We start from the raw sequence: 121,597 nt of genomic DNA, 5'->3' as shown, positions 1-121,597 counted from the left end.
GGACCCTGGACATGCATGAGGACTCCCTTCTTCCTATTCAAACCTTAATGATAATGTAGCTATAGAGTCCACTTGTGAATATGAAGGAATGAAACTTACTGTAAGGGTAATTCAAGTTTATATGATTTTTACATTTGCAATGGCTTTTTAAATTCTGTGTACTCAGAAGTATTAAAAAGAAGTTTTGTTTCCCAGTTTTACAACTTCTAATAATACTCTCTAACTGTAGCTTTATGTACGAAGACGTGTGCTGATTAACATATTCCAATGTGAAACGCTCCCTAGGTCTTCAGTTATTACAAAGTCTTATCTACAGCCGGGTTATCAAGAAATGTCAACGATTTGAGGCATTCAGCCAGGCACAGGAGGACATGACCAGTATAGTGCCACTCCAGGCTGCGACTGTCCTCACACATCCATTCTTGTTGGCATCAGTGGAGTGAACAGAATACTGCTGGTTTCCTTTTTGTAGCTAAGGTGACACAGTGCTTAGCAGGCAAACAGTCCTTTGTTAAGCTGTAGATGTTCAGCTCCTCCTCCCTCGTAGCACACGCTCACGTTACACCCCATGCCAGAGTTTGCTGACAGTATTAGCACTCAGATCTGGTGTGACACGTGTCCGGCCAAACCAAAGTTCACCAGAAACTGCCCGACGCCAAGTGGTGCAGAGATGCCCACTCTGCAAACTTCAGTTACAAAGTCAAAGGCTCACTTCCTCATCTTGGGGTTTTTGTACTGGTGCAGTCCAGGGGAGTCTGCAGTGGGAGACTCCGGCGGGCCCAGGATGGCCTCCTTATCCACGTGGGTAACAGCCTGCTTGACTTATTACTAAATCACTACAGTGCTGGCACAGTGCCACTTTCTCAAGCTCTTTGAAAGGCCCAAGAAGGGGCCAGACAAAATAATCATGATTTGTAAAATGGCTACTGTACATAATTACAGATTGCAATAAAAGCTTAGATTGCATTCAATAGGTTGCTGTGTGCCCAGTGACTTCTTGGTTTGGTCCCACAGAGACAGGTGCTTACAAAAGGAATGGTGAAGGGGGACGTTCTGTGACCATGACCGAAAACATTTTAGAAACCACACGTGCACACACACACACACACCCTGCCCTCAGAAGGTGCAGACCTTTTTGTCAGAACAAGGCCACGCTGTCCCATCGCTGCTGTCCTTGTTAGGCTATGTGTCTCTGTTTTTAGTGCCATGCACCCGTACCAGTAAGTCTAGTCCCATATTATACAACAGATTTCCTGCTGCTGAAAACTGCCTTTTTATGCAGAAACTAAGTATTTATAAAGTGCAATGAACTTGACTAAGGAGGGAAGGCAGGCTGGGCGTGGCAGCCCAGTGCCCCTGACGGTCAACGGCTGTCTTCTGATGGCTGACAGTGGGTTTGTATCTGCTTAGGGCCGGCTCGCCTTGTGGGAACAGCTCCATTCTGATGCTACTTTCCTGTGAATGTTAATAAATTTTTACTATTCCTTACCTGTGTCTGATCTGCTCACTTTCTGGATCAGTCTAGCGTCTGTGATGTGGGTGCTTAGATCGTGATAGGTTCAGGCAGACAGACCAGCGTGGTGGCTCAGTGGCTAAATCCTCCCCCGCAAGTGCCGGGACCCGGGCACCAGTTCGTGTCCCGGCTGCTCCACTTCCCATCCAGCTCCTTGCTTACGGTCCAGGAAAGCAGTAGAGGACGGTCCAAAGCCTTGGGACCCTGTACCCATGTCAGAGATTCAGAAGAAGCTCTTGGCTCCTGGTTTCAGATCAGCTCAGCTCTGGCCTTTCTAGCCACCTGGGCAGTGAACAAGTGGAGAGAGCTTTTCCTTTCTCTCCTCTCCATAAATCTGATCTGCCTTTCCAATAAAAATAAGTCTTTAAAGAAGGGGAAAAAAAAATACAAGCAGCAGAACTTGGTTCTTTCAGCAAGCAGACGCCGATGTCCTCGCTGCCCTGCCTGAGCCGGCCTTCAGAAGGCAAGGAGGAAGATGGCGCCTTCAGTCTCATGACCCCACTTACAGACATTTGACCAGATAACCTCCAACAGTTTGTGGTTCTCAGGAACTGCCCAGCTGGTGTGGGTATGTAATGACCAACCATGGAAGCCACCACACACGAGAGTGATGATGGCAAAGCCTTGGGCCACCTGGCTGCCAGCTCCAGCCCTGGTCTCTGGCCCAGGAGAGTGGGCATCATGAGCCAACAGATAGATCACTGTGTGCCAGAGAGGCCCAGGGCCGCCCTGTGCTCTGCAGCTCAGCAACAGGGACTGCCCCCTGGGGAGGTCGGAGGGCCCCAAAGAACACCCCAGACTTTACACTGGAATAATTTATTCTAACAAAAGTAAAAAGTATGGAGAACTGGTGTACTTGAATCATCCCAGAGGAAAGAGGAAGCTCCCTGCTGGCAAACTTCAGCTTTAGCACCTTGGAAAGAAAGGCTCCAAGCAGGGACAAGGGCGACGCAGGCTTGTGCCCGGCCACTGCTGGTGACATCCGTGTGACCGCGGTGCAGCGCTCACATAACAGTGCGGCCATTTGGTTCCTCTACATTCTGAGTGCCACAAAACAAACACTTCAAGATACTGAGCATGGTGTCTGCGGAGTGCGCGGCTAGTGAGGGCAGAACAGAAACGCCGAGAGAACAGCCGCCCCCGCAGGCGCTCATATGGACAGGCCGAACGCACTGACAATGCAGTACATGGTCTTGTTCTCCCATCGCACGGTGCAGCTCCCTGGGGGGAGGCAGAGCAGCATTGGTGACCAGGATGGTGGCTGGGATGTGCCCACTTTTTGCCCCAGAGCCAGCCCCCAGTCACCCCCCCTTTCCTGCACCCAGAGAAGGCTGACAAGTCTGTCACAGCTGTTTTAAAGGTGACAGATAAACGTGCTGAGCCCAGGGCGGCTGTTGAGATTTAAACCTTGTGACTCAACAGCATGTTCACAGGCACCACATGCGACCTTAGCAATGGGACCCAAGTCTAAACACAGTTTCATCCACACCTCATACAGCCTCAAGGCACCTTAGGGTGCTTCCATCGTGTGAGGTAAGGAGTGGAATGTTCCACCCGTGGCATCGTGGTGGTGGCATTTCCAATCTGTCAAACTTTGGAGCCTTCAGACTCTCGGATCAAGGGTGCTCAGCCCGTGCTGTTCCCTCGGCCTGGTCGCGGTGCGGGCAGGCTCCTGGGAGCCGGGCGGGACCCCTACCGTCAGTGGAGCTGTCCCAGAAGCAGGAGCTGGCCGTGTGGAGCCCCGCGCCGTTCTTCTGCATGATGACACAGGTAACTGCAGGTGCAACACACTTCGTCAGGGAACTCGGCTCAGCAGCGGGAACTCCGTTCTGCCCACCCTCAGCCTTCTGTCCAGGTAACATGCTGACGTTTGTGACCAAAGTTACAGGCATAAACTACAAGTCCCCAGCCCACCCACAGCACGTCACCACTCCCCTCCCTCGGCCACATGCTTGCCCCGCAGCTGATGGGCAGCCCTGTGAAGTTCTGGGATCATGCCAGCACCTAAGCAGTGGATGGCGCCGTGGGCAGCACAGTGAGCTAACCCCCATGGAATGACCATGCCAGCTCCCTCCTGACACTGGACACTGCCCGAGAGCCACGAGCAGCACTGCTTACCAATGTACTTGAAGGGTTTCCCCAGCTTGGTGAGCTGGCTCAGCGTCTGCTCCACGACGTTGGTGGTCCACTGGTTCACCTTGCTGTGCTGGTAGGCGTTGCCCCCGATGGCGCTCTCGATGGCCTGGGGGACACAGGTGGCCCGTCAGCGCCCGCACCCCCTCACAAGTATAGTTTTCATCACGAGAACTCCTCACAGATGTGCCGTTATGTGCTACATTTCATCTGAATGAATTTTATACTTGCTTAAAAAATAGTTATGGTAGGGCTCGGCAGCGTGGCCTGGTGGCTAAGGTCCTCGCCTTGATCCCATATGGCCGCTGGTTCTGATCCCGGCGGCTCCACTTCCTCTCTGTCTCTTCTCCTCCCAGTATATCTGACTTTGTAATAAAAATAAAATAAATCTTAAAAAAAAAAATAGTTATGTAGACTGTCACAATTTTAAGACAAAACTCACTGCTGCTATTAACATCTGCAGTCAAGCAAGTTTTCTTCCTGCTGAGGCTGGAAAATGTCTGCCTATTCCTTTCGTTAAGGTAAATTGAATACTTTCATCTAACACTATCTAATGTGTCTTAGGCAAATTTTTATTAGTCATTTATATAACTGACTGCGGGCAAACTGGCCAGATGAGTACACAGCTGACGTCCTTGTGACGCAGCGTTTGCTGGGATGGTAACTACAGACAGCCTGTGCCCCGTTCCAGAAGCGGCCTGAGCTGGCTGACCAGGACCTGGCTTCACACGTCCCCCTCTGCCTTCGTGGCCTCCCTGGCTCCAGGAGGCTGCGCCCGGGGTGCTGTCTGCTCTCAGTGGGCACAGCGCCATTCCCATAGTGGCTTCCCGGACCTTCCCTGCTGATGCCAGGCTGCCGGGTGGGAGCAGTTCCGTTCTCTGCTCCTTCCTAACTTGCTATGCTGGAAACTGAACCTGCTCTGACCCCAAATTAAAACCCACTCGCTGAGGCCACGCTGTGCCCTGAGCCACAGAGAAGGGCGAGTTAGGTGTGAGTCACGCAGAGTGGGCGTGGAGCTGAGGGCCCTGCCCACACCTGGCCTCTGCCCACAGTCCTTCCTCTCTCTCTCCGGGCCTCCCCAGAAGGGACAGCTGCCAGGGCACCGGGTACTGCCAAACAAGGTGGGGCTTCCTTCAGGCCCAACATCTAGCCACTCTCCGCAGGGGGGAACCCTCCTGCAGTTGAGGCTCTGCTGGGTTCCTGGGCCCAGGAGCAGCCCGCTGCTGTCCAGCCCTTCTCTGCAGGTTAGGAAGGCCCTTCCAGCTGGACTGGCCGCCTGACAACCTAGCCAGCGTCCGTGCAGGAACCAAGGAGGCGATGGCAGGCGCCCCAACAAGCCAGCTGCACGCGCACAGCACTACTCGATCCTCCAGCCATCCTGCCCTCCCTGCACCCTGGCTCCACACAGAACTGTTAGAAATAAGTAAGGCATGGGCCCGGCGGCGTGGCCTAGCGGCTAAAGTCCTCGCCTTGAAAGCCCCGGGATCCCATGTGGGCACCAGTTCTAATCCCGGCAGCTCCACTTCCCATCCAGCTCCTTGCTTGTGGCCTGGGAAAGCAGTTGAGAATGGTCCAGTGCCTTGGGACACTGCACCCGCGTGGGAGACCTGGAAGAGGTTCCAGGTTGCCGGCTTCAGATTGGCGCGCATCGGCCGTTGCGGCTCACTTGGGGAGTGAATCATCGGATGGAAGATCTTCCTCTCTGTCTCTCCTCCTCTGTGTATATCTGGCTGTAATAAAATTAATAAAATCTTAAAAAAAAAAAAGAAAAGAAAAGAAATAAGTAAGGCAGACCGCATAGCCCCTGCAAGGCACCGTGAGCTCACATTCAAGGCCGAGTCATGCGTGCAGGAAGCTAGGCGGGAAGCGGACCAGGAACGCTGTCCCGGAGTCCCTCCTGCCCCCTTGCCTCCCACGCACCTCTGCGTGCTCAGAAGGTGCAGCCCTCTTAATTAACCCTCTTCCTCCTCCTCCAAACTTCCACTCACCGGGTCACTGGATCAAATCCCCCTTCTGTGCCTCCCAGCACTTAGATCTGGCAGGGGGAACCTCTGCCCTCCACTCTGATGAGATGATGTGTGGGGGGTCCTCCCAGCCCAGTGTCTGAGCCCCAGCAGCGTGGCTCAGCTCTGTACCCTCGCTGGGTATGCCTGTCCTGAGTGGTGTCCCACTACCCCCACCAGCCACGGGAGGAAGCGACTGAGCAAGCCCCAAACTCAGGCTCCAGGTCCAGACACCCGCAAGCTGACAGTCTGTGGCCCCTTCCCCACCAAGAGGCTGCAGTCAGGCTGGGGAGCCCCAAGACAGCGCGGCACTCTGCTGCTCCCCCAGGCCCAGCACAGCGAGGCAGAGCGAGCAGCCGGCAGCATCCACTTACCTCCTTGACAATGTTGCTCACCTCGTCCACCACGAAGGCCGTCTGCGGAGAAGACAGTGCAGTTAACGCACACGTGCTGAGGAGCCCGCCCGGGCCTGGAGAGCCAGCGGGCCCACAGAGGCCGCTCTCCCTGGGAGGGGGCAGTGTCTGCGACTCTGTGGATTTAATCTTGCTCCCCAAGACCTGACTTGAAACTACACTTGAGCGCCTCCTTCCGCTTCAGCCTGCGGTCAGGCTCAGGGCCGGTACTGGACGGAAGTGAATTGAATCTGCTCCAGCAATAGTTTCAAGATGTAGTCCCATCATCTCACTGGGAAGCAGACTGGGAGGCCTGCGACTTAGCAACTTGTTCCTAAGACACAGTTAGGAAACTGTGCGCCAGCACCTTGGACCAGCACCGGCTCAGGCCTGGCTGCTCCACAGATGGGCCTGGAACAGCACTGGAGGGTGGCCCAGGTGCCTGGGAGGCCAGCGCGGCGCTCCTGGCGCGTGGCTTCAGCCACGGGGGTCACTGGGGGGCGAACCAGCAGATGAAAGAGCTCTTTGTCTCTGTCCCTAATTCTGCCTTTCAAATAAATACAACTTCTTCAAAAATAGAATCTTTTAAAATATCTTTTTAAATGCTAGTTCCTGGTAATTCTTTCCTCAACACTGTCCCACTTCAGGACTCAGCCACGGTTGGCCGGGAGATGGGCTGCCTTTCTCCTGGCAGGAGACAGGTCCAGCCCCCTGCCAGTGGACCTCTCCCCTCCAGCAGGGGAGTTTGTGCTGTGTGGAGGGGCATGGGGGTGGGCAGAGCCCTGCTCGTGCAGCCAGCCCCCAAGACTTCGTCCTCGGGGAGGGTGGCCACACCCACAGGGCTGGACAGGTACACAAGGCCTACTGAGGGAAAGCCGCAGTGTCTTGGGGGTTACACCTGCCACGTGATGACGGCAACCTCGAAGCAGAGTCCCCTGGGGGAAGGGGCTCTCCCGCCGGTTCCAAGCACCAAAAGAGGCTAAGGGACACTTCCAGGGACGTCCAGGGGAAAGTACAGCATCGTGGCACGTGCAGGAGACAAAGGACAGAGCTGGGTGGAGGCCGGAAACGCCCCAAGGGACAGCGCATCACACGGTCTTGAAGGGGCGTCAAGTCCGGCACCGGCCGGGTCTCCACCCCGCAGGCCTCGACCTGCGCAACACACTGGTACAGCAGTCGGCAGGTGCGGGAGCTGCCCTCAGCAGCCTCTCTCGCTGCTCCCCGCAGTGCAAGCCTGTGAGCCGCTCCGCTGCTCACTCCCTTTACTACCGAGCTCCAACACTGCTTCCAACACCCCCAAAGCAAGCCTGGGCAGCCCTCCCGCGTCCACACCGTCTTCCACTGCCCTGGGCCTTCGGGCAGCTGGGGGCTGCGCCCCCGGAAGCGCCAGGGGCTCGCTCTCGGCGGGTCCCCCCCAAACCCACCCGGGGCCTGCGAGCTCGGCAGACAAAGAGCAGACGGCCTCCCAGCCGGGGCCCGCGCGCTCGCTCGGGGCGAGGTGATGCCACCCCGTCCGGGCCATGGCGGGCCGCGATGCCAGGACCGTCGGGACCCCGCCTGCCTCACCAGGACCCGGCGCCGGCCCCTTAGCCTGCGGCCCAGTCAGCCGCGGGGCAGCGAGGCAGGCAACCGGGCCCCACCCGCGCCCACGGCGCTCGGCCCGTCGCCGGCCCCGCGGCTACCTCCTCAGCAGCCTGGTAGTCTTCCATCTTCCCTCCGGCGCGTCCCCTCCACCGCCCGGAGTCCAGCCGGCCGCGCAGGCGCGCGCAGGCCCCGCCTACCACGGCACCCGCACGTCCCGTCACGCGGCTCGCCAGCCGGATCAGGCCGCGCCCACCGGCCGCAGGCCCCGCCCCGCCCGCAGGCCCCGCCCACCACCGCTGCTCGCTCACCCAAGCTGGCTCCGAGCTGAGCCGCACCAGGCACCTGCAGGGCCCGGCTGTGCCCGCGGAACCCACGGCTCCTCCCACCCTCGGGGAGGTGGTAAGTTTCCTAGGCGAGCTGTGAGGGTGGTCGAGCAGCTCGTGGAACCGCAAACAGGTGCACCCAGAGCAGTCTGGGGGTGAGAGACACCTGTCCAGGGGTTGTGCTCCGGGAGGGTCTGATGCCAGCATCATTTTACACATGAGTCAGCAAACCAAAGTTTCCATATGCAATAGAAATCTTCCATGAAGCACCGTTGAAAATTAAAACAGAAAAAAAAAAAAAAGAGAAACATTTTGTGCTGGGAAGTAGACCACGCACGCACTTCTGGGCCCCCAGGGCCCTGGCCTGTGCCCCCGTCTGCAGGTGTACCGAACCCTGACTCCAACTCTCCCAAGCACTGGATGTCTAGCTGTTATGTCTCCAGGGCCGGCTGCTAGGGCCCTCACCGGCCTCGGCATGGAGTGTGCTTACCTCTCCCCTGCTGGTGCCCGACTTCTCGACTTCTCGATGCTCCCCCGGCCCCTCCCCTGATGCCTGGAGAGGGGGCAGCGGGTCACCCTGCCGCCTGGGATGCTATTGTCACATGTCAGTGTTTGTTCTAGCCCTGACTGTGCCACTGCCAGTCCAGCTGCCGATGTGTCTGGGGAGGGGGTGGTCCTTGGCCTCTTCCACCCACCTGGGAGAGCTGGGTGGAGTTCCCGCCTACCAGAGGATGGAAGATCTTTCCCTCTCTCTCTCCTTCCCCTGCCCCTCTTCAGCACCTGACCTTAACTTGCTTCCCAAGTTCTAATTCTCTGGCTTCAACCCACCTGTGCATCATTGTACCCCCGTAGTGCACGTGTGATTCTGACATGGCTGTGTGATCCTCTCCCTTGCCGGCTTAACCCAAGATCCCTCGAGCTCTGCTTTGCCCAGTCAACCTCCACCCTCCACTATCCACGACTCAAAGTCAGACAGGTTTTTTTCTCCCCCCCTAAAACTTTATTTTTATTAGAAAGGCAGATTTACAGAGAAAAGGAGAGATAGAAAAAAGATATTTCATCTGCCAGTTTATTCTCCAAATGGGTGCAACAGCGGGGGCTGGCCTAAAGCCAGGAGCTTCTTCCGGGTCTCCCACATGGGGTGTAGGATCCCCAATGCTACAGACCAGCCTCTGCTGCTTTCCCAGCCCACAAGCGGAGGATGGTGGGAAGTGGGACATGAACTGGCGGCCGTATGGTATGCTGACGCTTAGAGATGGAGGATTAGCTGATGGAGCCATCACACTGCCCATCCCCCCAAAAGCAGTCTTTTTATCTCTCTTTTTTTTTTTTTTTTGGCTTCTTTGGGGCAGCTAGCTAGAAGCAGGAATATGGGGTCGGGGGAGGATCTTTGACTGAAGGGGAGGAACCTAGACCACCTTTCCTGTTGGTTTGTCAGTCCCGTGAACCTTCAGCATGGCCACCACGATAGTGCCATCTCAGACCTAAAGAACATCTCTCACGAACATTCAGATCAACCAAAAACTTGCTAATGTGCACGTGAAAGTATTGAGCGTGGCTTCAGCCTCCCTGCGTTGGGTACCGCTTCTGCTTTCAGCTGCCCAGGAAATAGGTGATCCCACCGACTGGGGCGTGTCGAGCGTGCCGATGAATGAACGAGTGATCAGGCTGACTTCAAGAATGCCTCCTCACTTGTTCCATGAGCTCCTATGGCTACAAAGTTATTTTTTAGAAAAAATATTTATTGGGCCCAGCGGCGTGGCCTAGTGGCTGGAGTCCTCGCCTTGAAAGCCCCGGAATCCCATGTGGGCGCCAGTTCTAATCCCGGCAGCTCCACTTCCCATCCAGCTCCCTGCTTGTGGCCTGGCAAAGCAGTTGAAGACAGCCCAAAGCTTTGGGACACTGCACCCGCGTGAGAGACCTGAAAGAGGTTCCTGCTTCCTAGCTTCGGATCGGCGCGCACCGGCCCATTGCGGCTCACTTGGGGAGTGAATCAACGAACAGAAGATCTTCCTCTCTGTGTATCTGACTTTGCAATGAAAATAAATAAATATATATATATTTTTAAAGATTTATTCAGTTTATTACAAAGTCAGATATACAGAGAGGAGAAGAGACAGAGAGGAAGATCTTCCGTCCGATGATTCACTCTCCAAGTGACTGCAATGGCTGGAGCTGATCCTTTCCAAACCCAGGAGCCAGAAACTTCCTCCAGGTCTCCCACACAGGTGCAGGAGTCCAAGGCTTTGGACCATCCTCGAATGCATTCCCAGGCTACGACCAGGAAGCTGGATGGAAAAGTGGGGCTGCCAGGACTTGAACCAGTGCCCATACGGGATCCTGGAGTGTTCAAGGCGAGGACTTCATTTATTTTTATGTTTTTAAAGATTTTTTTATTATGTTTTTGACAATCTTTACATAGTTAATTAGGGAAACAAAGGTTCAAGGGCTATAGGGAAGGGGTAAGACTATTATTTCCATATTGTTTCCTTCGTGTATCTGAGGTAAAGGGGGATATTGAGGGAGAAGCCCCACCCGGTTTCCCACCCACCCCAGGTCCCGGATGTGGGGCATGCTCTGAGATTCTTGCTCAAGTGGTTTTGATAGTTCACCAGTTGTGAATCGCTGCCAATCTCGCCACTCCAAGCACGATGAGGTCATTGAAGAATCCACTGATTGACATAGTCCATCATAGAGTCTCCGTTTGCCCAGTTTTTCACTGCCAACATATGGCTGAGGTGGTTGATTGACTTGTTCTGTCTTCTGTCTTTTCATGGTTAGGGTTCTGAGTCTGGCATTTTGATTGGGGGGATCCCCAGAGAAACTTTGTCTGAGGTGTTCCCAGACCAGATTCTTGTATGTACTAGCAAGCACAGGGTCCGGCACAGTCCATCGCCCCAATCAGCTGGTGGTTGCAATTGCTGGGTTGGTTCTGTTTTCCGCCCCGACTTCCACTGGAACCAATGGGTGTTGCAGTCCAGCCTGGTTCTGCCCAGCACATACTCGGCCCTCGCATAAACCAGTGGGAGCTGCAGCCTAGTCAGAGCGACCCACAATAACACCCACTAGGCCCACCCCCTACCCTGGTTTGCCAGTATGTGTAGCAGACTAGTCCAGTCTGTCCCACACCCCATTCAGCTCTCACACATGTCAGTGGGTATTAAAGCTTAGTTCCATCTAACCAGTTCAACTATCTCGTCCTCATGGATATTGTTGGGTGCCTCTCTGTCTAACCACCCCTGCCCCTGCCCTGGTTTTCATGCCCTCCCATGGGGGGTGGTAACCCAAGAGGGAGGAGCCCACTATTTCTTACCCAGGCCTCTCCCATTCCCGGATTATGCACTCTCCAGGTGGTTCTGTGGTTTGAATTGATAGAATTAGCCCAGAGTGTCACCTTCTGCCAGCTGATGCTGCAGCTAAGTCCAAACAACCCTCACCCACTCTAATTTTGTTTGCATCAGTAGGAATAATCAGCCCAGCCTGGCTTTTCCCTGATCTAGGCCACATGAAGCACACAGGTGTTGTAGCCCTGCTTAGTCTGGTCTGCCCCCATCCCAGCTCACGCTCTCCAGTGGGAGTAGCTGTCCAGCAAGGGAACCCCTCTATGTCCCCCCTGCCGCCTCTGCCCCCTCCTTTCCCTCCCTGGTTCTCACGTGTGCTGGTTGGGCACTGTGGTCACAGCTGGTACAGGCAACCTCACCTTGACATTCCGTAATGTGCACTGGTTTTTGTCGTGACCAAATCTGGCTCGACCCACATCGTTCTGGTGCTCGGATTTGCCAGTGGATGACGTGAACTGATTCAGCCTGGTCTGCCCCCGACCCATGCCAAATGTATGCCAGTGGGTAACTTTCCATGGCCTGTTCTGGGCTGTTTCCTATCATTCTTCTTGCACTTACCTGCAGGGTCTGTGTCCTGCCGGAGAAGTTGCCCAGGCTCCTCCATCAGAACCTCTCCCAGTGCCAATGTCAAGGTGAAGACTTTAGCTGCTAGACCACCACCACCGTGCTGGACCCGGCTACAAAGTTATTAAGACATGGTCTTTTTTTTTCTCTCTCTTAAAGATTTATTTGTTTATTTATTTATTTTTGAGAGTGAGAAAGAGATAGAGCATGCACACTTGTGAGCTCTTCCACCCACTGATTCATTCCCCAAGATGCCTGCAAAAGCCAGGGTTGGTCCAGGCGGAAGCCAGGAGCCAGGAACTCCACCTGCAGTCCCCTACATGGGTGGCAGTGGCTGTGTACTTAGACCATCTTCTGTGGCTTTCTGGAGCATCTGGGCGGGGAGCTGGGCTAGAAGCAGAGCCGTGAGCCTCTAAGCTGCACTCCATGAAGCAGCATAGACCCGTGAACCACAACGCTGGCCTCCAGACATGGTCCCTGGGACAGTCGTTCCCAAAGCTGGTTTTTGTCATTCTCAGGGTTTGAATGTCTAGGCTCAGGGGGTGCATGGCAGCTACGAGAAAGCAAAGCTGTGCTGTTGCGTAACGCCAAGTTGGCATTCCATCCAAGGGTGACAGAAATTTGAAGCCAGCATTGCGATGGGCAGGCATCTGCTGCCCTTTGCAGCGCCTCCCTCCTGCCGAAAATGAAGAGCTCTCTGTGGCTGTGGCCGACTTATAACTGCTTTGGGGTCTCTGTATTTAAAAATAATGCTAGTGTTCTTGCAGAAACTTGGTGGCGGGAAGCTGGGGTTTGTCTTTCAATTTGGGGTTGGCCGTAGATTAGCAGGTGCAGCCTGCAAGTGCACGCCTCCTCTTCAGTGCACACTCTGGAAGCAGAGTGGGGTGGCTGAGGCCTTGTTTACCGAGCCTGGGCTGCGTAATCCTAGCCATCATGCACGCCACGCAATCGTACTTGCAGCATTGCCCTACAGTGTACACAGTTCTCCACTGGCCAAATCCAAGCCCACGGATATCTGAACTTGCCTTTCCTTCCTGTGCCTGGGAGTGTGTTCCTGAGGTTGGGCATGGGGTCAAGCTAAGTCAGCCAGAATAATGCCAGGAGTCCTACCAGAAGAAGGTGACAGTGACAGCAACTGCAATGTGGCAATGTCAAAACACCCAAGCCCAACGGGTCTGATGGAAAAGAAAAGAAGCTTCAGGCTGATCTAAATCGAAAGTGAGATTCCTGGGCTGAGAAATCGGATGCTGAAGAGAGTAGCAATGCTGTGCCTATTTTTAGGTCTTGCAGTCCCCTGGGCAGCCTGGGCACTGTTGTGATGCAATATCTCCATGCCAACTGGAAACAGCTGTTGCTGCAGCTCCTGGCCCCTGCCCCAGGACACTGTTCACAAGCCCAGTTGCTGATGTGCGACTCTCAGCGCAGCATGGGGCCCCAGCTGGCATGATTCTGTTCTGCTTGGTACTGTGTTGTATTGCTTGTCCTTTAGCTGTCAATTATGCATCTATGGAAAAAATGCAAACCATAGCAATCAGGACAGGCGAGGCTGTCATGCCAGCATCACAAAGAGTGCTGGTTCGAGTCCCGACTCCTCTGCTTGTGATCCAGCTCACTGCTAATGCTCCCAGGAAAGCAGTGAAGGATGGCTCAAGTCCTTGAGCACCTGCACCCACCTGGGAGACACAGATCCTGGCTTCCACCTGCTTTAGCCCTGGCTTTTGCAGCCACAATGGCAGCCCCAATGACCCATGTCTTGCATATTCTGGAACTAGGATAATTGGGGCAGGTGCCTCTGGAGTCACTGAGGCACAGGGTGGCCCTAGGGTTTGTCTGAGCAGTGGCATGCATTGCCCCAGCACTTGTTTCTTCCAGGGCAAGGAAACTCAAGGGAGGAGTCATTTCCACCCCAAACACACACAGAACTCTGGAGGTCACTCCTGGCAGCTTCACTCCCAAATTCCAGTGTCTCTCGCCGGCTCTGCCAGCCCTACTCTCCCGCTGCTGGTGTGGCCTCAGCCCTGGTCAGCCTGTGTCACCTCACTGTGCTGTCCAGCCAGGTCTAAGCAGTCCCTGCTCACTTTCAGCACCCTGTCACACTCCTTCTCTGCTGACTAAAGGGATCAGGGTCCCTTTTGCCCGAGGCCACTGACCTCCAAACTTCTCCCTGTATCCTCCAGTAGGAACAATTACCCTTTGGCCAAACCCTGTGGAAATTCTAGCCCCACTAGTTAGCTCAAGAGTTGGAGCGGTGATGGACTTAAATAGGTGTGACCAAGGAGCCTGCCATCAATCACAGGTAAAGGAACTGATAACAGTCTGGACTGGTCAAGGCAACAGCACCCAAATGTACATCCTGAATAGCGTGTGGGGTGGGCCGGGCTGCAATGTTCACCAGCTCATATAAGGCCAAATGGAAGGCCCAGACTGTGCCGGGCACTGGCCTAAAATTCACTGACATGTATGAGAACTGGGTCTAGGAGTGGGTCAAGTGGAGGAACTTGGCGAGTCATAGCTCCCGCTGGTGAACATGTGGTCCAGACCTGGGGGTTGGACAAGCTGGGCAGAGTAGCTCCAACAGCTGGTTAATGTGTGAATTGGTAATGGAACAGGGTAGATGGAACAGGACTGAGCAAACCTTAGCCCACAAGTGAAACTAGAGACCAGGATGGAGCACAGGTGATGCCGAGTTAGGCTCTTGCACCTACTGGTCTGCATGAGCCAGGGACGCTAAGCCACAATGTCTAAGGCAGAGGCCAAGACAGGTGAGGGGCTGAGCCAAACTAAGTCAGAGCAACCACTGGCATGCGCATAATCTATGGCTGGGAACAGGCCTGGTTGGGGAGCTAAGGGGACAACCCTAGCTGGGTTAAGGTTCTCACCAAGGGGCGCATGTGCTGGAATTGGGGCTGTGTTCTGATCAGCAAATGGTTATAGTCTGTGTTGGCACAAGTGTGGACTGGGACTGGACACACCAAGCCGGGTCAGACTCCAACACCATCTGGTGCTCTGGAGGACCAGGGTAGGTGTGGGACGGACTAAGCAGGGTCTCAACCCCTATTGAGCCATGTGTGAGCTGTATGTGGGTATGGATGAGACATGGCTGGGCTGAAACATCCAACAGTAAGAACCAGTTTGGGTTGAAGGCCAGCCAAGAAAAGCCACTGTTCCTGCTAGGACAGGAGGTGAACTGAGTAGGGCTGGCTCATGGACCCCCTGATATGCACAAAATCTGCATTGGGAGAGGTTCTGATGGAGGAGCCTGGGCAACTCCTCTGGCAGGACACAGTCCCTGCAGGTAAGTGCAAGAAGAATGATAGGAAACAGCCCAGAAGAGGTCATGGAAAGTTACCCACTGGCATACATTTGGCATGGGTCGGGGGCAGACCAGGTTGAATCAGTTCACGTCATCCACTGGCAAATCCGAGCACCAGAACGATGTGGGTACATACAAGAATCTGGTCTGGGAACACCTCAGACAAAGTTTCTCTGGGGATCCCCCCAATCAAAATGCCAGACTCAGAACCCTAACCATGAAAAGACAGAAGACAGAACAAGTCAATCAACCACCTCAGCCATATGTTGGCAGTGAAAAACTGGGCAAACGGAGACTCTATGATGGACTATGTCAATCAGTGGATTCTTCAATGACCTCATCGTGCTTGGAGTGGCGAGATTGGCAGCGATTCACAACTGGTGAACTATCAAAACCACTTGAGCAAGAATCTCAGAGCATGCCCCACATCCGGGACCTGGGGTGGGTGGGAAACCGGGTGGGGCTTCTCCCTCAATATCCCCCTTTACCTCAGATACATGAAGGAAACAATATGGAAATAATAGTCTTACCCACTTTCCTGTAGCCCTTGAACCTTTGTTTCCCTAATTAACTATGTAAAGATTGTCAAAAACATAATAAAAAATAAAAAAATATGATGGACTGTGAATTTATTCAAAAGTTTTAGCTTTTTAATTATTTTTGTTTTTAGTAGTGAGACTGATAGAGAAAAAAAGAGAAAGAGAGAAAGTGCCTCTTCACCAGTTTGTCTCCCAAATAGCTCACTGGTCAGGCCTGGAGTGGAGCCAGGAGCCTTGAACACAATGTTGGCATCCCAGTGGGTGCCAAGTACCCATTCACTTGGGCATCCCACTGCCTCCCCGGGTCTGCAGGAACAGGAAGAGATTCAGGAGCTTCAAGCTTCTCAGTCATGCAAAGCATCTGATCAAAGCCGTGCTGTGACACCACAGGAGCTCCTCTGAACAGGTAAGAGCAGAAGGGCCAGACGGCGTGGGGGTGAGGGAGGCCAGGACCTAGTTAGAACTGCTGGGGGAACCAGCACAACCACACTGCAGCTTCTGCTAGAGCTGACCACGGTCCTAACTGAAGACCTGGTTGCACCTCTCCTGGCCAGGCACTCGTTCAACAGAATCCTTGGAAAATGTTTACCAGAGAGACAATTCCAAGATGTTTATAGCAACACTGTGGCGGAAGAAATGATGATACAAGGGCCCGTGCAGTGACTCAGTTGGCTAATCCTCCCCCTGCAAACACCGGGATCCCATATGTTCACTGGTTCATATCTTGGCTGCCCTGCTTCCCATCCAGCTCCCTGCTTGTGGCCTGGAAAAGCAGCAGAGGACAGGCCAATGCCTTGGGACCCTGCACCTGCGTGGGAGACCGAGAAGAGGCTCCTGGCTTCAGATCTGCTCAGCTTCGACATTTGAGGCTACTTGGGGAGTTAACCAGCAGATGGAAGATCTTCCTCTCTGTGTCTCCTTCTTTCTACAAATCTGCCTTTCCAATAAAAATAAATACAATTTTTTAAAAATTAAAAAGACATGAAGAACACAAATACTACCAGTGCAATAACTTGGTGCTTTTCCTACCCGTGTGAACCTCGTGCCAAGGGACAGAATGACTCTTTGGGCTCAATGCTGAGCAAGACGCTCCTGCTGTGGGTGAGAGTTAATATGGAGGGTTTCCACTGACACAGAGCGAGAGCGAGTGAGACCAAGGGGCGTTGTTCAAGGTCATGGTAACTCTTGTCCAGGGAAGGCGCTGGTAACCAGAAGAAAGTGCTGCTGCGCCTCTTCCTGGGGCGTGCTTGTTCTGGGGACACTTGTCAGGCTTGAGGGTCTGTCCGAGACACAGCTGTTGCATGCTCATCCGAGGCAACCAGGCCTGTCTGTCACTGACGTCCTGGCCTCGGTGTGGTCTTGGCTGAAAGCAGCTTGGGGCGGAGCCTGGTGGTTCCCCTGCTGGGTCCCTCGCGACCCACCAGCAGCCAAAGCCCTGGGGCTGGCCACACAGGGCGCTGCTGCAGCGGGGCTGGCAGGAAGGAAGGGGAGACTCGTCTGTTCTTTCTCTAAGAAGAAGTGGGACTTCCTCGTCTCTGGAGAGCTTCTCTGCTTCCAAAGCTGGTGCAAAGGTAGGCAGCGCAGCGGCTGCAGCCAGCCACAGCAGCAGGTGGCTCTGGGGATGGAGCAGGTAGACGGGTGGTTACTGTGACCTGGGCTGAGCAGGTAAGTCGATAGAACAAGCGAAAGCAGCTGGTAAGTGGGATGATGAATTCCTTGAGTAGCATGCTTTAAAAATGGTAGATGGTGTCGATGAAGTGACTTCAGTTAGTTAAAAATGCTGTTTAAAAGCTTAAGCTGTAAATGTTTTTTAACATGTTTTAAAATATGTTTGAGAGGGCCAGGTGCAATAGCCTAGTGATTAAATCCTTACCTTGTATGTGGCAGGATCCCATATGGGTTCATGGCCCGGCTGGCTGCACTTCCCATCCAGCTCCCTGCTTACAGCCTGGGAAGGCAACAGAGAATGACCAAACACCAAACCTACCTGGGAAACCCCGAAGGAGCTCCTGGCTGCAGCTCAGCTCTGCTCCAGCTGTTGTGGCCACTTGGGGCGTGAACCAGCAGACGCAAGATTTTCCTGTCTCTCCTTCTCTCTGTAAATCTGCCTTCCCAATAAAAATAAATAAATCATTTTTTTAAAAAAATGTGTTTGAAAGGCAGAGGGAGAAAGAGAGATAGATAAACAAAAATAAAACAAGCAAGCCCATTCCGCAAATGCCAGCACTGTGGCCGGGCTGTGTCCAGTCTGGGTCTCCGTCACCACGCCTGCTGGGGGCTGCATGGGGGCCGGGGCAGAGGCTCAGCTCCTGCCGCATCTCAACTCCTTGGTGTAAATTTTTTTAAAAGGTGTAACCTGACTCCTGTTTTGATTCGGAAATTCTTACACCTACAGTTTCTTGCTGTTTTGCTCTAAAACAACTCCCTTGAGTTAGACTGCCTTGATTAACCACTGTCTCTACTTTGGAAGGGGAACATAATTTTAGAATTAAAAAATTAAATTTGCTACAGCCTTTTAATTTCTTTAAGTGTCCTTGATACTTGCCCTCCCCAAAAAAAGCCCCACAAATTTCTTAGAGAGAGACTGTGAGGGGAAAATGAACATTATAGAGGCTAGGGTGGATTCAGATGTTAGAACTGGCAAAAGACAATTCAGCTAGGATAGTAAGAGAGCAGGAGATTCCAGTTTGTTCTCTGCCTCAGTGAAGCTTAAGGCCCAGGTCAGAGCGACTTGGATGATGCCATGATTCCGGTGCCTTGTCTGCAGAACTGGGGGCATCAACTTCACAATGCTGTCCTGGGTTCCCTGGGATCATGTGTGTGAAACACTTGTCGGCCCGGAGTGTTGGCCCAGCAGACTCTGCAATGGTGATTCCCGGTAGGACTTCTAACAATATCACACTTGGTCTTTGACCTACAAGTTTAGGCCCTAAGCACAAGTTTAGAGGAATTTGTAGCGCATACTAAATGCCAAAAGCAGACACTGGTTTGAGATGCGGCTGGTCTGGAAAGATCCTGAAGCCTGGGCAGCTTCATCTTCCTGGAAAACAGAATCTCTGAATAAGTCACAAGAGAGACAAGGGGCTGATAAAGTTACGGAGTCACTGCTGCTGTCGGCTTCCGCGTGGGCACGCAAGCATGTCACCTCAGCTTTGCAAAAATGCCCTTGAAGCTTGCGATGAGGTGGACTGGAGGCAGAGAGCTGGTCTCCACTGGCCACCTTCTTAGCCGGGCAAAAAAGTAACGAAATCTTCAGGCCATTTTTTTTCTTTCTTCCCCTCTTCCTCTCTTTCTTTCTCTTTCGTCTTTTTTCTTTTTCTTTTTTTTTTTTAGAGACAGAAATGCTGCTGCCATCTGTTTGTTCACTCCCCAGTGGCCTGTGCTGGCTGACGCCAGGAGCCACAGGGCCTCCCCACCTGATGGTGGGAACGGAAGCCATCACAGCTACCTGCCAGGGTCTGATAGGCAGGGCGCTGGAGCCAGGTCTGGAAGTGTCTACCCCAGCTCCGTGGAATCCCGCGGGTGTTGTTTCCCTGCTGTGGAGGGGGAGAGAGCCCAGTGCTGCAGGCTGGAGCTGAGCCTGTTGGGGGAAACAGCTGTGGTGAGACAGCGCAGGCATGGCGCAGAAACTCCCCCCCTCGCCAGCTGTGTGGGTAGCCCCGGTGAGACCGCGGGCTGGCCGGCCACAGCCGTTTCCCTGAAGGCCCTGGGTGAGGAGGTGACGGCAATCGCTGTTCACGCCGCTGCCATCTGTGGCTTTCCCACTCGGGCGTCATTGCCCAGTGAGGTGGTGGAAACGTATTTCCTCTAAGATGGGCCGCTCGGAGGTGACTCAGTGGTGCATTGCCTGCCGATGGGTCAGCTTCCGAGAAACGTGTCACCCTCTGGTTAGTTATCACGTTGACATCTCCGAGTGTACTCACGGCAACCTAGGACACGCCTTCAGGATGCTGTGGGTGCCGTGGGATCAGTGGACATGGGACGTGGAAGCCACAGCTGGCCAGGTGTGGCCAGCTGTTTTATCACACAATTTTTATAAGCAGGAGCACCTTCTGCAGAGATGAGCAAAGCTTAGCACGTAGATGCAGCAGCCACTCACTGTCGTTGCTGGGTGTTCTGTGTTCTGTGCTCCTGCACCAGCTACCTGGCGTATGCCTGGCAGAGGCGCGAGTGGCTTACACCAGCACCAACACAAACATGGGCAGTCCTGCTCTGTACTTTCTCCTAACACAGCTTTTCACGACCTTCTCCAACACCCCATTGTATGCATGCATTTCAAAGGTTTGTGCGCACCCACACACACAAATATTAACAAAGTAATTCATCAATGATTGAAGGGAAGAAGTAGGGCCAATGGCTAACAAGTAAGAACCTGTTGGGGACACTGCACGAGTGCCCTGCCCTAAGATGGCGCCTGGCTCAAAGCAATTCATGCCCTCCTGTACCCTACACCTGCCACATCAGCAAGTCCAAGTCAGGCTTTGTTCTTGGGCCCAGGATGGCCAGCAAAGCATTGCTTCTGGCTTTTGGCACATGAAGGAAGGCTCCCATCCCCTGGCAAAGCTATGTGTCTCCCACAGGAAGCCTTCCCTGGTCCCAGTGGCCTCACACTGGTCCTCCCTGGTCCTCCTGGGCCTCTTTGGGCCTCCTGGGCTTCCTGGGCCTCCCTGAGTCTCCCTGGTCCTCCTGGTCCTCCCTGGTCCTCCTGCTCCTCCCTGGTCCCTTACTGTCCTCTCCAGGTGGGGCATACCATGACTTGCCTTGTGCACCCTGCTTCTCCATAGACCCTTGAATCCACATTGTGCTTTGACTGTTGCCTGGCTCGAGTGTGCCCTTCTTGAATGTGGCATCTTGCTAGTTTCATTCTCCTCGGAGCCAGGTGTGTGTTTGCTTCATGTCCTGAAGATGTGTGAAGTTGTTGTGGGGCAGATGCAGGAAGCACCACAGTTCCCTTTGCGTGTCTGGGTGCCCTCCGTTCTCCTGGGACACAGCCTGACCAAATAGGGACCAAGCAGTCCTCACTCCCTGACCCTTTCGCTTCCTGCCATTTCAATGACCAGCTGTCCACTGTGGGCTGGAAATAGGAAACTGGAAATTCCAAAAGTAAGTCATTCCTCCCGAGTTTTCCAGAACGTTTGTCATGGCGTGTTGTCAGGATGATCGGACCTCTTTTACAGCATTAATATGTACATTGTACTTGATCACAGGTGTATGGACAGTATTTAAAATGTGGTATTGGGCAGGAGTCAGGCATCTCCCGCAGTGGCTTAGGACCTACCCCACGGGTGAGGGAGGGCCCTCGCCTTGGTCGCAGCACTTCCCACTGCTGCCTGTCTCTCCTCCGGGCACAGGCCAAGCTCAGTGTTCCTGTTGCTGGGCGTGTGTGCAGCTCACGCCGGGGACAGAGGGAGAATCGCCAGTGGGCTCACTCTGCCCCTGCTCTGGGGCTGAGTCCCATGATCCACTCGGTTCCCCTAACAAGCTGCTAACACGGGAGAGCTCTTCTCCACTGGGTGCAGGAGCAGCTGAAGTCTCCCAGAGGTGAAGCAAGCAGCCCTAGTTCTGGCAAGGCAGCCACTGCCGCAGCCACGCAACACACCGAGGAAAGGATGCCAGGCCTGGGCTCTGCAGGAGGAGCAAAGCCTGCAGACAGCCTGGCTCGGCGCAGAAATCAGGCAGAGTTTAAGAATGTGCTGGGCTGTGGGGGCACTGGACTAAGTAGCAGAGCCTGGATTGGGAGGCTTCAAGCTGGGAGACGGTGAATGCCGCACAGGACCATTCTAAGGGAGTATTGTCGTGTACTCTTTTCGCGTTGTCTTACTTAAAATAAAAAAGACTTATTTATTTTTATTGGAAAGGCAGATTTACAGAGAGAAGGAGAGATAGAAAGATCTTCCATCTGCTGGTTCACTCCCCAGGTGGCAGCAACGGGTGGAGCTGAGCTGATCCGAGGCAGGATCAGCTGATCTGATGCCAGGGGCTTCAGCCAGGTCTCCCATGCGGGTGCAGGCTCTCAAGGCTTTGGGCCATCCTCGACTCCTTTCCCAGGGCACAGGCAGGGAGCTGGATGGAAAGTGGAGCAGCCAGGATTAAAACCAGCACCCATACGGGATTCTGGGTGTGCAAGGTGAGGACTTGCCTACTAGGCTACTGCACCAGACCCACTTAGCAAAAGCTGATGACACGTGATTTTTTAGGCTTCCGGCTTTACTTGAGTTCATGCTTCCCACATTAGATGGATACACCTACGTCATGATATTCATCTAATTGCTCTTCAAGCCGAACCTTCAATGTTGTCTTTTTTTGTTTCAAGATTTATTTATTTTTATTGGAAAGGCGGAGTTACACAGAGAGAATTTTCTTCCACTGGTTTATTCCTCAAACGACCACAATGGCTGGAGCTGAGCAGGGAGCCAGGAGCTTCTTCCTGGTCTCTCATTGAGTCCAGGGACCCAAGGACTTAGGCACAATAGCAGGGGGCTGGATGGGATGTGAACTCGAACCGGCACCTACACAGGATGTGGGCATCCTAAGCAGACGAATCCATGAAATCCGTGTCATCCCCGGAAGGCAGACCTTCCCCTCAGCTCCGACATGGGACAGTGAATCAGGGTCCCTTGGGGGATTAAGCAGAGCGAGGGGAGCATGGCGGAAGCTGCCACGAGTGAGCTCACGTCTGACCCTTCCCGACTGCGGGCAGTGACCGCTCTGGACGAGCCCTCCGGCATCCACTGTTGTCTACACACTGCGCACCGAGTCCTTTGGGGCACCCCTGCTTTCCGTCACCCCAGCAGCTCCATGGAGCAGGTGTGGGCTGTGCTCCCTTCCCGCCCCCAAGTCCCAAAGGGTTCAGGTAACTTGCCCGACACCCTATCAGTGACAGCACAGCCACCTGCCAGACAGCCAGACGGCCAGACCCCAAGCACTGCTAGCCTGACCATGCCCTCCGTTGCTCAGTGTGGATGGAACTGGCTGCGCCCAGAGAAGAGGAGCATGATGTGTGTGCTGGGGTGAGGGGTGTCTCAGGTGAGCTCTGTAGGGGGAACTAAGGAGGGAGAGGCAGGGGGGAGGGTCAGATTGGGGAGGCCGAGAGGACAGCTTGGTGATTTAGCGTCCCTGTGCGGGATGTGCTGCTTCCCTGGGCAGTGGCAGTAGCCAGGAGGACTTCCTGCCCCTCCTCCAGGCCGTTCACCACCTGCATGTGGCTCACAAACGCCTGGGCCCTGCCAGGCTTCTATGCTACCCGTGTGTGGCTGTGAAACGCACCATCCTCACAGCTGGTTCTGTCACCCTGAGGGGTGTGGTGCACCAGCCTGCTGCTGTGAGTGAGACAGAATCGTGCAAGAAACACGCAAGTGAATTCACACAGAAGTATCTGACCCACTGTGTTAGCCTCTGTAATGTCACCAAAATCAAAAGCGTCCAAGACAGGCGGCAGTGTGTTAAGTGTGTATTGGAGAATGTGTGAAGTTGCCGGGCGGGGTGAGGCGGGGCAGCTTTGTGTCGATGGCACTGGGTTGTCAGCGGTCGCGGCACACCCCCCTGCGCCCATTCGGCTTACTGATGAACTCTGCTACCCTACACGCCGGCATTAGCTAGGGAAAATTTGCTCAAATCAAAACCATCAAACCATTTAAAAACAAGCAACTTCTCACCTGGGGGCATCTTGTCTTGGGTAAACAGACTCTGAGCAGAGAATGGCTTTGACAATTTTGAGCAATTTGCAAAACGAAACAGTGAGGAGAATCTCCTAGCTGGCAGGTGCCACAAAACTTGCAGGAGACCAAGGAGCAGCCTCAGAGAGCCCCCCCAGTTCTCATTCAGGAGGATTGAAAACTGCAGCTAAAATGATGTGGGCCATTCATATCCCACTGTAGGTGATAACTGGAACTCAACCTGGGGGTCAGCATCATCTGAGCAACCCACACCAACACGGCTGAGAACTACCACCCTCCATTTCCCCTGCCCTGTTCTTCTGCCAACCCTATCATAAATCCGCGAGGAAACCACACAATGCAATTGCCCTTAGAGATGATGGAATTCTGGGATGCGGTGGTTCTTACACTCATGAGACCCTAGCACTCACTGTTGGCAAGAATGATTTGTAATTTACTTTTTACTATCCTGAAATAAAATTCCTATCTAATTAAACCGACTTACACATATAATAATTATAATAATCGTACCATGTCATTTTTGTGATAAAGGAGTAAGGGAAGAATAATGATCATAACACAGTGGGAACTTGTAGAGTGAAACTAGAGCGGGAGAGGGACAAGTGGTCAGTGGCTTGCCGGGTAGAATCCAGCTGCATCTGACATCAGACAGGATCCAAATACCACGAGCAGCGGTCCCCTCTGTGGCATCCTTCTGAACGCAAAACAAATTCGTTTTCTAAAAAGCAGTTTGATTTGATTTACTTGAAATGCAGACAGGGGAGAGAGAGAGGGAGGGAGAGAGAATCTTTTATCTGCCTTTTCTCAGATGCCTACAACAGCCAAGGCGGGGCCAGGCCAAAACCAGGAGTCTGGGTGCTCCAGCTGGGTGTCCCAGTAGGTAGCAGGGATGCAGCTGCGTGAGCCATCCCGGTGGGAAGCCAGAATCAAGAGCGGTACCCTGACCACTGAGCCCCACAGCTGCCCTGCTGCGGTCAGTTCCTGCTGCATGCCTCCAGGGTACAGAGCAGGGACCCTCTGCGCCCTGCTGCCCAGACAGCCCACCACATGAGTCCTCTGTGATCTACCTCACAAGGGAACCTTCTGGAAATTCCTGGACAATGTGCATTACCTTAAAGCAATGTGTGGTTTTCAAAATGTTTCTCCACCGCAATGAACTTGTGATTGATTGCATTCTTCCACAAGCTTTTTGAACGAGCCTCGAGTTTCTGTTCCGTGCGGGTTTTGCCTTGTGTCACGTCTCCGGAAGGGCGCTTGGCACTTGCAAGGTGCAGTGGATGTTTACTGAGTGGATGGCTGGGTCTGGAACAGGCAGAGTTTCATGTGAATGCTTCCCACAGGGGCAGAGCACAGATGTGTGGATTTCTGTAAGGGTAGTCAGATCTTAAATTTCTTCAGTAAGAGCCGTCCCCTGCCCATCCCCTCACCTCCCCCACCCCGGCATGAGTGTGCCTTTAAGGAACCCAGAACTCCCGGGTGTTCCTGTCTGGGGTATTTACCAGCCCAGCACGCACGGATCACATACTTGGGCAGTGGGGTGGAAACGGCCACGTAGCCTTCTGGGCAGGTGTATTGAGCCAAAAGCAAATCCTTTGTTTGAAACACCTGAGAACCAGATCGACCAGATACTGGATTGACCCAGTGGGAGTGGAAACCAGGCAGCAGCAGGAGGCAGCTTTCGGGAACTGGAGACCAAGAGACGGTGGGACAGACACTGGGCCCCTTGGCACCCAGCCATGGCGCTCCATCAGGCACCGGCTTGTTTAAGATGTATTAATTTATTTGAAAGTCAGAGTTAAAAGGAAAAAACAAAGAGAAAGATTTTTCATCCACTGTTCACTCACCAGATGGCCATGACAGCCAGCATTGGCCCAAGAGGAAGCCAAGAACCAGGAGCTTCTTCTGAGTCTCCCACGTGGGTGCAGGGGCCCAGGTAGTCGGGCCGTTCTCTGCTGCTGTCCTGGGCCACGAGCAGGGAGCTGGACAGGAGCTGGATTGGAAGTGGAGCAGCCAGGATTGGAACCTGCATCCTCGTGGGATGCCGGCATCGCAGGTGGTGGCTTTATTTGCTGTGTCACACCACAGCACCCTCTGTCCTTCCACACCTGTCACTTGTCTTCTCTGGCTTTCTTCTCTTTTCCAGAAACCTGGGGCCTCAGGGAGCTGAGATCTGCTAGTTCTGCCTGCTGCTCTGGAAACGGAAGATGAAGGAGGCACGCATGACCCAGTGGCTGGCAGAGTGACAGCCCCGCGTCTTTGTCGCCTGCCTTTTCCCGCTGCATGCCTTGGAGAGAGCAGGTGCTTGGCATTCCTTAGAGCCTGGAGACCACATGCATTGTTCGCTTGGGCTCTGGCTCCCCTGTGCCTGGGCACCTCTGCTCCTGGGGTAAGTGACACTGAGCCAGCAGCCCTTAGCCTGCCATCCCATGAACCTGAATGGGGGAAAATGACAGACTTGTGTTCATTTTCCTTAAACTAAAACTTAGTATTTCCTTAAATCATGACTATGAGGGTCATAAAAGTGTGTGAACAAGTGGAATTAAAAGCTAAGCTTAGGGGCCAGTGCTGTGATTCAACAGACTAGTCTACCTGCAGGAGCCGGCATCCCAAATGGGCACTGGTTCAAGTCCCAGGTTTCTGCCTGAGGCCTAGGAAAGCATCACAGGATAGCCCAGACCCCTGGGCCCCTGGACCCCACCAGGAGAGCTCGATGAAGATCCTGGCTCCTGGCTTTGGATCAACTTGGCTCCCTCTGGCTGTGGCAGTCATTTGGGGGCATGAACCAGCAGATGGAAGATCTCTCTCTTTCTCTCATCTTCATAAATCTGTCTTTCAAATAAAAAGAAATTTTTCTTTTTTAAAGAAAGCTAAACTTAGTGCAGGCTAAAATGGGAGCCCTTGAGGAACATCTGTGGCAAATCCAACTTCCATGAAGTTTTAAAGACTGCTTGAAGAGGCAGAGAGCCACGGTAGAGTCGTCAGGGCCCATGGCCTTGTCTCCAGCTGAGCCCACAGATGTCCCCATAACTACACTGCATCTTGTAGATATATCCAAGCACTCAGACTCATTACAGCTTCGGAATTACGATGTTGATGAGATCACTGCTAGATATTTATTCTTTTTCAAAAAGATTTATTTATTTTGTTGGAAAGGTAGATATACAAAGAGGAGGAGAGACAGAGAGGAAGATCTTCCGTCCAATGATTCACTCCCCAAGTGACCACAACGGCTGGTGCTGTGCCGATCCTAAGCCGGGAACCAGGAACTTCTTTCCGGGTCTCCCACACGGGTGCAGGGTCCCAAGGCTTTGGGCCGTCCTCAACTGCTTTCCCAGGCTACAAGCAGGGAGCTGGATGGGAAGTGGAGCTGCCAGGATTAGAACTGTCGTCCATACGGGATCCTGGTGCTTTCAAGGTGAGGACCTTAACCATTATGCTATTGTGCTGGGTCTGATATTTTTTTTCTTAATGAAATTATATATTACTATATTGTAAATGTAAACAATTTGAGAGGCAGTGATGAGAGATATCTTTCAGCTGCTGGTTCACTCCCCAAATGACCACAGTAGCTGGTGCTGGGCCAGGCTGAAGCCCGGAGCCCAGAACTCCATCTCTGGACTCCCATGCAGGCAACGGGGCCCACGTGCTTGGACCATTTTGTTGTTGTCTCAGGTGCTGTAACAGGGAGCTGGGCTGGGAGTGAAGCAGCCAGCACTGAAGTTGACATTCTGATGTGGGATGCTGTGTCTCAAGCAAGGGCTTAACCCATTATGCAATGGTGTTGACCTCATAATTTTAAAAATGTCTTAGTGTAGGGGCAGGTGCTGCGATGCAATGGGTTAAGCTACTGTGTTGAACGGCTGCACCCCCTGAGGGAGTACCTGGTTCAAGTCCCGCCTCTGCTTCCCGCTAATGGACACCCTGGCAGGCAGCAGTTGATGGGTCAAGGCCTTGGGTCCCTGCCACCCACACAGCAGACCTGGAAGGAGTTCTTGGCTCCTAGCTTCAGCCTGGTACACTTGGCATTGCAGGCATGGGGCAGGGAGGGGGTGGAGGGAGTCAGCCTCTCTCTCTCTCTCTCTCTCTCTCTCTCTCTCTCCCATTTTTGCTCTCTCTCACTATTGTTCTGATCTCCAGTAAAGAGACTTCAGAAATATTTCCACGTTACCAATTTCCTTTACTACCCAATGTATTTTATTTTATGCGGCAAATACGTAACATACGCAGAAGGGTTAAAAACCCCGGTGCAGAGTTCAGCCTGCGAGCCCCATCAGGCTCTCGTTTACGAATGTTCGCTGGGTGAGTTCCTACAGCACGCTTTCTGTGAAGCCCGGCCAGTGGAGGTTAGTTTCTGCTGGAAGGATGTCGAGGGGAACAAGACAGCATTGTGTTTTCTGGGTAAGAGGATGTGGGCAGAACCTTCCAGCTAGTATGGCACAGATACCAGGCTGGTGCAGCTGGTCGTGGTGAGAACCACTAAAAGCCCATAAACAATTGATTGAAGAAGTTGTCGTGAAGCTACTTCACACTTCCCTAATTGATTATAATTGTTGGAGTATTTTTTTTCAAGGATTTATTTATTCATGTTGAAAGTCCAACTTACGGAGAGAGAGGGAGAAGCAGGGAGGTTTTAAATGTGAATTTTGAAGTCACTCATAAAAACAGTAGCTAGCTGTGGGAAGCACTTCTCCTTGGCGTACTCTCAATGAGGCTGAGATGTGACAGCGTCGGAGGGCAGAGGCTTGTTCTGTGAAATGTCACGATCTGAGTTTCGCACAACAGAAAACACTGCACTGAACATCGGCAGGGAACACTCTGTCTTCTCTGATTCTTTCTGCTGTTGTTCTTTCTCCAGGAGCTGAGGAGCCGGGCAAGGGTGGCTTTCCCTCCTCGCCGCCTGTCTGCTTGCCCTCACCAAGTTTCCTCTGCGTGGACATCACTTCTGCTATTGCAGAAATTCGCTGCTTGGGACCGTGCATAATTTAACACTATCTCTGGTCAAAAAAAAAAAAAAAAGAAAAAGAAAAGACAAACCTCAGGGCAGAGATAGGGCGCTGTCTCGGGCGGATGTCAGAGGCGGCAGTGCAGGTGGCACGGGGCCTGAGGAGTACGACACAGTCAAACAGTGGGAGACACGCACAGGCTCGGCGCACCTGAGACACCTGAGAGCTTGCCGCCAATGGCGTGAACTTGGTCACTGCTGCCGCTGCCGCTGTGGTCCCATGAACAAAGCAGAGGGAATGGCCCAGGAAGTGGATCTGAGCTCCCTGCAGGACCTGGAACAGAATGTTGTCCTGCAGGTGCTGTACCGAGACCAGGCCGTTCGGCAGATTGAGGAGGAAAGGATCCGGTACGCTGGGTGCCCTGGCCGGGGACCTCTTTCTGTCTTGGGCATTTCCTATCAGGAGCTGCTGGCATGTGCTCACTGCTGGTTGCGTTCTTGCAACTTCTCACTGCCCTGGGGCCTCCGCTCTGAGAAGGGCAGAAGGCATGGCCGGGCATGAAGCCTGACCTGGTGTCGATCTGAACTTGAAAGCTTAGCCAGGACACTGGGAGGCTGTTCTGGGTGCCATTTAGACTTCTGCTTTTTGCCCTAAAGTTGGCTGCTCATCTGTCTGCCTTCTGGGTGGGATTAACTCCAGGGCATCCCGCAGGATTCCGGGCCAACCCTCGAGGGAAGAGCTTCCCCTCCTTTATTTCTACATGAAGGTGCAAGCAAGGCAGCCTGGGCAGTGCCCGAGTATCAGCAGGGTGCTCGGTGTTGCTCTTGGCTGCACCTGCGGCTGCTGGGGGCAGTGTCAGCACCATGGCCATGCCTAGGGCCAGCTTGGAATGCCTTGGTGCCTGTTTATCAAGGCCATGGAGGGTGTGAGATTCAGAAAGTTCACAAACAGAGTAGGTTTGTTTCTGTATCTAATGGCAGAGTTCTTTCAGAGTCTCCCAAGAAAACATAGCCATAAAATAAAACTTGATCTAATCAAAAGCTTGCAGAACAGGGGAAACCTTCAGGCTGAACAGAAGACTCGGTGCTCCTGCCCAGCCCCTCTCATCATTCCATAACTTTTCTCTGTCATTTAAAAATATGTATTTATTTGAAAGGCGGAGTTATAATGAGAAGGAGAGACAGAGAGATCTTCCACCAGCATCATTGGTTCACTCCCCAAATGCCTGCAACAGTCAGACCAGAGCTGGGCTGATCCACAGCCAGGAGCCAGAAACTTCTGGGTCTCCCCATGGGTATTGGGACCCAGGCACTTGAGCCCTCCTCGGATGCCTTCCCAGGTGCATCAGCAGGGAGCTGGATGGAAACAGGAGCAGCCAGGGCTTGAGCCAGCACCCATATTGCATGCTGGCACCACAGGTAGAGTCTTAACTTACTATGCCACAGCACTGGCTCTTGTGTCAAGGTATTCTAGACCTCCCTGTAAACGGGTCTCCATCAGACACTGTAAAATGCTGGGGAAAATGTGGTTTTCTTTAAGGAGTCAAGATCCCTCAGTGACTTAAAGACATCATTCTTCTGATCAGGGCAAACCCTGAGTGACAGAGAGGGAGAGAGAGAGAGAGAGCACTTCCATCCACTGGTTCACTCCCCAAGTGACCACAACGGCTGGGGCTCAGCTGGGCTGAAGCCAAAAGCCAGGAACTCCATCTGGGTCCCTCCCGCGGGTGGCAGGGGCCCAAGCCCTTGGGCCGTCCTTGGCTGCTTTCTCAGAGCATTAGCAGGGAGCTGGCTCCGAGGTAGAGTGGCTAGCATAGGAATCAGAACTCAGTATAGCTGTTGGAGATGTGGCAATGGCTAGATGCTGCTGAGCTGCAATCCCGCCCCCAGCATCCATTAACCATACTGCGTTTCACCAAGAGCAGGGATGGAGGCAGCATGTTTAAGCTTATGTGCCCACTGTACTAGAATGGCCGCCCCCTCTGTCCCTTTCTCTCTCAATCTCTCTCTGCTTGCTATGCTGATGGTGGGCTGGGAGGGAGGGTGTTTTCATGGTTGATAAGACCCGGGGACAGCCCTGACGGTGGGCTGAGTACCCGGCTCACCCACTGCTATGCTGTGGGGTGCCAGCCTCTGTCCCTCCCCACCCAATCCTCTCTCTTTTACTGCCATGGGCCACAGGAAGCTGCGAGCGCACCTGCAGCAGCTCCGATGGAGAGGAGCCAAGAGCCCGAGCCGGACATACACAGAGAAGTCCTGTGCACGCTGTCAGCGGCCACTGGGGCTCCTGCTGAGCCGGGGGGCTGTGTGCCAGGGTTGCAGCCACCGCGTGTGCGCCGCGTGCCGCGTGTTCCTGCGGAGGACTCCCGTCTGGAGGTGCACCGTGTGCTTCGAGGACAGGTGAGCCCGGCCAGGACGTCAGTCCCTCCTGCTGACCCCGGCTCTGCCGTCACTGCCCTCTGCAAGTGCGCCTGGAAGGGAACAACTTTTCCCGACCTTGGGGTTATTCTAACTTCAAGATAGACTGTATTATACAGACAGGCTATTGTTTTTTTAATAATGTGCACAAGCTTGCAGCAGCTGAGGATGGGTTAACTTGGGGTGAGGGTTCCTCTGCAGCTCTAGTGCGGTGCCCCAGTTCTGTCAGCGCGTTAGCCTGGGGAGCGGCCCTGTGCGACTGTGAACAAGGCCTCTGCAGCAGGTGCTGCTCTGCCCTCCGCTGGATGCTCAGCCGAAGCATGGGCGTGGTCCCTGAACACTGAGCTACACTGCTTTGCACACACTAACCTGGGACTGACATCAGGGTGGGACGCAGCGTCAGGCCCTCAGCCTCTGCTCAGAGCAAGAATGGGCTGGCCAGGGATTTCCTGGGAACGCGGAGGGGGTGGGGGCAGGCCCCAGGATGCCACAGAACCTTCTAGGCTCATCAGGCTCATTGGGCTCAGGTGAGCCCGAGAGAGAGAGAGAGAGAGAGAGAGAGAGAGAGAGACTATGAGACTTGAAAACAGCCTCTGGACATTGTTGCACAGGTGGACGTGGCCAAGGTCAGGGTTATGAGAGGCCCTAGCCACGCTGTGTGGGCTGGCGGGTCCCGCTCAGTCAGGGACATCTGTCCAGACACCTGGGCTTACTCTGCTTTAACACCTTGACATTTTGCAAGGCTTTGGGGATGTCAGTCATTTGGCCACACACAGAAGGAGTTCGCCCTGATCTGCTGGCCGTGGCCTCATAGCTCCCCATTGCCATCAACTATGTGCCAAGCCCCATGGACCAACCTGAGGAAGCGCTCCTGCACTTCCCAAGTTAGGACCTGCTGGCCTCGCCGAACTTGCCAGGCTGGAGCTGCCCTGGCTGCCCACAGGTGGGCAGGTCTGGACCCCAGGGCTGGGACATCTCTGGCACAGCCCCAAGGTTTTTGTTCGGTCCACTATATGTATATGAGCAGACTTCAAACAATTATTGGGAAATGTAATTAAAAGATATATGTATTTTGGTGCAAAACTTTTTGAAATCCCTGTATATGTGGGGGATCTTCAAAAGTTTGTGGAAAACGCTGACAGGAAAAAAGCAATTTGTGGATTTCAAGATGCTTGCACCAAAATACTTACTTTTTCATTGCTTTTTTCATGAGCTTTTTCTTTTAAAAAAGATTTATTTATTTTTATTGCAAAGTCAGATATACAGAGAGCAGGAGAGACAGAGAGAAAGATCTCCCGTCCAATGATTCACCCCCCCAAGTGGCCACAACCACCGGTGCGGTGCATTCAAGGCGAGGATCCTAGCCGCCAGGCCACCGCGCTGGGCCCTTTCATGAGCTTTTAAAAGTCCTCTGGCATCTGAAGTTCTGTGAGAATCGTGGCCTGGGAAGGTTTTCTCCTTCAACTGATAGTTAACTGTAAATTAATCAAATCAAAAGCAAGAGCTGAGCTGAGGCAATGTGCTGGTAAACCTTGTCCCCACCCCTCCTCCCTGCCGTGTAACTTGACCACTCAGTGTGGCTGCTGAAACCGCAGTTTCCTTATTTTGAAATACGGAGGTTCTTTCTCTCTCTCTCTCTCTCTCCTTTCTTTTTACTTATTTGAAAAGCAGAGTTACAGAGAAAGAGAGAGCGCGCTCTTTCAGCTGCTGGCTCACTCCACAAACAGCAACGAGAGCAGGGGCTGGGAAATGCCGAGCCACGACCCAGGAGCTTCTCCCAGGTCTCCTGTGAAGAAGGCAGGGCGCAGGATGGGCTGTCTTCTGCTGGTCTCCCGGGGCAGTGGGAAGTGGAGCGTGCAGGGCTGGGACCGGCACCTGCTAGGGGCTGCTGGCTTGTGGGTGGTCACTTCAGCTGCTGCACCACAGCGCCATCCCTCAGAATCTTTACAGAGAGCACAGACGAGAAGAACCAGGGTCCCAGTGAGGTCTGACAACAGAAGGAGGGGGGAGCATTGAAGTGGTTCCGGGCTGTGTGAGTTGGGGGACAGTGGTCATCTGTGGAGAAAACATGCAAGGAGACAGAGAAGGAGGTCCGCAAGCAGGAATTGGCTGTGGAAATTCCCGAGACAGGTGGGTGGGGCGCCCAACAGCAGGTGGCCATCTCACCTTTATTCTCAGAGCCTCCTGCACCTGCAACTCAGGTGGTCCCTTAGCTCCCTGGGGAGGCAAGGGTGTGTGCAGCACCCAGTCTGCTGTGAGGGCCTTCATCTCACTCTCAGACCCACAGTCTGTTGACCAGCAGCCAGCTCTTGCTTCTGGGTTTGGTATTTCATTGCCTTAAGTACTCCTCCCCGACAGTAGCCCACGGTCACCTGTGCTACATTTCAGCGTGTACCAGCAGCGGGTCCTGCCTCTTTGGGATCCTGTCCAGGAGTCTCAGGGTGTCCCTGCTGGGGGAGGGGCAACATATATGGACTCCCAGCCTCCCTTGAGGCCCAGGGAGACTTTTGCAAGAAGTGTCAGTAGCCACTTGATAAAATCTTGATCTGTCTTCCTCTGGTGTCCCTGCCTCCTCTTCTGGTTACCTAGGATTTAATCAGAACCATCGCTCCTGTTGCCTGTAAGAACACCGCAATCAGATCAGCCAAGCTCTTGGGAAAAAACCCCTATTCTTTTGTAACTGCAAGCCATCTCAGAAGCAACACTATTTAAAGTGACAATGTTTTCCACTGTAGGCAGGCCCTAGTGATTTCAGCTGGGAATGCCCAAGCAGCTGGACTAGCTCTTGTTGATTGCCTTTCTGCACCGCCCAACTGCCTCATTGGCAGTTTGCTGCTGGTGGGCCTGATGAGCCGCCCGGCCCTCTTAGAGGCCCTCTGGATTCTTCCTTGTGGTCAGGGCTGGGTGGAGAGCAGAAGGACTTTGCTAGGCCTTGGCGGGACCCCAATTCGGCAGACTGATTCCCTGCCTGTGTCAGCAGAGGGGTGAATACACCCGGGACATCTCTGACTTGGTCCGGTGCAAGGATTAACCACCTGCGTGTCCAGGTACTTGCATTCTAACATGGCTGTTGGGGTCACTGAAGGGGGAGAGGAACAGGGCCAAGCTGTTCACAGGGGCTCAGGTCCTCTGTGAACTTGTCACTGGACATTTGTGCACTGGAATGTTCAAGATGATTTCCAGTGGTTCCTTCTTCTTGGCTAAGGGGATGACAGCAGTTGTGGGGTGTAGGGCTGTGGAAATGGAGGTTGAAACCCTCACAAGGATATTAGGAGCCAATTGGGCACCAGGTGCTTGGTGTTACAACTCCGGGGACTTTCATGCCAGGGCCTGCCTGGGGCAGGTGTGTGGGTCAGGCCTCCTAACTCTGCACCTGCTCTGTCCATCTCTACGTTTTGGCCTTTCAAGAAGTATTTATGGACTGGATTGAAGAATGAGGTCAGAAAAACAACTGCTTGTTGCTGGGGTAACCCAACGGCCCAAGCACCCCTCAGAACCCAGCTGTAATGGACTCCTGTGGAGAGAGGTGCCAAGTGGCTACGTTGGTTAGCGTGACTTACACCATGCTGTGTCGGCCCCCTGGACCTGCTCACCTGCCGTCACGGGCGGGCAGGGCAGGAGTGTCCACCTGTTTGGCAGAGACGCCTCCTGAAATGTATTAGAGAGTAGAGCAGGCCATGCTGGTCCCGCAGGGGAACTGGCACGCAGGGGGACTGTCACACAGGGAGACTGGCACACCGGGGGCAGCTTAGGCCTGGCGTTCCCAGCTGCAGAAACGGCTGCTTGTTCCGTAGCATAGGATGCTGGTGTTTTTATTCTTTTTTTGTTTGATCACATAGGAGCTCCAGAGTCCTATGGGCTTGTGTTAACTCCGACTTAAACGTCACAGGCGAGCACCCAGGTCAGATGAGATGCGAGGTGCCTGGCACTAGGTGATAGTTTGTGAGATCTGAGACTATGGCTGCAAGCTTGCTTCTTCCTCCTTCCCTCCTTCCCTCCCTCCCTCCTCCCTTCCTCCATTACTCCCTCCCTCCCTCCGATTCACTTCCCAAATGGCTGTAATAGCTTGATCTAGGCCAGGCTGAAGCCAGAAAAGCCTGGAGCTGCATCTTGGTCTCCTACATGGGTGGCAGGGGCCCAGGTCCTTGGACCAGCATCCACTGCCTTCCCAGGTGTGTGAGCACAGAGCTGGACCCAAAGTGGAGCAGCCGGAACATGAACAAGTTGCTCATATGGGATGCTGGAACTTCAGGCAGCAGCTTAATCCCATAAGTTGCAATGCTGGTGTGGAGTTTCCTCTCAGTGGCAGGTGTCTGCACCTTCCTCTGTTTCTTCCCCATGACTGGCTGTCATTGGCTACGATCTTGTGTCTCTGGGCACGTTTCCTTATCCAGGTCCATCTGTGTCCCAGCCCTGTTGACTACATACAGGAGGGTCTCTGTGCAGCACACTTCTGGCCTGCTAGGGTGGGGGTCTCCAGATTGAGAGAGAAGACCTGACCTGCAGGAACGAGAAACCTGGGAGCGGGAGGTTTCTGTCGGCTGGGCCCTCGGTGGCGTTTGCTGCTCGGCTCACATTGGGCCTTCCCTGTCCCCCAGTGCATCCTCCCTGCCCTGCGTACACACGTGGATGAGATCCCAGACCCCGGGAGCTGGCACATGCTGGACTCCCACCAGGCTGGGTTTAGTGCCTCCCTCACCTCCCAGTTAGTCGCCTCTGGCTTTTGACCCTCCACTTGCCGTCCAGCACCAGTGGGGATTCCTTCTGAGCCGGTGTGACGGTGGCTGGCAGGGGTTTGGTTTCCAAGTTACTGGCCTTACGAGGCACACTTTTTGCCTTTGTCTAAATCCTGGATCTCTTCTGTGTTTTTTTTTTTTTTTCTTTTTTTTGGCTCCAAAGGAAAAGTTACCGATGATCAAAATTCAGTTAGGAAACTCTAATGCTGTGTGTCTGTTTTCCTATTCTAGCCACTGGTGTGCTCAGCAGAGAATTACAGCTTCTAACTAGAAGGGACAACAGTTTCTGACAACTACCAGCACACTGAAGAGAAAGACTTTTTTTTTTTTTTTTTGTGGACTTGAATGTATTTGGGGTTGCTTACATTAATAGCGTTTGTGGCATTAAGAGATGTCCCGCGGAGTTTATGTGTGGCTTCAATGTAAGGAGATTATTCCAGCAGATAGCTGCTCCGAGTTCCTCTGTCGTGAGACCAAGTGTTTGTCACTTCCCGGACTGATGAGCGGGCAGTGTCGGCGCTCTGAGCATGTCTACCTTTTGCATGCCTCAAAGGAAGGGCAGCTCCTCTTAGGTGGAGTGTGATTTCTGAGTTGGGACCTCTCCAGGGTAAAATCCACTCTAGGACTTTGCTTTCACATGGTCGGCACGGGGTCGGCTGGTACAGTGTTTCCTGTGCTGACCATTCAGGAGTGTGGTCCTGCCCGCTGGAACCACTGGCAGAGAAGTGATTGTTTCTGCTGTTTCTCCAGGGCTCCCCGAACCTCCACCAAAGCACACCAAGCCCCCCTCCCCAACTTCAGGTCCTTTCCGGAAACTTCTTGGCTCTGGGTCAATGTGGTGGACACATGCCAACCTTTGCCCAAGGGTGAACTCTCCTAAGTCAAAGGCACGGTTAGCTTTTATCACCACAAACCCAAACACGCCAGATGCAGTAAGTCACACAGGTGGTCTTTATTTCAGCAGTGGAAGTGGCCGTGGAGAGAAAGGGACTGGGGGATGTGTGAAGACTTTGAGAGGCAGAGTTAGAAGGAGAGAAAGATCGCCCCTCTGCTGGTCTGCTCCCTAAGTGGATGCCATGGCCAGGACTGGGCCAAATTGAAGCCAGAAGCCTGGAACCCCATCTGGCTCTCCCATGTGACTATAAGGCCCCGAGGACTTGGGCCACCTTCGTTACTTTCCCAGGCACATTATCAGGGAGCTGGATTGGAAGTGAAGCAACCAGGACTTGAACTGGTGCCCCTGTGGGATGTTGATGTTATAGGCAGTAGTTTAACCCACAGTACCATGATGCCAGCCTCAAGATGAATCTTGCCTGCCCAGCTCTTTGGAGCCAAACATAAGAGGGAATGTGAGGGGCTCAGCAAGTTCATGAAAAATGTGTTTTATTATTATTATTACCATTGGTCTTGAAAAATCTTTTTTTTTTAATTTTAAATTTTATGGTGCATTTCCATAAGGTCTGGGGTTTCCCTCTCCCCTCTCCAAGCTCCCTCCCCCTGACTGGTTTCCCCCTTGGTATTACAAGAGTAAAGTCCTTCATAAGCAGTCATAAGTCCATCAGTCTGTTATTTAAGTGTGTCCTGACTTTGCTGACAATGCCAGACATTCCAGCATCCTATTATCAAGATATATTCACTGGTTTCATCGGGAGTCCATCTTTGATTTATTTTTAATTCAACTTGTTAGGAACTCTTTGCAATGGCCTTGAGGTACTACCTGTCTGCCCAGACTGAAGCCCACTTTCCGCTTGCTTTTCCAGAAATGTGAAAATAAAAACCGGAGAGTGGTTCTTTGAGGAGCGAGCCAAGAAATTTCCAACTGAAGGTAGGTGGTGAGGCCAACGATGGTTTCCTTTGCTTAGCAAACACTGGGTGTTAGGACTTGGTAAGAGCAGGGCTGTGATGGCCTTCATGTGGTCATGAGTCAACATGATGACACGTTACAGGTCATGTGGGCTTTTAGACTTCCTGGCCCAGTGGCTTCCAGTCTACACGCGGAACCAGCACCTGCAGGTCCACGAACAATGAAAGAAAGCTGATTGGTTAGCTTCCAGTTACCTAGGTTACTGGCTGATTAATGCCAGGTCCTTTTCCTTTTCTGTTTACTAAACCTAAAGCAGAGGACAACTCTGAGTTCCCTAATGGAGACAGACAGGCCTCCTGTTTTGGGGGGCAGCTGCTCTGTTTCCAAGCCTGTCTGTGCTGCTCGAGGTGTGGGTACTTTGCTGTATGTATAGCATGCAGCACGCATTGCTTGTTTTGGTCTGGTCTGGTCTGGTCTGGTCTGGTTCGGTCTGGTCCCATCTGGTCTGGTGGCACCTAGCACAGGTGTCCCGCCCAAACAATGGCCTCCTCTCCTGTGTATCCAGCAGTCTCTCAGGGCTGTGTCTGCCCCTCTTGTTTCTGCTTGGAGCGTCATTGCGGTTCTGGTCCACCTCCGTGTCCTCCTGCTGAGGCTGACGTGCGCTCCGTGCCTGGCCTTCTGTCCCCAGGAGCACTCCCCTTTTAAGGACCTGCAGGTTTTGCTTCGTACGTATTTCCCGTAATTTTTGTGTAGTACCTTGCATTACAAACTGACTTATGCATTTCTGTTTCCCCCAACACACGAGTGGAAATTCTCCTTCATTATAATTTGAGAACGAGCCATTCCCACCCGCTGGTTCACTCCCCGAATGCCTGCAGTGCTCAGAGCTGAGCAGGCAGGGGCTGGAGCAGGAGCTAAGGAACTGATCAGGGAGCCCAGTAACTTGAGCTGCCACCAAGACCCCCCCAGCGTCTGCACTGGCAGACAGCTGGGACCAGGAACCAAGGCCAGGTATGCTGAGCTGGGTAAGGGTGTGCCAGCCTATGATTTTGTCATTTAAACAATTTTAATTTATTTGAAAGGCTGAGGCAAAGAGAGAGTGAGAGATTATCTATTGTGTTCACCAGAACTGGGGCTGGGTCAAGATGAAACCAGGAGCCCAGAACTTGGTCGAGGTCTCCCACATGGGTGGCCAGGACTCAGGCTGGTACCTGTGTGGGATGCCTGTGTTGCAGGAGACGGCTCAGCCCACTGTGCCACCATGCCGGCCCCAGTTTTGTTTGGCCGACATCCTTTTGGCAGGTGGCAGATCCCTCCAGCTCATCGTACTCAAATCCCTAGTTTAGAAATACAAACACTGAAAAATGAGATTTCAATGCTTTCTCTATACCAACTCACTGAAGAAGTCCCCTTCGCCGAAATATTGCACTCATTGCTGGATTCCAGTTAGGGAAATGAGTTTTCAAGCCAGAATATGTATGTGCACACACGCACCTATATGTGTGAGGATGTGTGAGTGTGTGAACGTATACCATGTGAAGGAATATGGTACTGTATATGGGTGTGAGTGTGTGCATGGATGGATGTGAGCATGTACAAGTGTCAGGGGTGTGAGTGTATATATATATGTGTGCAGGGATGTGGTTACATGTGTGTGTGAGAGCGTGTGCGCGAGTGCCAAGGGTGTGTCCCTGGCTTCACTTCCTCACCGTCTCTGTAGCACCTTGTCCTGTGCGTGAGCAGAGGTAGGTCACCATGGCGCTTCGCTCGCGCTAGGAGCGGGAGTAGGAGAGAGAACCGGCATGCGCGGGTTCTGTATAGGTAAGGTAAGTCTACAAGAAGAAAGACATCAGTAAGAAGACGGGAGGGCAGCCGGCCTGAGCTGAAGCATCGGGTGTCCCTCAAGATGTAAAACGCGTACACGAAAGACCCGAACTGTGTCCTTGTTCACAGTAACCCCTCCGATGCCGAGGGACCCCCTTTTCTCACTGTCCTGGTTCAGCAGAGTTGGGCTGGAGGGACCTGGAGAGAGGCCGGGATGTGCCAGTTTGGAGGACAGAGCTGGCCCTGGTTGTCAGGACAGAAGCAGGGTCAGATGGTGATGGTTTCAGGAGATCATCTGGAAAGGCCCTGAGAGAGGCAGCGTTTCCATCTGTGGTGGCTGCGGTGGCTGGGGCTGGGCCGGTTAAAGCCAGGAACATTGCTCCAGGCTTCCCGCCATATACTGGTGACTCCATGAAATACATGCAGCACTTGATGGCACTTTCCCTGTTGGCGGTCAGGAGCCTGTGGAGCCAGCATTCCATATGGACACCACTCTGTGGCTTGGCTGCTCCAGTCTGATCTAGTCCTGCTAATGGCCTGGGAAGAGCAATGAAAAACAGCCACGTCTTGGGTCCCTGCTACCTACATGGGGACCTGGAAGAAGCTGCTGGCTCCTGGCTTCAGCCTAGCCCAGCCCCTGTTATCCACATGGGGACCTGGAAGAAGCTGCTGGCTCCTGGCTTCAGCCTAGCCTAGCCCCTGTTATCCACATGGGGATCTGGAAGAAGCTGCTGGCTCCTGGCTTCAGCCTAGCCCAGTTCCTGTTATCCACATGGGGATCTGGAAGAAGTACGAGGAGTTCCCGGATGTTCCAAGAAGTTCCAGGATGCACTTCAGGTCTGAGAGTCTGTGGCAAAATAGCAAGTTAGTAAATCATTGTAGCGGAAATTTCTAGATTATTAATAACTATAATGGTAGAACTGAAACTCTTTTTGGACATTTGCTAAACCTGTAAGAATGACTCCCTCTTCTGGCTACTCTCTGTAATTGCATGTGTTTTCCTTTTAAAATTACTATGACATTTAAAAATTGTATTTATTTTTAAAAAGACTTATTGTTTTTAATTGGAAAGTCAGATATACAGAGAGAGAGAGAGATGGGAGAAATCTTCCATTCGCTGATTTACTCCCCAAGTAGCCACAACGGCTGGAGCTGTGCCGATCCGAAGCCAGGAGCCAGGAGCCTCTACCTGGTCTCCCACGTAGGTGCAAGGTCCCAAGGCTTTGGGCCATCCTTGACTGCTTTCCCAGGGCACAATCAGGGAGCTGGATGGGAAGCGGGACCACCGGGACACAAACCAGCATCCACACGGGATCCGGGCGCGTTCAAGGCAAGGACTTTAGCTGCTAGGCTGCTGTGCTGGGCCCTAAAAGTTCTATTTCTTCATTTGAAAAGAGATAGCATTTGAGGGGAGAGAGACCAAGAACAAGCTCTCCCCTCACTGGTGCACTCCCCAAGCACCTGCCGTTTCCAGGGCTGCTGTCAACAGGAAGCCAAGCTTAATTAAAAGCAGAAAGCTGACAATGTAGACCGATTCTTTTCTAAAGTAAAATGTCTAAATTGAATATACACGCGATCTATTCAGGCTTTGTTTTAAAATAACTTCCGGCATTTTGTAGACTTATGTGGAAGACAGAGTGACAAGGAGAGAGATCTTCCAGGCGCTACCCACTCCCAGGGGGTGGCAGTGACCCTGCCGGGGCCACATCCAGGAGCCAGAAACTCCAGGGGTGTCCCCGGTGGGTGCAGGGAGCCCGGTACTTGGCCCGTCTTCTGCTGCCTTCCCAGGCACGTTAGCAGCCAAGACTCAAACTGCTGCTCCTGTGGGTTGCAAACGGCGGCTTAACTTGCTGTGCCACAAAGCCAGGTCCACTATGGTGTTAATTTTGGGGAGGGATGAGATGATTTAGGAAGACAAGACCTCTGGTAATTCTGTCAGTGATTTGTCACGTAACAGACTGGGCTGGTTATCCTAATAAACTATGATGGAAAACAACTTCCAGCTCTCGCTACATCTCCTTCCCCCCAGCAGGAAGTGTGCTGTATCCTGTGGGTAGCTGCTCGGGGTCCACGGGCACGGCTGGGCCACAGTGGGACCGATCACAGATCGCCTGTCCCCACGGGAGCCGGAGACACTGGGTGGGACAGAGGTCATCAGGGCAGAGGTCGTAGTTCACCAACTGGAGTCAGACCTGACCTTCTGACCTGTGGCTTCCAACCAGGGTTCCCCAGTCAGCTTTCCGAGGCAGGTCGTTGGGTTTGTTCATTTTGTTGTCGTTGGATTTATGGCTAGGTAGCTAGGCAGAGCTGTGGTTACATATGAATGTGTATGCGACCACACCCGTGCAGCCTGAAGCTGCCTGGCAACCTTAGAAAGAGAGAGGATAAGGACTGAAGACGCATTCAAGAGGACAGAATTCCATGCACAACGTTAAAACAGTCATTGTGAAGAGGAGAGAAGAGGGTGGAAATGGCTACTTGAATTGAAAAATTGGCAAGCGAACGGTGCACTGCCTTTGTGCGGCCCCTTCCGTGCTGTGGCCAACGGTCAAGGCGAAACGCAAATGGCAGCGGGCTTGGCGTGGGCAGCCGCTGGGGCGTCGCTGCGCTGCTGAAGGAATGATGCAGCCACGTGCAAGTGGTTCTTCAAAAAACAGCAACAAGGGGGCTGTTGGATGCTGTGGCTGTGACTGCTGGGATGCCTGCCTCCCTCTCTGCCTGCCCAGGTTCAAGTCCCGGCTCTACTCCCAATGCCCGCTTCCTCATGTGCACCGGGGAGCTAGGAGCTGATGGCTCAGGCTGTGACTGTCACCCGCAAGGAGGGTTAGGCTGAGTTTTGGCCCCCTGGCTTTCGTTCGATTCCACCTTCAGGAGGATGAATCCGCAGAGAAATCTCTTTTTCTCTCTCTGCCTTGTGAATACAGTGAAAGTAAATACTCGGGCAGCATCTAAGAGGCCCTACAACTCTGATCGCCCAGCCCTGCCAGAGCCCTGCTTGTGCTCTTTTGCCTGGCACAGGCAGAATAATTGGACCCCTAGAATGGGGACCACCCCTCAGAGCTGTCATGTGCAGGTGCTCAGAGGAAACCCGTGCCAAGTGGGCCACACCCAAAGGGGTGTTTCCTTGAGAACTCTGTGTGTGTGTGTGTGTGTGTGTGTGCCGTGATGGCTTCCCTGCCCTCCCCCTTGCACAGCCTCCCTGGGCTGATCGTGGCCCATGTTGCGAAGCACTTGGCCCTAACACGTGCATTTCGTCAGCCCCGCGGCATGCCCTCCCGAGGCTGGCGGGCTGTGTGTGTCTAGTGTTGGGTCTAGTGTTGTTTAGCTCTGGTAAGTCTTGGTTGGTTGGTTTTATCTGGTCTGGATGATCTATGATTTATGAAAGTGATGAGTTGAAATCCACCACTGTTACTCTGTCAGAGCCTGTTTGTCCCGTTAGGGCTAATCATATTGGTTTGAGACTGTTGGAAGTCACCCTGCTTTTGCTTCTGGCCAGGCCGCCCTGGAGGCGATGAACACCCCATCTCTCGGCTGTGGCATTGCTTGCGGTCTTTTTCTTTCAGAACTTGTGCGCCCTCTGCCTCACGTGTCTGCTAAGAACACTATCTTCCTAGAGAGCCCTCTGTGGTCTGACTTGGCATATTTTTTAAGTAGTTTCTATAATTCTCTTTATCTTATATATGTTTTAAAAAAGATTTATTCATCTCTATTGCAAAGTCAGATATACATAGAGAGGAGGAGAGACAGAGAGGAAGATCTTCCATCCATCCACTGATTTACTCCCCATGTGGTCGCAACAGCTAGAACTGATTTATTCCGAAGCCAGGAGCCAAGAGCCAGGAGCCTCCTCCAGGTCTCCCACATAGGTGCAAGGTCCGAAGACTTTGGGCCATCCTCGACTGCTTTCCCAGGCCACAAGCAGGGAGCTGGACGGGAAGCAGGGTCTCCAGGATTAGAACCGGCACCCATATGGGATCCCTGTGTGTTCAAGAAGAGGACTACAGCCACTAGGCTACCATGCAGGGCCTAGCTTATATCTTTGATGGTTTGACTGATATGCGAGTAGTTTGAAGCATTTGTGGAAATGTGCCTTAGCTTTTAGTCCCATTTTCCTGAGAACTGTGTGAAGCCCCCTCCCATGCTGTGCTGGGCGTCTTCACTGGGCCATGTCCACTCGGCGTCCTGCAGGCCTCCGGTACCTGGAAGTGCGTATCTCTCCCAAGACTGGGCATGCTTCAATGACTCCTCTCTCATTTCCCCTCCTTTTCCCTTCACTTCCTGAGAGCCATGACTGCATATTGGTTCAGTTCGTGGCATCCGAGGGTTCAAGGGCTGCCTTCACCGTTCTGTTTTCTCTGACTGGAGTGTCTGGAGAGTTCTGATCTCTCTTCCTGCTCGTCTGGTCCACCTTTGAAGCTTGCGACTACATTTTCTTTCTTTTTTTTTTTTTTAAAGATTTATTCATTTTATTACAGCCAGATATACACAGAGGAGGAGAGACAGAGAGGAAGATCTTCCGTCCGATGATTCACTCCCCAAGTGAGCCGCAACGGGCCGATGCGCGCCGATCCGATGCCGGGAACCTGGAACCTCTTCCGGGTCTCCCACGCGGGTGCAGGGTCCCAAAGCATTGGGCCGTCCTCAACTGCTTTCCCAGGCCACAAGCAGGGAGCTGGATGGGAAGTGGAGCCGCCGGGATTAGAACCGGCGCCCATATGGGATCCCGGGGCTTTCAAGGCGAGGACTTTAGCCGCTAGACCACGCCTCCGGGCCCTTGCGACTACATTTTCAACTCTGGTTTATTGGAAAGATGTTCTTGACTTATTGAAGACCTCATTTCTAAGACTTTGGTTGTTTTTCAGAACTGCTTGTTCCTGGTTTCTTGTTCATGTGTTGTGCTAACTTTAATGAACTATATGAATTCTCTGGATTCTCATTGGGCTTTTTTAGAATCATTCTTTTAAATTCATATAAATGCATATCAGGCATTTCGTCAAGACCCTTCCCTCCTCAGGAGGGACTGTGGTTCTTGGGCTCTGTCCTGCTGTCTTCTATCTCTGTGCTCTGCTGTCCTCTGCCTCTTTGAAGAGGTGCCTTTGCGGGGGCAAGGCTCTCTGCTGGTGCAGAGCCTGTGACCTCAAGGCCTCTGCAGTTCAGGGCGGTGCAGAGGCTGCCATCTACCGTGCCAGCATTCCATGTGGGCACTCACTTGAGTGCAGGCCACTCCGCTTGCAAGCTAAGTCCCTGCTCGTGCACCTGGAAGGCCATGGAAGCCACTCCAAGTCCTTGGGCCCCTGTAGGGCACGTAGGAGACCTGGGTGCAGTTTCTGGCCGCTGGGTTCAGCCTGGACCAGCTGTGGTTATTGTGGCCTGTGGGGGAGTGAACAGAATCAGGAGCTCTCACTGTGTCTACTGCTGCCTTGTGTTTCCCTGCCTTAAACAAAAAATCTAGGAAAAGAATTCACTGTCCAGCTGAGGAGATAGCCATGGAGAAGACTTAAAAACAACTTGGCAGAAATGGAATTGAACAATGACTGTGGGAGTGATGTCTGGTCCAGCATGGAAGATGCCCCCCTCTCACAGTGCAGTGCCTTGGCTCCAGGCTTCCCTGGCCGGTGCCCGTGGCCGCCAGGACCGGCAGGGGGCGGCCAAGAGCCGTCCTGGGCCGGGCTGTGGGGAAGCCCAGTGGTCGGCGACGGAGTTGCCGGGTGGTCGGAGGAGCTGGGGTCGCAGGAGAGGCCGGGGCGGGCGCAGGAACCTCTCCCAGGTCGGGATCCTTGACCCCGGGTCCGAGCCTGACCTAGGCGCTCACCCCCGCGGCTGCCGGCCTCTCCGAGGACCTCCCGCTCCGTGTCCCTCATTTTTCTCATTACCCCCCGTCAGTGTGTCCCCCGAAATACCTGTGAACATTTACCTGTTAAGGTAAATCTGTCTTAGGGAGTGGGTTGAAAGGGCATTTTAGTATCGCAGAAGAGGGAATAAAAGATGAGCTTAATTTTAGTGCAAAAATATTCGAAATCTGTGCAGAGGTGGGAGTTCTTAAAAAGTTCATGAAAATGCCTGTTCTTATAAAGCTAAGTGTGGACTTGACTTGTTTTTCTTCCTTTCTCTAAAATGAGCTTCAGGTTTTCATTTCATTTTCCCCATAAACTTTTGGATATGCCCTTGCGCCTGGTAGGAACAAGGTGGCAGAGCTGGGCGGGCTCCTGGCGGGCACAGCTCTGGCTGCAGCCCCGGTCTGTCCCTTGCTGGACCGGTGGCCACAGGTGCCCGGCTACGCGGCTGGAGTCTCAGCACATGGCGAAGCCTCTTTTCCCGACCCAGAACGGGTACAGGTGCAGGCCCGTCTGGGCAATGATTAGCTGCTGGAGGAGCACTAAGCAGATTACATTTTTATAAGATTAATTTAATCCTCATCACGAGGAGTGTTTATGGGAACACTGCATTCGATTATGAATTGATTCCAAATGGGAGCTGGGCACGTTTGAACCATTTTTCAAATTACCCAGATTTAGAAAAAGTCTAATCTGTTAGCCACGTTTAATAAGCGCACTCATTTCCAACAGTTAGGATCTGTCTGTCTCTCTGTGAGAAGGTAACTTTGGGGCAATGTGGTTCTTGCAGCACTCAATTGTAGTGAGTTTTAATCAATTGGCAGAACAGTGTAAGCAGCTCCAACAATGTTTCTATCAGTCCCAAAGCCTCGCTCTTCTAATCGTGACAGTGATGGTGGTGGGGGGGAAGTCCTTTATGACTTCCTGTGTCGAGTTGTGCTAATGAATGACCTTTATTGGTATCTCCTGCAGGCAAACACGAGACAGTTGGGGCCAGGCTCCTGCAGGCTTATCAGAAGCCGAGGTGAGTGTGGGTGCTGGGAAGGACACTGCGTCCTGGGCCCCTGGGTGGGGGCCGGGCACCTGCGGGAGGGCGCCCCGGAGGGCTCAGCGTTCAGATGTCACTGCTTAGGAATGCAGCTTTTTTTTTTCTTTTTTATGGTGAAGTGCCTGGAAGACTTCCAACAGAGATTTCTTATAAAAAGGCTTCTAGGTAGCCTAGCATTTTCTTCCAAAACCTTCTTTACAAAAAGAAAAGAGACGTATATTAAAGTCATTTATTATTTTATGATACAGTTCTATAGGCTCTGAAAGGTAGACTTGATGGAGAGAGGAGGAGGGATAGAAGCTCTTGTATCTACTGGTTCACTCTCCCAGTGACCTCAATGGCTAGAAATAAGCTTATCTGAAGCTGGGAGCCAGGAGCTTCTTCCAAGTCCCCAAGTGGGTGCAGAATCAGAACACTTGACCCATCCTCAACTGCCATCCCAGCCACAGCAGAGAGTGGACAGAAGGTGCTAGCAGGTGGAAGATGAGCAAATTGAGCCATCACGTTGGCCTCCTTAAACTTGCTGTTTTGTCTCTTCAACTCCCTCCTGCTTGGTTCTGTAAGGACAGGATCTTTGCATGATCCATGGAATTTGAAACCAGATACTTGGTTTGTGTCCTACTTCATGTCGCCAACACCATGTCCCGGGCCCAGCAGCTCCTGAGAGGCGTTTACGGACTAACCCTCAGTGGGACTGAATGACGCACCTGAGACAGAGGCACTTACTTGCTGCCGGCCTCGTTCACACTCCTGCTCCTGCTGAAGGCACACACCGGTGCATCTGCAGGCTCCCCACTGGCCATGTGATTTTTGGCCCCGATGAGATTTTTCCGACATAGAACTTCTTTCCTGTTTCCACTTCTCTTAGCCCAAGCTTGCACTTCTGGCTCTTTCTGTCACTGTGCTCTGATGTCAGACAACACAGGGAGCCACATGAGACCCCCTGGAGTGGGGGGTCTTGGGTTCTGGAGCAGCATGGTGGGGGAGCCATGCCACACGATGGCCTGGGCAGCAGGCGTGTTCAGCTGCCAAGAACAGTGCCCCTTGGGGTGGGGAGCAGAGCCAGGAAGGATGTCTAAGAAGTACGACATCAAGCCTGCTTTACAGAACAGTGACACGCAGTGTGATCTGTGGCACTAGTCACCCAACTAGGTTGTAATGTTTGCCTTTCTCTGTTTCCTCTTGTTAGCAAGATCTCCGTGGTTCCTCCTACTCCACCTCCTCTCAGTGAAAACCAGTGTGGCTGCAGCCCTGGTGGGGTAATGTATCTGCCTGTTCGAGCCCTGTCCCCCTCGGGGGATGTAAGGCCAAGGAAGCTGGGGCTGGAGGAGGGGAGAGGTCCTGGGAGGCAGGGGTCAGACGCCCCCAGTGAGGCAGGAGACCCAGGCCCCAGGCAAGCTTGGAAGTGAGGTCAGCCTTGGTGGCCACAGGCCATTTGCATGGTTACTTGGCCGTCTCTTCCTGCTTGCACCCCTGCACTCTTCCTTCTTTATTCCCGGTGAGTCGCCTGCTTCCTGTCCCCAGTGGAGAGCCTCTGAGGTTGCGGGAGACATACAGGTGTGTACGAGTGTACGCTATACAAGGAGAGCAGACTGTCCTCGTGCCTGCAGGCCCTGCTGCAAGGTGGGCCAGTGCTGACCGGGCTAGCAGATGCACGTTTGATGTGATGCCCTTGGGAGAGTTGCCCAGGTTTCCGACCTGAGAGGGGCAAATAATTACATGTGTCTGACTGCCTCCTACGACTGTTGCAAGAAGTCCTCAGTAATGATGTCTGTGCTTGCGCTCAGCAAGCGCCAAGTGCCAAAAACATGGCCTGATTCTCACCATCATTCTGGGAATTAAAGGGAGCGGTTTTATCTGTAGAGAGTGGGCGTGTCTGCTGATGAAAGAGAAAGCTTATTCACTCCAGGGTCACATATAAAATCCTGCCTAACTTTCAACTAGATATTTTAAATTCTCCATAGTTATTCTAATGCTTAGGTGCTCAACGTGTGTCTATCAGATGGTTAGGTAGGTGGAGGAATGGATGACTGGCTGAATAGACCAATAAGCAGGTGAATGGATAGATAAGTAGGTGACTGGATGGATGGGTGGATGGATGGGTAGGTGATGGATAGATGGGTAGATGGATGGATGGGTGGATGGATGGATGGATGGATGGATGGGTGGATGGATGGATGGATGTAAGGGTGGGTGACTGGATGGATGGATGGATGGGTGGATGGATGGATGGATGTAAGGGTGGGTGACTGGATGGATGGGTGGATGGATGGATGGGTGGATGGATGGATAGATGAGTGGATGGATGGATGGATGGGTGGGTAGGTGATGGATAGATGGGTAGATGGATAGATGGGTGGATGGATGGATGGATGGGTGGGTAGATGGATGGATGGAGGGATGGATGGGTGGATGGATGGATGGATGGATGGATGGATGGGTGGATGGATGGATGGATGGGTGGATGGATGGATGGATGTAAGGGTGGGTGACTGGATGGATGGGTGGATGGATGGGTATGTGACTGGATGGGTGGATGGATGGATAGATGAGTGGATGGATGGATGGATGGGTGGGTAGGTGATGGATAGATGGGTAGATGGATAGATGGGTGGATGGATGGATGGGTGGGTAGATGGATGGATGGATGGATGGGTGGATGGATGGATGGATGGGTGGATGGATGGATGGATGTAAGGGTGGGTGACTGGATGGATGGGTGGATGGATGGGTATGTGACTGGATGGATGGATGGATGTAAGGGTGGGTGACTGGATGGATGGGTGGATGGATGGATGGATGGATGGGTGGATGGATGGGTGGATGGATGGGTATGTGACTGGATGGATGGGTGGATGGATGGATGGATGGATGGGTGGATGGATGGATGAATGGATGGGTATGTGACTGGATGGATGGATGGGAGGGTGGGTGACTAGATGGATGGATGGATGGGTATGTGACTGGATGGGTAGATGGATGGATGGATGAGTGTACCTTGGAGGGGAAGTGATCTCTCTGTTGTTTCTTCTTTCCTTTTTTCCTCTTCTGCATTGGGAAGCACAACTCCTTGGCCCAGGCTGGTTGCCTTGTGCTGTGCAGTGCTCTCAGCCCCTATGTCACGTGCGGGTGGGGCCCGAAGAGAAAGGTTAAACAAGCAGTAATCTACTTGTGGACAGTCATCAAGCCATTGAGCTGTCAGCTCGCGCCTGTAAGAGGCAGCTGTTATCTTGTCTCCTTTTAATGAGGATGTCAGAGGAGAAACGCTGAGTAAAGATGATACCCAGCTCTGGGGGACTCTGCCCTCTTCACCTCCAGACACGTGTGTCCACGCCCATGCCCACCCCCACCTGGCAGTGTTGTGGGACTGGCAGCCTGGAAGCTGCAGGGCAGATAGAACTCAGTCAACCAGGACCCTCACGCTCTCCTGTCTCTGTTTTACATACAGGACCTGGGCCAATTTAAAGGATTTAATAAATCGTTGGAAAATTTGTTTCTGTCTGTTACTACCCACATGAAAAGTAAGTGGATGCTTCACAAGAAGTTTTCCCTTTAACCCTGACATCCTTGGCTGGGCCTGTCCCCAGCTCTCTGCGTCTCCCCTTCCGCACCTCCAGCAGCCTCTGGTCCTTTCGCCTGTGGGAAGAGGGTATGCTATTTGAACCCTGCCCAGCACCCAGGCCAATCTGGCTTGGTGCTGTAGGCAAAGGGAATGAGCCTGCAGTATCGACCCCCTGGAGTTGCTCTTCTGTGCAACTCGTGTTTTCCAGAAGCTGCAGGGGAGGCCTGCGCCTGACAGGCGAGGTTGGACGGGCTGGCCCTGCGTGGCCACTCCCAGCTGCTGGCGCTGCCCAGGGAGGTCGGGCCAGCAGGAGAGACAGGTCCTTCCAGTCCTTTTAATGATCGGTAATTTCTAGATGCTGGCGTGCTGGGCACCCTTAGACAGGAAAGAGAAAATGAGGACTCTGGGTGTCATGCAGGAGTCACCCAAATTCCTTCCTGTTCCATTCCCTTCCCCCGAAGAGTACAGACAGGAGAGGTCTCCGCAAGCTGTCCATGCAGTCCATAGTGTGAAAGAACAGCGCATGAATTTCAACCAGTTTTGCACCAAACTGCGTAACTCTAAGTCCCAGGAACTTCCTGAAGTCCCCTCGCCTAAGCCTGCCCTTTAGCAGTCAAATCTCTCAGGCAGGTTCTCCCTGTCCCTATATCATGAACTTCCCAAGTGGATCCAGTTAGATGCAGGCTTTGGGAAGCTCCTGACACAGCTTGGGGGGGAGGCATCCCCTGGGGGCTGGGTGAACCCAGACAGCCTCAGCGTCTCACACCCCATGGGCTGGCATTTGCCTAGGCCAGGAGATCTTTGAGGACCAAGTATGCTGGTCTCTCCAGATGCCAACCACAAACAGATGCCTGTGCTTCTGGGTGTAGACTTTAGAGCGTGGGTGGTGTCGCTGGCAGAGGGCAGAACCTCAGAGGCATCCCAGGGGAGAGGCAGGTGCCAGCAGCTGGGAGGACTACCAGGGGGTCTCCCTTAGCAGAAAAACCAGATGTCCTGGGACAGAGCTCTGGGTGGTGCAGACAGGAGCTTGGGGGTTCCCATAAGTGGATCACACCAGAGGCCTGTGTGGCCCCTGCAGGTGGCCGCTGGCCACGTGCAACTAACCCCTACTGCAAGGCTGCAGAGGAATCCCCAGCTCTCGTAGATGATAGATGTAGCTTCATGAATCATTTTATTAGAATCTATGTTTCAACAGTTACTTTGGACATAGTTTGCTAAATACAGAGTTAAATTTAATCATACCTGTTCTTTTTACTTAGAAAAAAAGAGTCATTTCCTTGAAAGGCAAATTTAGGAAAGAGGAAGAGAGATCTTCTGTCCAGTGGTTCACTTCCCAAGCTGCTACAATGGCCAGTTCCAGGCCAGACTGAAGCCAGGAGCCTGGAACTCCAACTGAGTCTCCCCCTGGCATGGTGGGGCCCTGGGTGCCTCCTCTGCTTTCCCACATGTGTTAGCAGGAGGCCGGATCAGAAGTGGAGCAGCCAGGACTTGACTCAGTGCTCAAGTGGGATGCTCACGCTGCTTAACCCACTGCACAATGCCATCCCCCTGAATCCTATTTCCACCTCACTTCAAAAAGCTCAGAGAAATAGAATTATTTTGTAAAGTGTGTGGCAGGAATCCCTCAACAGTGGGCTTGTCCTGTAACTGCTGCCTTGCAATTGGCTGGCATGTGTGGGGCAGCCCATGGTATAGAAGAAGGTGGGGGTGGGGCCTTTCCTTTCGTCTCCTACCTAGATGTTAACTCTGCTGTGGTGGTGTGAGTCCCGTGTGGCCCCAGCCCTCCTCCCGCATCCAGCATGAGGGTCTGGCATCCAGGAAGGCGTCTCAGTCCTGGTCAGTGGTCATGGTGCCATTGATCCTCCTGGGACCCTGGACCTGTGGGCTGCAGAGCTCCACCTGCCATCCCTTCTGTCTTCCAGAACTCTCCAAGTCCCAGAATGACGTGACTTCTGAGAAGCACCTGCTGGCCACTGACCCCCGGCAGTGTAGGGGCCGCTCCGAGAGACGCAGCCAGTCTGATACGGCCGTCAACGTCGCCAACAGGGTACCACAGACCTGCCGGCCTCCGAGCCCGTCGCCTTCACGCTGTCTTTACAAAGCTTTCCCTGTTTGTCCTGTAGATTGGCTTTTCATTTGATAGCAGACGTTGGGCAGTTGCAGAAGTGTAATCAGGAGCAGGTCTATCTGGGCAGGGCTGGGCAGACTTCAAGGTCATCTGGAAGCTGTTCAGAACAGAGCAGGCTGGGACCTGCGATGGGGACGCCGGGGTGTCCCGGAAGCTCCATGGCCAGACCGAAGGCTGGGGGCTTCCCTGCAGGGCCGACACTTGCTCTTCTTTCAGTGGAGGTCCTGGATTAGGTCTCCTCTCCATTCAGAGCCAACAAGCTGTGGTGAAAACCTGGCCCGAGGGGGCTTTGGGACTGTTAGTGCCACATAATCCCGCACAAGCAGGTGGTGGCTGTCTCTCAGGGCATCTACTCCATGAGAGAACAGTCCCCTAAGGAAGGCTGGGAGGGTAATAACTATTTAGCTCTGCAAGGGATTAGCCAGTCCTGAAGCAGGTGCACAGGATCGGAAGATCAGGGCCAACGTGGCCAAGGTGACCTGGCTGTCCAGGCACCCACACCTGCTGTTTGCAGGCCAGGCAGGACTGCTGTACTCAGCTGGATTTGACAGGACAACACAGTGTCCTCTCAGCAGCTGTGGGCTCCCCTTAGGGCGTCTCCAAGCAGACTGTCCCTGCTGTGAATTGGCCCCGCTGTGCTGCTGCCATTCCCACATCCCCTCCCGCCTCCTGCTGCCTCCCTCCCCACGCGCGAGCATCCTCCTGCTGCACAATGGACACCCGATCACTAATCCCTGCTCTGCCCCCAGCTCAGGGCTCTTGTAAGCAAGTGTAGGAGAATGGGTCACCCAAATGTGCCCTTTCTAGGCTGCCTACCAACAGGCCATAGCTGGCTTGTCTCACTGTATCCTCATAACTGTCCCTGGCCGGGAAGTATTGCTCCATTTTACATTCCAGGAAACAGAGGCCTGGAGTGATGAAGTCACACACCCAGAGTTCTAAGGTCAGAACATGTGGGGCTGGGGTCCCATCCCTGGGCTGGGCTCCAGACAGAGTCACAGATGCATTCCCAGCCACCCCCCAAACCTCCTGGCCCAGTCAGGAGTCAGGTGATGGACATGTTGCCAGTTCCTAGGCCACAACTTAGTGCCAGGTGTCTCATGGGTTTGAAACATGTGTGCTTGGTGAGAGTTTGAAGTCCTGCAGTGCAGGCAAGGTGAGGTCATGTCGGCATCCCGTCTGCTCTGCTGGAATCGGCTCCCTCACTTCAAGTGAAGCAGATGGAGGAGAGGCTAGCACCTGCCACGTCACCTGCTTTCCAGGACTCTCATGGAGTATGACAAGCTGGGCAATCTTAGAATGACAAGAGGTTTATTCTGGCTCAGGGCTCTGATCTAGAGCTGAGGGCTCACCTACACCAACAGAGTCCAGAGGTGCTGTGGGGCACCACAGGCCGAGGCTGGGAGTGTGTACCCCCACCTGCATGGGTGCTTTGGGGCGCCAGAGGCCGAGGCTGGGAGTGTGCGCACCCCCACCTGCAGGGATGCTGTGGGGCACCAGAGCCGAGGCTGGGAGTGTGTGCACCCCACCTGCAGGGATGCTGTGGGGTGCCACAGGCCGAGGCTGGGAGTGTGTACCCCCACCTGCATGGGTGCTTTGGGGCGCCAGAGGCCGAGGCTGGGAGTGTGCGCACCCCCACCTGCAGGGATGCTGTGGGGCACCAGAGCCGAGGCTGGGAGTGTGTGCACCCCACCTGCAGGGATGCTGTGGGGCACCAAAGGCCAAGGCTGGGAGTGTGCGCACCCCCACCTGCAGGGATGCTGTGGGGCACCAGAGGCCAAGGCCGGGAGTGTGCGCACCCCCACCTGCAGGGATGCTGTGGGGCGCCAGAGGCCGAGGCTGGGAGTGTGCGCACCCCCACCTGCAGGGATGCTGTGGGGCACCAGAGCCGAGGCTGGGAGTGTGTGCACCCCACCTGCAGGGATGCTGTGGGGTGCCACAGGCCGAGGCTGGGAGTGTGTACCCCCACCTGCATGGGTGCTTTGGGGCGCCAGAGGCCGAGGCTGGGAGTGTGCGCACCCCCACCTGCAGGGATGCTGTGGGGCACCAGAGGCCAAGGCCGGGAGTGTGCGCACCCCCACCTGCAGGGATGCTGTGGGGCACCACAGGCCGAGGCTGGGAGTGTGTACCCCCACCTGCATGGGTGCTTTGGGGCGCCAGAGGCCGAGGCTGGGAGTGTGCGCACCCCCACCTGCAGGGATGCTGTGGGGCACCAGAGCCGAGGCTGGGAGTGTGTGCACCCCACCTGCATGGGATGCTGTGGGGTGCCACAGGCCGAGGCTGGGAGTGTGTACCCCCACCTGCATGGGTGCTTTGGGGCGCCAGAGGCCGAGGCTGGGAGTGTGCGCACCCCCACCTGCAGGGATGCTGTGGGGCACCAGAGGCCAAGGCCGGGAGTGTGCGCACCCCCACCTGCAGGGATGCTGTGGGGCGCCAGAGGCCGAGGCTGGGAGTGTGCGCACCCCCACCTGCAGGGATGCTGTGGGGCGCCAGAGGCCGAGGCTGGGAGTGTGCGCACCCCCACCTGCAGGGATGCTGTGGGGCACCAGAGCCGAGGCTGGGAGTGTGTGCACCCCACCTGCAGGGATGCTGTGGGGCACCAAAGGCCGAGGCTGGGAGTGTGCGCACCCCCACCTGCAGGGATGCTGTGGGGCGCCAGAGGCCGAGGCCGGGAGTGTGCGCACCCCCACCTGCAGGGATGCTGTGGGGCACCAGAGCCGAGGCTGGGAGTGTGTGCACCCCACCTGCAGGGATGCTGTGGGGCACCAAAGGCCAAGGCTGGGAGTGTGCGCACCCCCACCTGCAGGGATGCTGTGGGGCGCCACAGGCCGAGGCTGGGAGTGTGTACCCCCACCTGCATGGGTGCTGTGGGGCTCCAGAGGCCGAGGCTGGGAGTGTGTGCACCCCACCTGCATGGGTGCTGTGGGGCACCAGAGGCTGAGGCTGGGAGTGTGTGCACCCCCACCTGCATGGGTGCTGTGGGGCACCAGAGGCCGAGGCTGGGAGTGTGCACACCCCCACCTGCAGGGATGCTGTGGGGCACCAGAGGCCAAGGCTGGGAGTGTGCGCACCCCAACCTGTGTCTTCCTGCCTCCCTCCCCCTTGGGAATCCACCTGTATCCAGCCATGGCACCAGGAGGGCTCATCCAAGCCTCGGTGCCCTGTAGGAGCTCCATCTAAACACCACAGTCCAGAGAAGTTTCTGCCCTCTTAATTCTGCATGATGAGAGGGCTATGTCTCCGCCCCTGGGCATGCACCTGAACTGCATCTGTTTATGAGGTGTTCTGGGCACAATGACACATTTTTATCTTTCATCAATGACACGTCTTTATCACATTTAGTCTTTTATTCATTTATCTTAAAAAAAAAACCTGTTTATTTATTGATTGATTTTGAAAAGCAAAGTGGAAGAGCTTTTCTATCCGCTGGTTTACTCCCCAAATAGCTGAAGCCAGCAGCCAGCAGTACGTCAGCATGATTTTAAGTATATCCTAGCACTTTCCCAGGCATATTAGCAGGAGCTGGATAATAAATGGAGCAGTTGGGACAGGAACCAGTGCCCAGATGGACACCACTGTTGTAGGCAGTGGCTTAATGTGCCATACCTCCATGTTTAGTTCCTAAAATCATACTAACAAGGATGCCGTTCCTCCCCTGATCCAACCCGGTCCCTGAGGTTTAATGAGTGTTTGATCACATGCCCTGATGGCACAGAGCTAAGATGAGCCAGAGCTAGGAGGACTCAGAACTCCTAGGAGGACCCAGGACCCCAACATTCTCAACTCTTCAGGACTTGGCTCTGTGATCCACATGAGGACAAATGAGTCAGAAGGGTCCAGGGAGGGGCTTCTGGAAGCCTGAGTGATTCTCTTAGTCACCTGGGTCAGTGAAAGCCACCTGCTGCTTGCACTGACCAAGCCCAGCGGCTTGCAGGTGCTATTGGGGTGTCGCATTCCCTGGGGTATTTGACCTTTGCTATGCCGAATGCAGTCCTGTGAGGTTTTCACTATCACTCTCCTTGTTAGAGATGAGGACCGTGTCCTCTGAAGGGGCAGGGCCCGGTGGAGCCAGGCGTTCCCACAGCATCCTGCCGTGAGGTGTGCTTTTCCCACTGTGGCATGGTGGGCAGAGCGAGGGTCACCAGCTCAAGGAGCCATAGGCTTAGCCTTCAGCACCTGAGAAGCTGTGGCAGCCTTGGCACAGGCCATCCCAGCTGCTGGCACTGACAGGTGAGCCTGCCAGATGGTGGGGGGCGTTGTCTGACAGGCTGGAGGACCTCAGGGGCAGAAAAGGAGGTGCAGGGCATCCAGGGATGCATCAGATGAGACCTGTTCCTCATCCATCTTGCCTCATCTGCGATGATGAAGGCATCATTCAGAGCAGGCATTTCCCCTCTATCCAGCCAAAACAAGGCAGTTATTGAAATACATTTTTAAAAAGTTTGTCTCAAGGACATGGATGGGCAGCTGGGGTCCCGACCACCCCCACCCACCCCGATAGGAGTGGACCCAAACCTTCAGGATTTGCTGGAGGCAGGGCTTGGAGCACGAAATTTTGGGGATGCCTTAGCTTTCAGAATAGCACGGACTCTGCTTGTGGCTTAGTTTTGCGGTTCAGGCCCCTGTGAGGTCTTTGAGCTGTGAGCTTGCTGGGCCGTGCGCTCCCTGCTATAATGATGGCTCACTCACTCTGCTCCTTTGGGGAACTTCGTGTGTCAAACCCCACACGAGGCAGCTTAGGCAGAGCAGGGGTTTTGCCACAGTTGCTCATGTTCTTGCAGTCCTGGGGCTGAGGTCTGAGTCAGGGCCCTGTGACACCTGCTCTTCCTGATGTGTCACAAACCTTGCCCTCTCCTATCCTGACCTTCCCCCTCCTCCACGCTGTCCCCTCCCAAGGCCCTGCCTCCAGAAACCTTCCCACTGAGGATAAAGGTTTCAGCCTAGGAGCCTGGGGGCACAGTGCAGCCATGGTCCCCACCGAGGAGGTACATGGCTGTGTGCTGTGGGTGGGTGAGGGAGCCATCTTTTCTTCTGCTTCTTTCTCCTTTTGGGGCACCCCTTATTCTTGGAATCTTCTCACGGCACCTGCTGCCTCCTGTAGCCCTCTGCCGCCTCCTCCGCGCCTTTGGTTGATGCTTCTCTGTCTAGGAGCAGTAGCCCTATCCCTGTGTGTCGCCCTCTCTGTGTCTAGTTCTCTACCTGGCCCCTGAGGGTCTGCAGATGTAGGGACATCTTCCCCCACTGGGCCTGTGATGGCTGCTCCACCGGGATGTAGGGACATCTTCCCCCACTGGGCCTGTGATGGCTGCTCCACCGGGATATAGGGACATCTTCCCCCACTGGGCCTGTGATGGCTGCTCCTCCGGGATGTAGGGACATCTTCCCCCACTGGGCCTGTGATGGCTGCTCCTCCGGGATGTAGGGACATCTTCCCCCACTGGGCCTGTGATGGCTGCTCCTCCGGGATGCAGGACGCTTTGTTCTTTTCCAGTGCCTGATGACACCTCACTCAGAACACATCCCCGGAGACTCCTATGCTGAACAGTCTCCTTCACCTTTTCCCTGTGGATGCAACTGCCAGCCCGATTTCCATGCATCTCTTTCTTCCCACGAGCTAGGGAGCCATCAGAGAACAGATGTGACATCGTCTCCCCCTCCCAAGCTCTGGGCCTGAGAGTGATGGGTGAACATAGTGTCGCTTAACCAAATGTCTGCTGGAACTGAGCTGACCTCTGGGTGTGGGTTGTGTGAACTGTAATGTGGAGGTCACCATTTCCTTTCATTTGCTCTCTGTCATTCTCACTTTATTCCTGAAAATGAAGACTAGGGTGCAACTGTGGGATGTCCAAGTTTAACCCAGCATTAAGACCTGAAGTCTGCATTTTGAAACTTGCCATTTTCGGCCAGGAAGAGGGTTTCCCAAGCTGCCTGTTGAGTTTGTTGCTCTGTGCCAGCGCTATCCGGTAGAACTTCTGGCAACTTTGGAAGTTGTTATCTTGGCTATATGAGATGGGAGCCACTACTGCAGGCTTCAGCTGAGCAGTTAAAATGTGTCCAGTGTCACCAAAGAGCTGAGGTCCTTAGTTCTATTTGGTTTCAGTTAATTTGAGCTTAAATCTAAACAGCCCATATGGCTAGAGGTTACTGTTTGGAAAGCACAGTCATGCCTATTATAGATGTACCAGCTATAGCTAGGTGTTTTTGTAGGATTTAGAGGTATATTTTGATTTTCCCCTATTTTATGAGCATGCTAGGGTGAAATAACTCAGCTTACTAGCTTGAATGTTATTAAATGCCAGGATTATTGTTAGGTCAACATTTGGACGTTAACGTTTTTCCAGCCTGTAACTCTTTCATTACTGCTCCTCGGTACCAAAGCTTAGCAGTGTCTGCTTGAGGCCCTGCAGGGGAACGGGGGCTGGGGGATGGTGGGGGAGTGGGAGGGTTGGTGTAAGGTTGTGGAGGGAGTGAAGTGTGGGAGGGCCCAGCCGGCTGGGGGTGCTGGGGGGCGCCACACCTGAGCAGATGCAGGGACGCTGATGGGGTGACCTTCCCTTCCTCAGAAGGTCAGTGCTCCGGATGTCCTGAGGCCCCTTGGCCAGGAGAAGCCCAGAGGACCCGCTAGCTCTGACCGGAAGCAAGAAGACCTCTCCTGCAGTCCAGCATCCGGCACTTTATTCTCCAGAGGCCTGAGACACGTGAGTCCTGTCCCACCACTCCGACACACAATGTGCGGTTATCACAGGAAACCAGCGCATAGGCATCACCCTGTAGCCGCTGGGGTCCTGAGCAACCTGCCATATCTTGTTCTGATCCCCCTCCCTGCCCCCTTGCTCCCTCCACTCAGCCAGGCCCCTTGGAACCTTAGGATTCCACAGATAGCCCCAAGCCACTCCCGTGAGGGCTTTGCTCCAAGGGCACCTTGCAGGGGAGGAGGGCCTGTTTTCTATCCAGCTCCTTCCCTGGCCCTGTGTTTACCCCTTCCCTTATCAGCTTCCTGGCTGTGTAACTGGCTTATCTGTTGATATGTCCCCCTCCCCGCTGGAATGCAGTGGCCAGGTGCCTTGAGCACTATCATAGCCACAGTGGTCTTGGAGTGATTGCATGGTCCCCCCCACCCTGGGCTGGTGCTGCCTGGACCCAGGAAGGTCCTGCCATGGTGGATGCCACTGTCAGCAAAATGGGGCTGCAGGAGTGAGGGACCTGCTCAGGTCTGCTGGGGCCCCAGGCCTCACTGTCCGCAGTGTTTGTTGACCTGGGCCATTGAGTGGTTTCCCTGACCCACACCCCTGTGGTCTGGCTTCACCCGCTTGGTGCTCAGCCGGATCTGGAATGCTGAAAGGGATAGGGCCCAAGTGGTAGAGCAGCGGGGTAGGAGAGCTCATCTGTCTGTCTCCATGTGACTCACTGGGCCCACTGATCTTGGCTGAAGCTCTCTCTGACTTGTGCCCTTGAAACTTAGGGTCACGAGATGGAATTATGGTGCATTTACATGTGTCTTGTTTCAGTAAGACCAAAGTCCTGGAAACAGAAATCCCACAAGGTGAACAACCAGTTATTGCTTCCTGTTCTGAACATTGCCTTCCCTTTGAAGCACGTCCTACCGCTGAGTTGGGGCTAGGAGAGCCAACTGAAATCTCCGTGTACTATGAAAGTATCCATGGGCTATACAGTTGAAAGTTGCTTCAGCTTCCCATGTGGTCTTCAGAGCAAGGGAAGCAAGCTGCCCTTTGGGGCCCAGAGTAGTGAACGTGGCTGGCAGGAGTGCAGAGCAGTGGTCTCAGGGGCTGTTTGGATGCTGCCATGTCTATGGAAGGCAATTAGCAAAACGTCACAGAAACCTTTAGCATGCATGCCCTTGGAGGCCAGTGCTGTGGCATAGCGAGAATCCCAAGTAATGGGTGCCGGGTGCAGTCCTGGCTACTCCTTTTTTTTTAAAGTTTGTTCTAGTATTTATTTTTAAAAAAAGTGTGTGGGGAGGGGACACAGGGCTATGTGGGCCTCTGATTCTGATTAGGATGGAGAAGGTCGGGGAGGGGAAGGTGGTGAGACAAATGTTTCACTTTTCCCTCCTGTGTCCCTGTGTGGAGGCAGGGCAGTGAGCAGGGAGAAAGTGCACTGCTTCTTGCTGTCACATTGGTTTTGTGTGGCCTCGATGCAGGGAAAATGTTCTAAGGGTGTCACTGGAGTGGTCTTGTTGTTCTAGAAGGTTGTTGGCTTCATTACACCAGAGGTGTGAATTCCTTTCTAAGCCCCGTTGGTTATCCTGTCTACCTCAGTTTGCCCACAGACTCAGGTGCTTATTGTGGAGCCAGGCCTGGAATGTTGTAACTGTCCTTTGCATCCTTTGGTGTGGTACTTGAAGTCTCCTGTTGGCTTAGATGAGCCAGCTGTCTTGTCTTCGTGTGCATCTGGGAATGCGCTCCGTTCCTGCATGAAGGTCAGCCGCTGAGGTGGCCCATGTTCTCTAGGTCGGACCGCGTGTCTGTGTGATTTTCCCTGAGGTCAGGAATCAGCCCAAGTGCTTGAGCTCCTACACTCACATGGGAGACCTGGCTGGGGTCCCAGGCTGTTGGCTTCTGCCTGGCCATCCTGGCCATTAGGGTTGTTCACCAGCGTAACGAAAGAACGTGCTCTGCTGGGCTGCTGTTTCCTGATCTAACAGGGCTGGCAGAGTCAGCTTTGTACTGCACGTGCGTTTCCTAGCACAGCCACCACTGATGGATCTTCTCACGGGTCAGGTGCTCACGTTGTTGTGGGCCATCCATGGACAACTCTGGGAGAGTTGCTTTATGCCCTTGCTTAGGTCAATTTGGAAAAAAAAAAAAAACAACTGGTTTCTTTATCTTCATTTGAAATGCAGATTTTACAGAGAGAGGAGAGACAATTCGCCATCCTTTGGTTCGTTCCCCAAGAAGCTCTCCTTGTTCCTGGGAACTGGGATCCTTGAGCTCTGCCTGATGTCAGAGCCTTGGATTCCTCTTCCCTGTGAAGCTGCTAAAACCTTTGCTCACCTGCTGCCACCCTGTGTTGCCTCAGCATGGACGAGGGCTGGGAATTAGGCTAGCCTCAATGTGCCTCATCCTGGACCCTCATTTCCTAGCTGTGTTGGTAGCTCTACAGTGCCTGGAAACTGCCTGTTTAATGTGGCTTTCTAATTGTTCTTAGTAGGAAAGTTGGAGTAACACACAGAAGTCCAACTTAGCCTGCTGGAACTCCCATGGTGATGCCGTTTTTATGACGCAGGCCCAGTCAGCTCTTGTGCGTATCTGTCTGGTTCTTCTCCCCAGCAGCCCACTCATTTTGCCAATCTCCCTTACACGATCGCCCTCACCCATTCTCCCTTTTCCGTTCTCTTCCAGCTCCACTTTTTATGCCTCCCTCGTCCATGCTGTTGCTCCATCTCAAGTACTTTGAAGCGTGTAAAATGTCATAGTTTGACACTTTTACCAGTTTATACTTTTCAGAGCCAGCCACTGGGTGTGGAGTAGGGGTTGACTCAGGTTCCTACCCCTCTGATGAGTGGCTGGTTTGGTGTGGTTCTGACTGTTCCCAAGCTTGCTTCGTTTCTTTTTGGGATGTTTTGTAGCATGGAGGAGACGATTGGTAACTGCATGCGGAAACAACTTAGGCTTTTCTACTCCTGTAACGTCACATCCCAAGTTGGCCTCTGTTCTCATGCCCACTCCGTTCTGTGTACGTTCTGCTCACCCCATCTTTCGGTTCGCTGATCCTCTAGGTTGTATCTGATCTAAGGCTGCCTTCATTTCTGGAGTCTTCATTTGCGTCACCCTACTTTGTAGGCCTTTGTTTTCCTTGGAGTCAAGTACCCTGAGGAGATTCTCCATGTTCTCATTATATCCTTGACCACATTAATCAGAGTGGTGAGACTGCTGTGCACGAATGGTGGCAATTCCTAAAGCACATTTGACAACGACAGATTAGGCAGTCTGTGTTGTCGCAGTTTGGTTGCCGTAGTTTGTAATGGTAGTTGTGTTTTTATTTTGGGTGCCCATACACATTTAAGCATGGTTCGTCGTTGCACTTGGCTGCACACTTAACCTAGCTCATTCTGTTTCCTTCCCACTCTAAACCGAGGAAACTGACATAGCTAAGGAGCAGTAGAGCTGGCATTGGAACTCGGCTCTCTGGGATTCCCGGGCACAGCCCCGCAGCCTCGTTCCATGTCCTGTGCGGATGCCATGTGCCCTCCTGGAAGTTGACTGCAGAACCGCACAGGAGATAGTCTGCCTGACCCTGAGGGACTCCTGTGAGAGATGGCGTGGCCTTTCTCACTAGGCAGAGACCATTTCTGGGCAACACAGGCTGTCCGGAGGACTCTGCTCCTTCGGACAGATCACGTGGTGACTGACCTTGGCAGAGTACAGGCTGGTGCGTTATTGACTGGGTGGGAGTCTACATCTGTGTTGGGTGTGGATTTACTATCTTGGAGGTAGAACTGCAGGACTGACAACAGATAGCGAAGTTGTTTATTGTGTCTGTCATCTCGATTTCAGGAGAGCTTAATTAGCATTAACAGCACGAGCACAGAACTGGGTAATTTTGATAACGCCAATGTAACTGGAGAAATAGAATTCGCCATTCATTATTGCTCTAACACCCACTCGTTAAACGTGTACATCGAGGCCTGTAAGAACCTTGCCTACGGAGACGAAAAGAAGAAAAAGTGCAATCCGTAAGTGTTTCTAAGTTTTCACAGAGGTGGTAGATGTGTTGATTCTAAGATGCACGTGGCAATGTGAATGTCCAAGGAAAACCAGGACAACCGCGAGAAAGAACAGAGAGGGCTGTTCTAACTCATACCAGTCACTGACCTTGTTTCATGACTTCTCATTTGTGGAAATGTATAGTGATGGAGTACTGGGATCTACCATATCCAGATGCGGGGTATAATGTAACATGCATCCTGCTCCCAGACGAAAGATGGATTCCCAATGTAACTGTTGGACATGTGTAGACAATGGGATTCTGGACTGTCTGACACTGTCTGTTCCAGCAGTGTTCGGTACGCTTAAATAAGAGACTGATGGAATTATGAGTCCTCACGAAAAACTATACCGTTGTAGCAAAATGGGGAAAATTCTGTTCGGGGAATGGGAGTTTGGGGGGGAATCCCAATCTAAACAAAATGGTACCACATAATTCAAAAATTCAAAATAAATAAATAAAGAAAGAACGAGGAGGAAGAGTCCGGCTTTAGGACTCCTGTGCTGCAGTGTCTCCAGCGATGCGTTAAGGAAAGACACACAGATCAGCAGACGAACCCACAGGGCCGTGGGACGTTCATGACCAGCAGTGTCGGTCCATGGGAGCTGCCGTGGCACAATCTCATTGACTGTTGATAAATCCCTAACTGAAGAATTTAAATTCAAAACAAAGGGGCCATGCACAAATACTGATGTCAGGAATGAAAGAGCAGACAGAAAGATGGCATATACATGCCAGGAAGAATAATGGGAGGGTGTTTTAAATGTATCTAAAAGCTGTGTATGTTGGAGATGGGCACTGCGGGACAGCAGCTCTGCTTAGAACAACAGCGTCCCGTTTCAGAATGCTTGAGTTCAAGTTGCGTCTCTGCTTCCACTCCAGCCTCCTGCTAATGCTCACGGGGGAGGCCTCTGATGATAACCCAAGTCCCTGGGCCACTACCACCCATGTGGGAGACCAGGAGAGAGTCCCTGGCTCATGGCTTCAACCTGGCCCAAACACGGCTGTCGTAAGCATTTGGAAAGGTGTTTTCGTGGCATCTGGATTTGGACTATGGGCAGGTTTTGACACCACTTGTGCTCAGAAAATTGCAGATTTTGAAGTGGTTTGGGTTTTTCTTTTAAACTGTATTTATTTAATTGTTATTTAAAAGACAGAATAACAGAGAGAGAGCGCGCGTGCGAGAGAGAGATCTGTTTTTATCCACCGCATCACTCCCCAAATAGCCACAAGCCAGGAGCCTGGAACTCCATCTGGGTCTCCCAACGTGGGTGGCCATCTTCTGCTGCTTTCCCAGGTGCACCAGCAGGGCGCCGGGTCAGAAACTGAGCAATTGGGATTTGAACCAGCACTTGGATGTGGGCTGTTGGCATTACAGGGGGTGGCTTTTCAGATTAGGGAGGCGTGCACTGTAGCAGACAAACGTCCAAGAGGGTACGTGAGTTACAGTTGGCTTACACTGTGAGAACCTGTGTGGGAAGGTTAGCGAGTGTGCCGCAGCTGCAGCTTTATACCAAGAAAGCAAAGCACACTGCAGCACAACTGGGTAATTAACACCATGGAATGAGTTGATTTAGGGAACGGCTTGAAAATGGAACAGCCAAGCCAGGAAGACTGAGGAGACATGTCAAGTGGTGATGTAAAGATGACGAAATGAAGTGTGGGGATTCCAGCTCATGAGCATGGCTGCGAGTGGGAAGTCATTGTTTGTGTCCCTTAAGCGAGGTGACAGCCGTACAGACCAGAATCTTCCTTCAGGGTGTAGTTGATATATTCTGTTTCACATGTATAGGGCTGTATAATGGTCTGGAACACAAGGGTAAAGGGACAACAAGAACTTGGAGATGGTGGATCTTGGTCTGCCACGTATGTGATACAACCAGATGGAGTTCTTGGCTCTTGGCTTCAGCCTGGCTCAGCCCCAGATGTTACAGGCATTTGGTGGAGTGGGACGGTAGATCGGAATGCTGTGTCTCAAATAACACCCCCCCCCAAGCATGTATAATAAATCCTATATATAAATAAATATATAAATATAACATATAATACATAATATATGTCTAAATCATATATATATACGATTTGTTTATTTGAAAGTCAGAGTTACATCGAGGGAGAGGGAGATCTTGCACCTGCTGGCTCACTCTCCAGTTGGCCACAGCGGGCAAGGCTGGGCCAGGCTGAAGCCAGCTTTTCCCCGTATGGTGCTTTCTCAGGTACATGAGCAGGAAGCTGGGTCGGAAGTGGAGCAGCCAGGGCTTGAACTTTGCTAATGCTTTATCTGCTACATCATAATGCCAACCCTTCAGATATTTTTAAAGTTAGATATTTGTAGGAGTTAGACATTTTTAAAAGTGAGTGGAAGAATGCAATTCAAAATTCGTTTTGGTATGGAAGACTGTTTAAATCCATGCATGATTTTTCCATGATAGGCGTTTTGCAGGAGCTTCCCAAAGACCCCTTGTACATCCCAGGAATGTGGAATGAGGAAGGCAGGGGGAGCGTCTCATTCCTCAGGAATGTTCCAGAAGATTATGGAGCCAACATGTAGCAAGACTGTAGCACTGATGTTGCTTGTGGCAGTCGTGGTGGCTAAGTCCTCCCCATACACTCCCAGCCTAACGGGAACCCACGCTAGTGCCCCGAACTGTGTTCACCCCTGGTCAGGCTCTCACTTGGCCCTCTCTGCCTTTGACCACTAGGTATGTGAAGACCTATCTGCTGCCCGACAGATCCTCCCAGGGAAAGCGCAAGACCGGAGTCCAAAGGAACACACTCAACCCCACCTTCCATGAGACCTTGACGGTACTTGCTGACCCTGCGTTCACATGCCGAGGCCTCTGCATGTCGGGCTGGGCACAGAGGGCAGAGGCTGGCAAGTGGTTCTGCCCAGCCCTCTGTTCTGAGTGAGTGCAGGCATGCATTCCCGGAGCCTTTGTGGCTCCATCAAAGGCAAGCTCATGGAGGAAAAAAAGTGTCTGGCAAAAGTGCAGTGCCCCAGACTTGGGAATGGCTTTTGATTAATGATTTCTGAGTAAACGGTCTTAAAAACAGCCTGCTGTCTCTCTCTGAGGCTAACAGGGCAGAAGGTCATTTCAAAAATCCCTCTGTCTTCTTAGGTTTTTATGACCATCAGAGGAGCATTTCCCTGGGCGGGTGGAAGCAGGGAGGACCCTGAAAATTAACCAGCAGACAAATGTGACAAGCTGACAAATGTGGGTTTATTTTATGAAAAGCAATAGGCGCAGTATAGGTGTTCACCGTGGATTCTGTGGGAGCAATGCTTGTGAGGTGGAATGCTCTGGGGGTTCAGGGGCCCCTTGCAGGTGCCGGGCCTGGGCCAGGTTCCTGAGGCCCCCACTGGGGTCTAAGCAGCCAGAGCACTTTGTAAGGACAGTCTAGGCCCGGGACAGGCTGCAGGCTACTGCCCCTGGAGCTGCAGAGGAGCAGGGCAGCATTGCGGAATATGGGGAAGACATTGAGACACGCGGCAGTCCAGCAGGAGAAGCCAGCATCTGTGGATGGGTTTGGGGGTGGCAGCAGGATGTGGTGATACCTGGTGGCAGTGGCAGGCGTCACAAGAGGTTGGAGGTCTCAACGCACATTCAAGACTTTCAAAGGGGCCCAGACTGCTTTCCACCTGTAGCTTGTTACTGTTTAATCTTGCCCCATCTCTCCTCCCTCCTGCCCTCTGCCCTCTGTTTCAGAGCTCTGTTATCATCTCTAAGAAACAGGACTTGGGGTGTAGGTCAGAGATGGGGCCTCATGCTCTGATCTCAGGTGTGTGCTGAGAACTAGCCAGGAGCCAGGGAAGCCCAGCTGGCAGTGAAGCTGGTCTGCCGACTGCGACAGCTTGGGCGTAGTGGGCAGCTGGGCAGGTGGCCTAGAGCCCCGGGTTGGTAGAGCAGTATTGGCCATTAGTGCCTGGGCTGCTCTGGGGCCTGCAGCAGAAGCCTGGCTCCCCACCAGGGCAGCCTGAGGGCTAGGGATGGAAGGCACACCCCAGGGCTGGATGGATTAGCTGTCCTCCTCAATGTGGATATGTATGAGAGTCCCCTAGGCTTTTTGAAAAAGCTAACTTTTGCTCTGGCAGGTGTGAGTGAACCCCAAGATGCTGGCTTTGCACTGAGCTTTGGGCACCAGCAGTTTCTGCTTCTAAGAAAATTTGAAAAACTTTGAGGGTGCTTCCAATGAATTTTCACAATGAATTAGAGATTCATTTTTTTGAAGAATTTTTTCACAGGTGTATTTACTTTTATTTGGAAGAGTTACAGAGACAGAATAGGAAAGACAGAACTTACATCTGCTGATTCATATCCCAAATGGCCGTAACAGGCAGAGCTGGGCTGATCTGACCCCAGGAACCAGGAGCTGCTTCCAGGTCTCCCACATGGGTGCAGGAGTCCAGGCACTTGGCACATCCTCCATTGCTTTCCCAGGTGCATTGGCAGGGAACTGGATCAGAACTGGAGCAACTGGGACACAAACTGATGCCCATATTGGATGCCACTATGCCACAGTGCCAGTCCCTCCATATGCATCTTAAAGAATCCGTGTCTCCCATCTGTTTTAAATTCAGTATCCTGCTAGAAATATGTGTGACATGGGAGAGCTGGGAGGATTTGTAATAGCCTCATGCAATCCAATTTTCTTTCTCTTTAAGATTTTTTTTAAAAGTTAGAGAGAGGGAGAGACAGATCTTTGATGTGCTGGTTCACCTCCCAGGCGGCCCTGACAGATGGGCCAGGCTGCGTTGAAGCCGGGAGCTTCATCTGGATCTTACGTGGTGACAGGGTTCCAGGAATGTGAGCCATGTTCCATTGCTTCCCAGGCCATTAGCAGGGAGCCGGATTAGAAGTGAAGTCACCCAAACTGGCACCCACAGGGGAAGCCAGAGCCGCAGGTGCCGGCCCCTTCAGCATTATCTCAAATGGCCTCTTAGTTTGGCTCCCAGCTGGCTTCCCCAGCCCAGACAGTCCCTGGAGCCGGGTGGCTGGGACTGTTAGAAGGCCTGTCTGTGCCAGCTAGAGGAAAGAACATGTGAAAGTTGAAGGTTGAGAACTAATTCCGACATCCCCTGAGAAACCCTATGGAGTCCAGGGCAACTTGTCCTCCCCTAGAGACCCTGTCCCAGGGTCGGGGTGGACAGAGGCTGAGGGAACCCAGTGACAGAGCTGGCCAGGGACAGCACCACTGTGCACCTGCCTTCACTGTCCAGGAGGGGCTGCTTGAAGGGGCCACGGCTTCTCAGCTCCTGTCCTCTCCATCTTGTCCCTCTGTGGCAAAGGCCAGCACGAGGAGATTGGAGTGATCGTGGGTGTGGGGCCCACTACCCGACAGCTCTCAGGATTCAAACCCCCTGGTAGGGGGGTGGCTGGACACAGGTTGTTGGAATCCCAGCCTGCCCCTGGCGGCCTCCACATGACTGGAGACTCCTGAGCCTCTCAGCTCCACCTTCAGCTGCCAAGTGGGCACTGGCCCCTGAGCTGGTGAGAGGTGCTCTAAGCATTGACCCAGGACCCCAGCGAGCCCTGTTGTGTTGCCTGCACTTGCCAAGAGACACTGGGGTGCTACCACAACTTAGCCTGTCCTCTGACCTGGGCCAGCACACGGGCACCCACGATCATGCTTAGACAGGGGAATTCCGTTTCTGAGTTATTGGGACAGCTGTGGCTGGGACACTGGGGCAAGGTGCAAGTTCAGGTCCAGGTTGCTGCTTGATTTCCAGGAGCCTTGAGCTGGGCAAGTCCTTTCACGTTGTTTTTAGAAAAGGTGCAAAAGGGCCAGAGTAGGGAGGGGGGCTCTGTGGCTGCCAGGCCATCCCAGCCTGGTCCCAGAACCTTGGGGAGCTCTGGGACACAGTGAGATGCCCCTGTACCCGACTCTGAGCAGGTTGCCCCTCTCTGACCACACCAGATCCTGGCAGCAGGCAAACGTAGGGGGGCCCAAGAACCTGGCTGATTTTCTTGACTGCCCCCACAGTACCAGGTGGACCCTGCTCAGCTGGTGTCACGGCGGCTGCAGGTCTCCGTGTGGCACCTAGGCATGCTGGGCCGGCGAGCATTTCTGGGAGAAGTGGTCGTTCCTCTGGCTACGTGGGACTTTAAGGACAACATGACACAGTCTGCCCGCTGGTATCTGCTCCAGACCAAGGTGATGTCTGGTTGGAGACTGGGAGCCCCCTGCCCTGCCATGAGAGCTTACTCATTTCCCAGAGGCCCAATCCCCTGCATTCCATCCTCCCACTCTGCTTGCTGTCAGCCCAAAGCCAGTGCCGGGAACACCTCTGTCCCTGGCTCCAGCACAGGCCTGGCAAGGGACAGATGCTGGCCACAGCAGAGGGTGCCATGCCGGGAGCCCCTTCCCCTCCATCCTGGTGCCTGCTGCTGGGTAGAGAAGTGCCCACTCAGAGGCTCCATTTCTGGAAGCAGTGTTGTCCTGTGTGGTACCCAAGAGTTATGAAAGGCTGTTTTGTTGAAGACAGCTGAGCTGGGTAGGGCAGGAGTGTTTACAGCAAGATGAGCCCAGAAGATTTGGGGGGTGATGGTGGCAGGGAGCATCCCGGGAAACCCTGCCTCTGAGTTCTGCTGCTTATTCCTAGGCGGAAAGATCTGAAGACACCTGTGCTCAGAATAATGGTGAACTTGCTGTCCGGGCCAAACTGGTCCTGCCTACAGGGCCCAGAAAGTTCCAGGGCGCTCAAGATGGTAGGTGGCCTCTAGCACCTCAAATGTTCCCCTCTGGCACCCATCCCCCAATTCTGGCATGGCTGGTGTGCTGAAATGTGGGCAGCGGGTTCTGCATGTCCCAGTGCCTCTTACTGAGACTCATGGGGAGCCTCAAACCCACTGCCCCTGGGGAGTTGGGGGCAGGAAGCCAGAGCAGCAGGACCACCTCTCTGCTGCCCTCCAGCCAGCTTCCTACCAGGGGCAGGCAGATGGGGATGGTGTAAGGTGACGCTTTATCCGCTGGGGTCAGGGGACCCTCCAGGGCCACATGCACGGATGGAGGTCCAGCTGTTTAGGGCACAGCTTAGCTCCAATAGCTGCTCCCAAGGAGGGTTGACTGTAAATGGTGTGGACAGGTGGGCAAGTGCAAAACTAGAGGCAGGAGAACAGGCATTTCCTGTTTGGCTGGAAGGATAGAATCCTTCCCACTGGTGGGCAGCTGGGATGGAAACTTGGGGCTCCCACTAGACCCCCACTCCAACCTTGCCTTCCCGGGGCTTTTCGCCTACCCACTGGTGGCACAGCCTCTTCCTGCCTGCTCTCCTGGGAGTCTGAAGGATCACAACCAATACTCAGGCTCAGTCTGGGGGTGGTAGTGGAACCACACACTAATACCCCAGGTTAAAGGGATTCAACTGCCAACATCGGTTTCCTTCCAGGAATGGGCGATCAGACATCACTCAGTGGACAGCTGTGTCTGGTCGTGCTGGGAGCCAAGCATTTGCCTGTGCGGTCAGATGGCACCTTAAACGCCTTTGTTAAAGGGTGGGTATCGGATACCATCTCAGTACTGACTGCTGTGCTGGCATACACTCGGCTAGAGCCTGCAAGAAGGCCAGAATGCAGGCTGTAACTCGGCTTCCCTGTAAAAACTCAACGCAGCCCTGCCCGTGCCAAAGACCTTGACTGCCAAGGACTGCTGGGCTCTGGGTGTGCTGAGGCAACACTGAGACGGGGCACTCCTAATCCAGAGCCCAGCCACCCACAGTGCCCTGGCATGTGGACACGCTGAGTGCTGACATGACTCCGGGGCCAAGCATGGATGTGCTAAGTTCCACACCCAAGGTGACCTTCAGGTTACCTGTGTGTGGAACATGAATGATCGTGTGCAATGCTTTGGTCCCATCCCCAAGGTATCTCAAAGGTGTCTGTGCAAATATCCAGAAATCTGTAACCTAGTCCAGTCCCAGGTGTCTTAGAGCCCAGACTGCCAACCTGGAGGTTTTAGCTTGGAAAGCCAATCTTACTGATTATGGTACTGTCAGTCAGTTTCAAAGTCAAGCATGGAAAAGTAGCATGTCCCATCAACATTCCCCAAGTTTTCCACCTCCCCTGGGGACCTGCCCGAGACAGACAGCTCCACCTTTTGTTCTTGGTCACTAGAGGCGGGCGGCCCAGCAGGTGCCACTCATTATGACACTGAATTGCATATGGAGCACTGAGGACCAACCGTGAGGACATGGCTGTGGTTCTGTCCTAACTGCTGCCTACCCTAGAGGCCCTGGACAAGGGTCATCTACTCTCTGAACTTGCCCGTTAACACAGTGAGGTAGCACTGGCCACGCTGGCACGGCAGCAGGCCAAGCAAGGCGGGAGGAGGGTGAGGGCAGCAGCAACCTGGCTCAGCCTTAAGATCTGCTGTAGAGGGCAGCTCGTGCATGGCAGCTCGCTCCATGCTGGCCATGGCGCCTTCCTCGGGGCTGGCAGTCCACGCTGACGGGGACAGCGGGCAGAGGAAGGGCCATGTTGTACCTGTCCATCTCTTGCAGCTGCCTCACCCTGCCGGACCAACAGACGCTGAGGCTGCGGTCCCCAGTCCTGAAGCAGCAGGCTTGTCCCCAGTGGAAGCACTCCTTCGTCTTCAATGGCGTCAGCACTTCCCAGCTGAGGCAGGCCAGCTTGGAGCTGACCGTCTGGGATCACACCATCTTCGGGATGAGCGACCGTCTGCTTGGGGGAGCCAAGCTTGGGGCACGTAAGTCTTGGGGAGACCCTTGTGGGGCCAGTGATGGTGCCACGGGGGGAACAAGGCTCTGCTGATGGCTGCCCACTCTCTACTAAGCAGCAGTTTCTAGGGCTGGTGCTTGCTCCACTACTGGGCACTAATGCAGCCAACTATTCAGACTATGTCAATCAGATTTGGATCTGCTGAGGAAACACAACAGGTCTCAACACAGGCCAGGCACAGCACTTTTGTACCTGGTGTCAAGCGTACAAGGATTACTTTCTTACAGGAAAATACGTTCTTAACCTAACCAAAGGGGGAGTCAGGAACACACCCCAAGAAGGGGGAGGAGGCGACAAGGCCATTCAGTGTGGCATATTGCAGGGCAGCAGGTCCCCATGAGGGTGGCCTTGTGTCCCAGGCTCCACCCCCAAAACGCTGTGACAGCCATTAATACCTGCATACCATCTCCATAGATACTATTCAAGCTGTCGGGAGTAACCCTGGCCCCCTCTGAGGTGGCTGCCACACACCTGCCCACCACCATGGCAATGACTGTGGGCTCCCCTTGGTGATCGGCCCCTGGCCCAGGCCCTTGCTTCTCCCGCCTCGTCTGTCCTGTTTTTGGGGGGTGGGCTGAACACTGTCCAACATCTGCAAGGTCTGGGCATTGACCCCCCACCCCCTCAATAACATGTATCATTCACTTTGCAGGAGGCGAGGCAGCCGGGGGCGCAGACGCATGTGTGCAGTGCCGACTCCAATGGCAGAGGGTGCTGTCCAGCCCCAACCTGTGGACAGACATGACGCTCATCCTGCACTGAGAAGTCTCCTGGTCCCAGGCAAAGCCCAGGGAGCATGGAGTATACGGGAGAGAACCAGTGCTCCAACTGTGTCCAGTGGCTGAGACCGCCGGCCATCTCTCCGTATTTATGTTAAACTGATGCTCTGCTGCTAAGTCGAGGATGGGCTGGGTCCAGGTCTCGGGACACGTGGCAAACAGCCCGATGTCAATAAACGGCTGAGCTCTTGCAGTCTGGTGTCACGCATTCCACTGAGTCAGGAGCAGCAGGTCGGTCCCCCGACAGACTGGTGCACCAAGGGTCCCAGGAGACAAGGCCAGAGGTGCCCCTCCTGCCCCCACACCCAAGGAGACAGCCACCACAGCATGTTGCCTGGAACAGCCTTTATTATCTGCAGGGTGCAATCCAGCCACCTGGAAACCTCTTGGCCATGCAGGTGCCCAAGGCACAGCGGGGCTGCAGGCTCAGCAGCTCCAGGGTGGGGGCAGAAAGGAAGCGGGCCTGCAGGTGGCTTTTCCTGGGAGAATGGACAATGCACAGCCAAGAGTCCCTTGCTGCCCGAGGTCGGGATGCTCGGAGCCTGCGGCATCTTCCAGACAAGCAGCTTCAACAGAAGATCACACACAGGGTCTGAGTGGTCTCAATGTTAAAAAAAAAAAATCATTTTTACAGAGGTCACCATCGCAGCTCGCCAGTCGCGCCCAGACCAGGTGCTGGGGGTGGGGTTTTTGTCACTAACCCTTTATTCTTCCGTAAAAGGTAACAAAATATACAGAAACGTTTCCCTTTTTAAAACTAACGTTACAAACTCCACTATCATGTACATAAATAGGATGCTCACTAGTTGATCATTTCCTAGCTGTGGAAGTCCACAAGGTGGCCTTCGAACCATTAAGAAACAAAAGGTGTAGCCATGAGTGGCCCTGCGGCTTTGTGCCAGAGGGGCTGAGGCAAATCATGTTCAATTTCCAAAGTGATTTTCCACCCTCGGAGTGCCCAGAGATGGAGCCTTCATAGAAATCAGGACAAATCAATCAATCCGAGCTCATTTCAAATACACAGGAAGTATTGGCACAGACCAAGGCGCCAGGACACGGAGGCCTGCACCCCTCAGGCCTGTGCGAGGGCTGGCATGGGGCGGGGGGTGGTCCCATCACCAACCCGGTGGGGCCGGCTGGGGCCCGCTTGGCACTGGGGCACGACATGGGAGAGTAAAGCAAAGACCTCCCTGGGCTGGCCGGACAACTCCTCCAGCGACCTGGTCCCTGCTTGAGGCACTGCTGCACCGTGGTGAGGGGCTGGACCCTGAGGCCACGGGCGGGCGGGGCCGGCGGCCAGGCCCTCTGCCCCCAGTCCTGGCCCTCACATGGCCTCGAACTCGTCGATGCGCTGCTTCGTGTTGCCCTGCCGGATCTGCCGCAGCGTCTTGTACTTGTCGCGGCCTTGCCGCATGTTCTCGTTGTGGATGATGTCATTGTGTGTCCTCTTGTTCTCGTCTCTGGCCTGGGACAGCTCACTGCTCAGGGTCTGGGAGGTGAGGAGGGACGGTCAGCCTTGGGGGTTCCCGAGTGGGGATCCCTGTGCCCCCCATCTGTGACCCCCGACCCCGCACGTGCTCACCAGCAGCTGCCGCTGCACACGCTCGTTCTTCTCGGCCTCGGTGAGGCGCTTCTCCTCGTTGCGGTCATCCAGGATGCCCTCGCTGGACAGCTCGGCGCTGTAGCCCAGCGGCTCGGCGCCCTCCTCGTGCAGGTTCTCCCGCACATGGTAGCTCACCGGCTCATACATGGGGGGTGGCGGCGGGGGCGTGGTCATCACCAGGTGCAGCTCCTCCTTGGTCTTCACCAGGTCATCCTGGGCCTCCCTGGCCTGTAGAAAGCAAAGGGACGGGTGAGCCATGTCCCCAAGATGCCCAGGAAGTTTGTTCCTTCGAGGCCGGGCACACGGCACTAGGCGGGCCACCATCCAGGTACCTGCTCACCAGACGGCACCCTTCCCCTGGGTGCCTGTTACCCCCAACCCAATGTTGGAGGAGCTCCCCTCGGGCACGTTTCTTGCTGAACACATATGGGACAGCCTCCCTGGGCACCGTAGGGCACTGGGCCCAAGGACCTCCAGCACAGCAGAATCCAAACGTGCTTGGTCCTCATGGACCTGGTATAGTAGCTGGCACCCAGGGCAGCTCCTGGAGATAACCTACACCTAGCGTATGTAGCATTCATGCGACTAAGTGGCTGTCACACTGCACTGTTCAGGGATGACGCCAGGAAAGACTGCACTCAGTGCAGATGTCATCCGTTTTTAACCCAACCTGCAGGCAGAGGGTTGAGCGCTCCAGAAACCCAGCAGCGGAAGTCTCCTGTTTGTACTGTGGTGGGGAGGCACCAGGTGGGCTTCACACCACTGGGGGAGACACGGCCCTAAGCGGGGAAGGGCCTCATGTGGGGGTCTCTGATGGGGTCCTCACCCAGAGCCTCCCATTCCAGTGCCCCTGACCTCCAACTCCCAGGCAGCCTGGCGACCTTGAGCCCCTGTCCTGCAGGGAGCACACAGCTGCATGGCAGGTGGCAGAGCCTGGCTGTCACCCAGTCTACAGATCTGCAAGATGCCAGAGCTCTGTGGGTACCCTGTGTAATCGGATGCCCCTGGCAGGGAGTGGGGCTCTGCAGCTGGAATGGGACAGGTCATTGTTCCTCGGCTAATCCAGCAGCCTGTTCATGCTGGGATTTCTGCTTCAGCAGGCGGCGCCCCCGCCCCAGGAGCGGGGAGCCCCACGCAGGGGCCAGGCTCACCCGGTGCTGCCACACCTCCACCTCGTTCTCCTTGCGCTTCCTTGCCTCCTCCAGCAGGGCAATCTTGGCGGTGTATTCAGCCAGCTCCGCGGCCTGTGAGGAAGTCATGGTGACCTCAGGAAGGCTTCCCACACAGGGTTCATGTCTGCTGGGGCCACCTGGCAGGGTCTGTCCCTGCCTTGGCTGTACCCACCCACAGACAGGCTCACTGCTGCCATCGGCCAAGTCTCCTCTCCCCACCCCCAAGCCACCCCTCTGGACCCAGCATATGGAACCCCGACGGCCCCTACCAGCTGCTCCTGGCTCTTAATCTGGTCAGCCGCCTGCCTCTCCAGCTCCTCCTTGGCCCGCAGTGCGGCCACACGGTCGGCCTCCAGGCGCTCCGACTCCTCCTGCGCTCGCTTCCTCTCATCCTCCAGCTGCAGGGCTCTCTGGATCTGATCAGAGAGTTCTGGGGAGAGGCCACGGCAAGTTCAGGCTTGCGGGGAGCGGGGCCGAGAGCCAAGCCCTGGCCACTGGCCACACGCCTCACTCCACGAGAAAGCGACTGCCACGTGCCCTCTAGGTTTAGCTCTCAGCAGCTCCTCTGCCGTGGCACGGGCTCCATGACCCATCCTGGTCACCTCCACACCATGCTGGAGATGCCTTGGGTGGGCCTGCAGAGAGGGGGCGCAGCGTGGGAGGCTGAGCCCCAAACATGTCTGAGGGAGTGGCCTTGAACTTGTTCCTCTGCTAAACCTGAAGCTCCTCACTAGGAAAAAGGTGGTGACTTAGCCGGGCCTCAATTCCAGGAAAGGGAAACAGCCCAGCACAGAACAAAGCCCAGAGCTGGCTTGCAGTGCAAACAGCCACATTATTGGGTATCTGCATCAAAGCCACACACTAGTGCCCTCTAGGGAACTAGTGTTGTCTGCCCAGGTGTGCGCACGCAGCCCTGCAGCCCGCGGTGTCTCCCACCCAGCCCGGCGGGGCCCACCTTTCTCGGCCTTTTTGGTCTTCTGCTCGTAGTCCTGTAGCCGCAGCATGAGCTCCTCCTTCTCCCGCAGCATCTGCTCCTTCTCCTTCTCCACGGTCTCCCGCCTCTTCTTTTCTGACTCCAGCTGTTGCCTGCACGGGGCAGGCAGAGGAAGAGGATGAGGCTCTGCCCGGGCCTGAGCTGAGGCCGGGTGCTGCCGGGCTCGCCCTTTGCCCCTCGTCTGCCGCTCACCGCTCCATCTGCTTCTGCTGCTTCTCCTCGCGGGCCTGGGCCTTCATCTGCTGCACTTCGATGGTGTCGGGCTTCCGGCGGCGCATGTACAGCTCGTGGTTGCCCATACACAGCTGCAGGATCCGCTTGTTGATGCGCAGGCGAGGGGCGTAGAACACAAAGTCCTATGAAACAGAGTGGGAAAGGGCAGCTTGAGAACACCGCTGCGAGGGCAGCTGGGCTAGGCCCGGAAATGCCCAGCTTCCACAGGACGGGAGAGGGAGCAGGGACAGTGTGCACACGGCCCAGGAATGCCAGGACGCTCAGGGGTGCCTGCCACGCCCGCCTCAGGCATCAGGCCCCGCTGGCCCTTGAGGTCTGTGTGCACCTTGGCTTCCTGTGCCCACTCACACCAAGCTCTTTCACACCTGTGAGCTCCTGCAGGCCTCACTAGGGCAAAGGAGCTGTGGTGCCTCTTGCCCTCACCCTGCCACCAAGGTGGTGCCCAGCATTCCCTGAGCTCAGCCTCTACACTGTCAGCTACAGAATGGGGATGCCTGCACCCAATGGGCCTGTCACCACCAAATCAGATGCCTCGAAGACATTGAGAACAGTACCTATGGGCACCCTGAGAGCTGGCCCGTGGCTGCCCAGGCAGGCCCTCTGCAAAGGACTGCATCGGGCATGTGGAGTTCTATGGCCAAGACAGGGATGGCAGACATGCAGCTTGGACAGGACAGGAGAGGGAGTGCAGCTTAGAAAACCTAAGAAGTTCCACCTGCCACCTTGCAACCTTGGGGCTCTGGGAACAGGGAGAGGAGGCCGAGGCAGAGTGGCTGTGCCCTGTGCAACAAGCTCATCTCAGTCTCTTTGGGCCGAGTGGGTGTGGCTCCTCCCAGCCCCCACAAAAGCCCTGGACTTCCTGGGTGGGGCATTCTTGGGGTTTTGCACACTTGTTATTAAGTCATTGGGTTTCCCGGGGAGGAGTCCAGAAGCCAGGAGAAACCAGAGTTTTTATTACCACCCTTCTCCTGTTACCCAAGAGAAAGCAATCTTGAGCGACAGCCTCGGGGCCCAGGGAGGTCCCTGTGTGACTCAGACTGGCTGCAAGGAGCACAGAGCTTGGGTCAGAGACAGGGACAGGATCTGCAGGTTACTGTGAGACTCCCACAGACAAGAATCTGGCTGGCTGGCTGCTCCTCGGGCTGGGGCAGCTTCCTCTCACTGCGTCCTGGCTCCAGGTGAAAGGCAACCTCCTTACCCAACACAGGCCCGACCAGGGTCTTCCCGGAACAAAAACCCCCACGGGCACAGAGCTCAAGGCCAAGGGAGATAAAGGTCCACAGAGCGGGGGTGTGGGTGGGAATAGTGTGTGCAGATCCCCTGAGCAGGACAGGAAACCTCCCCCAAGGCCAGTATAACAGAGCCAAAGGCGCTTGAAGAGGGGGTCCATTGACGCTTTTCTATTTAAACTCAAAAGCTGCCTGTCCAAAGCAAAAGGCTGAGGCTGGCCCTGGCCTCGTGGCACGGCTGGCCAGGCCACTGCCTGTGACACCGGCAGTCCTGGCTGGAGCAGAGATCCAGAGCCGGTGCCTCCATGTCCGATCAAGCTCCTGCCAAGGTATCTGGGAAGACAGTGGAGGATGGTCCCAGAGCCCAGGTCCTCTTACCCATGTAGGAGACCCAGCTGGAGTACCAGGCTCGTAGCTTCAGCCCCACCAGCTGAGGCTACTTGTGGGGAGAATCAGTGGATGCACCATCGCTCCCTCCTCCCCCCTTCATCACTCTGCCTTTCAAATGAAATAATAAACAAATGTATCTTAGAAAAAAAAGAATGGGACTGAGATGAGACAAGAGTGCCGGGTGGCCGTCATGTTAGGGCATGCAGGGACCCAGAACTACACATCCTCCAGCCGGGTCCTCCTTCCCTCGCCTCTCTCTGGGGAGGACCCCTCTATACCTCTCGCTTCAGCTCTTCATCACACTTGAGCTACTGCAAGCTGAATCTCTGAAAGTTTTAGAACTTCAAGCAGATAGCAGCCCACAGAGGCGGCGGGGCCTCCCTGCTCTCCCACAGTGCCTGTCTTGCTGCCCACATGATATGGGCACACTCTGACCCTTGGCTCCCGAGCTGCAAGCTTTGTTAATGGGAACTCCTGGTTCCTGCGGTATCGCAGGGCATGGACCTCGTGAGGCGGGGTTAAGTGTAAGTAACTGGGCTACCACCCATGGGGTAGGAGTTTGCAAACAGCAGGAAACGTTTCCAATAAGCAGCGCTTTTGGCAAACAATGCCGAGACCTGCTGATTTTCAATTACACGCAGGAGCATGTGGGGCAGACAGACCTGACAATGAAGCTACCTGCTGTTCTCGGCAGGCTGAGCAGCCCAGACTGACGCCCCAGGTGTGGGGCCAAGGCCCGAGCGGGCCTCAGAGCAACAAGGACCTCGGAACATTGAGTCCTCTTCTAATACATCCCTGCGCTGATCTCAGAATGAGGTCGAAGGAGGGTAACACGGACTGGCCAGGTTCCTGATGTCCCCGGCAAACACCTGCTCAGAGTCCAAGTGCTCACAGAATGGACAGAGCCAGTATGCATTTCCCCAAGCACAGGGGACAGCAAACACCACAAGGTGGTCACCCCATGGCCGAGGTCACAGACTCGAACTGCCTTTTGCTACATAGCAACGTGACCCCCTGGCTGTACAGGCGACAGCTGGTAGGCTTTGGACAGACACCCCTTGCCCCTTTACTCAGGGCCCTCAGGATCCTTGAAGACGTCACCCAGACTTACAGGGGCCTTTTTGTCGATGGGCTTAATGACGAACTTCTTGTCATTGAAAGAGATGTTCCGTATTTCACTCCAAGGGAAGCCAATCTTTGGGGTCAACCTGGTATCAGGGGGTGGGGTGGGAAAGGGAGAAAGAAAAGGCCTCATTAGCTGTGAACATAAATGCATGTTTCACGCCACAACTGGCAGCAGAGCTTTGTATATCCAGCCTCAATGCGCAGAGATCCAGTACCTGATATACCACCTCGCCCTGCAGCCCAGACCTGTCCCAGCCCTAACCATGCTGGCTCAAATCTATCCTGGTAATCCTGTGGTCTTTATTAAAACAACAACAAAAAAAGAAATCTGCATAGTTTCAAAGTATCTCCCCTCAAAATACACAACAATTCCAGAGAGGGGGACGGACCTCTCCTAAGATGTATAACCACCCCTCATCTCAGGCCCAGCCACCGCCCTCCCTCCCGCCGTGGCCCAAGCACTCCCCATGCACTTGTCTGTGGCACACTGCTCCCTCAGCATGACTGTCTGAAACCAGCCACGCCATGTAGGGCCAGCTGCAGCCCCCACTGCTTGCTCCAAAGTAGGGTGCTCCCTTGGCCAGCCCTTCCTGGTCACCCCAGACTTCAGGAGGACCCTCAGACTCCCCCTGCCCCAAACCCTGACTACCTGGCTCCTCGGGCAAGTGCATCAAACCACACTGCTCTCTTTCCTGATACCGCCTCCCTCCCAGCAACTACAAATGGACCAAAGCAGCCCAGCCACTGCAATGCTGAAGTTCCTTCTGCGACCCTGACAACCTTGCTTCTCGGCCCACAGCAGCACGGAACGGGTGTGCTGCCCACCCAGCGTTCAGATAAAAACTGCCGGAAATGCAGGTCTGGTAGCAGAGCAGGGCAGCGGGTGAGCTGGCCTCTGGGGTCTGCAGTGCACCTGCAGGCAGGGCGGCAGGTAGATGCCCCACTGCTCTGCCCTGTTGATCACCGATCCCCAGACACACACACATGTGGCTGACCATGTGGCACTGAGTCAGGGGAGCTGTGACCGGCTTCATAGGCCTTGGAGCACTAGGAAGCAGCAGACAGGTTCTGCCGATGCAGCTGGTAGGGAGCAAGCTAGGCCCAGTTAGACTTGGGCAGAAAGCTAAGCTCGGGGCAGGGGCAACAGAGTGAGGACAGCGAGCCCTGGTCGCTAAGCAACACAGGTGCACGCACTTCAGAGATGGGTTTTGCAGAGATGAAATCGGGAATTTCAGAAGTGAAAGCCTGGAGGAGACTACATTACAAACACAAGAAAAAAACTTTCTATGAAAGGAAGACAGTATGCTGAACTCCAGGTCAGGCTACATTCCTCCACTCTGGGACTAGCACACCGTGCCCCACTCCTGCCCACTCCCACGTGGGGGGTCCTGGGCTGTGGAGGTGGAGAGAAGAAACGACTGCCCCGATCACCACACGCCACCGAGGGAAGAGACAGGGTCGCAATACCTCCTGCAGCCTCACCAACACCTCCAGTCCAGGTCACCAGCCTGAATCCCATGCCCTTGCAGATATGCCCACGCAAATTCCGCTATGACAGGGTGGATGACAGGGAGGGAGGTGGGCAGGGGTGTGGCCCAGACAGGGCGGGGTGTGGGGAAGGATGAGACAGGGCAGGATCAGGTCCCCTGGCTGTGGCGTTGGTCCCAGTGCAGGCAGAGCTGTAAGGCAGCCTCGCCCAGCTGTTCCAGGCTCCCAGTGTGCACCTGCTGGGGAAGGTCCCTGCCCACTTTTTCCCCTTCCTAGTCTTGTCTTTTCTGAAATGACGACAACTCAATGAGAGGGGCCAAGACAGACGTCTCTGCCCCCCTTCCCGTGCCACTCGGTGGTTTCCAGCACAATGGAAAGAGGGGACCTCAAGAGGCATTTCCCGGCCGGAGCTGGGCTCCGAGTGCCTCGGAAGACAAAGAGGCGTTTGTGGATTTGCCAAGTTCCCTTTACCTACTCAGCGCGTCAGATTTCTTGTGGGAACAGCGTCCCAGGAGGGACTCCTGTACTGTTAGCTCCTCTCCCACATCAAGGGCTCAGCACAGCACGCTGGAGCCTGCTGCTCAGACCCCTGCTCCCAGGGACAGGAACCTAGCCGGCTCTTGACTGAGGGTCTGCAGAACAGCTGTGTGCACTGCCAAATTTGGGGGTGGGGGGTGTGAGGGTCCTGACCCGGGACGGGGGCTCCCACTGTGACGGAGAAGTGGACATTCACATGGGCTGGGGCAGTTACAGGCGGACACTAGCAAGTTCCTGCCTCCGGCTTCTTCTTGCAGCCTGAAAAACCTGTTTAGACGGCCTTGGCTGAGGCCATTCAAGGGACATATTCAAAGGCCCAGGGCAGTTTCCCACAGGGCCATGTTCTCTGTGGCTCTGTGCCAGCTTAGAGGAAGGACATGGCGGGGACCCTGACCTTTCCCAGCAGCACAGCGTCTAGCAGGCGGGGTCCTGGGCACCCCCATCCTCAGGAGCTCACTCCCTGCAGCCCAGAGTCCCTGCCCCTCTCTGAGTAGCAATGCCATTCCCTGTTGGGTGTGCACAGTGCAGTGCCCGGGCACCGACTCTTGGTCCCATACTAGGCTGCCCAGACCACAGAGGAGGAGATCTGAGACAGCTGAGCCAGAGTTGTCACTCGCAGGGACAGCCAGGACGCAGCAGAGAGCTTAGCAACAGCCCGTGGCCCTGGACCTCTACTGCCCACCTGCAGAAGCAGGAAGGAGGGCAAAGGGGTTGAGCTTGGCATCAGAAGACCCGGGGCCCCGGCAACCATGAGGCCCAGAGCAGACATGCAGGTGAGAATACAGAAGCTGAGCACACCCCATGTTCACAGAAGCCCACGCACCACAGCCCCCCTTTCCCCCAGGCCAACAGGAGGAATCCATACAGGGTCTGCTATCAGGAGGAGCTGGCTCCCCTCATGGGGCAGCTGGGCAACAGCTGCCAAGGGAAGCAAGGGCTGCTTTGCTAGGCTCTGAGGATCGGCTGCTGCTCTGGAACCTTTCCTGTCTCTGACGGTGCCATGGCTGCTCATGGGGCCGAACCCCAGACCCCCAGCACTGCCTGCCTCCCCCGCTGCCGGAGGCTCACTTGTCATCCTTCTCATAGATGTTCAGGCCAAGCGCGTCGACCCCGAGCCACAGGTCTGTCCCTTTCTTGTTCTTGATCTCAAAGTAGTTGATCCCATACATCTCCAGGTCCTGGGCGATCTTGAGGTACTCCAGCATGGCGCTGTCTCTGTTGGCGGAGGGGGACACAGACGTGCCCGTCAGACTGCCACCTACACCCCGGAGACAGGGGCGGCAGGGACAAGGCTGCCAGGCCTCAGCGCTGCCCGACATGGCCCCCATGCTGACTCACTGATGCGCGTCTCCCTAGAGACAGGATGGTTTTCACACAGGGTGTTCCGGAACTCCCCTGGCCTCCCACTGTACCACCAGAGCCACCCCTGCAGGCTTTGCGTTGTTTCTTCTCTACAAAGCATGTCTGGGCCAAAGAGTACAATACAGGTAGGCACTGTGTTGTGAAGTAGTGGGTTAAGCCATCACCTGTGATGCTGGCATCCCATACGGGCCCACGCTTGAGTCCCAGCTGCTCTACTTCCCATCCAGCTTCCTGCTAATGTACCTGGGAAAGCAGTGGACGATGGCCAATGGGAATGGTTTCTGCACCCACATGGGAGACCCAGAAGAGTTCCAGGCTTCTGGCTTGAGCCTGGTTCAGCCTGGGCTGTTAGAGCCTTTGGGGAAGTGAGTCAACTGATACTCCACGTTTCAAATAAATTAACCCTGCCCTCTGGCTCCGGGCTGGGGGTGACCACTGCGGCCGCTGGCCAGCACTCACTTGAGCATCCCACGGTGCTCGGCATGCCACACCTGGATCCGGTCCTCCCACTGGTCCCGGGTGAGCTTGTGTTGGTCCATGACCCTGGATGGCGAGAGAAGGACGCACACTGTCACCCCTAGGGCCCCTGCCCACCCTGCAGACAACATCCACGTCTCCCTCCTGATCTGTGAGCGCCAGCCTGGATGACTGAGCATTTTCAACAAGACAGACCAGCCCTGCCAGCGATGGTGATTCTGTCAGGATGGGCAACTCCTCCTGGCCGGGTCCCTGTGCCTCACATGGCCACTCCAGGACAGTGTGTGTCCACCCAGCCAGCCCAGCCTGCGCTCACCTCTGCGGAATGAGCCGCTCGGAGCTGAGGTAGCCCGACTTGTGTGTCTCCTTGTTGTAATCTCCAAACTTGGCCTGCACGGCGTAGGAGCCCAGCAGCACGGCGGTCTCGGGCGGGCAGTAAATCTCATCACTCAGGATGCCCTCCTTCACTTGCAGGAAGAACAGCTTCTGCGTGATGTCCTGGATGAGCTCCTCGGACACGTCCTCGGGATAGAACTTGGCTCGGAACTTGAACTGCACCGGGTTCTCCTTCTTGACCTCCTGGGCGGACACCTGCGGTATGAAAGTAAGCCTGCTCATATACCTGGATGCGAAGCCTTACGCACTTCCCGGCTCTAAAACAGGAGCCTGCAGGCCAGGTTCCAGAGTGAGTGCCTCCCTAAAACGCCCTTCCAACGTCACAAACAAATCCAAGTCACCCCAAAGCACCTTGCACTCACTCATCCCACTTGGGGACCCAACTCCCACCCACTTGTCACCCCACCCTGCCCCCAGCCTGTCCCAGAGACAGGAGTCAGGGGGTTGGGGAAGAGCGTGGTCCTCCTGCCTGCACTCGGACAGGAGCTTTGGATCTTTGGAGTTGGAAGATGATCCACTCCAGGCACTGAGCAGCAGCAGCAGGTGCCGCTGGCAGCATCTGCACCAGCAACCGAGCAGCATCAGGTGGAAGGGGCCACAATATGACCCCCAAACAGAGCCCCAGACACTGGAGCCCCCAAAAGGAACACAGAGCCAAGAGCAAAGCCAGGGCTGGGGCACGCAGCACTCAGCAGCAGCGTGGCCACAGCAAACCCAGACACTCACCTTTTTATCCAGTTTCAACCAGGTGGGGAAGCCCTTATTGTCCACGTACTGGAGGCCGAAGTACCACACCTCCCGCAGGCCGATGGTCTTGACCACCTGTGGGGGGACAGCAGCGGGAGAAGCCGGGTCACAGGCCACTCCTGGACAGGATGGCTGCTCCCAGGACAGCGAGATGCCCACCTGCCCACACAGCTGGACCCACCAGCCACGCCTCACCTGTGCACTGTCACCTCTGTGGGGACGCCTGCCTCACTGGCCCACAGGGCCCATGAAAGCCCTAGAGAGCCCCCCTAATCAGCCTCTCCACTGGACCCACACAATGACCAAGCGAGCTTGCTTCCTGTCCACCTGTCCCAGGCTGCCCAACTAGCTCTCCAGCAGAGTACTGTGCTCAAGGTGTTGTGCCGGGGATGCAATCACTCAGGAATACAAGCAGATGGACCACTGGCTACAGCTCGTCTGCTGTCTGCCCCGCCCATGAGCCTAGACTGACATCATCTGTTCAGCGATGGGTTGGGGACCGAAGAGGGGGAGTCATCTAGAAGCTTGGATGCCAGCTAAGCCTTTGCCTGTGGTGCTGGCATCCCATTGGGCACCGGTTTGAGTCCTGACTGCTCTACTTCCAATCCAGCTCCCTGCTAATGTGCCTGGGAAAGCAGCAAAGGATGACTCAAGTTCCCAGTGGCCTTTAAAACAAGTGATGGCTGGGTGGTACGGGCCTGAGGTGCTCCCCTGTCCCTTTGCAGATCAAGTCTGCTGGCCTGGGACACAACGTTCTGAAAGCAAAGCCTGATGGGAGAAAGGCCAGGCTGTGAGAACAAGACTGCCTGGAGCAGCCGGTATGAGAAAAGGATGTGTTCTACATGGTAACATCACTAACACGTGTTGGCTCTCAGGCAGCAAGCCACCACGCGAGGCAGGACATGTCTATAACGGGTTTACAATGCCAGCAAAAAACATTTGAGCACCTTGACCTTTTGTATGACCTCAAGCGAGCAAAACTCAGACAAAACCACCCAGCAAACCTGGTGATCTGGGGGCTGCAAACAGTCTTTTTCTCAACAGTCCTGCGGGTTCCTGGACAGCCACCCACCTGATCGAACAGCTGCTTCCCCGTGGTGTTCGGCTGGACGGCGAACTCCAGCTCTGCGTCCATGGTGGTGACGCGGACGTTGATCTGGAAAACACGAGACAGACACACATGGCTGAGCGCTGCTTCCCGAGACCCTCCAGGGCCTCCCTGAGCTCCGAGCACACGCACGGCGAGGGGCAGACACTTGCCACACTGTACCAACAGCCCCTGCCTGTGCCACAACACGTTCACACCGGGTCTGCAGGGCTTTTGTATGCACCAGCTCCATCAGCCATCAGTCTATGGCCCACACACAGCCTCGCTGAGCCCCACGCAGGCCACACGAGGCCGGCCACGGGGCACTTCACACTTGACACCCAACGACGAAAGGGCGGAGGCTCTGAGGCTGCTGGGAGCTTGTTGGCAACTTTGCAAACCATCAGGGCAGTGTGGTGGCGGGTTATTTATCTGGAAGGCAGAGTTACCGAGAGAGAGAGGTCTTTCATGTACCGGTGCACTCTCCAAATGGTAACAATAACCAGAGCTGGATCAGGCTGAAGTCAGAAGCCTTGAACTCCAACCAGGTCTTCTGTGTGGGTGCAAGGCCCAGGGCCCAGAGCCATCTTCCACTGCTTTCCCAGGTGCTAGGTCAAAAGGTTCAGCGTGGCCACACCTTTGTCACCACTGTGGACCCCTGTGTCTCCTACCGGAATGCCTGGGCTCAATTCCTAGCTCCACTTCAGCTAACACAACGCTGGAAGGTGCTAGTGGGCGGGCTCAAGTATTTGGGTCCCTGCTATTCACGTAGGAGACCCCAGTAGAGTTCTGAGTCTGGCTCTGGCCAGGCCCAGCTCTACCGGTTGGCTCGCTGGGGAGTGAACTGGAAGATCCATCTTGCTCTCATTCTGTCTGCTTTTCAAGTAAAATGGAAACAAAATAACAGTATTTTCAAGTAACTCCTTGCAAATAAACCAGATCTACCCAGAAGGTGACACACGCTCAGACCCGGTAGCTCTGCTCTGCTGGCAACGGGAACAGCTGAGCTGTTTCTCATCGCTTATCCACCCAGGTGCCCTCCCGCGTCCTCTCTGGCAGGTACAAACAACTCAGGACTCAGGGCTATGAGTCTCCCAGCAGGGCAGTCCACATACTGAGCGGTCCCCCCAAAACTACTTCCTACCTCAGACACAGAATGGGGTTCTGTGGGCCCGGCGGCGTGGCCTAGTGGCTAAAGTCCTCGCCTTGAACGCCCCGGGATCCCATGTGGGCGCTTGTTCTAATCCTGGCAGCTCCACTTCCCATCCAGCTCCCTGCTTGTGACCTGGGAAAGCAGTCAAGGACGGCCCAAGGCTTTGGGACCCTGCACCCGCGTGGGAGGCCTGGAAGAGGCTTCTGGTTCCCGGCATCGGATCGGCGCGCACCGGCCCGTTGCGGCTCACTTGGGGAGTGAATCATCGGATGGGCCATCACAGCTCTGTATCTTAAGAGCAACGCCTTCCAACAACAAGAGGAGTGAACTAAATTAAACTTTATTAAGATAAAGAACAAAAATGGCACTGAGTTCCGGCACAGCGGGTTAAGCAGCCACTGGGGATACTCGCAACAGTCCCAGCTGCTCCGCTTCTGACCCAGCTCCCTGCTGATGCATTGGGAAGGCAGGGGAGGATGGCCCAAGTGCTTGGGTCCTGCTCACGCTGAAGCCAGCATTCAAGGCCCGGTCCAGTCACTACAAGCAGATGGACCACTGGCTACAGCTCGTCTGCTGTCTGCCCCGCCCATGAGCCTAGACCTGGCCCGGTCCAGTCACTACAGCCATCTCTGCAACTCTGCCTTACAAATAATTAAGTCTTCAAACAAGCCAGATTTTTTTTTTTTAAACAAAACTATCCATCAAAAAACTTTTTGGGTGCTGGAGTGATGCTGAAAGAACAGGGTCCATGTGCCGGTTAGTTCCGTCAAACGCTTGTCCTGGCCAGAGACTCCACTGCTGAGCGCTCACCTGTTGCTTCCCAGGACGCACCTAGCAGGAAACTGGTAGCAGAGGCGGAGCTGGGAGGTGGCACTCCAATGTGGGATGCGGGAAACACTTTTTGAAATGGAAAATGAGAGTTCCACAGCTCCCTGTGCCAGACCACTAGGCCATGTGGTGCACATACCACGTTAGTAAGATTTAACACATACGGGCCCGGCGGCGTGGCCTAGTGGCTAAGATCCTCGCCTTGAATGCTCCGGGATCCCATATGGGCACCGGCTCTAATCCCGGCAGCTCCACTTCCCATCCAGCTCCCTGCTTGTGGCCTGGGGAAGCAGTGGAGGACGCCCCAAGGCTTTGGGACCCTGCACCCACGTGGGAGACCTGGAAGAGGTTCCTGGTTCCCGGCATCGGATCGGCGCAGCACCGACCCTTTGTGGTCAGTTGGGGGGTGAAACATCGGACGGAAGATCTTCCTCTCTGTCTCTCCTCCTCTCTGTATATCTGACTTTGTAATAAAAAAATGAATAAATCTTAAAAAAAAAAAGATTTAACACATGCACCCCTATCTTTGCCTCAGTTAGCCAAGTTACTGAACCCCTACTTTCCACCCCCAGTTCCCCCTACTCTACCTCCCCCGGTGTCATTAATCTACTCTAAAAATACTCTCATTATAAGTTAGCTCAGCTCACATTCACCCCCCCCCCCCACAGGTGAGGTCAGCAGCGCTGCTCTGACGTCCTGCAGCTGCAGATCACAGGCACTGCCCAGCCACTGGGCACCTTGCATGTGGCACTCGCACCAACATCTGTGTCAGCCCGACGGGCTCAGACCTCCCCTCCTGGGAGTTTTCCAAGATGACCACGTTCCCACCACCCCACATGTGGCCGGCACCCACATACCGGCACTGCTCCCAGACACCCAGCTCGGAGCCTCAGCCCCACGTCTCTTTATTCTTCTTTTCATCTGCGACCCTCCTGCCAGTGTAGGTGTCAAGTGTCCGCAGTGGCAGGGATGGCCTTGAGCTGGGTCTCCTGTGGGAGACGGAGGTGGGACTTCCTCCCTGGGTCTGCACTGGCAGGAGGCTGGAGTGGGGAGCCAGGGCTGGGCTCAAGCCCAGCTCCCAGGGGGACAGCAGCGCTCCGCCTACTAGGTTGAATGCCTGCCCTGAGGCAGTACTTCTCCACTGTCATTTTTTTTTTTCTTAATTTGAAGGGCAGAGAGAGCGAGAGATGCAAACACACAGCTTTTCCGGTTAGCGGATTCTCTCTCCCAAATGCCAGCAATATTGAGGGCCAGGATGAAGGCAAGTGCAGAATCCCCAGTCTCCTTAGAGGCAGCAAAGACCCTCCACCCACTGCCTCCTGGGGTGCGCTTCAGCAGGCAGGCCAACTTCAAGGGCGAAGAGCGGGCCCTGAGGCACAGGACGTGCGAACCAAATGCCGCCTCGAGGCTCTGTGCCCTGTTCAGTGTGATTCTGAATGACAGAGGATAGTGGCAGGAGTGCAGAGACGTGGCTCTGGGCCTGCTGCAGACCCCAGGCAGGCTGAGGGCTCCTGGGTCTCTATTACCTGGCAGGTGGCCCACATGAGCTGGTGAAGCTGGGTGATTCGCAAGCCAGGCCTGGCTGAACAGCTGCTGGAATGGACTTCACACTGCCCACACCTCAACTCATTTAAAATACATGATGGGGGGTTGTGCGTGCATTCAGAGGTGTGCCGCCACCTCCCCTCCCACCCAGCTCTCCGGGTGCTGGGGGTCAGTGGCCCTGACCACTGTCAGGGGCTCCTCCGGGGCACTGGCCACTGCAGATGCGTGTTTGGGAGCCAGCCGTAAGGGCAGGGTGAGTGCAGAGTATGTTCCTTCCTAGTTCCTGAGCAAGTCCAGCCAGCCACCTCTACCTTACTTAACCATGCTCCAACTTCACCATGCCAAAGAACTCCCTGGAGAGCTCCCTCACAGTGCTGGCTTCCAAGGGACCCCCACCGCACTTTATCCACAAATGAAGAAAGTTCTCGATTCTTCTGCGAGGTGGATGCATTTACACCCCCGGGCCATCATGGGAAGAGTTTTTACCAAGATTCTACGTGTGAGGACTAGAGATGAAACCCCACGTTAGCTCTGACTCAGGATCCCAACAGCCCACTTCTTCATTCTGAAAAAGATAAAAAGCCACTATTTCCACCAATGCTGATAACAGCCAGCCGCTGTAAAAGCCTGCCACAAAGCCAGCTCAGGGCAGGAATGCTGAGGCCCCAGTAGTCTGCCACATTAGTCTCATCTCTGCAGGTGGCTTAGGTGCAGGGCATATTCTAGCTGCTCCACTTCCAATCCTGTTCCCTGCTAGTGACCTGGGAAAGCAGCAGACCATGGCTCAAGTGCCTGCACTCCTGCCATCCATGTGGCAGACCCAGATGAAGCTCCTGGCTCCCATCTGGCCCACAACATGCAAGATATTGCTTTAACTCTGACTTTGAGCTGGTTCACTCCCCAAATGGCTACATCAGCCAAGTCGGGGCCAGGTCACCCATGTGGGTACGGGGGCTCAAGGACTTGGAATCAAACTCCACTGCTTTCCTAGGCCATAAGCAGGGGGCTGGATCAAAACAGAGTAGCCATGGGATGCCAGCCCCTAATTTTGTTTGCTAACTATTATACAAAATGAGTCTGTCTTTCTCACATGGCTCCCTAGTGACTGCTCATATAAACTAAACTGTCTTTTACAATGTTACCATTTCTACTAAGCACAGAATCCAGCATTTAGGCCGGCAGATAATCCAGGAAGATCTGCTCTACTCATCATTTCAACAGAGGACAAACTAAGAACCTCTAGAAGCTGTAGGGATTTCATGAAATACCAGAACTTTGCTGTGGGGGTGGCAGCAATGGCCCTCCAACTTGAAGTCCATCTACGAAGGCCCATGCAAAAAAATTCATGAAAATGGAATTAAAAGATAAGCTCATTTTGCGTAAAAACTTTAAAATCCCTGCAAGGATATTACAATTCTCTCCCTCCCTCCCTTCTGCTTCGCACAAAAATAAACTTTTTCTGAAGTACCCTGGTATGCCACTTGGTGTAAGAGCTTGGTGTTGCAGTGACACTAGGCGGTGAGCTGGGCTCTGAGCTAACACCCAACAGGAGTCCCTTGTCTCCAGGCCCCCAGAGGCAGGCTGGACTTAAAGTAAGAATTTCCAGGGACACAGTTAAGGCTGCAGCTCTCCCAACAGTGGCTTTCCTGAGGACTGGAGGAGGTGAAGACAGAATAAATCCATCCTACCAATAAAACACCCAGAGGGGGCCAGTGTCATGTTGTAGCAGGTGACACCAGCATCTCACTGGACACCAGTTCATGTCCTTCATGTCCCGGCTGCTCCACTTCCGATCGAGTTCCCTGCTAATGTGTCTGGGAAGGCAGCAGAAGATGGCCCAAGTGCTTGGCCCCCTACAGACATGTAGGACACCAGGATGAAGCTCCTGGCTCCAGCCTGGTGTCCACCGTTGGCTATATGGAGAGTGAACCAGCAGAGGGAAGATCTGAGTCCCAAAGAAATGGATAAATACATCTTGGCAGAAATCTAAGCACCTGGGTCATCCTCCATTGTCCTCCCAGGCCCATCAGCAGGAAGCTGCAATAGAAGTGGAGCAGCTGGGGCTCAAACTGGGCCGCTGGCGTCACAAGTGGAGACTTGCTGTGGCACGATAGTTTTTCCCTGCCCATCTCCTGCTGCTGTTCTCCCCCCAGGTTAAAGAAAAACACAGGGCGGTGAGGGGCTATGCTTGAGCAGAAAGGCCACCTGCCCAGCTCTATGGGCGCTGTAAATGACCAGCACAGCCGAGGCGTCCGGCAGCTTGGGAAGTCTGTGGCTCAGCCAGCAGGCATCAATCCAGCTAGGACGGCGACAGACCTGAAGCATATCTTCTGACTCAAGCTTCCACACCACAGGATACATCAAGATAGAATAGAAGCTGGTTATCTAATGCTTAACAACGTCCCCACATGTTCGTACTGATCCGAGTTGCTGGTCATACCCGACGGCCACCAGACCATATCCCCAAAGGGGTCAGTGTCTGCCCTGAGCTGTGGTTCTCAGTTATTCCCCTGGAAACCAGATGGGGGTGATCACACCGGCCCTAGGAGAAGGAAGTATTACAGGTCGCTACTCCTGGAGCTCCCCTGCCCCCAAGGGCACTGTGCACACCCTGTGCCATGATAGTGGTCAGCTCCCCACAGAAGGCCAAGTCCAGCCGATGCTGCCCAATAATGCGGTGCTTGCTATGCTCCATTCCTCCTTGGGAGGTGTAAAAGGCACACCCCAGTTAGGGACTGTCCAGGTGCTAATTACCAAGGGAAAACAAGGTTGTAACTGGAGTTTAAAGCAGAAGTTGATATAATTCTACAAAAAAACAAGAGGCTGTAACCAGAGACTGTGCATAAAACATGATGTCAGGTTTAACTTTCATACACTTTTTGAACGCAGTCATTGCTTCGTTTTAACTGCCACATTCTGGCCCAAACCAAGGTGAGCCCAATCCCACAGATCTCTTAGCAACTTTTAAAAATATTCATTTGTACTCATATTCACATCTATGCTCATTTATGAAAGCTTCACCATTTAGATACATGGACATGTCTATGCTTGGGTATGATAAATGAGGGTTTTATATGCTTAAAGCACAAAAAGCCATATATGTGAATACATCCCTAGCAGGGTAGGGGCAACTGGCTGGGATCTGATTTCCCAGGGGAGCAAGGGGGCAGGTGCACCCAGGCTCAGGATTCTGCCACCACCATGGGGCAGCCACAGGCACCTCGGGGAAACTTTTGCCAGTAGCTTTTATGTTGAAAACTGCTCACCCCTCCTCTCCTTCACTACTTAAGTCCTGCACATGCAGGGACAGCAACAGGCTGGACAGAGAAGCCAGGTGTCCTTCTAACCCCCATAGGAGGTCTGAAGTCATCCCAGCTCCCAGCTTTTCCCCCAGGGGCTGGGAAGGTTTAGGCGATTTGTGGGTGCTACCAAATTGTCTACCAAACACCGGTCTGATATCATTCGCAAGTGTAACTCCTGAAGGTGCAGCTTTCAAGGTGAGTCTGGGCCTCTGAACTCAGAGCCACACCTGAGCCACCATCTGCCCTTGCTCCTTCAGGACGCAGGAAATCCCACTGAACGGCTCCTTCTGCCTCTGTGACGGAGCTGCTTCCTGCCCCAGACCCACTTCCTGTTCAGCCAAGGCTGTTGAACAGACAAAGCTGACAAACAGGTCCCATCAGAAGGCTGACCTTCGAACTGGAAGGGAACTTTCTGGAGCATTCGCGACCCGCCCAGCCCTCCCCCCAGGGCTCATGGGCCCAGGCACCACCTCTGTTGAGTCATGGCCAGTGTCCCCACAGTCACACCCGTGGGGCATTTCCTGACCCACACAGGCAAAGAAACTCTTGTACCAGCTAGCTGTTAATGTAAGAAAACAAAACAACAACAAAAAAATCCAGTTGTTTGAAAAGCAGACTGACGGGGCATGTTGCGGGGGTGGGGTGGATCTTGCACCCCCTCCCCCAATGTTCCCGACAGCTGGAAGGCTGGATGTCAGGCTGTGGCCAAGGGGCAGGATGAGCACCCAGGTCTCCCGCACGAGTGATGGGACTCAAATACTGCAGCCACCCAGGCACACTGGCAGGAAGCTGGATCACGAGTGGAGTAGCTGGGAGGCGGGGAGATGACCCAGGATCCGGGTGTCCTAACTGGTAGCTCCCCTCTCAGCAGTGCAACACTCGCCCCTTTTATTATGCCTACCCACCTTGAGGTAGGCAAAATAATTACTCCCTCAAGGTCACTTTCTCTTTATCTAATAAACCTGTGGACTCCGGGTCCTGCAGCTCGTGACTGCTGCCCAGCACTGACGCAGGTCACGGGAGTGGGAGGTTAATGATACCCAGTCTCGGGAGCCAAGGTGAAGTTGGCCATTACACGCAGAGATGCCTTCAGCCACAGGTGGAACCAGAGCTCTCCCAACTGGTCCTCATAGCCCACTCGGAATGTTTCCTTTTCCCTGGGGACTTCGGAACTGTTCAGGAGAGATAGCCTGAGAGACGGTGTAACTCCTCTGCAAGCTGGCTCTTCCAGAGGCCACCCAGAATCTTGTGCCACACTTGTGCCAAGTGCCCCTGGCTGCGGTGACACGGAGAGCGCAATCCCCCAGGCACAGTCCAGACCTCACAGGGCTGACCTACACTCGGCCAAAGTCTTCCTGCCACCTACCTGAACCAACTATACAGTGAGAATGCAAGGTCCCTATTTAAAACAAAAATTCAAACTACACCGGCAAGCTCACACAGTTTGCCTAAATAAGCAAACCCTGGCCAAACGTCTCTTTCTGAACTTCTGAAATTACACTAAGTTACAAAAGCAAGCTTATCCACTTATACTTCGACACTGTTGGCAGGTCACATCCAGTGTGGGACTGTACTCTGGCTGTCATCAGGGGCATGTCACAGCCTGCCCACCCCAGGGCCCCCAGCCACTGGCTGGTCTCGGGCTTCTTAAAACAGCAGCATACATTATCTCCTGCTGAGTTCATTTCCAATGGCTTTGTTTTTAGCCCCCAGAGCGGGATGTGAAAGCCGAGTGAGAAAGCAGGTGCGTTAACTCGTTGGGATGGCGTGGGTTCCTACTTCCACCTGGGAGGCCACCCCTTCCGCACCGGGGACAGGAGACTTCCACCCTCACTGGTGTCTTCAGACATTTCCCTGCAACCAAGGGGAGACCGTTTCTCCACCGCCACCCCTAGGGCACATCTGAAACTTGCCATTGTGGGAAATTGGAAATGCTCATGAAAAGAGAAAGCAGAGGACTAGCCTCCACAAGCCCCCTCCAGGTTCACGGCCATGGTTGTTCTAGGGCTCTTCCATCTTTGCTTTTTCTTCTGCTCGTGCCGGCCTGTTTCCAGGCCACTGCACATCTCTTTACCTGGAAAAACCTCAGCAGGCAGCTCCACGGCCTTCCACCAGCATCTCACGAGCCCACCCCAGACAGCTCGAATTCCCAACAGGAACAACTCAGGTCATCTTCAATCTCTCTTGAGCTGCGCTGAGCACACGAATGTGTCCTGCCACCTGAGAATCATACTGTAGTTCCACACAGCACGCTGGCCAGGGCCCGAGTGTCTCTCCAGCTTTCCTTTGCACTAAATTCCACTTCAGAATGCCACTCCAACAGCCAAGTATTATGTAAGCAAACACCGCAGCCCAGCCCCAACACCTGTAATTATTAGACCGAGGCGAGCGAGATGCCTATGTTCACACACACACACACACACAGAGCACCATTTCTTAACGTGCGACATGGGTCCACGCTGATGCTCTAGGCCCTTACCGACTCTTCTGGGATCTGATCTAACAAGACCTGGCTCTCCTCCCCGAAGGTTGGTGTACGAGTACTCCACAGACACCGCAAGGGGCGCAACATCCCATCAACCCATCTCCCCGAGTCAGCGAGACAAGATTCTGTGGGTGAATGACACTGTGCCCCTCATCAGGCCCCCATGAAAACACCATCTCAGGTGAGATTGCTATGGCTGGTGTTTTAAGCAACAGCAACTGATTAACAAAAACAAGAGCCCATCACACGTTGCCCAGCCCTGATTCATTCTGCCCACTGCTTTCTCCCGCTGCCTTTCAAATACATGGGCAATTCTTGACTATGAAAACAGCAGGGCCTGCGCTGTGGCAAAGCATGTTGAGTGGGTTAAGCCGCCACCCACACTGGCAACATTGCACATGGATGCAGTTTCGAAATTTGGCTGCTCCACCTCCAATCTGGTTCCCTGTGATCGGGCCTGGGAAAGCAGCAGAGTGCTGGGCTCCCGCACCCACGTGGGAGACCCAGAAGCCCTGGCTCCTGGCTTCTGCCCCAGCCCTTGGGGGTGAATCAATCAGTCAATGAAAGACCACCCCCAACCCCTGCCTGTGTGTGTCTGCCTTTCAAATAAATCTTCTTCTAAAAAATCAGCAATACTAAAAAAAATCCATCTAGACAACTTTCTCTTCTCAACTCTGCTTTCTTGTTAGCACATGCTGGGGCTCTCTCAATAGGACCATAGCTTGGTGGTGACAAGAGCCAGCCTGAACGCCAGCCACAAGGGACAGTTTTATGACAGGTGTCTGTGCTCAGAGGTAGGGAGTTCTCGACACCAGTGAGCAAATCACAGGGCTTTTTGAGAGCGACCCACGGAGGATCTCTCTCTCTCTAACACTGCTTTTCAAATCAATCAATGCATCTTCAGTCTTAGCTGGCAGAACGCATGGACACAGGTCAAGGCTGGCTGAGGTCCACAGACGACATCTGTAAGAGCCATTCTTGACAGCACGTGAGGTGAGGTGACCACTGTCCACCCAGGCCACTTCAAACCCACCTCTCTGGCAAGCACAGAGAACAAGATCAAGCTTCGGCTGGCAACTCCAAACCTAGCCAAAGGACACGGGTGACCCGGCATGCCTGCGCTGATGAGTGTGGTCTAAGCCCACTTCCGCTTGCCTCTCTCAGGACCAGGCGTCAAGGTCAGCGTTTACTTGGACGCATTGTTAGGAGGGTAAGGAACTTGTGGAGCAAACCTCCCACCTCCTTAAGACAGTGTGGCCACGTCTTCCACAAGGTGATACAGCACCTGCAGCCGGAAGCAGCCTCCGCCCCGGGCCTGTGTGTCCCTCTCTCATGGGAGTTCATACCCGGTCACCTCCCTCCTGGGCTGAGACCTGACCTGAGAGGCAAAGTCGTCCCAGCACCAGGCACGTGATGGCGCCTGTGTGTGAGCCCACGTGAGCAGCAAGGTGGGGGACGAGCAGAGTTCTCCCCAATGCTTAGCACGCCACACACACTGCGCTTGGCTGACAGGTGACCCTGTAGGGCGGAAGACACTGGGGACAGGCAGGAAGCCACTTCCAGCATCAGAAGGGAGACCGGGTGTTAAAGACACACAAAAACTCTTTCTCCAACTATAGCACAAAACACTTCCTGTCACCTCAAAACTTTTGCTATTTTACAGAGGACAAATTTGAGGCTGATTCGCTCAATGGCCTCTTGGATGACAGGTGGGAAGTAACCTGGTTATGTTTTTTCGCCCCGTTTTATTTAGAAATTCAGTCGCGGGTCTCTGCGTCGCACGACAGTACAAGAGCTTTGTGGGGAAACGTGAAACCATTTACAGAAATCCAAAGCACAGTTTTATTCTTTGTGGTAAACATGGTAGAAGGCAAGCTATGCAAACACCCTATGTGTGCACAGCTCGTGCTGACACGCCAGGCCTGCTGCAGTGGCCAAGGAGTGCCACCACGGCTCCTGCTGAGCTGAAATAAAATGCAAGATAGTCACTCCAATCGCACCTCACGCTCTGAACTCCCCAGCTTCCGACGGCAGAGCTGGGAGAGCCAAGCACACAGAGCCAACCAGGAACTCCAAGCCACCAAAGCCACACAGAGAAACCACTCCCACTCAAGTCTTCTGTTAGGGTCATGGGCTCAAGGGCCAGCTCCCCATTCCCATCCACCCGGGAGGCAGCAGGCGATGGCTCAGGGACTGGGCTTCCCGCCACGCACGTGGGAAACCCAGGCCGCGTCGCTCGCTTCTGCCTGACTCAGCCCTAGTTTCTGGGAACATCTGGGCATGGGGGAGTGAACCAGTGGATGGCAGATTTCATGCTGTCTCTTGCCTGCCTGCCTTTTAATAATTAAATCAAAAAGAAATCTTTAAAAGGGGGTAGGGGAGGTAGCACTGCAGCTTAACAAGTTAAGCTACTACCTGAAGTGCCCGGCTCCAGCTCCGCCTCTACCAAGGTTCCTGCTCAGGCACCCGGGAAAGCAGCGGAGGATGACTCAAGTCCTTGGCCCTGCACCCACAGGAGACCAGGAGAGAGCTCCTGACGCCGGGCTTTGCTCTTTGCTCTGGCTTTGCTCCATTTGGACCGTGAACCACCAGACAAAAGATCTCTCACCTCCACTTTTCTTTCTTTTAAAGATTTATTTTTTTTTATTGCAAACTCAAACACATACAGAGAGGAGGAGAGAGAGAGAGGAAGATCCTTCGTCCGATGATTCACTCTCCAAGTGACCACAATAGTTGGAGGTGCGCTGATCTGAAGCCAGGAGCCAGGAGCTCTTCCAGGTCTCCCACATGGGTATAGGGTCCCAAGGCTTTAGGCCATGCTCAACTGCTTTCTCAGGCCACAGGCAGGAAGTTGGATGTCAAGTGGGTCTGCCAGGATTAGAACTGGTGCCCATATGAGATCCTGGTGTGTACAAGGCAAAGACCTTAGCCACCAGGCCACGCGCCCAGCCCTCACCTCCACTTTTCACTTGATCTTAGCCAAAAGGCCGAGAAGCGATCACCTCTACTTTTCAAAGAAGTAAAAATAAATCGTGACGCCAGTGTGGTGGCTCAACAGATTAATCCTCCTCCTATGGTGCTGGCATCCCATTTAGTTCTGGCTGCTCCATTTCCCATCCAGCCTGTGACCTGGGAAGGTAGCAGAGCATGCTGCCAAGTCCTTGGGAATCCTGCAGTAGCCACTTGGGAGACCTGGAGGAGGCTCCTGGCTCCTGGCCTCTGATTGGCTCAGCTCCGGCTGTTGAGGCCCATTCTACTGAGGTCATTTGGGGAGTGAACCAGTGAAGACGCCCCCTGCATCTTGCTGGCCTCTGGGGGCAGAGATCCCAACAGCTACCCATGGGCCCCTTGGTCCCACCTGTCCCATTTCCAGGCCCAATAATGACGCCGTGGCCTTGAAGGTGGGCTTTCAGAAGGCAGGGAATTGTGCTGCCAGTTGCCATCACACACACTGGCAATGCGCACAAAACCAGACCGTCTCCTCCTGCAGCACTGGGCCCTCAGCCAGGTTTCCTACCTCAGCGGCAGCACCCACGCAGGTGCCCCGCCCCCAGCCCAGCCCAAGGCTGGCCGTCATCATCAAAGCCCAGAGCACTAGCTCTCACCTGGGTGACCTCCACACCTCAGGCCGCCGCTCCCGTCACCTCCCTCCAGCGACTTTCCTGTGCCCAGCTTCCGGATCTAACCCTGACTGAGCACGTCTGTCTTATCATTCCCTTTCTACGCACCCCCGGTCCTACCCTGCCCCCTTACTCCCCTTCGTCTAAGGACTCCACTCACTGTTCCCTCCGCCCAGCCGCACCCCCAGGCACCACCTCTACCTGCACGCTCAGGCTCCCAGCCCCCCTTCTGTGCTTCAGGTCCCCACTGACAGAGGCTGCCTCTGTGCCTGCTGCGTCGATGGATCTCCAAATGCTGGCAAGGCACCAGACCCTGCCACATTTCTCACCGCCACCTGGTAAAGCCCTGGCTACCTTACTATCTGCCACCTGCTGGGGGTGAGGAGCGGGGGTGGGATGAAAAAGAGGGGGGCCGATCAGAACAGTGGAGACCCCATGTAAATGTTGTCCTGTAACAACGGCTAGTGGAGATGACCACTACTCTCCAGGAGGTGAGGTGGGGAGCCCCTGGGACCCTGGCCAAGGGCACTGGGGGTGGACAGGCTGTTCTCACAACCCTGCCAGGCCTCAGCTTCTGTGGCACTTCCGGCTTGCACCCAAGTTCCCCTGAGCTCTCCAACAGCCGCAGCCCTGCCATGACTCGCACCTCACTGCACACCTGACCACCCCACAGGGCCTCCTGTCCCCACGTCAGGGGAGGAGAGGAAAGAAGAACAGCTCCTCGGGTCTGCCCAGGCACAAGGGCTGCTTCAGCACCAACTCCCCAGTCTAGGCCATGCAAGGGTGCTTGCTATGGCCTCCCCTCTGAGGGTACCCAGTGGGCTTCCCAGGGGAAGAGACCCGTACCTCTCCGCCCCTCTGGGCAGGCTGCCTGGTCTTGCTGAATAAATCCACACTCCAGCTTGTTAATAAGTTCCAGTATGGAAACACAGCAAACAAAATTAAATAAAAACCGAGATCCAAGCACCCAGCATGGCTAAGCTCTTCTCCAGAGTAACTTAGGGTGTGGGCCCCATCATGGCTCGGGGGAGGAAAAGAGCCTGAGCTTGCTTTCCAGACGCAGAGGAGGCAACACAGCCCTGGAAGACAGGTACGGCTCACCAGGAGGGGAGGCCTGCCCAACCCCCCTACTCCCCAACCTGCGCCCCAGGGGGAGGGACTGATAACTGTGGTTCTCCCACAAAGGAGCCTCTCCAAAGTCCACTCTCCAAATGGCCACAGTGGCCAGAGCTGAGCTGATCCAAAGCCAGGAGCCAGGAGCCTCCTCTGGGTCTCCCATGTGGGTGCAGAGGTCCAAAGACTTGGATCCTGTTCACCCAGGCTCCTCCGCAAGCCACGCCTGGCTTTGCCCACCACCAGCTCTCTTCCAGTCCAGGACATTTACAGCAAACCAAAAGGACCAGACAGTAAAAGACCCAGAGCTTTCAAAAGGAAGGGAGCTATGACACACACACACACACACACACACACACACACAGCACTCTGGGGAGCCCTGTGTGCCTGCACCTGCAGGTCCCTGGGAAGTCACATCCACCAGCAGCTTGGTGGGCAAGTGGATGGGGAGTGGCAGTTTGGAGGGGCACTGGCGGTTTAGGACAAGGTCAGTCTGGTGCAGGAGGTACTGGGAGGCCCCCAGTTGCACCCCTGAAAAACAGCAACAGTGCTAAGTGTATTTTATCATTACAACAGGGACAGGAAGAGACTCAGAACTGCTTTTGAGGCAGGACGACAAGCAGCAGGGATGGAAACAGGTTTTCCGAGTGCCATCTTAGCAGCCAGGTCTCTGAGTCGAGTGGTGACATTCAGAAAACCACAGGGGGCAGGGTTACCTCCGGACCACTCCCCTAAGGTTCCACTCCACCCAGCTGGGGGTGAGGGGCAAGGGGCGGTGTCGGGCTGGTTTTACAGCTATTATGCCGGCTGTCACGTGTGTCACTCAAAGTCCAAAAAGAGTTTTGTGAAGGAAAAACACCTGCGGCACCGTGAGCAAATCTTCCCGGGGAAGTAGCGGAGGCTCCTCCCCTCGCCACATAACAAGACTTTTAAGTCAGGGAGAGATTTTCGCAAGAGAACGCAGAACTCATTCCTCGCAAAAAATACAAATTCCACACTCGTCTCTAACTGCTCCTGAGTCCTGAACCCTCCACCCGCAAGCGGATTTCGAACCTCCGCCAAGAGCAGCCCCCTCCCTCGGGTGTCCAGCGCCACCCTTGGAACTCCGACGGTCCCCTGCTCCCCACCGCGCCTGGCTAGCTAGCTCCAGCAGGCCCCGGGATCCCAGAGGCAGGTGCGGCCAACCTGGGTCTCCCATACCTAACCAGCTCCCCGTTCCCCTGGCAAGTGGTTGCGGACGCTTTGGGAACAGGAATCCTACTGCGTCCAGTTCACTGGGCAGTCAGCGAGCCAGGCGGCCTCGAGGCCCCCGCCCGCGGTACCCACGCCCACGTCCTTCCCCGCCCCGGGGAGCCAAGGGCTGCACCTGGTTTCGGACTCCGGGAGGAATCAAGAGGAACCGGGAGAGCCGGCGGAGGGCGTCGGGAACCACCCCCGCGAGCAATTTCAAAGCCAACGAAGGCAGGGTCTCGGAGAGGGATCGGTTTTTAATGGGGTTCAGGTAGGGGCAGAATTAGGGGTTCAGGAATAAACGGCCGAGAGAAAAAGAGAGAGACCGCGCGCATCGACCGGAAGCCCGGGCTTCCGTGCTCCAGCCCTGCCCTGCCAACACCAGCCCAATACCTGGCGCAGGTGACCCCCCGCCCCCACGGGAGCGAGCACGGCGCACACCCGCTCGGAGGCGCCCACGACGCGGGGTAACTCACTGGCTTCGGCATCTTGGCGGTTTCTGGCGAGTTCCTCAGAAACGCGGCTGTCCTCGGCCCTGACCTGCCGAGCGAGAGGAAAACTCAGCGCGTAGCCGCGATCCCGACTCCCGCTCCCGCTGCGCGCCGCCGCTTAAGATCCGGCCGGGCGGGGCGCCGGCTGCAGTCCCCGCCCAGGGGACGGGCAGTGGCGGAGGGCGAGGGCGGTCCACCGGGTCCCACCCCTTGCCCCGAGAGCCTCACGCCCGCACAGTTTCACTTCGCTTAGCAACAGTTGTCCCGGGGCCGAAACCGCAACTTCCAAGCCCGGGAGAAACTTCGGAGAACTTGGAACGGCCGCGGGGGGCGCAGGGAGCGGCGCGGCCTCGCAGCCCAGCCCTCTTGCACTTCAGGAGGGCACCGAGGAGCAAGGTGAAGGGCGGCCACCAAGCCTGCAGACTCTTCCCCCACCTGCCCCCGGCGTGGGAGCCCAGGGTGGGCTCGGCCCCTCGAGGCCGCTTGCTGGGGCGCACGGGCGGCTGCCCTTGGCCTGCTGGCTGCCCCACCGCACCTGCTGTCGAGTCCCTCGCTCGGCGCCCACCTGGCCAGGTGCCCTTGCCCAGGCCACGCGCTCTGCTCCTCCGAGCCGCACCTGCGTGGACGCCGCGACCCCGCGTGCCGAGCGCCCCGTGCGCCCCGGTCCCAACTCTCTGCTGGCGCCGGCGGGGCGGGGTCCTAGCCCCGCCCGGTGACCTGCGAGGTGCGCCCGGAGCAAAATGGCGACGCATGCCGGGAGGGGCGCCCCGGCTTCGCTGGCTGGGACCCCCGCGGCCTCGGGAGCCGCCCGGGGATCCGCATCACCACCGCGCCGTCCCCTCTGCCCTGCTATTTAAAGACCCGTCGCACCTGTCCCCTGGCCCTTGGACAACTTGGCTGAGTCTGAGTTTGTTCTTAGCCGTGCACAGGAGGAAATAAAGCAAAAGTAAATAAAGAGTCAGGACCGCAGCAGTCCTCGGGTCCCGGCGTGGGGAGTCGGAGTCCCCGCGGGTTCCAGCCAGTCCCGGTTAACGAAGCGGTTTGTGGCTTCTGCTGGTTTGGGGGGTGGGGGAGAGCAAAAAACTCCCTGAGGAGCATTCTCTGTAACTCTAGAAATAAATCAGTTATTTTTTTTCCCACTAATGATGAGAGAAAGACTTACTTCTTTGAAAGAGTAGGGCCAGGAGCTCTCTTGCGTTTGCTGGTCCATTCCCCAGAGGTGCGCACCAGCGCTGGGTGCTGGGAAGAAGGCAGAGGCCAGGAGGTTCTGTCTGGCATCCCACGTGAGGGGCAGGACCCAAATCCTCAGCCATCACCTGCCCGCCTCCCAGGCGTCCTAGCCGGACTCCAGGGGGGCTGTCCCAAGTGGCAGCTTAAGCCACTTTGCCACAACATCCAAACCCTCAAGAGGACTTTCTAAAACGGGCTCTAGGCGCACGTTAAAAGGCACTGCCACCCGGGAACCCCATTGGTACAGGTTTAAGTCCCGGCTGCTCCAGTTTGGAGCCTACTCCCTGCTAGTGCGCCTGGGAAAACAGCAGAGGATGGCACACATGCTTGGGCCGCTGCAGCCAAGTGGGAGACCTGGATGGCATTCAGGCTCCTGGCAGAGTGAGCCAGCCTGTGGGCGATCTCTCTGCCCCTCTTCAAAGTCAGTCAATCCTGAAAATACATAAGCAAGGCAGACATGCACTCCGGTGGCTGGTGGGGAAGCGGCATCACCCCGGAACTTGCCCTGGCACTGCCTCATCCTAGGGCGCAGGAACTGGGTGCCCAGCGCCCTGGTCTGCAAGTCCCCTAGGAGACTGATGGACGAGACAGGCCTTACCCCTCTCCTGCCCTTGCCACTGGCTTCCCATGTGAACAGCGCTAGTTCTTGAACTCCTTGTTGCTTTAATGTTCTGGACAGTAAAATGCACCTGTTACAAGTTGGTGCCATGCGACATCAACGGCATCTCAGAACTATTGAAACCGCTTGAGTAGAACCCTCAGAACATGCTCTACATAGGGGTCTCTGGGATGAACACTGAGTGGCCGTTCCCCATCCCGGGGTGTTGAGGTGATTGGGAGGTGAGGCTGGGCGTGGTTTCTCCCCTTGTAACCCACCCCCTTCCCCAGATACAGGAAGAAGAAAAAGAAAATGTGTGAACCATAGTCTCACCCACTTCACCCTGATCCTCCATCCTTCCCACCCTGATCAACTATGTAAAAATCATCAAAAATAAATTAAATCAATAAATCAATAAAAATGAAGCCGAAGAGGCAAAAAAAAAAAAAAAAAAAAAAAAAACCACCCACAAGTTGGTGCTGTGATATAGTAAATTAAGCCTCCACTTGCAGTGCTAGCATCCCACATGCGTATCGGATCATGTCCTGGCTGTTCTGCTTCTAATCCATTATGGCCTGGGAAGTCAGTGGAGAACAACTCAAGTCCTTGGTCCGCTGCATCTGTGTGGGAGACCTGGAGGAAGCTCCTGGCTCCTGGCTTTGGATTGGTCCAGTTCTGGCCAGTGCAGCCACTTGGGGAGCGAAACAGCTCATACAAGATCTCTCTCTCTCCCTGTGTGTGTGTGTGTTTCTTCTTCTCTCTGTAGATCTTTTTTTAAGCTACTATGCCACCTGTTTCATAAAGTTGCCCTGCATGTTAGATGGACTACTCAGTCTGTCCGAGTTGAGTTGGGCTACTCAGTCTGCCCGAATAGAGAGTAACCACTGAGTCCAGCCAGGTTCCCAGCTCTGTAGGGCTCGCTTGGTTCCTGCTGGAGCCTCCTGCGGAGGCCTGTGAGGGCTGCGTGAGATCACACAGCCAAGGTGCTTAGCTCTGTGCTGGGCGGAGGTGGGGGGAATGACCCTGTCAGCGCCTGTGACCTTCCAGCAGCAGGTCGGAGGTCAAGCTGAGGTGGCAGTTCCTTCTGGTAGTTTCTCTGCATGATGGAATGTCTTTAAAGAAAAAAAAATTCTTTAATTTTATTGAAGAGGCAGATTGATTTACAGAGAGAAGGAAAGACAGTGAACTCTCTTGGTTAGTTTCTCCAAATGGTTGCAACAACCAGATCTGGGCCCGACCAAAGCCAAAAGCCAGGACCTTCCCTGAGTCTTCCAGTGGGTGCAGGGGCCCAAGGCTGTGGGACATCCTCTGCTGCGTTCCCAGATGCTTCTGCAGGGGCCTGTACCAGACACGGAGCGGCCAGGACTCTCACTGGCACCCAAATGGATGCTGGTGCTGCAGGCACAGGCTTAACTTACTATGCCACGGTGGGAGGGGTAGGGGGGGCTGCCGCACGGAATTCCTTCTAAATGAAATGCACAGAGGATGGACTACAGAGGATGTTTGCATTGCCTCCAAGGGGAAGGTTTCCAGCTGGACAGATTCCTCCTAGCACACTGCCAAAGCTTCCTTATCACCGCCTGAAACCTTGTCGGGCGTCTTTGCTTCCCAATGCCTGCTGATATGAGCTGTCTCTGATCCTTCATCTTGCTCCGTTTAGTCTATGGTCTTGTGCACTGGCTGTTGGCACAGTGGTGAGCCAAGACCTTGGCAGAGCGCACTTGCTGTGCCCCTTTGTGGGGCTGTACCCTGGATGTGAAAGTCACAGTTCTGTTACCATAACGTTGTTGGAAGGAACCCAGAAGCCTTGGGCCCTCCACCTGCTTTATTGGTCTGGTTCTGACCTTGGACAACCCCTTCCTTCGGGGGTTTCAGGTCTTCAGTTAGAGTGGCGGACAGCATCCTATGTCCACCCCTTAACTTGCATGGAGGACAGAGGCGAGGTTACACCAGCGCTGAGGGCCACAGCCGCCATGCATACAGCAGCCACATCCCCGACACTCAGTCTCAGCTGCTTGTCAGCTCTACTCTGAGTAGAGCTACTACTCTGTCTCCACTTGGGTGCCAGTCTAATCTCAACCAAAGAAAAAAAAAGTCCTCAGACAGTTGGACAATCTCCAGCCTCACCCATTTCCAAAGAACAGTCAGAACGATGTGGTGGAGGTGATGGGGTGGGGGTTGATTTGTGATAACCTTGAGGGAAGTGGGAGGGTGGGGAGGGAATGTCATCTGAGCTGGAGGTTTCCCCTGCGTTGATAACGTTGGAGCACAGGGGCCTCCCTGGCCTGGCTGCTGCCTTTTCGTGGCTCTGACTTTTGGGTGAGCTTGTCATTTGGCAGAGAGAATTGCCACAGAGAAATAAGGACCACAGGGGATCTTTAAAAGTTCCCTGACTCAGGGCCGGTGCAATGGGTCAATTGGCTAATCTTCTGCCTCCAAGCGCCGGGATCCCATATGGGTGATGGTTCATGTCCCTGCTGTTCCACTTCCCATCTAGCTGCTTACAGCCTGAGAAAACAGTAGACAATGCCCCAAGCCTTGGGACCCTGCACCCGCGTGGGAGACCCAGAAGAAGCTCCTGGCTCATGGCTTCAGATTGGCTCAGCTCTGGCCATTGCAGGCACTTGGGGAGTGAATCATTGGCAGATGGAAGATCTTTCTCTATATATATCTGACTTTCCAATAAAATAAATAAATCTTTAAAAATAATAATCATCAAGTAATTTTTAAAATTAGAAGAAAGAAAATTGTTCTTCCCAGCCTCCTCTTCTTAGTCTGACACCTGCTCCACTGGGTACCCAGTTGCTTGGCCCCAAATCTGCAAGTCAACCTCACTCTCCTCTAGACTGCACTTGATCCCCTGCCCTTGGGCATCCCACCCAGCTGACCCACCTGCCCACTCCCAGAATGCACCAGGCTATATCTCATGCTACCCGCATCTGCTACCTGGCGGGGATCTCTGTCACTCCATCACCACCCTCCAGCACTGCTCCAGCGCCTGATGTTTTGTTCATTGAACACAACAGCCCCTTGCCTTGGCCTTGGCCTACAAGACCGACCCTACCTCCAGTCCAGGCCTTTGCCCTGAGTCTCCTTCCTCTGCTATGAGAGCACCTTGCACCCTGATGGCCTCGGGGGCCCTCACTGCCACCAGACCTGATCCCAGTCTTCCCTAGCACTCACCGGCCTCCTGCCTCTGTTGTGCGTCCACCCTTCCTCATTGGGTGTTCTCGCCCTACAGCACCGAAGCCCCAGCCTGATCCGCAGCAGCTGTTCCCTGAAGGCTTGCTGACTTTGCAGAAGAGTGCTGTGGCTCGGTGCCAGGGCTGGGGGACGCAGGCCCGTCTTCTCTGCTGGGACACAGTCCTGCTCTCTGTCTGGCTGCTGACTACGAACACACTTCTCTAATACCTAAAGTGTTATTTAGCCACACCAGCTGTCCAAGACACCACGGAAAACCAGACAGGCAGTAAAATAACAGGAGCCACTCTTAGGATCTTTCTGGGTTACTTGACTAATTCGTTTTCACTGCTGTTGTAGCTTGAATTATTGTTTCCCCCAGTGCATGGCAGACGAGCAGAGAGGGTGCAAGCTACAAGCAGACCAAGCAATAAGGAGTGAGCGAAGGGCTGGTGATGTGGCACAGTGTGTGAAGCCCCTGTCTGTGACGCCAGAATCCTGGATAAGTGCAGTTCAAGCCCTGGGTGCTCCACTGTTGATCCAGGTCCCTGCTAATGCATCTGAGAAGACCGTGGTGGCTGGCACAGATGTTGGGCTTCTGCTCCGATGTGGAAGGCTAAGATGGAGGTCCTGGCTCCTGACCCTGTCCAGGCCTATGCAGCCATTTGGAAAGTGAGCCAGCAGGGCTCCTCATGTGTGTCTCTCCCCTCGCTGTAACTCTGCCTTTCAAATAACTAAGTCAATATTTCTAAAAAGCAAGCAGGAGCAGAAGTGAGAGGGGCAGCCCTGCAGAGGCTTTGTTTGAGCATCCCCAGCCGGCAGGCAGCCCAGGCAGTGTGCTTCCACAGGCAGGCCAGGCGGTGTACTGTCCGCGGGGAGTTTCCCACAGGAGGTGTGCTGTCCACAGGCAGCCCAGGCAGTGTGCTGTCCACGGGGAGTTTCCCCAGGAGGATTTTCACCTGTTCCTGGGATCAGAAAACACACTATTTGTATTGTTTGTAACTGTTTGGAATTGCAAAAACGCCCTAACTCTTCAGGAGATAATCCAACAGATAGCTGTGTGCCCATGAGTGGTGGTGCTATTTTTTTTAAAGATTTATTTATTTTTATTACAAAGTAGGATATACAGAGAGGAGGAGAGACAGAGAGAGGAAGATCTTCCATCCAATGACTCACTCCTCAAGTGAGCCCCAACGGCCGGTGCTGCGCCGATCCGAAGCTGGGAACCAGGAACCTCTTCCAGGTCTTCCACGCGGGTGCAGGGTCCCAAAGCTTTGGGCTGTCCTTGACTGCTTTCCCAGGCCACAAGCAGGGAGCTGGATGGGAAGTGGAGCTGCTGGGACTAGAACCGGCGCCCATATGGGATCCCAGCGCGTTCAAGGTGAGGCGAGTGGTGGTGCTATTTTAATCCCATTATCTGTGGGCTTTTAAGACAAGAAGCTAAACTCTGGAGATAAACAGGGAGCTGGTTCAACCCTCCCTGGAGAACAATCATGCTTCTAAACGAGATTCAACGACACAGCAGCTAATGCTTTCTGTGAAACAATCCACTAATGTGAAGCAGATGATCACCTAAACAAATGAGGTGCAATTAATAACCTGTGGCACATTATTTTATCAGGGTGCTGCAATGTGTTGTTGATGCTGTTGTTGTTGTTGTGATCAATGTGGCTGTTATGAAATGATGTCAATCCGAAAAACAGTAATATTATTTCAACCCCAAACAGCCTGTATCTCATGCAATAAGATATTGTGAAGTAACCAATGATATGAGGCAGATTGCTTATGATCTACATCAAAGAATTGTAAAACCTAATGTACTTGTAAGGCCCCATGATACTTGGAAATGGGGAGGGAGAGCAGAGAAATCTTACATCACCCTAGAAGGTATGAGGAAGATGGGAAATATAACCTATCAGGATCATAACTGGTAACTCATAGACAACAGACTCGAATTAGCATTAGATAATAGCAAAACTACAAAGGCATATGGGGGAATCAGGAGTAATCCTAACAACCTCTTAACAGGAGGTCATACACATAGAGCAGGGGGGGACCCCAGAGTGGAGCAGGCGGACAGGAGGAGGCTTTTGTCCCAATCCTGAAGACTCCCAGTACCTCACCAAGGAGCACCGAGGACTACATCCCTACTGCCAAGGAGACCACGGGGAAATGGAGTGCCTTCGGAGACCAAGAACTCTGAGGTCAACCACCCCCATTTGGATCTACCACATGGGATGGAAGAAGCCCAAATCCTGCCTTGCAGGTTCCAAGGTCATCGGAACAACAACCAGGATCCCTGAGCGGTCCGCAGAAACAGAAGAACAGTAAACTTCCTTCGGGGAATAGGGAGGAGCTTTCTCTGGTCCTTGCCTGCTTCCAACTTTGGGTCCCCACCCCCTCTCATAATAACCATCAGGAGCGCTCCAGAAATCCCTCAAAACAAACAAACAAACAAACAAACAAAACGAGAATAGATAGACAGAGAACAATAAGGAAAGCTTAGAACCAGACAGGAAACGGTCAGCGGGGATGCACTTAGGTGGGACACAAAGATTAGTTACTCCTAACTGGGGTATGGAAGATTTCTCTGCACACCCCTCCTAAACATGCTCACCTAAACTGTTGACATATATCCTGTTAGAATTATAGAGTTAGACCACCCGAAAAACAGCCAGGTTCAGCGAAATCATGCTTCAATGCTATAAACTGCTAAAGACTAAAATTAAAATAGGCATGAGACAGCTGAATAGCAATCTAAGCCATTTTAAGGTGTATAGAACACGGTTGAATGTAAACCAAAATTGAAATGTCTATGAAGAAGTCACAGGTTGTGGTTGAGAACCTGCATTTTCCTATTAACATATTGGTTAATCAATACCATGTCAATTAATGCCATAATGTTGTAAATGGTTGGAAATATTATGGTGGGACTTTTAATTGATTGGAATGATACTCTGCCGGCTCTACCTTCAGACCAGAGATGGTCTCACCAAGAAACTATTGAAATTACCAGGACAATAAGCTGCTGGACTTTATGCTTGGTAAATACCTCCAATGAAAGAATGTCAACTGAATTTGAACTATGGAAATGCAACAAGGTGGAGCAATCCACCGTGGGGGGAGGGTGTGGGGAAGGGCGAGGGGAATCCCAGTGCATAAAAAAATGTATCATATAATGCAGTGTAATTAGTTTTAACAAAAAGGAAATGCAATAAAAATATATGTTAAAAAAAAAAAACAGAAACAATATAGATTTAAAAATCATCATGGGGCCCGGTGCGGTAGCCTAGTGGCTAAAGGCCTGGCCTTGAATGCCAGGATCCCATGTGGGCACCAGTTCTAATTCTGGTGGTCCCACTTCTCTTCCAGCTCCCTGTTTGTGCCTGAAAAAGCAGTCAAGGACGGCCCAAAGCCTTGAGACCCTGCACCTGCATCGGAGACCTGGAAGAGGCTCTGGGTTCCTGGCTTTGGACTGGCGCAGCTCTGGCTGTTGAGGCCACTAGGGGAGTGAATCATCGAACGTAAGATCTTCCTCTCTGTCTCTCCTCCTCTGTATATCTGATTTTCCAATAAAAACAAATAAATCTTTAAAAAAAAACCGTCATGAGTTGCTTTCTGGCTTTTTGCTTCTCCCCACTGCGCCCACCTCCTCTTTTTCTGGATCCTCAACAAAGCAGCAGTGGAGGGTCCTGGCATCCAGGCTCCTCTACTCCGAGCTGCTCCAGGCGGAGGCTCAGCTGGTCGGGCCTCTCACTCCCCGGGGTTGGCTGTTAGAGACCTAGCTGGGGGACTCACTCCAGCATGGACTTGTCTGGGGACGCTTCCAGCCATGTTATAGTTCGGATCAAACAGGGGGCACAGTTGTCACTTAACAAACATTTCCCAGAGGTGTGACTCCCAAGCCTGGGGGCCATTGTCTGAGGGAAGTTAACATTTGGCCATTTGGGATTTTACCAGATTTCCCTTGAATTTCTGCGAACTCAACTCAACATTGTTGCTCAGCCAAGCTGCAATTCCAAGACGTTTCCCTGGGCTGGGGGTCCTCAGGTGACCCCAGGTGTTAGACTCAAAAGCACAGGGCAAGGGTGGTACTGACCCAAGGCACCTGTGAGAGCCTGACCATGTGGGCTGGCCCTTCCCCTGCTGTGAGCTAACCTGAGGCCTGGCTGCCCTCCTGCCTGCTGTGAGCTAACCTGAGGCCTGGCTCTGCCTTCCTGCCTGCTGTGAGGTAACCTGAGGCCTGGCTCTGCCTTCCTGCCTGCTGTGAGCTAACCTGAGGCCTGGCTCTGCCCTCCTGCCTGCTGTGAGCTAACCTGAGGCCTGGCTCTGCCCTACCCCATTCCTCATTTGTACCAATTGCCCGGAATCCTGATTTCTACATAAAATCTGTGAAGTTCTAGCTGCTCAGGTTGTATCCCAGGAAGGCCTGGGTTCAAGTCCCAGCTCTACTTCTGATTCTAGCTTCCTGCTAATGAGGCAGCAGAGGGTAGTTCAGCTAGTTGGGGCCCTGCCACCCATGTGGGAGACCCCAATTGAATCCCATGTTCCCAGCTTTCCAGCTCTGGCCCTGCTTGCAGACATGTGGGGAGTGATGAAGGATGGATTTCTCTGTCTGCCTCTTGAGTAAAAGGAATATTAATTTCAAGAAGAGTTGTTTTTCAAGGCCCTTTGTGAGCTGGATGAGATGCGTGCAGGCTGGTCACAGCAGCTTCCTTATTCTCTGCACAGCTGCTTCAGCACCCGTCCTGTGTGTGTCCAGCCAGGTGACAGGGGACATTCCACTCCTGTCCATGTCACTCTAGGCATGTTTGGCACTGACTGTCCCGTGTCCTTGGGAGAAAGCATTCAGGCTTGGCCATTCTCTGAAATCACAAAGGCAGGTGTGTGGCCACTGTGGTCACTTTCTGCTTTAGGGAGTTGTCACCATTGGCAACTCCAGGCCTTGGACTGTGAGGGTGTTAGAGGAAATGGGTCCCCTAAGTGTCTGGGCACACACAGGTTTCCTCTCGGCAGACCCTAGTGGTCTGTAGGGTCCTCAGCTGATTGCCCGGCCTCTACTCCACTTCCTCACCACCCAAGAGACCTGCGGGACCATCTGGCCATCTGGGCACCTCTTTGCCAGTAGCGTGTTCTGTCTTTTAGATAGGCAGTGTTCCAGGCCACCCAATCACCGGCCAGTCCCCTGGCCATGCCACATTCAATCTGCCTCATTACCTGGCCCAGAAACCTGCTGGACGTGGTTAGGGTGCAGCATCTCACTCCAGGCAGCCTGCTTGTTCAAGGGGCCGCCACTCACTGGTGATCAGGTTTCTCTTCCTGGCCCTGCCCAGGACCTGCAGCCAAGAAAGTCTCACTTCCATTCGGAAATGATTGTTAAAATAATTGCTAAGCGGGAAAGCGAATACAGCTTTTCCCCCAATCAAGAAGCTACTCGGCATCCCGGAGTGGCAGTTTGCTCGCTTGCTTCCAGTGCATGTCCTAACTGGCCAGGGTGAGTCCCTAGCAATGTGGACAGGCTGGGTTTTGTGGCACCCAAGCCTCCACTCTCTTCCCTTCATCTCCAGGCCTCGGTCAGTCTGCCCTAAGTGGGGGAAGCTTTCCTTTCCTCTGAGGTTGTGACCCAGGGCACCCCACGGGCTGCCTCCCTGGCCCTGGATGGAGCAGACTCCCCACTTCTGTGCATGCAGGCCTCAGTGTCTGCACCCCAACTGCCAGCTCACACTGCTGTGCCCTTCCAGCTGCACCGTTCCAGGGTTGCCCTGAGGGGTGGCCAGGCTGCCATTTGCCTGCCCGCTTCCAGGGGCCTTTCCAGCAAGCCCATGCTGTTGGGTTTTTTCTCGGTGATCTCAGAACTGCAACGGCTGCCTCCCTCCCACCTCTCACAGACTCCTTGGAGGTCACTCCCTCCATCTGCTGGTTCCCTTCCCAAAGGCGGACAGCAGCCTGGGTCAGGCAGAAGCCAGGAACTCTATCTAGATTTCCCACGCGGAGGGCAGAGCAGTGACCCACGCGACTGAGCCATCCTCTGCTGCTTCTCAGCATGTTTTACCAGGAAGCTGGGAGGGAAGCGGAGGACCCTGGACTTGAACCCGTGCTTAAAGACAGGATGTAGACTTTATAAGTGCCAATTCAACCTGTCACACCACAGAGCCCCCAGCCCAACATGTTTGATCGCTACCACTTGTGACTGTCTGAGGGAGCACCTGCTGCTCAGGATCCTTCATCCCCAGCCTTCTCATAGTCCTCTGAGTGGCAGCATTTTTCTATGGCTTCTCTCCACGTTTCAGCCAGGAATGCCTACCTTACCTTGCCTAAAACATGGGATCCAGTTTCTACAAAGAAAGGGATTGATTCCCTTCCCTCTAAAGACTGTCTCAACTCTCAAAATGCCCGAGGCCTCATTACTTGTTTCTCCTGCGTAGGGTGAATGGTGTCGGATGCTTCTCCGTGACTCAGCGTTCCTAGGCGGGGACTTGCCTGATTTCCTGGGCTCTACCGCAGGGTGACACAGAGCATGCTCAGCTAGCACGTTCGTTCCATCAGCATGGTCAGATGTGCCAGGATGTTTTCTTTTGGGATTTTCGACAGCACTGAGTGCGCTCAGCACACAGCAATGAGCACGATGCAGCGTCAGCGTGTCCCCGAGGCTTCCTCCTCAGAGTCTTTTCCTAGAAGATGGTACTTATTCAAACAGAATCCAGTCCTTGATGGTGTGATCACTCCCTGTGCTTCGCATTTCCTTTCCCCCATCATCCTGATGCATGGTATACATGTTTTTGTTTCCCTGTATTTTCTGCAAAGGTGTGTGTTTTTTTTTTTTACACGTACAGGCTTTTAGTTTATGTAAATCACATAGGTGGGGAGTTGCCTTCTCATTTTTTTCCTCTTCCCACTCAGCCATGCCTTCAGTCATCCACTCATGATGCGGTGGGTTCATCGAATCTGGAGCTTCTCCCACCCGCACAGTCCTCCTCACACACACGTCCGCCTCATTTCCCCTGCATCCCTCCCAGGTTGGACGCTAGGGTTCGCTCCAGCTCCCCACCCCACTGATGGCAAGACCATCGCATACCCGTCTCTCTGCAACATGTGACTGTAAGAGAAACAGGTCCCGGGAAGGCAGCCACGCACCTACCCTACCACCCACACAAGGATGAGCTCATGTGGATTGAGCGAGGAGCATCTGCTTGCCCTCCCAACCAGGAAGGCATGGATCCTGTTATGGTTAGAATGTGGGTCCTGCATTTGTTGTGCTGGGAAGTCCTGTCCTGTACGTGGAGTGAGGAGCTCAGGAGTGGCCGGGCCGCATGAATGGACCCATGGGTAAGGAACGGTCGGCTTCCTGGGGGAGGGGTGATCCAGCTGAGCTTTGCCCTCTCCGAACACCTCTTTTTGTCCAGATTTCTCACTCTCAGGCACTCTGTTACAGTAACAGCAAAGGGCCGCCTGTCCCTGCGTTGTCATCTGGTGCCCAGATGAGAATGACCACACGGCTTGTGGATGTGCCCCATGCTTTCCTCTGAGCGACACGTTGGCGCATCTCTACCCTGAGTGACGAGCCCTGGGGTGTCGCTCACTGAATCATGGTTCAGAGCTTGGCCTGTTCTGTCTTCTTGCTGGTTTATGAGTGTTGGGTTTATTCTCTTGCTGTTCACCCCTTTCCTTCCAGATGTTGCCAGGGTCTTTTGGGTCCTTTGTAAGTGCATTGTTCAGTCGTGTGCCTTGTAGCTCTGTGTGTTCACATCCAGGTTGGAGGCACTTTCTCACCCCCAGTTGCCTCTGCCCACTTTCCTGGCTTTCCTGCCTCAGACAGGGCTTTAATCTCCCTGGAAATGTAGCCCGTGCCCAGGTGGGATTTCGGTAGAGACGTGGTTTTGTTTTTCTCCATACAGGGAGCTGGTTGTCTTAGCTCCATTTTTTTCATGGCCCATTCTTTGTTTCCCTGATTGTGTTCCCCCCTGTGGTATATAAAGTTCCCATGTGTGCCTGGGTCTGTCTGCCAAGTCTCCATTTTCAGTGGGTCGCTCTGCTCTTGCATCTCATTGCGCCTGGCTTTGTGGTAGGGAGATCCTAGCGTCCGATAGGGGGCAAGTGCCCTCCCCACTGTCCCTCCTTCCCCACATGACTCTCCGTGGGAACCCATGCAGGATGAGTGAACCTCCTGTGGCTCTCTGTCTGGGTGCCTCTGGAGTAGCTCAGCTGATCCACTTGCAGATTTTCACTTTGTCTTCTGTCATGTTTGGTCATCAAACAAAACGTCCATTAGAAGCTGGAAGCTGCTGTTTCAGAGACTGGAGTGGCATTTCACGTCTACTCGCCATAATGGTGGTGAGAGTGTTTTGAGCATAAACCTCTGCACAGATGAACACAGCCACTGTGCCATCTGAGATGTGGCCACTGGTCGCTGAAGGGCCTGGGCACACGGCCAGGATGTGGCCTCGCTTGTCTGATGTATGAATAATGAGATGTGTAGCTCAGGAAATTGGACATGGCAGGGTTCAGTCACCCCTGAAGACATCCCAGTGCCTCACATGGCATTCATGCTGGGCCCTGCACCTTGCAACGTAGCCCCATGACATGCACCAGGGGGTCCCTCCTTGACTGCTGGCTTCTACCGCTTCCTCTTGAGTTGCCCTACAGGTCGGGCCCTTTGTATCTTTGCTTTGCTAGCCATGAATTCTTTGTTCTGGTTTACGGAGCTTCAGTTCTATGCCAGGCGCTGGTTGGTCTTGATGACTGAAGTTTGATTTTCTTTCCCATTACCTGTGTGGCTTTCACTTAGTCTAGGATTATCGGAGACACTTGCTCCTTTTCCAAACAATTAGAATCTGTGTTGAGGGCCTACCACTTGTTGACCCATTTCATTGTAAACTTTAATTTTTAAATATTTATTTCAAAGGCAGAATTACACAAAGAATGAAGGAAAGACCCAGAGAGAGAGAGAGAGAGAGAGAGAGAGAGAGAGAGCTCTCCCACCTGCTGGCTCATTTCAAAATGGTCACAATGTCTGGATCTGGGCCAGATGAAGCCAGGAACCACAAGCTTCCTCCTGGTTTCCCACATGGGTACAGGGACCCAAGGATTGAGCTTTTTGCTGCTTTCCCAGGCCATTAGCAGGGAGCCGGATGAGGAATGAAGCAGCTGGAACTTGATCTGGTGTCCACATGGGATACTCACGTTGCAGGCACTGGCTTTATCCACTATACCACAGCATTAGCCCTCACCGTAAACTTTCAACACACACTAATTGATGAGAGCTGGGCATGCATATTTCAATGTCATCGATGAGGAACTTGGTAGCCGGGCCTACGTGGGCTTGTAGTGCACCGTGTGCCTTGTGGTCACACCATCACCAACATGAGAAAGTAGAATTCACATTGTGCCTTGAGCACGGAATGTGTGTCCTCTGGTGGCTGTGAAGTGGACAGGCTGCAGAGCACCTGAGCTGGTGAGATTTTCCAGAGCTCTAGAACCTTCCCCTGGCCCATGTGGCACTGCCCTTCCATGCCCAGGGACCAGGAAGCTTTAGTTCTGATTCCTACAGCACAGAATCCGGCTGGTTGTGCAGCAGAGGGGAGAAGGGGGAAGCAGGGAGTGCATACCCACTTTGCTCGCTTGGTTCATGCCTGCATACGTGTGTGTGTGTGTATGTGTGTGTGTGCATGTGTGCTGTGTAGGTGTATGCATTCATGTGTGTATATATGTATGTGTGTGTGTGTGCATGGATGAGGGCCTGAGCAATGAAGCATGCCCGAAAAGGCTAATGGGAAATTCGGTCACCTCAGCATAATTTCTGATTCCAATGGTCATGTGGGAACAGGTGGGTGGTGACACAGCACAGTGGCTACAGAGGCCCCAGTCTGCAGCTGAACATTTCCCTGAGTGGCTAGGTCATGATTGTGACCCCGTCTGTTAGGTGGACCTGACAAAATCTGCCTTACCTGAGAAGCACTGGTCAAGACGCCAGCTGCTGACGTTTCTGTGCCCTTGCTATGTTTCAGTCCTTGCTGATGCACATTCCGAAGGCTCTGCTGGCTTTGCTTTCAATTATACTGGAAGTGAACATGTCACTTGGCAATCTCTGCTAGGAAGAAAGGAACAGGGCTGTGGCTCGCACCATGCCATCTGCCGTGGGAGCAGCTGCTATGGTGTCCAACACTGTCAGCACCCCAAGTGCGCCCCTCTGTTTGGAGGGGCTTCCTTCACGTGGGGGGCTTCTGGCCCAGCACATGCCCTTGTCGGCCTTGCACTGTGCTGTCTGACCATCAGCTCCCCAGAGGTTCTAGGGAAGCGGTCAGAGGGAGACACGCCAGGTGGGGTGTAGGCTTTGGGGACAGAAGTCAGTGCTGACACACCAGCCAGGATCCCGGGCCCGGGGATCCAGTGGCTGATCAACACTCTCGCATGGCAAGAGCTGAGTAGTCTTCCTGCCCAACCTGAAGTTTCCAGCTTGACAGCGAGGAGTAAGGACCAGATACACGGAGACAACCTGATAGATGGTGATGAAAAATGATGAAGCCGCAGAACAAAGAGCTCATATCCTCCGGGGATGAATGAGCAGCGCAGCTGGAGAGCAGCACCTGGAAGGCTCTGGGAGCATCGGGGAGCACCTGGGCACTTCTGGAGTTCTGCTCCAAGACAGAGCCCAGCCAGGTAAGGACACTGGAGCAGGAGGCAGCAGTGGGAAGGCAAGCCCGAGTGCGATGGTTGACGACTGCAGGCTCTTCCCTGGTTATGAATGCATCAGCATGTCCCCAGGTTCTGCCACACGGCAGTAGATGGCTTGTCTTAGTCAGCACCACGGTCCTCGCAGACTGTTGTCAAAAGGCTGACTCTGGAGTTTAGAAGTCCAGATGATCACTAGCCGGAGCTGCGTGGCAATCTCAGCAGTGACTCCTAGGACGATTGCAGAGACCGAAGTGAATGTTCCACATGCAGGGAAAAGTACCTAATACTTCGTCCCAGGCCTGGAAGGCAGCCAGGCAGCAGGTCAGCCCTAGAATACCCCAGTGATAGCTTGACAACTCCTTTTAGAAAACCACTCTGGTTTATTTACAGTAGGGAGCCTTGGTGCTTGTTGTTTGTAACTTTGTGATCTCAAATAAACAAAACAAAATCACTCACACTGTTCCAATCATCATCCACATCAAGAGCCGGACTCTTCCTGAAGTCCCGGAATAGACTAGCCAGAGCCCGAGCTCACAGGCAAGGCGACTCACTTGGAGGAGGAGCTCAAACATATCAATATGGTTACAGCAACAGCGTAACTTCGAGGTTGTTTAAGTGCCAGGACTTTTGAAAGTATTGATTTGAAAGGGTAGAGCGGTAGAGAGAGACAGGGTAGGGGTGGTGGGGAAGGAGGAAGACAGAGACAGTGAGAGATCAGTCTTCTGTGTACTGGTTTACTGTAAGAGCTAAGCACTGGTGAGGCTAAAGCCAGGAGCCAGGAACTTTATCTAGTCTCCGAGGCAGGTGGCAGAGGGCCAGTCTTGGCGTTGTCTTCTTCTGCCTTTCCAGATGAGTGGGCTCGGACACAGAGCAGCTGGGATTTCACCTGATGTTTTGCTATGGGATGCTGGTGTCATTGCAGGGGGCAGCTTAATTTGCTATGCCCAGGACCAGGACTTTGTGCAGTGCTAAAATGAACAACAACAAAAATCTCTCTTTCTCCTAAAATCGCTTATTCAATAGCACGAAAGCATACAAAAATACAAAGTTCAATGCTAACAGTAAATATAATGGCAAATACAAAACATTGTAATGTTGCAGTGGTGATGTGCAAACTACCTTTACCTCAGCATTAAAAGTCACTTTATCTCTATTAATGGACACATGAAGTAAACTGAAGAGAGGCAATATAAACGAGCTTTTTGTTTCTTTTTGAGTCTGTGACTGGAGTTAATTTTTTGTAAGCTTAAAATAGGCTTTTAAAAGATATTTTACATAGGGTCAGTGTTGTGGCACAATGCGTTGTGGCACAAATGGCGAATAGGAAAGGTCATTTACCAAACCACAGCCAGCAGTGCACTCAACGGGAGACAGAAAGCTGCCCTCTGCATCACCGGCATGCCAGATGAGCGCCATCTGTGTCCCAGTGGCTCCACTTCTAATTCAGCTCCCTGCGTATTGCCTGGAAAAGCAGAGGAAGCAGCAGAGGATAGCCTAGGGTCTTGGGGTCTGAGCACCCACGTGGTGGACTTTGATAATGCTCTTGGCTTGGTTTCAGCTTGCCCAGCCCTAGCTGGTGCCACCATTTGGGGGAGTGAGCTAGTGAATGGAAGATCTCTGTCCATCTCTTAGTCTCTCTCTTTTTAAAAAAGATTTATTTATTCTTTTTTTAAATTTTATTGTATTGTATTGTTGTTGACAATCTTTACATAGTTAATTGCGGTTAAAAAAAAAGGTTCAGGGGGTATAGGGAAGTGGGTCCATATTGTTTCCATCATGTATCTGAGGGAGAAGCCCCACCCGGTTTCCCACCTACCCCAAGTCCCGGATGTGGGGCATGCTCTGAGATATTTGCTCAAGTGGTTTTAATAGTTCTCCAGTTATAAATCACTGCCAGTTTCGCTCAATGAGGTCGTCCACTGATTGATATGGTCCATCATAAAGTCTCCGTTTGCCCCATATTTAGCTGCCAACATATAGCTGAGATGAATGATTGACCTGTTCTGTCTTCTGTCTTTTCTTGGTTAGAGTTCTGAGTCCAGCAGTTCGATTGGGGAGATCTCCAAAGAAACCTTGAGGTATTCCCAGACCAGATTCTTGTATGTTCTAGCAAGCACAGGGACCGGCACAGTCCATCACCCCGATCAGCTGGTGGTTGCAATTGCTGGGTTGGTTCTGTTTTCAGTCCCGAGTTGCACTGGAACCAATGGGTGTTGCAGTCCAGTCTGGTTCTGCCCAGCACATACTCGGCCCTTACATCAACCAATGGGAGCTGCAGCCTAGTCGGGGCGACCCGCAATAACCCCCATCAGGCCCACCCCCTACCCTGGTTTGCCAGTATGTGTAGCAGTAGACCAGTCTGTCCCCCATCCCATTTGGCTCTTGTACTTGTCAATGGGTATTAAAGCTTAGTTCCATCTAACCAACTCAACCATCCAGCCCTCATGGATGTTGTTGAGTGCCTCTCTGTCTAGCCACCCCAGCCCCCGTCCTAGTTTTCATGCCCTCCCGCGGGAGTAGTGACCCAGGAAGGGGTAACCCACTTTTTCCCTCCCAGGTCTCTCTCAGTCCCGGTTTATGCACTCTTTAGGTGGTTCTGTGATTTGACTTGACAGAATTAGTCCCCAGTGCCAGCTTCTGCCAGTTGATGCTGCGGCCGAGCCCAAACATCCCTCACCCACTCTAATTTATGCTTGCACCCACAGGAATAATCCGTCCAGCCTGGCTTTTCCCTGATCTAGTCCACATGCAGCGCACAGGTGTTGCAGCCTTGCTTAGTCTGGTCTGTCCTCATCCCAGCCCACGCTCTCCAGTGGGAGTAGCTGTCCGGCGAGGGGACCAGCCGCTTAATCCCCCTGCCAGCTCTGTCCCTCCCTTCCTGGATCTTGTGCATGCTGGTTGGGTGCTGCAGTCAAATCCAGCACAGGCAACCACACCCTGGCATTCCATAATGTGCACTGGTTTTGTCGCAACCAAACCCGGCTCAACCCACACTCTGTTCTGGTGCTCGGATTTGCCAGTGGATGACATGAACTGATTCAACCTGGTCTGTCCCTGACCCATGCCGAATGTGTGCCAGTGGGAAACTTTCCATGGCCTATTCTGGACTGTTTCCTATCATGCTTCTTGCGCTTACCTGCAGGGACTGTGTCCTGCCAGAGGAGTTGCCCAGGCTCCTCCATCAGAACCCCTCCCAATGCCAGATTTTGCGCATACCAGGGGGTCCTTGAGCCAACCCTACTCAATTCACCTCCTGTCCTAGCAGGAACAGTGGCTTTTCCTGGCTGGCTTTCACCCCATTTTTGTTCTTGTTGTTGGATGTTTCAGCCCGGCCATGGCTCGTCCATACACACAAACAGCTCACACATGGCTCAGTAGGGGGCCTAGTCAGTCCCACATCTACCCTGGTCCTCCATGACAGCAGATGGTGTTGGGGTCTGAACTGGCCTGGTGCATCCAATCCCAGCCCATACTAATGCCTCGGGTGACTGCAACTGTTTCCTAGATAGAATGCAGCCCCCATTCCAGCACACACGCCCCTTGGTGGGAACCTCAACCCTGTTAGGGTGTCCAACTAGGGGAGCTTGTATTTCCACAGGGTTGGGCCCACACAACCCCATAGAGTCTACCCCCAGAACAAGTTCTCTTGCGTGCTGGATACAGTCTTGACCCTGCCAAATGTGACCACTCCACCACTCCACCAAACAGTTGGGTAATGGTACCCATCACTGCCAAAGAGGCCCCCATCCATAGTATTGGTGTGGGCTGGTGTGTGACGATCAGTGATGTTCTAGGCAAACAGGCCATTTCTGTATTCCGAATTGGGTTGGTGTATCTTACTAACCGTAATTGTCTCCTGGGTACTTCCCTCCAAACCACCAGGTCTCAGTCCCCAAGTATGCCTAAAACTTCCATGACCCTGTCACTGGGAATCAGCCAAGATTCACTACTCACCTACACTAAAATTGGACTTAGTCATGGGTGTCCCCAGGCAGCAAACATATCTTAAAAAACCCCAGAGCAGGCCGCCGGGCGGCCAACAGGCAAAGCCTGGCACCACATGGTGCACTGGCTGCCCTGGGGGAGGTCGAGGACTCATTCACTGCCTTGCGGCAGTGTGTTTGGCGTGAGCCCCCAGCATTGGGTCCGACCTGGCAGGGGCACTCCCCACAGCTGCCACACTGTGAGGAGTGGCACTTGCCCCCAAACCCAAGGCCCGAACCCGATTTATTTATTCTTGTTGGAAAGTCAGATATACAGAAAGGAGGAGAGATAGGAAGATCTTCCATCCGCTATAATTCCCCAAGTGGTCACAACAGCTGGAGCTGAACTGATCTGAAACCAGGAGCCAGGACCTCTTCTGAATCTCCCATGTGGGTGCAGGGTCCCAAGGCTTTGGGTCATCCCTGACTGCTTTCCCAGGCCACAAGCAGGGAGCTGGATGGGAAGTGGAGCAGATGGGCCATGAACTAGCTTCCATTTGGGATCCTGGCGCATGCAAGGTGAGGACTTTAGCCACTAGTGCCAGGCCCTCCTCTCTGTCTCTTTTTGTATCTCTGACTTTCAATTTTTTTGAAAGATAGTTTATGTAGTCCGTGGTGAACACACAAAGAAAATATCCATAAGAAGAATGGGGGATCTCTCTCTCTCTCTCTCTGTCTCTACACACACACACACACACACACACATATGACAATACAAGTGTCAGCAGGAGCAGACGTGAGGCACAGCAGGTTAAGGTGTGGTTTGGGATGCCCACATTCCAACCAGAGTGCCTGGTTTGAGACTGAACTCCTCTCCATCCAATGCTGCACATGTAGGAGGCAACAGGTGATGGCTCAGGAACTTGGGTTCCTCCCAGGCCCCCTCCCCCGACCTGCACCAGCCATGGGAGATCTGGGCTGAGCAGACACTTGATCAGATCCAATCCTCTTCTGTTACAGACACTCAACAAACAGTGAATAGGAAAAGTCATCTACCAAACCACAGCCAGCAGTGCACTCAATGGGAGATGGAAACCTGCCCTCCTGGCTGGGAATAAGGCGGAGTGGAGAAGGCCTGACCACTCTGTTCACTGCAGTCAGGCAAGAAATGGGGAGGAAGGACATCCGACTCTGAAGGAAGTGAAACCTGTTGGAGGCTGACCCAGCCTTACACACGGGCAGTCCTAAGGAAGCAGCAACTGCCAGGACTGATAGTCAAACCCGTCCAGGTGCAGAATGCTGATCAACACACATGGAGACCAGTTGCTCCCAAAAGATTATGAAGATAATCCCACTGAACATACCAAGAATAAAAGACTTAGGAATAAAAACTGAGAAGGTGGAAAACTTGTACACTGAAGAAGCTGGAGATGCAAATGACCAGAGAGCTACCCCTCATGCAGGTTGG

General features: G+C 54.0%; 3 protein-coding genes across 5 annotated transcripts; 1 reads left to right on the top strand and 2 right to left on the bottom strand.

The window, feature by feature from the left end:
* Positions 1–2,313: 2,313 nt before the first annotated feature.
* Positions 2,314–7,838, bottom strand: DYNLT1 (dynein light chain Tctex-type 1). Its single transcript, XM_004595456.4, has 5 exons — positions 7,724–7,838; positions 6,024–6,065; positions 3,632–3,755; positions 3,210–3,287; positions 2,314–2,734 (listed from the first exon to the last, which is right to left on the bottom strand). Exons 1-5 carry the CDS (start codon positions 7,748–7,750, stop codon positions 2,664–2,666), a joined length of 342 nt encoding a protein of 113 aa, XP_004595513.1. The 5' UTR covers positions 7,751–7,838; the 3' UTR covers positions 2,314–2,663.
* Positions 7,839–25,666: 17,828 nt separating this feature from the next.
* On the top strand, positions 25,667–72,112 carry SYTL3 (synaptotagmin like 3). 3 transcript variants are annotated; one of them, XM_058661041.1, is made up of 15 exons: positions 25,667–25,767; positions 30,505–30,723; positions 37,238–37,302; positions 45,912–45,963; positions 47,177–47,246; positions 49,436–49,508; positions 51,472–51,596; positions 58,241–58,375; positions 62,195–62,373; positions 65,108–65,210; positions 68,388–68,558; positions 69,007–69,112; positions 69,793–69,898; positions 70,903–71,108; positions 71,793–72,112. In XM_058661041.1, the coding sequence occupies exons 1-15, from the start codon at positions 25,712–25,714 to the stop codon at positions 71,900–71,902; spliced, it is 1,776 nt and encodes a 591-aa protein (XP_058517024.1). In that variant the 5' UTR covers positions 25,667–25,711; the 3' UTR covers positions 71,903–72,112. The 3 variants fall into 3 exon arrangements, with proteins under 3 accessions (XP_058517024.1, XP_058516994.1, XP_058516957.1); XM_058661011.1 differs by lacking the exon at positions 25,667–25,767 and adding an exon at positions 28,575–28,731 and having other exon boundaries at positions 58,244–58,375; XM_058660974.1 differs by lacking the exon at positions 25,667–25,767 and adding an exon at positions 28,575–28,731.
* Positions 72,113–73,050: 938 nt separating this feature from the next.
* On the bottom strand, positions 73,051–100,638 carry EZR (ezrin). The gene is made up of 13 exons (XM_004595459.3): positions 100,513–100,638; positions 84,746–84,829; positions 83,653–83,748; positions 82,847–83,121; positions 82,513–82,596; positions 81,760–81,906; positions 78,653–78,749; positions 75,881–76,044; positions 75,650–75,780; positions 74,964–75,124; positions 74,674–74,766; positions 73,502–73,750; positions 73,051–73,408 (listed from the first exon to the last, which is right to left on the bottom strand). Exons 1-13 carry the CDS (start codon positions 100,522–100,524, stop codon positions 73,244–73,246), a joined length of 1,758 nt encoding a protein of 585 aa, XP_004595516.2. The 5' UTR covers positions 100,525–100,638; the 3' UTR covers positions 73,051–73,243.
* Positions 100,639–121,597: the final 20,959 nt, after the last annotated feature.

This window comes from Ochotona princeps, chromosome 1 (assembly GCF_030435755.1).
Source record: "Ochotona princeps isolate mOchPri1 chromosome 1, mOchPri1.hap1, whole genome shotgun sequence".
Taxonomy (NCBI): domain Eukaryota; kingdom Metazoa; phylum Chordata; class Mammalia; order Lagomorpha; family Ochotonidae; genus Ochotona; species Ochotona princeps.
Note: the sequence above shows the minus strand (reverse complement) of the source record. Positions and strands in the feature narration are given on the sequence as shown.

Bases quoted from the DNA above. Each gene is read 5' to 3' on its own strand.
- DYNLT1 (XM_004595456.4), bottom strand. From the start codon at position 7,750: ATGGAAGACTACCAGGCTGCTGAGGAG. The intron at 6,066-7,723 runs GTAGCCGCGGGG...TCTTCTCCGCAG, and splicing joins ACTACCAGGCTGCTGAGGAG to ACGGCCTTCGTGGTGGACGA. The intron at 3,756-6,023 runs GTAAGTGGATGC...TGTGTCCCCCAG, and splicing joins TGAGCAACATTGTCAAGGAG to GCCATCGAGAGCGCCATCGG.
- SYTL3 (XM_058660974.1), top strand. From the start codon at position 28,604: ATGAACAAAGCAGAGGGAATGGCCCAGGAAGTGGATCTGAGCTCCCTG. The intron at 45,964-47,176 runs GTGAGTGTGGGT...TCCTCTTGTTAG, and splicing joins CAGGCTTATCAGAAGCCGAG to CAAGATCTCCGTGGTTCCTC. The intron at 47,247-49,435 runs GTAATGTATCTG...TTTTACATACAG, and splicing joins GTGGCTGCAGCCCTGGTGGG to GACCTGGGCCAATTTAAAGG.
- EZR (XM_004595459.3), bottom strand. The intron at 78,750-81,759 runs GTGAGCCTCCGG...CCCTGATACCAG, and splicing joins ATCTATGAGAAGGATGACAA to GTTGACCCCAAAGATTGGCT. The intron at 73,409-73,501 runs GTGAGCACGTGC...CTCACCTCCCAG, and splicing joins GTGTGCAGCGGCAGCTGCTG to ACCCTGAGCAGTGAGCTGTC.